This window comes from Equus quagga, chromosome 18 (assembly GCF_021613505.1).
Source record: "Equus quagga isolate Etosha38 chromosome 18, UCLA_HA_Equagga_1.0, whole genome shotgun sequence".
Taxonomy (NCBI): domain Eukaryota; kingdom Metazoa; phylum Chordata; class Mammalia; order Perissodactyla; family Equidae; genus Equus; species Equus quagga.
Window position 1 is genome coordinate 15320712 of NC_060284.1, and position 144179 is coordinate 15464890.

Below are 144179 nucleotides of genomic sequence, written 5' to 3' on the forward strand. Positions count from 1 at the left end.
AGCCGTCTCTTGTCTGGGAGGACAGTCTGGGCCCCTGGCGGGAGTGAGCCAGACTTTCCCATCAGTGTGGATTAACAAAGGTAGAATGGGAAATGAAGCAGGGAAGGACAGGCTTCCTTCCCAGCCAGGCTTGGGGATTACGTTAATCAAGGGTTTTTGCCAACGTTTGTGATGGTTGAGACTCCGGCGAAAGGCAGGAACGAGGAAAATGTAAACCAAGTCCAGGATTGCTCCCCATTTCTCGAGGCGCGTTTTCTTCTAAATTTGGGCAGAAAACTCAAAGAGACCCAGCAAACAATGACACAGAGTCTGACACATTGATGATAACACCACCAAGAGGCAGCTTGTCAAGGACTGGTTAATTTCTGAAGTCATTACATGTGGCAATGAGTGAGAATTATTCTTGACAAACTGTTATGTCACCTACGAAGCACAGTATTTGAGGTTTTGTGTATGCAACAATATAGGGTAATATGCATATGTAATGAACATAGAACTGTGAAATATACAATAAATAATATTATGCAAAACAATTCTCCTCACTATTTACATGTTTTTTTCTTTTTCTTCTTTTGCCAAGCAAGTAGTTCAATTTCAAGTTAATTGTGCAAATGATGTGACTCTGCTGAGATGACATTAATAGTTATTTTAGTATAACTTCTGTCTAATGAGTGGCTTCATCTTCACTGGAACTGCACTGATGCTTTCAGATATTTTATTCCAGTTAATATTTACGACAAGGCTGTGAGATTAGGATTGTTGACCGATCTCACAGATAATGAATCTGATGCTAAGATAAGTTAAAATCATGCAGCTAGGATTTGAGCACAGGTTAGTCTGACTCTGAACTTCACACACTAAGATAATGTGCCTCTCCATATAACATGAACAAACATATACACTATATATATATGTACGCACACATGCAGCATACGTCAAATATAAGACAGCACCACAGTATCTCTCTCTGAATTGCATGACTCCAGTGTAATTGATAAAATATTACAGTTGGGTTCAAATTGTTCTAGCTCTTACACTCCTAATTGCTGACTGAAAATCTGTGACAGAGAAGGATCAATGTCTTAGGGGCCTCCAAGAAAAGTAATGAGAAAGCCACTGGCTCCACTTGTGCCTTTAGAACACACTCTTTTCAGAAGCCTAATTATTGACTACAGATAGATACTAAATATATAAATACATAATGTTTAATGGGGCCTAATCATGAATCAGGCACTTTAAAAATGTTGCTATGAGTTGAATTTTGTCTCCTCAAAATCCCTATGTTGAAGTTTGAACCCTCAGTACCTCAAAATGTGACCTTATTTGGAAAGAGGGTCATCGCAGAGGTATTTAGTTGCGATGAGGTCACACTGGAGTGCAGTGGGCCCCTAACCCAATATGACAGATATCGTTGTAAAAAGAATGCCACGTGGAAGGAAAGAGACAATTATAGAGGGAAGCTGACAGGAAGCCAGGGAGAAGATGGCCGTCTATAAGCCAATGAGAGAGGCCCGAGCAGATCCTTCCCTCACAGCCTCCAAAAGGAACCAACCTGTCAACACGTTGATTTTGGACTTGTGGCCTCCGGAACTGTGAGACCATACACGTCTGTTGTTTAAGCCTCCCAGTTTGTGGTACTTTGTTTTGGCAGTGCTAGCAAGCCAATACGTACGTTATCTCATTAAACCTTCTTAGCAAACCCATGAGGTAGGTGTTGTTACAGTCTCCAATTCACCAGTGAGGAGAAGTTAAGTGCTAGCCGGTAGGGAGTCCACTGGGCTGGGAGACCAGGCCCCATTTTTATTAGCGATATACTGCACTGCCTTCCCTCAGAAGCAGCGAGCGTCATTGCCTTCAGCACTAAAGACATTTTAAAACACCCCCAAGAATACATTTCTGGTGTAAATTAAAGAGATTGACTTTATATTTTGCCTCCCAAGGGCTTAAAAGAGTTAATGTGCTTTCCTGGGGTGAGTAGAGAGTGACTTAGACACCGAACCAGCTTCTCAGGCCCCTGCAGTGTAACATCCCTGCTTGTCACAATCCAGAACACACTTACACTCCCGAAATGGTGTTTATAATACAGCAAAAAAGCAGATCTGGGAAAATTCTTTTCCAGTTTCCCTCTGAAGAACCCCACTCTCACTGGGCTACTGGGCTTAGGCACCAGGTGACCAGTGGGACTGCAGGAGCATAGAATAGGCTCCCGGGCCAGGAACTACAGCTCCTCGCAAGATGGGGCGTTGAGTATTTGCATGACATCCAAATCCTGCCAGTCCTTTTACTAATAATAACTGAAGGATGACTGCTTGAACTGCCAGTAAAACGGGCCACAATTTCCTTGGATCGTAGCTCATACTTCTCGGTGGTTTGTCTCTCCGATTTATCGCTTTGTTTGTGTCTTTGGTGTTGGCGAGCTTATTTAACTCATGTTTTCCGTTTTTGACATTCTAGAATTACACAAGCCTGGTTCTACGCCACCCTCGCGAGGAACGCTTAGTTTTCATTGTGGTAAGTGATCTTTCAACAACTAAGAATGAACAAAACATGTGCGTAAAGTCACATACATTGCATCCTCTTTTCTACTTTGTGTATCTTTATATTTAGAGGCATTTAGGAGAAAAATATGCTTTTCTAAACACAGCAAAGAGGTTTGGAGTCAAAGTGAGTTTGAATCTGGCGCCACCATTTGTGTTGTCATACTGTTTGTTTCTTTAACAATTTGAGGCTCAGTTTTATTCAACTAAAAAATAGAGTTAAAAATTGATAATTTTTTAATGGATTTAAGACTTCGGTAAGATAATGGATATGAAAAGCTCATGTAGAGTGCCTGGCACCTAATAGGCACTACTATTTCTGGTTTCATTAGCTTGGGAAATTTAACTTTAAAATGCTTTTAAGGTACATATTGTATCTCCCCAGGAAAAGATGACGAGATGGAACCTTTATGCACTAAAACAACAAAAATTAAAAGATAAATAATAAGTCGAGGCAATAATATGGGGAAATGAGAACTCTTATGAACTGTTAATGAGTGAGCAAAACTTAACAAACTTTGGAGAAATTGAGAAAGTATTTAATGAAACTGAATAGATTCACATTTTAAAGACCCAGACATTCGACTGTCAAGCACACTGCCCGAAAAACCTGCGTAAAGAGGTACTCGTGAGAATGTTCATGGTGGCATTTTTTTTTGAAATAATGAAGTGATTAGAAGAGGAAATGGATGAATAAATTGTCTATACATGTAGAGGCCCACTATACAGTTTCAAGAGGGATGAACCAGATCTAAATGCAAAATTGGCAGATATCAACGGGCCAAAAACACAATTTTGAGGGAAAACATAGACGCACTGTGTTAGATGTGTATGGGAGGGTGGAGAGGTGGACAAGCAAGGTTTGGGGGGCGAAGACCAAAGATGAGGGGCTGAGTCTGGACTAATACTGATAAATGTCTTGTAAACTGAGTATGACAGATTATATCAATCTAAACTTATGAATTGTTTATATCTGGAATTTTCCATTTAATATTTTTTGGACAGCAGTTGACCATGGGCAACTGAAACTGCAGAAGGCAAAACCATGGATAGGGGGCTGCTGTATTTCTAATTTTATGTGCTATTTTGATTATAAGGTGAAGTAAAACAGACTGTACTCTGAAATTCCTATCCCAGTTTGATGCTATTTAAATAACTTTCTCACATGAAGAGAAATGCTGATAGGGGAAATCTATACTATGGTGATCTTGTGAAGATTTTATGACATTTATTTATTTCAAATATATTGTTTGAGTACTTACTGTAGCTGCACCTATATTATCAACTGAATTTATCTAAATAAACACATTTGCAATTTGTTAGATTTTCAGGATTCAGAGTAGGTTTCAATTTTATACTTTTCCACTTACATATTCTTGTGCTTTTTTTTTTCTGCTTCCAAGTTGTCAGGCTAAAACTAAGGCAGTAACTTCAGAAACAGAAGACAGAAAACACAAAACAACAATTCAGGGGCTGGAGGAAACGAAGTTTTTGGCTGGTATTTTACTAACCGAAAATGTCTTCTCAAGAGTAGGGATGAAAGTTTACTTCTGTGAATGTCTTTAAAAACATGATTGAAACGCAAATTCATGAATCGTTCCATACTTTTGCAAAGGCATAAAGATACCTGCACCCCTATGTTCATTGCAGCATTATACACAATAGCCAAGACTTGGAAGCAACTGAGGTGCCCATCAAGGGACGAATGGATAAAGAAGATGTGGTATTTATACACAATGGAATACTACTCAGCCATAAGAAATGATGAAATCTGGCCATTTGTGACAACATGGATGGACCTTGAGGGTATTATGCTGAGTGAAATGAGTCAGAGGGAGAAAGTCAAATACCGTATGATTGCACTCATAAGTAGAAGATAAAAATAATGATAAACAAACACATAGCAATGGAGATTGCATTGGTGGTTACCGTGGAGGAAGAGAGGGGAGGACAAAAGGGGTGATTAGGCTCACATGTGAAGGGATGGACTATAATTAGTTTTTGGGTGGTGAACATGATGTAATTTACACAGAATTCGAAATATATTAGGATGTACATCTGAAAGCTATATAATGTTATAATCCAGTGTTACTGCAATTAAAAATAAATAAATAAATAAAATAAAAAAACCCAAAAAAACAAAAAACGTGATTGATATCTTTTGATCAGGAGGGGTTTGGGTGAAGCCCTGCCTAGAAACAGGAAGTGGCATCTCTTAATTGAGAGGATCTTTTATTATCATTTTGCAGTCATGAGTAGTAGTTTTTCTCATTATGCTGCTTGTTTGATGGAGAGATTTCATTTCCTTTTTTGAAATCTAAGGAAACTCTAAAGGAGAGAAAAAACTAACAAAAAGACTAATTTGTTTTATTGTTTGATGACATGACCAATTACTGTCTCGTCTGCCTCTGTTCTTGTGATTTCAGAGAACATCCACCGCTTGTAAACGGTAATAGATTGCATACCGCCTTGTGGACATTTATTAAGACTCGGGAAAGGCCTGCTCTACATCAGGTTTTAATGAAATCATTCACTTTCTTTGAAGAATCTCAATAAAGCATTCCATGTCTGGAGAGGAGGAAGGGTTGAGGGATTTCGATATTACATTTTATCCTCAGCCTTGCTATACATATTTGCTAATTAAAACAAATAATTCAGTTAGTGAAATGCTAGCAAATCCTAACATGGTGGTTGTTACACCAAGAACGATAGATATATCACATGTATCATACTATAAAGAACAGAAAGAATCCTACGTTTCATTCATGGGAAACCTTTGTACATTCCCCTTGTTGGCCACTTGAGAATGAAGAAAACTCTCAAAAAAAAGTACAAAATACAATTTGCTAGTTCTTTAAAGCTTGTGATCAAAAAGAACATGTAGAAACACATATATGTTGGGTATTTTATTGACTCATGAATAAAAGAGAATTTCATATGTGAAAATAGCTTTCAAAATGTTTATTTTGTCTAAAATCTTAAGCTCTTAAAGGCAAATATTAAGCAATAAATATAAATACATTTTAAAGTAAGATTTATATCTTAAAAATAATTTTACTTCATTGTAGAAAGAGAACCTTGTTTGGAGACCAATGTGAAAGATTAAAAACAAAGTAATTTCAGGAATGACTTTACATGTTTATTTAAATGTTATCTGATTCATAGAACAAGCTGTCCTAGACAGGAAATCTTGACTAACTGTGTGAATGGACTTTTGCTGCAATTCAGATTTTGAATTTTAATTGTTACTAAAAGAGCTAGTATAAAACTTAACAATGGACAGGCAAAGCTAAAGTTCATCTGGTTGAAAGTATTTTTCAGACAATAAGTACAAACAGCTTGTTATGTAATTTGATGTCTACTTAAAGACAAGAATAACAATGGAGAAAAAGTTCTACAGGGGCAGGTGCAGTGGCATAGTGGTTAAGTTCATGTCCTACACTTTGGTGGCCTGGGGTTTGTGGGTTCAGATCCTGGGTGCGGGCCTACACCCCACTTATCAAGCCATGCTATGGTGGCATCCCACATACAAAACAGAGGAAGACTGGCAACAGATGTTACCTCAGGGCCAATCTTCCTCAAGCAAAAAGAGGACGATTGGCAACAGGTGTTAGTTCAGGGCCAATTTTCCTCACCAGAAAAAAAAAAAAGGAAGAAAGAAAGAAAGAAAAAGTTCTACAATGGTTTTTCCACTATGTTCAATTTTAACTTAAAATGTCCACCAGTTAGGTAAAACTGGATGATCTTTTGTTTTAGGAGTACTGGAAAATAAATGAATGTAAAATATTAAAACTGTTTATTTTTGCCTTTGTAAATACACAATCTTAATAAATCAGGCAAAAATCCACTTTTAGATTTAAAATAATGTCATAAGTCTATTTGTATTGTTAAAATTAGAATGTTAAACTGCTTTTCATTCATTGCTATGTAGACTTTTTCCATGTTGAAGGGAAATGCTTAAAGAATTCTAGAATATGTATATTTGAAAATCCCTCCTAGGGCCAACCTGGTGGTGCAGTGGTTAAGTTCTAATGCTCTGCTTCAGAGGCCTGGGGTTTGCTGGTTCGGATCCCGGGTGCAGACCTGTGCACTGCTTGTCAAGCCATGCTGTGACAGGCGTCCCACGTATAAAACAGAGGAAGATGAGCACAGAAGTTAGCTCAGGGCCAGTCTTCCTCAGCAAGAAAGAGGAGGATTGGTGGCAGATGTTAGCTTAGGGCTAATCTTCCTCAAGAAAAAAAAAACACCCTCCTAGAACTGAATTCCACAACCTTTAAAAGTAATTTATTCCAAAATTCGAACATCTTTATCATCAAGAATTTCTTCCTTATAGCTAATGAAAATCATTCATGTGTGTATTAAACTGTTTACCAGTCTTTATATGCTAACCCTTCATCTCAATGTAGAGAACACATCCAGGACACTGGGACTGAAATATGCAATTGGCTACTCAACATCTCCACCTGAATATCTAGCATTTTAATCACATCCAAACCTTAGCTCCAGATTCCTCCCATCTTCCACACACCTGCCCACCCCAAGCTTCTCTATCTTGGTAAATGGCACCTCCAGTTTTCCAGATGTTTAGGTTGACACAGGCTGACCTCACACTCTCTAGTAAGTCTATCAGCAAATCCTGTTGGCTCTTCCTTCAAAATATGTAAAAATTCTCACCTTGGGTCCAGATATTGGTTTCTCTGTGCCAGTCTTGAATGAAAGTAACCAGCGTTCCTTGGAGAAATGATTGATGCTAGGGCTGGCACAAGGAAAGCATAAGATGAGCCTGTAGTGTTTTGTAGTGACAGAAACTAAGGAAGTGCCAAAAACCAAAGGCTGGAGGCGTGACAAAGGGACACAGGAGTCAACCCAAAAGAGCACACGATAATTAAAGCTGGAACGATTTGAGCGTCAGATAAATAATGTCATATTGGCTTAGAATCCAAAGTATAAAATAAATATCTATGAGTCCATATTGATATAAATAAATGATTGAATAAGTAAATAAATGAGAAGAAAAGAGAAATCTTTCTTACATAATAATTTCAAATAATATATGGAGATCTTCACCCTTTTACAAGGTCGGATTTAATCCACACACCACCCCCCACCCCGCTTCCTAAGTGTGGCCTGGGCTTAATGAGTTGCTTCCAAAGGAGAGAGTACAAAAAGATAATAACTTGGCAAACACCTTAACCAACTGATCTTGATAAACGTTACTAACGGTAAGCCATGTTGATAGCTTGTACCCACTGATATGATGTGATGTGAAGGGCACTTCAACGTCACCTCTGTGGTATTTTCCCTGATACCCACATCCCTGGTCTAACATGAGCAAAACATCAGACAAACTCAAATGGCAGGACCTTCTACAAAACACCTGATCAGTCCTCTTGAAAACTATCGAGGTTATGAAAACAGGGAGAGACTGAGAAATGGTCACAGGCCAGAAGAGACTAAATGCATTGTGGTATCCTGGATTGAATCCCGGAACAGAAAAACATTAGTGGAGAAACTAGCGAAATCCAAGTAAAGTCTGGAGTTTAGTAATAGCAATGTGCCGGTATTGGTTTCAGAGGATTGACACATGTACCAAGGTCATATAAGACACTAGGGGAAAGGGGTGAGAGCTATATGGGAACTCTCTCTACTATTTTGAAATGTTTTTAGATCTAAAATTATTCCAAAATAAAGTGCTTTAAAAAATATATTAAATCATATGTTGACCATTTGTCACCAACCCAGACTCTACCTACAAAGCTAGTCTAAGTCACTGTGTTACCACCAATCTTTCCTACATGATGACACTAGACTCCCAAATGTTCTTCCTGTTGCCACCTTTATCCTTGTACAGTCTATTCTCCACACTGTGCACTAGACTTCTCCCCTCCTCATAGTCTTAAAATGGCTTCTCCTCTCCCCTGTAAAAGTCCTGACTATGGACTTTTAATAATACATTAATATTGCATAAATGAGACTTGAACTCATCCTCTTAGCTCTTCATAGGCTGAGAGTGGGCATAAAGGAATTTCCAGTGCATTTATGATCTTTGCTATATTTATAATTTTATGATAATCAGAGGGATGAATTCTCTACATTTTTAAACTTCCTTTGTATATTGATGCAATGCCATGCACTGAATACTGTTTAACAATTTGATTTTCCTTCATTTTACTTTAGTTTACTCAGCTATGGCAGTGACTCTTTAATCTTTTTTACTCGACAACAATCTACAAACCTGAGATTTTAGCAGACATTTATTCCCTGAAGAATTCTATATTCTTCCTGTCTAACCAGAAACCATTTGTTTCTAGAGAAGCTATGAAAAAAATTTTTGAATTTTTAATATCATCAAGTAATATCTATAGCAGTCATGAAAATAAGAAATTAATACAATGTCTAAGAGGTTAAAAGAAATAGTGGTGATTCTCTAAGGAAGCAAGTAAAATGAAGAACTGAGACAGTTTCTTGATCAGTCAAGAAACATAACCATTTCTACTTCAATTATATGAAGAGTGCAACCGAAAGTGACTTGCTGAGGAGGACGGGCCATGACTTAGGTAGTTTCCTCTCAGATTCTCTACAATTCATTCTTACAGCATAAGCTAAGCAGAGTGTTTTCATTCATGGAAAAGTTTTCCTTAACTTTTCCAGATCTTCCTAGCCAGATCTAGGAAGAAATGACAACCAACTACCTAGTGAATTGGGTCATATAGTCAACCTGGAAGAAATCAATCACCTCTTGTCATCTACCCATTAAAATAATTCATGGGTAACTGAGTCTATGTAACCTTATATTATATCGACAAAAAAGGAGAAATAAAAATTCCAGACCTTTTAGTTAGAAACTGGAAGTTCCTACAGCAAATTATGGAGAAGTATTAGGAAGCTATCTGGTTTCATCAAACAAAATAAAGATTTATGTGGGCAATTTAAATGTTCAATTGGAAATGAAGTTTATGATTTTTAAAGTTTAAGTAAGTAAAAATCTGGATGTGAGTGAAGACACAAAAATTGAAAACTGTTGTCTAATGTATAAATATAAACAAAATAAAGATGAATGACACTGTATTGAATTAGAGGTAAGAACTCGATGGCAAAGATGCAGCTCTCTGTTTATTAAGTTTAATCTGCTTCAATATCACTGCTAATTCCTTAGCAGGAGCCAGATCACATGGATTAAGTTTCTGAATGATAGTACATTGGATACTCTATTTCAATAATTCCAGAAAATCCTACATGGTTAGAGGCCTGTGGAGGATAGTTGGGATATACTTATAAATAGAAAATTGGAAAAGAAGAAATAAAGTATCCTTATTTTCAGATGACATGAATGTCTTCCTAGAAAATCCCAAAGAATCTACCCCAAAATTCTTAGAAGCTGTAAGTGAATTCAGCAGGGTCATAGGATGTAAGGTCTATACGCAGAATGCAATCATATTTATACATACTAGTAATGAACAATCGGAACTGGAAACAAAAAAAAAATACCATTTACAATAGCACCAACAAAGATAAACCTTTAAATAGAAATCTAACAAAATATGGACACGATCTGTATGCTGAAAACTTCTATGAAAGAAATTTTAGAAAGATTTAAGTTAATGGAGAGATATCCTGTGTTCATGGATCGGAAGACTCAATATTGTTAAGATGAGAGTTCTTCCCAATTAGATCAACGTAATAAGCTTCAATGTAATCCTAATAAAAATCCCAGCCAGCTATTTTATAGATAATTGTCATTATTTAAGTTATCTAAATTGATTCTAAAATTATATGAAAAAGCAAAGGAATTAAAACAGCCAAAACAATTCTGAAGAAGAAGATCAAAGTTGAAGGATTCACATTATCTGATTTCAAGACTTGCTAATATAATTACTGAAAAGCTACAGAAATGAAGAGGGTGGTTTGGGTGAAACTGACTTCATGGGCGTGTGATCTGTCAGTCAAACAGGACCCTGCTCAGAAGCATCCTGTGCTTGGTTTATGCTCTGTTGCCACAGTCTTGAAATTCTTAATAATTTTTTAACATGGAGTTTTACTGGACAAATAATGTGAAAACTAATTTCAATCACTTAGCTCCTTTTTATTGGTGTTCAAGTAAAACCCCCACATCATTTAAAATTCTGTTTTTAGTGCTTTTCTACATATTAAAGATAAAGCAGGAGGAGAAACAAAGAAATCAAAATGTGGTATATGCACTAAGATTCATTTTTGTTTTCAAGTATAGATCTTAAGCGTTTTTCACTTTGGACAAAAACTGACCAGGTAAATGCTGAAGTCCCAGCTGATGGATAATGCTACTTTTAGCAGTTGGCAAACTTTAGTTTTCACTTCAAGATTTTTGCTATATTTGTTTTCCACCTCTACTACTTTTATTTATTGTATTTTTAACAATTTTTATTTCTTCCTGTTGCAAGAGTTACATGAGCTTTTTATATTTCAAGATCCACTTAGAAAGTGATGGTAACAACTTCCTTCATCTGGGAAGGTCATATCAAGATCTAGATCAGAACATCACAGCAGGATAGCAGAGGCCCTGGAAAGAGACTGGTGCAAACAGTGCTGCATGTTCATTAAATTCATCTCATTTTGTCCTGGCCATGGAGGAAGACTAGATTTTTCAGCTCTTGCAGTTAGAAGTGGAAGCTGAGTTCTGGCCAATGGAATATAGACTGAAGCTATGTATGCCCTTCCAGGGCTGGCTCCTCTAATCTTCTGCATGATCCTATATGTCTCTCTTCCTCAAATGCTGGGGCCGTGTCATTGCCTTGGGCAACCTTAGGAGCTGTGTTTTTAAGATGGTGGAGCCTTCTTTGGCCTGGGTTCCTGAATGACTGTGAGCAACAGATGGAAGCTGATCATATAGCCCCTGACACCTCGTATTAGACTGTTTCATGAGCAAAGAATAAACTTCTCTTGGTTTAACCATTGAGATTTGGGGGGAGGTTTTTGTAGCAGTTATTTACCAGAAATAATAATTCTGATTAACTGAAACCTTTTATGAAAAAATTGCCATGAATGAAACAATTTAATTTCATCAGCAAAGGAAGAAATTACATCAAGCATAAAAAACATTTGGTTGATTTTATGAATTGTTTTGATCTAAAATTTGAAAACAGAAAGCTTTGGGCAAATTGAGTTCTGGTATGAGAAAATGACATTGCAGGGGAGATTCCCAAGGGTAAGAGCAGCGTGTATTGTTACTACTTACATTTTAGAGATGAGGAAAGTGAGGCATGGAGAGCTTCATACATGTCTATATCACTGGTCAAGAGAGAGTGTGGCTGTAGAGGTTGTGCCTATAAATTCATATTGTATTGCTTCTTATGGCTGGAAGGCACTGTTCAGCGGTTGGGAAAATCTTAGAGCTGTTGATAAATCAACAATTGCACTCTTGTGGCTGTTAAAACACCCAGGCGTGCTTCGTAAGAAGGGCAAATGATAGTAACCCAAATCCTGTGATAAATCATTTTGTGCAAACCATTCCAGCTTCCAACTGCTTTTCAGTGATTCATTATGCAGCAAGAACTGTGATGCAAACTTTGAGTTTCAACATTTCTAGAAATTTTCCTTTAGATCGATCTGGAGAAACTAAGTTTTCTTGTCCTGCAAATTGCTTCAGTGCTGCTGGCTCAGCATGGCTCTCTATCCTTGGTGCACGATCCAAACAAATAAGCATTTTAGAATTGTCATACCAAGACTGATGAGCAAAAGTTAGCAATTCAAATACGGTGCAGAGACCCAGGGATAGGTCAATCATAAATATTTTTTAAGTTCATGTTAAAATCTTGAATGAGGATTTCTCTCTAACTGATTTGGATATAAATATCTAATCTAATTTGGGTACAAATAACCCTTCATAGCAGAGTACCCTGCCAACTTTCATTTATTTATCAAATTTTTATGGTGCACGCATTCGGTAGTAGCCACTATTCTAGATACTTGACATATATTGCCAAAGAAACTAAGATTCTAGCCGTCGCGGAGCAAATTGTGAATGTTTTCCTCAGTGAAAAATCCATAACAATGCCACTGGAAGACGTTTGAGCACACTGGCTTTTCATTTTTTTCTGCAAGAATGACAAGAACGTTGTGTATGCATGTAATGAGATATCTTAGAGAATGTTACTCAAGTGTGCTCCAACTTACCTCTAACCAGCGACACTCCCAGGAACCAAGTTGCTGTCTTTGGAGGGATAAATCACCTTTGAGGCACAAAGGATATTTTCCTCACAGGGAGGGAAAGTGTCAAATGTCTATCCCTTCCTTAGAAGTCATCAAAGTCTACTCTTCAGAAAGTGGAAGCCATGGAGGGAATGGGTGAATCAACCTTTCGTATGTGGGTAAAAGTGAAATCTGATGAGGAGGCTGTTCTCTCACTAAGCAAAATCTATAAATAGATCTTAGGGTTTCAAAGACTGTATCAGGGGCAATCTTTTATCCAAGAGGGAGAATGGAATAAGCTTGTTATGTTTTTTTCCAGATGGAAAAATCAAGTGGTTTTACTGGCTGCCCAGGAACTCAAAAGACAGACAGCAGCCATAGATGAGCCAGGGGTCAGATACCTGAGCCAATTGATTTCTGTGGTTCTGGGACATCAGGAACCTTGAAGGATAATGTATGCCTGAAGTTCGTGGACACCAAGACTGAAGCCTGGGCTCAACATAGCATCAAGGATGAGGGGTCATGTACTCATCCTTCTTCTAAGGACCATGCCTGCCCATGCCAGAGCTGAGACAAAGGAATACTGCTGTTCCATGAACTTACAACAAGGGTCAGAAGGTAGAGAATCAGCATTCATCAACACCCTTGTAACACCTAGGAGCAATGGGAATAAATAGCAGCTGAGCAATGATATATAACAGGAGAAAATTCAAGAGGAACTTCATGTTTGGATTATGTATGCCCTTTGGGTTCTCAGAAAATCCAGAGGGCAGAGGAGGGAAGGGTGGGATGGTGGTGTGTGAGGTGTACCTCAAAAGGCTATTACTGAACTACCTACCGATCCATAAAAGGAAATTAAGTTGGTCTTAGTTTATTTTGGAAAAAATTTTAAAACAAGTATGACATCTAGAAATTCTAAGAATTTTGAGGCATTGGAACCAGTTAATATTTAAAATACAGGAAAAGAAATTAGCATCATTGAATCACTTCTATGTGCTGGGTACTGCACTAAATAATTTTATCTACGTAAATTTTTACTAAATTGATGTTTCTTGATTGCCATTGCCTAATTTATTTTACATTTGCCATCATTTATTTTAAATATGTGGCCAGGATCTATCTATTGATCCATCCATCCATCCATCCATCCAACCATTTATCTGTATATCTTCCTGTCTATATGCATATGTAGGTACTAGTGTGTGCATATGATGAATAGTATATCTTAAGTAGCAAGACTGGTAACTTTCTATTTGCTCAGTGGACTTCCCATAACTGAAATCTTCTCGAACATGACCATAGAGACAAAAAAATGTGGAAATATTCTTTTAATTAAGGAATAGGTAGAGAAGGCTTTCCTTCCATAATTTCATTTAAATTCCACAACAATTCTGAGAGTCGTGACTTCCTTATAAACTAAGAATTAATTTAGGTGAGTTTGAACCCTACCCTGTATGGTTGCAAAGTCATTGCTGACAGATAAGGATTAATGGGAGAGGAGGCATTAAAATGTAATTCTTTTTATAAGGATAATTACACCCACTAACAAGTTCCTCCTGATGCTGCCCCTGCATCCTATGTGTTCAGCTCTCCATGTTGAGCTGCTCTGGCCTTTTTGTTTCTCAAACAAGCCAGGCTTGTTACCTCCAGTGGCTTGGCTCTCACCTGGGAGCACTCTTTTTTTTTTAAAAAAAGAATTTATTTATTTATTTATTTTTGGATGTACATCATATTTCGAATTCTGTGTACATTGCATCATATTCACCACCCGAAAACTAATTGTAGTCCATACCTTCACATGTGAGCCTAATCACCCCTTTTGGCCACCCCCACCATGGTAACCACCAATCCAATCTCCAATGCTATGTGTTTTTTTTTTGTCGTTGTTTTTATCTTCTACTTATGATTGAGATCATATGGCATTTGACTTTCTCCCTCTGACTTATTTCACTCAGCATAATACCCTCAAGGTCCATCCATGTTGTCACAAATGGCCGGATTTCATCATTTCTTATGGCTGAGTAGTAGTCCATCGTGTATAAATACCACATCTTCGTTATCCATTCGTCCATGGAAGCAACCTAGGTGGGAGCACTCTTTCCCAGATCTGTAAGTGATGGTTGGATCAGTTTTCTTAATCATATCTCTGATTAAATGTCCCCTTCTCAGAGAAACCTTTCTTGATCACTCTGACTGAAACTCTGTTCTCCACTCACTTGAATGCCTCCACGGCAGTCAGACATCCTGTTTATTATTCTCATGGAACATATGAGCCTGATCCTCTTGTTTATTAGTTTGTTTGCTTCTTCCTCATTCACTCCCCACTCTAAAAGTTAGATCCCCTTCAAACAGGAACCTCGTCTGTTCTGTTGCATCCCTGGCATCCAGAATTGCACCTGCCTGGCCCTTAGAAGGAGTTTGTGAGTATTTGTTGAGTGAATGAATCCAAGTTACGTTTGATAGAAACAGATCTGAGAGTCACTGAAAAACTATATTTTGCTGGATTTCAAAGTGACTTACTTACAGACTCGTTATTTAAACAGAAAAGAGCATCAGGCTACCAGCATATAATTGATACTGCTAGAAATATTTTACTATTTTGACCAGAATTTAACCTAAAACATAGTTTATACTTACCTTCTGTCTCCAATTCTCACATAGTTTATATGTACACACACATATACTAATGTATTTAGTTAGAGGAGTGCAAACACACAGGACAGTGAATTAGGTTGGAAGCAGTCAGTGGTAGAGCTGGCTTGTGGTTAATGTCATGACCTGGGATGGATTCTGACGTGATTATTGAGCAATAGCAGCACTTTCGTATCATATTACAATGAAATGTTAGTGTTGTATCTAAATACTTTTGAGACATCAAGTGTATTTCAAATGTATGGGAAGAAAATAAGGTTCAAAGCTTACCTCTGCATCAATGTTTGGTTCTATTGAAAACTTTGGAGGGATGATATAACAGCTCTCAATTATAATAGCTATTATTAATAGCTATGTGCTAAGTGCTAAGGTGTTCTAGCAGGCAATTTGCACCCTTCAGTTTTAATCCTCCTGCATCAGTGAGATTCTTGATGGAAAATAGAATTCTACTTAGGTGATTCTACTGGAAAGATGTTAATGTAGGTGGGGGCAGGGTTAAGGGAGCTAACAAACAATGCGGAGGTACCTGGAGCCCGGCAACAGTGGCAAACAGTTAGGGCTCAAGGAGGCTTGAAGGGACAAGGGGGGTGTCACCAGAGTCCGAAGAGAGCTGGAGCCGTGGAGGAGGGTGCACCTGTCAGGAGTTGCAGTCCTGAGAGATTCAGCCACTGCCTGAACTTCATAGCACTAAAGCAAGGGGGCGGGGTCAGGGGATGGGGAAGAAGGCCTCAGCTGCTCTCTTTTCACGCCCTCTGGTCTTCCCTTGGTGCCTCATGAAAGGCTACACAAGCAGAGGAGTCTATGGATGCAGTCCATCGATGTCAGCCTGCCCGCCATAGATTAAGGTAGACAAGGACTGAAAAGGATCAGTCGTCTCAAGGGGTAAAATAGAAACTATTTTACAAATGTGAAGACGCTGAACTCAGAGAAGTAAAGGAGCCTGTCAAATTATGTAGATTACAAATGGTCGTGCAGGTCCTGAACTCATGCTTCTATCCTTTCCATAATAGCATTAGGATCCATTGATTTAGGATGAGAAAGAATAGGTCTCGACTAGAATGCAATCCAGATGGACAATGGTGGATAGATTAGACAGAATGACAAAAAGAAGGGAAGGAGGGCTGAAGGTGAGTTGCAGAAAAGAGACAAAGATAAATAAAAGGTTGTCTCTGAGACAAACTGTGAGTCATTACATTACATCAAAATAAACTCCCTATGATTGAAAGAATGGTAAACAGAATTTATAAGCAACTGGCATCATATAATAAATCTAAGGTTAAGTGTAGAGAGAGAGCCTGAAGATTGCCTTTATTCATAAGGCCTTAAGTTAGCCTCTCGTAAACCGTTAGTCTGTGGTCAGCATAGACTTTTAGAATGACTGCTGCTTCTATTGGACTTTGGACAATGTGAACAACAGCATGTCTTCATCTTTGTGTCCTCATTGTTTAATACAGTTCTGGGCACATGGTAGGTGCTCAATGAATACTTGTAGAATGAACAAACACAAATATATTAGCAGTTAGGGTCATGAGCTCTTGAGGAAAAACGGCTAGATTGGGCAATTTAGGTAATCTGGTGCAAGTTTCTTAACTTTTACACTTATTCACCAGTAAATTGGGGAAAACAGCACCCTACTCACAGGGTGGTTTGGAATAATACATAAATGAACACAAATAATGTGCCTAAAATAGTGCCTGGACTGTAAAATGCACTCGATGCATGTTAACTCTAATTTTTACATATTTTTAAATACCTGTTATTTATCATGTTCCTTTTATTAAAACTATTTAGCCTAAATTGAAATATGAGTATTTAGGGAAGATGAGAGAATTAAAAAAAAACAATTAGGAGAGAGAGGAAAAGTCGAGAGGTAGACACGGGAGAGAGTGAATTAGGACTAACATCAGAGCAACAGTGAACTTACAATGTTGAGTACTTGGTGGAGACTGGTGATCACGAATTTGTGACCCCAGGAGGCTGTGCAACTGTGATATTTCTCCCGTGCTGTTCAACTGCTTAGGTACAGACATAGAGCCAGGATGCAATCTGGTTTACTCAATTTGAACTTTTGCCAATCAGGTGTGATAAGAGAAAGGGATAAGGGATTGAGAAAAGGTGAGCAAGTGATAAAGGATTATGACCAGAGAGGTTATGATCAGAATTCCTAAGATATCAGAGATGATACTGTTTTCTCATGATTAATATCTCAGAGGTGACTGTGGTATTGGACAGTGAGGTGGAATGGTGAAAAAGGCCATTAAAGTTGGGGAGCAATTTCTGAGACGCCATGATGTTGGATAAACCATGCCCGGGGACATAAGAACAACACCATAGATGAGGTGCTCATGTTTCCACTGGGTGATGAGGAATGACCAAAAGATCTATTTATGATCCCAAGAGTGGCGCGAGGGTGGTACAGTAGGATGTTATAAGACTTAGAAGAGCAGGGGCTTTTACAAAAGAAAGAGCTAGGAAACACACACACAGACACACACAACACACACACGTATACCCCCCCACATCTGTTTCTATATCTATCTAACTATCTATCTATCTATCTATTGATCTCTCTATCATCTATCTATCTATATTTAAAACTATGAGTTCACACGGATACCTCCAATTCCAATCCATTACCATAGGGATTATTTTACCCTCTCCCTTTTCATATTTGTAAATCTCTTCTCCAACGGGGGGAACATGGCTCCCACTATCCATCACCTATTTACATATTTACTCAATCCTCACTGTACCTAATTAAACTCCCAGTCAAGTTAGGTGAGAACTTGGCCCAGGACTCCTTGCTGTGCCTCACCTCCTGCTGGGGACACTGGCTAAGACCATAGGAGGGGTGGGGGAAGGAGGGGAAAGGAAAAAGTCCAGTTAGAAAGCATGGCTTGGGACATGCTGCTCTCTTGCTCCTTGCAATGAAAGTACCATCTGAAAGTTTTGTCCATAACAAAAACTCTGCCTCCCCTTACTCCAGTCTCAAGCGAAAGGTCTTAATCCACAATAATTTGACGAGAAAGGAAGAGAATATTTTCAATTAAGTAAGACAGCTCCCTTGAAGTCTACAGGTATTTCACCAATCCCTCCTCCTCCCCATTATTAGTATTTCTTGGTTGAAAATCTTTAATTTAGTAACCAGCACTACTGTTGCTGATTGAGACTAAATTTAACTTTCAACACTGACTATTGACAAGTTTTTACAAGTATTAATTTGGATTAGGTTTGATAATATAACAGAGAAAAAAGCCCCTAAATAATAGTGGCTTATATAAGATGAAAGTTATTGTACCTTCATGTAAAAGAAAGCCGGAAATAGGTAATCCAGGGTTGGCACTGCAGCCCCACAGCTGCATTAGGCAGTCAAACTCTGATCTTCGTGTTTTATCTTCCGAGGATGTGGTTTCCTTTCTCAGGTCACCGCAAGATCCAAAGTGGCTAGAGGAGTTGCAGAAAGATAGGGAAAATAATGGGCTCCAATTATCTGTGGCAACTCTTGTCAATCAATTTTTCTCAAGTCTATAAAACACTTCTATTGATACACATTGACCAGAATTCAGTCTTTGGGCCCCCACTAGCTGCAAGGAAGTTTTGTCAGTATGCTCTTATTTCAGATATCAACGCTCAGCTAAAAATCTATTGCGAGAAGGAAGAGTAATTGGTTTAGGATGACGATTTGCCAGTTTCTGCAAAAAGGAGAACTGGTCAAGAAGTGTTGGAGGGTTTGGAGGTAATTGAGTGAAGTATAAGGCATACTCATTAGGCGGGAAGATTCAATAAGGAGAACACTACAGACTGCTAATCTGATTGGTAATGCCATTAAATTTTGAAGTGTGCTCTTGATGTCAACATGAATTCAAATATACTCTCATTCCCCTCAGGTAGTCATGAGTGTATATGGAAATGGTCCTTCAGGAGTTGTGTGATGAAGTGGCCTTCTTCCAAGAACAGTGCTCAGAGTAAGAACCAGAAATGCCCATTGTGTGCCTATTAAGTAATAATCAAATTTAATATTAAAATAACCGTTATAAATTAATTTTAGCAAGTACTACAGCACTGATTTTGAAATTATTGGCTAAGAAGACAATTCATTCCCTTAATGAATCTATCATATAATTCTATTGTATTTAGACCCTCTAGAATACAGCCAATGACAGATTTAATTCCACTGAACATTGAGCAGCAGAAGGGAGAGAGGACAAGCTAATCATAGATCTGAATAAGGAGAACTATTTTAAATGTTTTAATATAATGATGTTTAAAACAGTGGGTGGCATTTGGCAGTGATCACTCTTGAAGGTCTAAAATGCGGCCTTGTCTCTCGCTGAAAGCTGAATGGCATAGACACCATGACAAGGGTATTCCTTTGAGGCTCTGTCCACTCTGTCCCATTGTTACTCTGATGTCTCTCAGTTGAGTTCTAGAGGGGATTACCGTTAGACTGAGGAAACAGTTCACGCATATGAAAAGTAAAGGTAGTTATTTTTCTCTCTGATCTTTGATTCTCAGTCACTGGCCATCTCTGATAAGACGTGTTTAGCATTAAAACGGCAATGAAGGTATTTTGTAAATATGATCAACATCTACAATCAGTTGAGTTAAAGGAGATCACTCTTGATAATATGGGTGAGATTCATCCAATCATTTGAAGACCTTAGGAGCAAAAAACAGAGGTATCCTTGGGGAAGAAGGAATTCTGTCTCAAGACTGTAGCATAGAAATCCTGCCTGAGTTTCCAACTTGACAACCCGCCCTACAGATTTCAAGCTCAAGACTGCACCATCAGCTCTTGCCTGAGGTTCCAGCCTGCAGCCTGCCCTATGGATTGCGGACTTGCCAGCTCCCACAGTTGCTTGAGACAATCCCTTAAAACAAATCCTATTGGTTGTGTTTCTCTGAAGAACCCGAACTGATACACTGTATCACCTTGGGCAAGCTACTTAATCGTCCATGATCCTCATTTTCCTCTTCTGTAAAATTGAAGTAATAATGGTAACAACCCCATAGGGTTGTATACATTAAATAATATAAATATATTTATGCACACACATATACACACACTCATTGCTTGGTTCAGTGCCTAACATATAGTGGTACATAATTGTTATCTAGTCTGTGTTCTAACAAGCCCATTATTAACCCCAACCATTATAGGAACATCTTTTGTAATCGTGTATATTACTTTTGAGCAGACTACATTGAGATGCTCAGATTTTCTCAACACAAATATAAGCCTGTTTTGTATATTGTATCTCTCTTGAGCAGTATGCCCTAGATGTCTTTAGTCACATCCAAATACACATCGACACTACAAATAGCTGTAGATCACCCAGTGATTTGACTTATAATTGAATATTCATTAATTGTATTAGAAGACACAATTGATTCTTTTTTAATGTAAAATGAAAGTTATTTTGTGATTTACCCACCTTACCTTTAGTAATCTGATCCCAGTGTTTCCACTAGGACTAAATTTATGAATGCTTGTCTTCGTTCAGGACACCCAATTTCTGCTGACCAACTTCTTGGCCAGTCTTTCATAAATTTACTGTCTCTAAGAAGATTCTGATGCCTGGGCAACTTTTCACTTAATTCATCACTCTGCTTTGTAGCACTATCACATATTTTATTTTCATTGTTAAAAAAAGACCCGTGGAAATTTCAGTGCTTTTTCTGGTACATTAACTTTTATAACATGCATATTTTTGTACCACAGTTGTAGTTGTCACTGTGGTTTATTTCATAATTGAGTCTTTAGTTGTATCTTTTTTTGACACAAACGTACTTTATTCAAACATGCATTTTGCTTGGTTTTGTCTTTTTTTTCCCCACTTTCGACAAAGAAATGGCTTTGTAGATGCTGTGGGTATGCCCAGCCACATACATCCCCTACGCCCACCCTTGATTTTGGCTGTGGCTATGGCTGTGTTGGATACTTCCCTGCTTCTAGCTGTATCTCTGTTTGTCTGCCTCAGGGCTTTCCCCAAAGCTATGGGAAGTGATTTTGCCCAGTGTTGGGGGGGTGGGATAGAGGTGTCCCGAGGTGCAGTCCTCAACTACTGCAGAGTGGGGGGAACAATGGATAGATATACCAGCCTCCCAATAGTTGAAGGAACCATGCTGAGATGGAGGTTACATAGCTCTCAGAGGGTCCTCAGGGGGATTGTGCCTCCATCGCTCATTGCATGAACCAGATCAGTAAAGGATATTCTCTAGTCTTCCCTCCCTCTCTTTCTCAATCTTCCCACTCCCTCCTTCTGGCTTCCTGAGATCCCTTCCCAAATGAACTATGTGCCTTTAAGTCTGTCTCAGGCTGTGCCTTCTGGGAAATCCAAACCAAGACGCATATTTCTAAGAAATACTCTACTTTTCTAACTCTGTTACTAGAAAAACCATGTCAACAACAACACAAGAACTCTGATGTTTGTCCCTTCTTACTCAGCCTTAGTTTTGGAATAAAACAAGGAGTAGTGATGAAAGTAAGTTGGAAAGGATATTTCCTACCCAAAGGAGACAGTGCTGCTCAGCTGCAGCTGATTGGAAACTTGTGAGAACAGGCCAGATCTCTCAGTTTTTCCAAAGAAGCTTGAAATATTGCTAATTAAACTTTTTGAAATGAAAAAAATTCAGAATAAAATATTTTGCTTTTAGTCTGGATTCAGCTCTTAGATTAACAATTTCAAAATACAATTACAATGTCAGTAGCTTGCTTTTCTGTGTGATAACAAAACCAGGTAGTGTCAAGTATTAGGAATAAATGTAACAAAAATGTTCAAGATCTAGATGAAAAATGCAAAATCTCAGTGATCTAAAAGAATATTTGAAAATTTTAAAGATATAAATTGTTCTAAATTAACTGTTAAATTTAGCACAATACTAATAAAAACTACATCAGCATTTTTTTGGATCCTGAAAAAATTAATGTAAAGTTCATTTGGGAAAATAAATAAATTATTTTGATTATTTCCAAAGAAAAATAAGGAAAGATACTTGCTAAAGCAGATATTAAATTTATTACAAAATTACAGTAATTAAAACACTGTGGAATCACAAGAAGATATTTCCCACCAAGATGATTATGATAATACTAAAACCGGAAATAGCAAGCGTTGGTGAGGATGTGAAGAACCTGGAGTCCTTGTGTATTGCTGGTGGGAATGTAAAATGGTGAATCCGCTGTAGAAAACGGTTTGGAGTTTCCTCAAAAAGTTAAACATGAAATTAGCAGATGACCTAGCAGTTCCGCTTCTAGAATGTATGCAGAAGAATTGAAACAGTTATTCAGACAAAAATGTGTACACAGATCTATCACCAAAAAGTAGAAATAACCCAAATGTCCAGCAGACACCCGTTTGGGCCAATATTTACAGAATTTTGAAGAGGACAGTTTTGATCAAAGAAAATTACATCCAGTCAAGTTGTTGATATGTGATGGTGATGAAAAGATAAACTGAGATGCTCAATAGAACGGACAATATACGCCAAAAGTATACTTCTTAGAAATGCTTCAAAGCGTGCACAAAAATCAGTAAACGTTTTTAACCCAAGAATGAGGAGTTTGTGACATTAAAAGAATGGGATGAGTATAGAAAACGTTTCAATATAAAATAAATTATAAACAATTATTTTAAATATTGCTTTAAAATACTGTAAATATCAAAGGTAGTTCTTAAATGAAAACACATGTAATATTGAAAATAATAATTTGATGTGATTAACATATATCGAACTCCCCAGATTATATTTACAAATGTAGGACGGGGAGAAAAAAACTAGGTAAATTCCCTTTTTAGATGGAGTAGGGTAAGGCAAATTCATTACTGATTTTCGTAGTTAGAAAATCATAATATTTTCATTTTTTATTCTTAATGTGATTAGCAGCATTTTTAAAGCAAATTGTTCCTCTGTTAAATCAGTGGAGAAGACAAAAGCTAAGAATATTTAGTCTATGCAATAAATTGCAAAAAATTAAGAGTATACTATTTTAAAAGGGGGAAGTATGAAATAAGAACAGTTATATCGATTTTGAAAATGAACACAAATAGGCTAATCTTCCCTATTACAGCTTCCCTAATGTAGCAATATTTTCATATTGATTTAAAAAGAATATTTCAACAATGGATTACTTGTAAAAGGTAAAGTAGTGACAGAGGTGATTAAATAATAAAGAGATGACAAAAAGTTATAAGGCAAATAGAAACAAAAAGCAAAGGAGGCAATATTAAATTTCAAAGAAAGAGTAATTCAAAACAAATTATTAAACAGGATAATTTTATATCAATAAGTATGGTTGACAATGACAATATAATAGTCATGAACCATTTTAGCAGAATATATAACATTGAATTATCTCATGTACAAAGATCTTAGAAGTACACAGATAACTTGATAGAAACAATAATTGTGTATTATTATAAAACACTCTACTAATGAAACATATTATACCCAAAGGCCAGATATTTCAATAACAAAGTCAATCATTTTAAAATTTGTATACATTTTTACAGTAAATTTTTATGTACAATCACCTGAATTACTATTAGAGATAAAATAAAATTCAAATTCAACTTCATACTATTTAGAGAAAGTAAAAATGAGACTATTTCATATCAAAACGTGCAATGTTATCCAAAGAGCTACTCAAGAGGAAATTCAAAACCTTAAATATTTAATTGTCCAAACAGAAGAAATCTAAAAATAGTTGAATTAAACATTTAACCAATGAAATTTGAAAATGAACAACAACAAAAATTATTGAAAGCACTATGGACTACAGGGAGAATTTAGTAGGAGAGGTAAAAGCCATCCACTCCAAAAGTTCAGAGGAAGAGCTCAGCACCAAAAATGATCCCCTCAGAGTATAAAGCAAATAAGAAATTAATAACTCAGAAAATAGATAAAATGAGAAAACTGATAAAATCTAAAAATTGGCTACTTCTCTGAGAGAAACTCAGCCATCTAGTGTTCTTGAAAAGCCTAGCAAAAAAAATTGAGATAAAGAGGAAACTGCTAAAATCAATAATGAGAAACTAGCCATAGTAACATGTCTAAATTTTTTTTTAAAAATTAAGAAAATGCTACACACATTTCCGTGCCAACAATATTAAAAAACTGGGTAAAGTTTATTATTTTTGTTTATTCCAGTTTCTCCTACCTCAACATACATTTCAAAAAAACGAACAGTATTTTACAGTGCATAACACCATGTTTCTAACCCGAGGCGCTGTGTTGCATAGCAGAGCTCCAGAGTTTAGTCATCTTGCGTAACAGAAACTTTGCATATGCCCACATTCTTCAAGAGTTTGCATATATTAAATGTATGAAATTTTTTTTTGTATAAATTATATCTCAATAAAGCTGAAAAACAGTGAACAGTATTTAACTAGTCTTTTATAAGGGCCCAGGCTGAACGAGACTTCAGAATCTAGGTTCTATTATTTTTGTCAAAACATTGTGTGATCCATCACTTACTTGTTTTGTCTCCAGACCCTTTTTCTGTAATAATTTTATATACTATATCTGTATCTCTCTACCTATTTATCTAGTAAGTTATCTATCATCTACCGTTAATCTCTTCTTTCATAGAATATTATCTATATAAGCCCCTCAAATATTTGCAAATCTCTTTTAAGTTTCCCAGAAGCAGTTTACTAGCTCTTAAGGTGGAGATAGTTCAGAGTCTCGTTGTAAACATCAAAATATCCACTTATTCTGGTGAGCTACCAAAGCATCAGCATAAATTTATTTGCTTTTACAGCTTCTCCAAAACATGTTATGCCTCGGTGATCTCAACTGGATATCTGGGTTAAATAAAGGACCTCAGTGAGAAGCCGTGCCTCATTTGGTCTCAGTTTTCCTAAGGCCATAAATAAGGGAAGGCAAATTGTAACTTGCTATTATTTCCAACGAAGTCGTCAGGCATCAAGACATGGCAGAGGGACAAAGCATGAGGAATGAGCAGGCTCTTTGTACATTAATAGAAACAACATCTGTTGGATCCAAAACAGGTGATTAATTTTCCTGTGTTAATAACACTGTGTGGGTTGTAACATTATATCATCTTCATGGGAAATATTGATCCTTCCTTTCCCCTTAACAAATATTTGTTAAATTCTTTTCAGTATCTCCTAATTTTAAAAGCTGTATATTAAAACTACATATTAGGGGGCCAGCTCCGTGGCCGAGTGGTTAAGTTTGCCCGCTCTGCTGCAGCGGCCCAGGGTTCGGATCCTAGGCGCGGACATGGCACCGCTCGTCAGGCCACGTTGAGGCCGCGTCCCACATCCCACAACTAGAAGGACGTGCAACTAAGATATACAGCTATGTAGCGGGTGGGGGGTTTGGGAAATAAAGTAGAAAAAAAAAAACCCCAAAAGATTGGCAACAGTTGTTAGCCCAGGTGCCAATCCTTAAAAAAAAAAAAAAAGGAAGATTGGCAACAGTTGTTAGCCTAGGTGCCAATCTTTAAAAAAAAAAACTACATATTAATCATTAAGCTCATGGCAATATTAGTCAATACTACTTTCATAAAAATAGAAAACACAATGAGAATTTGAAGCCTATATTGGGTATTAATTTAACAACACCTGGCAGTTTTAAGTGTAAAAGAATTTGTCCTTGGTTTCTTATGAAGCATAAAGCTCATTGACTAACATAATACAAATGCACTTTCTTTGATTTACTCGGGCTCAGGCACATCAGTTAACTCTTTGGAACCAATTTTTCTTGTATATAAAGTAGGAGTAATATTATCTCTTTTGCTTGCTTAATATTTTAATAAGTAATAATAATATACAGTATATTAAATCGTTAATATGTCAACCATTTGCTTTGGTAACATCCCAACATATTTTTGCGGTTGTCTGGTAGCTAGTCTAGGAAAGACCAGAATGAACAACAGGGAAAGCTTAGTCCAGGGATAGGGAACAGCATAGTCAAAGATTACACACGTGTAAAACGTGGTGTGTTAGGAATACTGTATCATTGGAGCTTAGGGTGAGAGGTAGTCCAAGATGAGTCTGGAGACTCTGGTAGAGCCTGAGCCTCAGGGAATTTTGTGTCATCCTGAAAGCCATGAAGAGTCACCAAATTATTTTACAAGGAAAATCACATAAAGTTTGTGTTTTAGAAAGATCCCTCTTTCAGCAGTGAGCAGAATGTACTAGAGGGACTGTTACCCTTGTCTAGTTGAGGGCAGCGTTATGACCCTTTGATGAGCCCATTGATGATTCCAACAGGGACAAGGCAGTGAAGAGAAAGAGAGAAGAAAGAACAGAGAGCTAATACTTAGGAGGCAGATTACCAGGACTTGGTCACAGTGGTCTTTAGAGGGCGAGGTAGAGGGGGGAATAAAGTCTGATTCCAGTGACACTGATTTAGATAAAGTAGGTGGAAGCCTATGTTATTCTTCAAATAAGAGAACAGAGGAAGATTAGGTTTAGGAAGGAAACGATGGTTTAAAGTGTCTTGTATCACCAAAGATATTCATATTTCCAGTTGTCAGCTAAATACAGGAGCCTGGAGTTTAGTTGGGAGGTCTCTACTGTAAAATACGGCGGCCTTCAGTGTGTATTCGTAATTGAAACCATGGGAGTGGATAAGATTTCTTAAAGTGAGAGGCCAAAGAATGTGTTCTGGGGAACGTTGTTTTTAACAGGCAGACGGTAAAACAGAAACCAAAGTGATTCATTTTAAATGAATAATGGAGGGAGATAATTTATCAGAGGTAGTACATTGACATTAGGTGTCAGATGAAATACTGGATCTTATTGCTTCATGAAAATGTTCCATTCCAGCAGTACCAGGAATTGTGTTCTGCCTCAGAGAGAAAACCCAATGAACAGTTATTAACTAAAAAAGACGGGATTCTTTTCTCTTTGGTAGTGAGAAGGTGGGGGGAAGGTATTCAAGGTTGGGATTGCAGCTACGCCATGCTATTAAGATTCTAGCTTTCTGCTCTGCCATAATTAGTATGTGACTTTTCTTATTGTTTTTGCTTCATGAGTGCAAGATGGTTATCTGGCTACAAGCCATTTATCTGTTTTCTAAGGGAAAATGCTCTTCCCAAGGCGTGGCTGAGGAAAACAAGGGTGCCCATGTTCCGTGCCATGTAACCTTATCAATCATGTTTGATTGTACTGGGACAAACACCTTTAAGACGGTCTGGAAAGGGTTGATGGCAGTTAGCAGGTCCAACTAGACTTACTCATTATCAGGAATTTGAATAGGGAAATATGAGGAAAATTAGCTAACTGGTAGCTAGAGGTGAAATGTACCTAGTAACTGAGCCATGTTGGTGGCAGAAGACTAGAGTGAGATGCACACTACTGTGGCAGGGGTGGAAAGTGGACCAGATTTTTAGAGCCATCCTGGTGCCTGGCAGACTTTTCGGTGCCATGAGGGCCAATGGCACTGCGATATCTTTTCTTCCTGTAGAGCGTGGGTACTTGGCTTTTCTTGAATTCCCTTGACAACTAACCATGTGCTTAGGATTCCTACTTTCCTCATTTCCCTGTGCATCCTACCAATTAGATCCTCATTAACTGAAATGACTTGAGTAAGATTGTATTTTGCAAAAAGAGCCTAACACACAAATGCACACACAAGCACACACAATTTATTCACTATTCCTTGAACATGCTTCCTAGATTCTAATCCATGTTTATAAGGAAATAGTTAATAAGGTGAAATCAAACCTTTATGAAATCATGAGAGCAATAACTCTAAATTTAAAACAAGTAATAGACATCATTCTAAATTTTAGTGAATTGAGTGATTCTCACCAAGGTTAACTACTTTATATAGAAGGAAAAAAAGGTAATATTCATACTTTGAAAAATGATGGTAAGAAGTGTGGAGGATATAAAAGTTAATTTTTAGATATTTTGGTATTTTAAATGAAGTTATGTCAAATACAATCAAACACATTTAATGTTATGTTGGCAAAGATAAGGAGTTGGAGAGTAAAACTATAAATTGGAATAACTATAAAATGGAATTATAAAGGATCTTAAGCTTTTATAAATTGTCTATTATGTTGGAAAAATAATAAACATAATGTTACACAGTATTGAATATATGGCCTAGACACAAAACTGAATTTTCCTGAGTAAGTTCTGTCAGACTATACTTCATCAATCATAGATATAGGATTTATGGTGAGTCAGAAATAATCTTAGTGACCAGGATTTGAGATACTTAAAGAGATTGAAAGCAAAAGATACTTAGATGCAATGTTCTCACTGCATATATCTTTCAAGTGCTGAAGATTTGAGAGGACACGAGGAAGCAGATTTATGAGTTATAGCTCAAAGCCACTGTCTGGTATGTGGTCTGAAGTCATCACCTTCCAACGACTATGACAACGTTATTCCTCTTCTCTCTCTGTCCACCTGTATGTGTGATGTGATTCATTGTACCAAAGCTTGAGAGTTTTCCCTCCCACTGGACTCAGCCCTACCCTTCTGGGACTATATTGATGCAAACATTTAAAAAATAATTCTGTTGGGTGATGGAAAAAGGCTGGAGATTTAATTAGCTGTGATTATTATCTGTAGTTTACATATATTTATGTGAATGTATTTTCAAGACCCGTGTCCTGCACCACATGGAAAGCTCTGTGAGGGCAGGGACTGTGTTTATACACCGCTCTCTCCTTAGTGCTTAGCTTGGTGACAAGGCACTGGAGAAATGGTCAATAAAGATTTGGTAAATTAGTAATGGAACATAGTTTTAAAACTTCTCTGCCCAATGCTCCAATCCTACCATTTTTATCAGCTGTGAATTCTTTAATTCTTGACCCTTAATGGTATAGTTTAGATTTACTGGAATGTAATGCATGATAGTAGGAACTCTATGAATAATAGAAATGAAGAGTTGTTTTAAAATCTGACTTTCTAGAACAGTAAAAAGTAAAGCTTGATCAATATAATTCTCTTAATATTTTATTCAAGTTTCTTGGAAGTTTTTCAGGAGATTTAGTAAGCTAGAACTTTGATGATTTGCTGCAGTAGATGTACAAGATAGGTTTAACACTTGTTGATTGGAAGTAAATGCAGCCAAAGATTTAAATGCACGTCCTAGTAGCTGCAAAGAATTATTTTCAATATACCATGATGTTTTCTACAAATTCCTATTTATCACTGAATTGAAAATCAGACTTCAAATAATAAGAGAAATTTTTACTTGTATATGTTCATATGTTTTCTATTATCATTCTTGTCTTTCAATTTTTGAATACTTGTAGGGAGCAATGTTTGCTGATCTGGTGGAATCTGGAACTCTTCTCTTTAATTTCAAGAACTAAATGAATTCATGATCCTTTCATAGACAGAAAGGAGAATTTTGTTTATAATTATTTTAACATTTGTCATTTTGTAGATGATTTCCATGCTAAGAAAATATACTTGTTGCCTGTGGTACTGTCATTATTAATATATACTCATTATTTGACTAAATATTGTTTTTACATTTTATTGAACAAACTGTAAAATTGAAGATTATATTTTCAGCACCTCCAAAACATAAAAACTTTAATTCCCGGCAGACTTAAATATTTGTAAACCAACCACTATATCTGTCTGTAATCTGTTTCTTTCCTCTTCTCTGTCTGTCTGTCTGTCTCCCTCCTTCCTTCTCTCTCCTAGCCTTCTCATTATTCTACATTCTGAATAAAATTAAAACATGTATTTTTAGAAGTAATTTTCTTTCAATTAGAAAGTGAAGTCATCTGGTGAGAATGACGTGTAAGTGGTGCCCTATTCCAGTTTAGATAAATCTTTATCTATTTTGCCAAACTGGTTTGGCTGCTGGGATTGACTTGGCCTCTCATGTTAATGGAGAAAACAAATTCAAGTCAGGCAAACAATGGGTATTTGCCTTATAAAGGAATGGTCAAAGTTTTGGTTTTTGAGCTGGCTTAAGTGTTCTTTAAAGGTTAACATTTGTCTACATAATCTCTGTTTAAGTAATCTGTTTTACATAAATGTTAGCATTGGTTCAAGTAATACAAAAATAGACAAAAATCAGTTCCTGATTCCTCACAACTTTTTACTCTCTGGGAAGAGGAATGAGATAAATATACAGTATATAAGGCAGGAGTTAAACTGCACTTTGTGTTTGCAGTAATGGCTGTTTGGGGGCATGTTAGGCTGTGGGGGTAGTGGGACGAATCATTGAACATTACCTAAATTCAACCTGGGATATGCATTCTACTGGGGTTTCCAAAAACCAGTTCACAGATGGAGAGAGGGGAAGGGAAGATCAAGAGATGAACAAATCATGAAGTGACAGGCGCTCTTCAGGAGCTCCTCAACGCTCCTACGTCTAACAAACAACTGAAAAACGCCACATGGTTGTTGAACATCTACCTTCATACATCCGAAATGGAACTTTGGATCTGTGTGCCAAATCTGACCTTTCCTCAGTTTCCCTTTGGTTCAGAAAATGATACCTCCACATAGTCAATTTCTTAAGCCAAAAACTTAGGAGTTGTTCTTTGTTTCTCTCTTTCTGTCAGTCCCATATACAATCCATCAGCAAGTACTCCTGTCTTTAACTCCTAAATATTTTCCTATCTCTTAATTTATTTCTATCCTGATCACCACGACCAGAGGCCAATTGATCATAACTTACTTGGATAATTACTCACTTTTGCCACCTTTCCTTGTGATTTATCTTCTTCCCAGCGTCCATAATGTTGTTTCTAATCTATCAACCAGCTCATATCTTTCTTCCATTGAATATCTTCAATGGATCCCTATTACACTTGGAATTAAACACAAACCCCTTGACATGGCCATCAGTACCCACCTGCTCTGGTCCTTGCCAACCTTCCCTACCTCATCTCACACTTCTGCTGTTGCTCCCTATATATCACTTTGACCTTCTTTTTCCTCATCATGCTTCTTGCTGCCTCAGATCCTTTTTTGGTTGCTATTTTCTGTTCCTGAAACTCTTTTTTTGGTCATTTGTGTGGCTAGTTCCTCATAATTCGGTTCTCAGCTCAAATGATCCTTCCTCAAAGAGACCTTCCCTGACCACCTCGTCTGAAATATCTTTTCTCTCTGTATCTCGCTACTACTCTACTACCGAAGTTTTATTAGCTTATCAGAACTTTTGCTGTGTCACATTAGCTTGCTAACTTGTTTATGCATTTATTGATTTTCCATTTTTCTCCCACCGAAAATAAAGCTCCTTAGAGGTAGGGACTTTGTCTGTCATATTCAAGGTCCCCATCCCTAGTTTGTAGAAAGTGCTTAGCACTTTGCAGGTATTCCACACACGTTTGGTAAAGAAATGATGGAATAAATGAATGAAAAAGCTTATAAAAAGAAAGTAATGATCATTAGGGACCATCCATAATAAATTAGTCAAAACTAGGTCCCGCCAGATTAACCTAATTCTCTTTGCAATGTAGGTTTGCTGGACCTAAAAACTTGGGTAATGCTGTAGACAGGATATATGGATTTCAGAAGAAAAAAAATTAGAAAATGTATGTGGACAAGATACAGAATTGTAAATTAACTTGACAACTATTTGAATTCAAATTGCTCTGTTCTTGAGTATATTACTTCACCAAATTGAGTTCAATGAATATTATTGAGTTATTACTGTTTGCTAGCTGCATTATGAGGTATGAGGCGTCCAGTACATTTGTTTGTAGCACAAGACTTGTGGAATCTAGTTTGACAGCAGAATCAGATTAAAAAATATCATGATAGATTGGAATGATTGTCTACGTTTAACAGAAAGTTAATAAGGATTAACATAAGGATTAATAGAGTCTTTCAACGTGGATTGTACAAATGGTTTAAACATGACAACACCCAGAAAAAAATCATCTGAGGGTGTTACCCAGCTGTCACTTTAAGATTAAAGATAGGATGTAGCTGACAAAAATATCTCAACTGCCTTAACAGAAGTTTATACTCTGTCCAAAACAGAGAAATTTGGTCCAGAGAGGCAGAGGCAGAATGAAGGCTAGAAATGATAAGGGGTAGATTGAGATTCTAAATTAGGATGCACTTTCTAGCAAACAGATAACAGTTTTTGTAGAAACATGTTTTTGTACTTGTTGGATGACCATTTTCAGAGTAATTGCAAAATAGCGCCAAACTTTATATTGTATTCTATAGATTTACAAACTCTCAGCAGAGTGTGCCTTGTTGAACCTTTCAAAGATAAACAGGTAAATGCATCAGAACACCAAGGGAATCTAGAAAACGTGTAGTGTTGTAAATGAAGGAGTGTAGCAAGACAACCCCCTTGTGGCAGGAGAACATTTATTCCAAATGAGGATTGTAACCAGAATTAGTTAGGTTTTTCTTGTCATAGATCCAGCGCACTTGAATTGTGACAGACACTAATTTGATGCCACCGTGTTTGTCTGTTTTGGTTTGCTTTTCTTGTTTCTCTTTTAGAAACAATTTATTGAAGTATAACTTTCAGGAAAGTATACAAATCACAAGTGTATAGCTCAATGAATTATCGCAAATTGAACATAGCTGTGCAACCAGCACCCAGCTCAAGATTAAGTATCATACTAGCACTCAGAACTTTCCCCTTGTCCCCACTCACTGGTTCTAGTCACTAGTCACTACCCCTCCAAGGGCTGCCACTATTCTGATTTTTAACACCACAGATAGGTTTTGGCTATGCTTGAACTTTGATAAATCATACAGAATGTATTCTTTTCCCACCTGTCTTCTTTCACTTAACGTTATGTTTGCGGGATTCATCTATGTATACTGAGTGTAGATATAGTTCTTTTGTTCTCACTGCAATGCAGGATTTTGTGAATATACCATACATATTTATTTGTTATATTGTTAATGGGCATTTAAGTACTTTTCGGTCTGGGACTCTTACAAACGGTGCTGCCATGAACATTCTTATTCGTGTCCTATAATGACTATGCATATGAGAATTCTTCGGTAGTAGAATTGCTGGGGTGTAAGGTATACATATGTTCAGCTTCATTGATATTGACCACTAGTTTTTAAAGTAGTTGTATCAGTTTATACTTCTATATCCAGAACTTTCGTTGTGCCACATTCTAGCGAGCACTTGGTTGGCTTTTTAAAAATTTTAGTCAGTCTGGTAAGTGAATAGTGACATCTCATTGAGGTTTTAGTTTTCATTTTCTTGACGATTGTTGAAGCTGAGTACCTTCGTAATGTCTATTGGACATTTATGAAGTGTTCATGTTTCTATTGGTTTGTCCATCCTGATTTGTGGATGTTCTTGAAATATTCTGGATAGGAGTTCTCTGTTCAATATATGACTTAGAAATCTCTTCTCCAAATTTGTGGGTTGTATTTTCACTCCCAGCGATGTCTTTTTTTATAAGAAATCTTTCGTTTTAATATTTTTCACTTTATCAGATTTTATAGTTAACATTTTTTGTATCCTTTTTAAGAATGTTTTGCCTACTCCGAGGTCTGGAAATGTTCTCATAAAATTTTCTTCTAAAAGTGTGATTATTTTACCGCTCACATTCAGATTTTCCATCCGTTTGGAATTGATGTTTGAGCGTGGACAAAGATTAATTTTTTTTCTGTACAGCTATTCAGTTGACTCAGCACCATTTATTGAATAAACCATCCTTTCTTCCTGTACTGCAGTGCATATTTGTCACTAATCAGGTGGCTGTGTATGTGCGAGCCTGTCTCTGTCCAATTGGCCAATTTGTCTATCTTTCATCAATAACACATTGTCTTATTTGTGATGGTTTTACAATAGTTCTATAATAATGAGTCCTCTTGTTTCGGTGGTGTTCTTCTGCTGTTCCAGTTATCAATTCACTGCCTCCTGGCTCCAAATTCACCCTTTAGTGCCTAGTCTCTGAAAATGAAATGTTCTCTCTTGATGTTTTTTCTTTGCCAGCTGGCACGAAGTTAAGCCTTGTCAGTAGAGGGCACTGGAGAGACATTGTAAGAGAAGGTTTTGGATTCCTGGTTCTGCAAGTTCTGAAGCAAGCGTGGCTTCTCCAGGATCCAGCTCCCGCGGCATGCGCTGCTGTTCCAGTGCCAGGCCCTGCAGTGCCGGTGCTCGGGAGCACTCAGCAGCCTGCAATGTTCCCCAATACCCTCCCTCGGGTAGTTCTGTAGCAGCATGGCCCCAGTGAGACACCTTTCCCTGAGCAGCTTTCCCCAGCACCCTGGAAAGTGAATTTCCAGCAATTTCCACCAGTGCAGCACTCACTACAGGTACTTCTTTGCCGTTTAGTGAGTCATGGCCACATCCAAGGTCTGGATCTCTTCCCTCCCATGTCCTCCTCCTGTGTGTTCTGACTCACCCTAAGGGTAAGACTCTTTCTTATATCTGCTATTTACTATAGTTTTTAGTTTTTACTTCTAGCCAATCCCTCACTGTTACAACCCTCTGTTACTATAAATAGTTCTTTATATTAAACTTTCCCAGATTAAATGACTGTGTGATTTCTTTCTTCTGGTTGTATACAGGGTGGCATAGCAGCTTTATAATAAAGCCTTCCAATCTGTGAACAAACCTGGTATGTTTTTCCATTTAATTAGTTCTATTCTTGTATATCGTTTGACAGATTTATTAGTGAGTTTTTAATGCATATTGATGTTATTGTAAATGGTATCCTTCATATTTTATTACTGATTTTGTTCCTATATAGGAATCGAATTGATTTTTGGCAATTCACCTTTTATCCACTGAACTCGCTAAATTCACATATTAGTGCTAACAATATGCCTGTATATTCTTCTGTAGTTTTCACATACACAGTCATACTTACGCAAATAACTGAGTTTATTTTTCTTCTAATTCTTATGCCTTTTATTTCTGTATCTTGACTTATTGCATATCTAGCTTTAGGACTTTCAATACAATGTTGCATAAGCTAGTACGAGCGAATATTCTTGCTCTTGGAAAAAATGTTCAATATTACACCGTTAAGTATGATGCATGCTGTATTTATTTAATCAGATACTCTTTATTAGAATAAAGGAAAGTCCTTTCTATTCCTAGTTTGTTAAGGGTTTTATTTTTTTTTTAAATCATGAGTAGCTATCAAATTTTATTGTCTTTTCTCCTTGTGTTGATCTTATTGTATTATTTTTAACCTTTTTGTTTATTAATATGTCAAATTATGTTGCCTTTCTAACATAAAAACACCCTACATTATTGCAACGAACTTAAGTCATTGGGACATCCTATCCTTTTTTTTGAATTAATAGATTCAATTTGCTAATACTGTGTTTAAGATTTTCGTGTGTATCTTGACAGTGGTTTGTAGTTTTTCTTTCTTGTCTAGTAATTTCCTTGTCAAGTTTGTATACGGGTTCTCCTGATCTCAAGTTTTATTTATAGGTTAACTGATCTCAAGTGTCGGGAAGTGTTCTCGAAGATTTTGTGTAAGGTTGTTATTATTTATTCCTCTAATATTTAAAATGATTCACTAGCAAAACCACCTGGGTTTGGGATTTTCTTTGTGAGAAGGTTGCCTTTAAATTTTTCTAATCAAGGTAAAATTGGTATATAACATTTTGTTAGTTTCAGGTGTACAACATAATAATTTGATATTTGTATACACTACAGAGCAATCACCACAATAAGTCTAGAAACCGTTTTTGCAATACTTTTGGACTTACAGAGAAGTTGTAACATAGTACAGAAAGTTCCCATATACTCTTGACTCAGCAGCTCTTAATATTCACATCTCCCATAGTCATAATGCAATTGTCAAACGAGGAAATTAACATTGGCGTTACACTATTAATTCAATTACAGACATCACTCAAATTTCATCAGTTTTTCTACTAACGTCTCTGTCCCAGGATCCATCCAAGATCCTGTGTTGCATTTAGTTGTCTCCTTAGTCTCCTCCAATCTGTGACAGATCCTCATTCTTTCCTTGTCCTTCATGACCTTGACACTGGCAAGTTATTCTGTAAAATATCCTTAAATTTGAGTTTGTCTGGTGTTTTCTCATGATTAGATGAAGGTTATACATTTTGGGCAAGAATACCACGAATGTGCTATATCCTTCTCAGTGCAAGATATCTAGGAGTACAGAATATCAATATGTCTCTCCTGGTAATGTCAACCTCGAATACTTACTTGAGGTGGTGTCTGCAGAATTTCTCTACTTTAAATTACTATTTTTTCCTTTGAAATTAGTGAATATCTCGAGGGGATACTTCGAGATTCTGCAAATATCCTATTTCTTCTCAAGCTTACACTCATTAATTTTAGCATACACTGATGGATCTTGCCAACAGAAATGATGACTATGGAATTTACCTAATGTTGATTTTCTATTTCCCACATTTTTTCCTACATTTTTTCATTGTAATTCAGAGCTGAACTTTCTCACTTGTTTACTTACTTATTATATTAATTATTTATATCAGTGTGGACGCATGGCTGTTTATTTTATTCTACGGGCTATAATCTAATACTATTATTTATTTTGTTTCTCAAATTATTTCACCTGTGGCCATTCTGTGCCTCTTTGGCATTTTTTGAGCACCTCCTTACTTTCTGGCACCACAAGATAGTCCAGGTTCATTTTGTGTTTTTCCTATCGTGGATCTAGAATCAAAAATTTCTCTGAAGATCCTTGGTTCCTTTTATTGGAGAATGATGTTTGGAAACCAAGATCTTAGAGCTAAGTGTGCTCACTGCTACAGAAGTGCCATTGCTTCTAGCTTTCTCAGTGGACTGATCTAGGAATATATGTTTGTATACTCATGCATACATGTACATACATCTATATTTATTTCTGTAGCTCTCCCTGTGTTTCTGTGCTTACACCAATTCCTGCAATTCCAATATGGTACCATAAGAGCCATGCTAGCCTTCTTCCTTTTCTTATTTGTAACTTATTTGACAAAGAGAAACCTAGCTCTTATTGTTTATAATATATTTACTTTCTTCTTCAATTTTAGTATATGCATTAATTAGATTAAAAATTGCCAACCCAAACCTCTAATGCTAACATATTTATTCACTAGAATAGGGTGTTTTGCAGTTCTTTTTATCTTTAATCTTAGAGCATAGAGTCCAAACACTGTTTTCCACCATTACTTAGGTTAGCTCTTTTCTTCTCCATCCTTCCCCTTCAGTGTGGTTATGTGATTTATTGGCTGAAGTTGGGGTCATTTGTTACTGTCTGTATTGTATTTTGGGTTCCTCCCACATCCCGATTGACTTAATTGTGTATTTACTTGGTTATTTTGGTGCATGAAACATTACTATAGTTCAAAGACTAAGAGCCACACAAAAGGGTATCCTTAGAGAAATGGTGCTCCCTCCTCATACCTACTACCCTTTTCCCAGCCCTCCTTCTATTCCACCCTTTCCTACCTGTTAGTAACCAATCTCTTTAATTTCTAGTTTGTCATTCCTGTAATTCTTTTGCACAAATGAGTGGATACATGTATATTTTCTTCTTTCTCATATAAAAGGTAGATTACTATAGATACTCTTTTGTGCACTTGTTTTTTGTCACTTAATAGCATATTCGGGAAATTAGTTCACATCAGTTTACGAAGCTCTTCTTTATTCTTTTACAGCTGCATAGTTCTCCACTGTGCGATGTACCATCGTTTCTTCAACTGATCTCCTGTGCATGGGCATTTATGTTGTTTCCAATATTTTGCAATTACAAACAGTGCTGCAATGAATAACCTTAAGTATATGTGCTTTTTGCATTGTTGGAGGTGTATCTTCAAGATAGATTTCTAGAAGTGGGATTGTTAGCCAAAAGGTAAAGTTGTGTGTACTTTTCTTATATATTGTTCAATTGCCTTCCTGAAAGGCTGGGCTAGTTTGCACTCCCATCAGCAATGTATAAGAGTGCCCCCTAGGTTCACTAACAGAATGTCCCATACTTTAAAATTTTAAAAATGTTTTTTAAATAAAAAAAATTTTAAATCTTATAGGTGAGAAATGATATATCAGTGCTTTCTACATTTTCATTTCTCTAATTATGAGTGTGTTTCTGAACACTTTTTCATGTGTTTAATGGGTATTTTAAAACTTTTTGTCTGTTCATGTCTTTGTGTGAAAATATTTTAAAGAAACGATTTAATTTCTAGAGTAGAAAATTTAGAAGTTTCTGTTTCTTCTCCTGTCCGTTTTAAGTTGTGTTCTTCTAGAAAATTTTCCATTTTATACACATGGCCAAATATGTTGGCGTAAGTTATTAATAGTTTCATTATATTTTAAAGTCTTTAGAATTAAATTAGCAGTGATGTCTACTTTTTCCAGTATTGGTAATTTGTGTTTTCTCTCTCTCTCTCTCTCATTCTTTTCATCTGTCTTGCTAGGAGTTTATCAATTTTATTTGTCTTTGCAAAGAATAAACTTTTGGCTCATTATGCTGTGAGAAAGCCAGGCAGCCGTGTCAAAGAAAATCAGGACTCCTGGCCAATAGCCCAAGGACAACTACTAGCCAGTAGCCAGAAACAACTTCCAACTTCCAGCCTTGGGAGTGAGGTCATTTTGGACTCTCCAGTTGTCCTACACCCCAGCCGAAATCAACTGAAGCAGAAGCACTTAATGGTCAACTCATTGAATACTGAGAAATAATAAATTGCTGTTTTATTAAGTCATTAAATATTAGGAGTGCTTTGTTATGCAACAAGAGATAAATGAAACACCAAGTCAGAGCTGTATCACTGTCTAGGCTGAACAAGATAATGGTCAAGACTAGAGAAATTAGAGATAAAAATAAGTGGTAATGACAGCTTTGCTCATGGTTTGGATATGGGGGTGCAAAAAGTGACATCAAGGCGAATTTTTAGGCTTTGACTTAATAAAACTTGGTGTGCGTTGATATTCTTTACTAAAATAGAGAATCTGAGGGTGAAGTGGGTTTGTGTTTGAAGGCAGGTTCTGTTGTAGACCTGTTAAAAATTGAAATGCCAGAGATCTCGTCAAGATGGCGCTGTGAGCAGACATTGAACTCGCCTCCTCCCATGAAGACAACCAGGTTACAACAATTTTGAGAAGAATCACCCTGGATTGAAAACTGAAAACTGGATAAAAAGAACCCCCACGACAAGGGACAGTCCTGACGAAGGCAGAAGAGGCAGTAACTCTGGCTGGAGAAGAAAAAAGCCACCTTTGGGAGCAGCGGAGCTTCTCAGCTGGCCAGGCGGGAGCCACCCTAAGGTACGAGCCCTCCCTGGAGGAGTGAGGTCCAGAGCGGGGGCAATACTGCTATAACCATCCTTCGGACTCAGTCCAACTGAGATGGGGGTCTTACCGTCTGGCTTCCCTGGCTATTAATTGCAGTGAGGACACCCCAGAAAAGCTATCGGCCAAAAGCCGAAAAGATCCGGGTCTTAAAGGGCCTATGCACAAACTCACTCACTGCAGCAACCTAAATCACCAGAGAGAAGGCTGACTGTCCTTTGGTGAAACAAGACTCACCTGGTGGGCTCTGGGGGCATCTTGGTGAGAGGAGGGTCCTCTCTGGAGACTGAGACATTGGTGGGGGCCATTGTTCTGAGCTGGTCCAGGCATCCAGGCATGCTGATACAGACACCACTGGTGGGGGCCATTGAGGTGCATCCCTTGGGCTGTTAGCCCAGGGGACTGCCACACCCACTAGAGCACAGATTTAATCCAGTTCAACCAGGGCAGGCAGCCCACGCTAGGGACTGGCCCCACCTAACAGCAAGCCCTCAGGCTACTTTTCAGCCTGCATTGACTGAGTGCCTTGATCTTCTACAGGCAGGCAAGGGTGTCTGCCTCTGTGGGGCAGGGCCTGTGTGAGGACCAGCTGAACTTTGGGGGGCATTGGGGGAGAGGTGGGGGCCTCTGCAGTGTGGCGTTGGGGTACGCTCCAGGGGGTCAAGAAGTGTGCATGGACCAGGACTGTGTTGACAGTGTATGTGGTCTGGTGGGGGGGTGAGGCTTATCAGCGGCAGAAGACTTGTGCTTCACAAATAGCCATAAAAAGGATCAGCCCCACCTTCCAAAGCCTGAAACAATTGAGTGCCCCCATGCCAAGGGCTAGCCCCACTAAGCTGCACTCCTAAGAGAACTGACAACAGCCTTGTTGGCCTCAGGCCTATCACAACTGTACGCCCCTGAGCCTAGCAACCAGCTACACTGGGTACCAACCTAATTAAGAGGACAATTGCAATAAGAGTGTGCTGATAGACTTTGCAGCCAACAGTGCTGAGGCCCCCCAAACTGGATTTACAAACAGCTGGCCCGGGAAGGAAAGATCAGACTCCCTGGGTACCTGCACTGGGATAAACCCTGCCACAGCAGAAGGACACAAGTAGCCCACAAAGGGGTCACTCCTGATTCTTATGGACTGGTGACGAGAGGGAAGCACACTGCTGGGCCTCATAAGGCATCTCATACATAAGGCCACTTCTCCAAGATCAGGAGACATAGCCGACTCACCTAGTACAAAGAGAATGGCACAGAGAAAGAGGCATAATGAGGAGGCAAAAGAATACTTTCCAAGCAAGGGAACAGTACAAAACCCCAGAAAAAGAACTAAGTGAAACAGAAACTAGCGACCTACTCGACAAAGAATTCAAACAAAATATAATGAGGATGCTCACAGATATGCAGAGAAGAATGGATGAACACAGTGAGCACATCAGCAAAGAACAGGAAGACATAAAAAAAAACAATCAGAAATGAAGAGTACAATAATCAAAATGAGAAATTCACTAGAAGGACTCAATAGCAGAGTAGAGAAAGCAGAAGAATGGATCAGCGAGCTAGATGAAAGACTAGAGGAAATCACCCAAGCTAAACAGAAAAGAGAAAAAAGAATTAGACAGAATGAGAACAGTGTAAGGGAATTCTGGGACAATATCAAGCATGCTAACATTTGGCTTATAGGGGTCCCAGAAGGAGACGAGAGAGACAAAGGGGCAGAAAAGTTATTTGTCGAAATAATAGAGGAAAATTTTCCTAACCTGAGGAAGGAAACAGACATCTAAGTTCAGGGAGCATAGAGAGCTCCAAACAAGATAAGCCCAAAGAGGCCCACACCAAGACATATTATAATCAAAATGTCTAAAATTAAAGACAAAGAGAGAATCCTAAAAGCAGCAAGAGAAAGGCCACAAGTGACATATAAAGGGAAGCCCATCAGGCTATCAGCGGACTTCCCAGTCAAGATCCTACAGGCAAGAAGAGAATGGCATGACATATTTAAAGTGCTAAAGGAAAAAAACCTACAACCAAGAATACTCTGTCCATCAAGGTTGTCATTCAGAATGGAAGGAGAGATAAAGAGCTTCCCAGACAAGCTAAAATTAAAGGAGTTTATCACCAAGAAACCAGTTCTACAAGAAATGCTGAAGGGACTTATTTAAGTGGGAAAGCAATGACCACAAATAGAGATAAAAAAAAATTATCAAAAAAACCCCAAAACAACAACAACAACAAAAAACACGCAATAAAATCACTTGTAAGGTAAAAGTATAGTAAAGGCAGCAGATCAACTACCTGTGAAGATAACATGAAGGTTAAAAGACAAGTGTACTAAAATCACCTATTTCAATGATAAGAGGGTAATGGATTGACACACACTAAACAAAAGACTATATATGATGTGAAAAACATATAATGTGGGAGGAGAGGAGTGAAAAAGTAGAGTTTTTAGAAAGAGGTCAAGCTAAAGAGTCTATCTACTCAATATAGACTGTTATATGCATAGTATATTAAATAGGATCCTCATGGTAACCACAAACCAGAAACCTATAACAAGCAGGAAAAAAGTAAGAGAAAAGTAATTGGAAATATTACTAAACATAGCCATCAAACCACAAGGGAAGAGAGCAAGAGAAAAAGGAAGGAACTGAGAAGAACTAGTAAAACACCTCCCAAAAGAGAAAAAGTGACAAAATGGCAATAAATACATATTTATCAATAGCTACTTTAAATGTCAATGGACTAAATGCTCCAATCAAATGCCATAGGGTGGCCAACTGGATAAAAAAACAAGATCCATGTTTATGCTGCATACAAGAGACACACTTCAGACCTATAGACACTCACAAACTGAAAGTGAATGGATGAAAAAAGAGATTCCATGCAAATGGTAAAGAAAAGAAAGCGGTGGTAGCAATACTTATATCAGACAAAATAGACTTTAAATCCAAAACTGTAATAAGAGACAAAGACGGGCACTACATAATGATAAAGGGAACAATCCAACAAGAAAATATAACACTTGTAAATATCTATGCACCCAACGTAGGAGCACCTAAATATATACAGCAATTATTAACAGACATAAGAGGAGAAATAGACAGTAACACAATAATAGTAGGGGCCTTTAACACTTCACTTACACCAATGGATAGATCATCCAAACAGAAGATCAATAAGGAAACATGTGCCTTAAAGGATACATTAGACCAGATGGACTTAGTAGATATATACAGAACATTCCATCCAAAAACCACAGAATACACATTCTTTTCAAATGACCATGGAACATTCTCCAGGAGTGATCACATATTAGGCCAAAAAACAAGTCTCAATAAATTTAAGAAGATCGAAATAATACCATGCATCTTTTCTGACCACAAAGGTATGGAACTGGAAATCAACTTCAGAAAGAAAACCAGAAAAGCCACAAAAATGTGGAGATTGAACAAAATGCTACTAAAGAATGATTGGGTCAATGAAGAAATCAAAGAAGAAATCAAAAAATTCCTGGAGACAAATGAAAATGAAAACACGACATCCCAAAATCTGTGGGATACAGCAAAAGCAGTTCTATGAGGGAAGTTTATAGCAATTCAGGCCTACCTCAACAAAGAAGAAAAATCCCAAATAGACAATCAAAAAGCACACCTAAAGGTACTGGAAAAAGAACAGCAAACAAAGCCCAAAATCAGCAGAAGGAAGGAAATAATAAAAATCAGAGCAGAAATAAACAAAATAGAGACTAAAAAAAAGTAGAAAAAATTAATGAAACCAAGACGTGGTTCTTCGAAAAGATAAACAAAATTGACAAACCCTTAGCTAGACTCACCAAGAAAAAAAGAGAGAAGACTCAAATAAGTAAAATCAGAAATGAAAGAGGAGAGATTACAATGGACACCTCAGAAATACAAAAGATAATGAGAGTACTATGAAAAGCTATACGCCAACAAATTGGATAATCTAGAAGAAATGGATAAATTCTTAGAAACATACAACCTTCCAAAACTGGACCAATAAGATGTAGAAAATTTGAATAGACTGATCACCAGTAAGGAGATTGAAACAGCAATCAAAAACCTCCCCAAAAATAAAAGTTCAGGGCCAGATGGCTTCCCTGGGGAATTCTACCAAACATTCAAAGAAGACTTAATACCTATCCTTCTCAAACTCTTCCAAAAAATTGAAGAGGAGGGGAGGCTTCCTAACTCCTTCTACGAAGCCAACATCATCCTGATACCAAAACCAGACAAGGACAACACAAAAAAAGAAACTTACAGGCCAATATCACTGATGAACATCAATGCAAAAATCCTCAACAAAATACTAGCAAATCGAATACAACAATACATTAAAAAGATCGTACATCATGATCAAGTGGGTTTCATTCCGGGGATGCAGGGATGGTTCAACATCCGCAAATCTATCAACGTGATACACCACATTAACAAAATGAAGAATAAAAATCACATGATCATCTCAATAGATGTAGAGAAAGCATTTGACAACATACAGCATTCTTTTATGATAAAAGCCCTAAATAAAATGGGTATAGAAGGAAAATACCTCAACATAATGAAGGCCATATATGACAAACCCACAGCAAATATCATTCTCAATGGAGAAAAACTGAAAGCTATCCCTCTAAGAACAGGAACCAGACAAGGATGCCCACTGTCACCACTCTTATTTAACATAGTATTGGAAGTCCTAGCCAGAGCAATCAGGCAAGAAAAAGAAATAAAAGGGATCCACATTGGAAAAGAAGAAGTGAAACTATCACTCTTTGCAATCGACATGATTTTATGTCTAGAAAACCCTAAAGAATCCACTAAAAACCTTTTAGAAATAATAAAGGAAAACAGTCAAGTCGTGGGATACAAAATCAATGTACAAAAATCGGTTGCATTTCTATACACTAACAAAGGAGTAGCAGAAAGAGAAATTAAGAATACAATCCCATTTACAATTGCAACAAAGAGAATAAAATACCTAGGAATAAACTTCACCAAAGAGGTGAAAGATCTGTACACTGAAAACTATAAAACATTGTTGAAAGAAATAGAAGAAGACACAAAGAAATGGAAAGATATTCAGTGCTCTTGGATTGGAAGAATTAACATAGTTAAAATATCCATACTTCCTAAAGCAATCTATAGATTCACCGCAATCCCTATCAAAGTTCCAACAACATTTTTCACAGAAACAAAGAATCCTAAAATTTATATGGAATAACAAAAGACCCCGAATAGCCAAAGGATTCCTGAGAAAAAAGAACAAAGCTGGAGGTATCACACTCCCTGACTTCAAATTATACTACAAAGCCATAGTAACCAAAACAGCATGGTACTGGCACAAAAACAGACACACAGATCAATGGAACAAAATTGAGAGCCCAGAAGTAAACCCACAAGTTTATGGACAGCTAATATTTGACAAGGGAGCCAAGAGCATACGATGGAGAAAGGAGAGTCTCTCCAATAAATGGTGTTGGGAAAACTAGACAGCCACATGCAAAAGAATAAAAGTAGACCATTCTCTTACCCCATGCACAAAAATCAACTCAAAATGGATTAAAGACTTGAATATAAGACCTGAAATCACAAGACTTCTAGAAGAAAACATAGGCAGTACGTTCTATGACATTGGTCTGAACAGCATATTTTCAAGTCCCATGTCTGACTGGGCAAGGGAAACAAAAGAAAAAATGAACAAATGGGACTACATCAAACTAAAAAGCTTCTGCACAGCAAAGGAAACCATCAACAAAACGAAAAGACAACCTAACAATTGGGAGAAGATATTTGCAAACCATATATCAGATAAGGGGTTAATATCCAAAATATACAAAGAACCTATACAGCTCAACAACAACAAAACCAACAACCCAGTTAGAAAATGGGCAAAAGATCTGAACAGAGATTTCTCTGAAGAAGATATACGGATGGCCAACAGGCATATGAAAAGATGCTCAACATCATTAGCTATCAGGGAAATGCAAATCAAAACTACAATGAGGTATCACCTCACTCCGGTCAGAATGGCTATAATTAACAAGACAGGAAACAACAAATGTTGGAGAGGGTGTGGAGAGAAGGGAACCCTTGTTCACTGCTGGTGGCAGTGCAAACTGGTGCAGCCACTATGGAAAGCAGTATGGAGTATCCTCAGAAAATTAAGGATAGATCTACCATATGATCCAGCTATTCCACTGCTGGGTATTTATCCAAAGAACTTGAAAACACAAAGGCATAAAGATACTTGCACCCCTATGTTCACTGCAGCATTATACACAATAGCCAAGACTTGGAAGCAACCTAGGTGCCCATCAAGGGACGAATGGATAAAGAAGATGTGGTATTTATACACGATGGACTACTACTCAGCTGTAAGAAATGATGAAATCCAGCCATTTGTGACAACATGGATGGACCTTGAGGGTATTATGCTGAGTGAAATAAGTCGGAGGGAGAAAGTCAAATACCATATGATCTCACTCATAAGTAGAAGTTAAAAACGACAAAAAAAAACCATAGCATTGGAGATTGGACTGGTGGTTACCATTGGGGGAGGGGGGAGGGGGGAGGGCAAAAAGGGGGATTAGTCTCACATGTGAGGAGACGCACTATAATTAGTGTTCGGGTGGTGAACATGATGTAATATATACAGAATTCGAAATATGATGTACATTGGAAAAAAAAATTAAAAAAATAAAATTGAAACTTCGGGGCCGGCCCCGTGGCGGAGTGGTTAAGTTCGTGCGCTCCGCCTTTGACGGCCCAGGGTTTCGCCAGTTCGGATGCTGGGCGCGGACATGGCACTCCTTATTAGGTCACATTGAGGCGGCATCCCACATGCCACAACTAGAAGGACCCACAACTAAAAATATACAACTATGTATTGGGGGGATTGGGGGAGAAAAAGCAGAGGGAAAAAAAAAGAAGATTGGCAACAATTGTTAGCTCAGGTGCCAATCTTTAAAACAAAAAAAATTGAAATGCCTTTTAGATATCCAGTAGAGATATCAAGTGGGCAGCCCAATGTTCTGGGAATACGTCAAAACTGAAGACATACGTTTGGGAGTCATTGGCATAGTGTTTAAAGTAATGGGACTGAATCAAATCATCCAGGATGTGAGAGTATTGATAGAGAAGCGAAGGCAGGTGTATTAGTCAGGATTGTATTGTTGCAAGCAATAATAATTGACTCTCATTGACTTAAAGAACAGGACTGTATTACATGGATATTAACAGAAAAGCTGTAGAACTAGGCTTGTCCAGGAATCAAAGAAGAAAGGACACAGCCAAGCTCCTGTGGCTGGAACAGTTCACTTCGGACACATACCCTAACTGTTGTAGGACATGTATGGTCCTGCTGCAGGACTTGGTCCAATTCTGAAAGCAGAGAGCCCAAATGATGGGAATAAATTCCCAACACTCTGCTAGAGGGATTTGGAAATGAATTTAAATCGATTTAAAGAAAACGATGACTTAGACACTTGAATTGGAGGGAGGAGTGAAACTCACCTTTCTTTTAAATATACCTCTATTTTACGTTTATGATTATTGTGAGCATATTACTATGAAACACGACTTTTCGTTTAATAATAAAAATGATACATGTCCTTGTAGTAAAATTCGTAAATTTGACATTTATCACAGCCCAAAATTTGAAGTTACATAAGCATTGTAGGTGGTTCTTCCTGAGCCAAGGTCTGAATAGCATATTGAAATCAATTCACTGTTAATCTATAGTACAGAATAATATGAAACCAATAAATGATAAGTTGAAAGTTTAATCATAAGAAAAGGAAATTATTTAATCTTGAGGAAAATACTCATTTTTATTATTTTTAGTTTCTCAAAGAGACATTTTTCTTTAAATATGCTCTGCCTTCCCCTTAGAAAGTGGATCGTGTCAAAACGTTTGGTCATCACCAGGCTCTTCTTTAATCTTGGAGACTCCTCAATGGTCACTCATCTCTTTCATTTAATTCGTTCTTCAGATGGATATTAAGCAGCTTGGGGGTGACAAGAAGAAGGGAGGAAACTACAGAGAAGAAGGCAGCAAGCCAAGGAAGGAAAAATGTGGAGGAGGAAGAAAATAGAAAAGAAAGGAACTGGGAGATGAGGAAGCAAAGGGAGTGGAAAGAAAAAGAAATCTTTGAGGCAAGACAGTATGGGAAACAAAGGGCCCAAGTGTGGACCAGGAAGAGGCTGCCGAAGCAGAGGAATAGCGATGGAGGAGAAGGAAGGCAGAGCCATACCTTAATGTCCCTCAGGCGTGGTAGCTGTGGCTCTCTGGTCTTCCTGACTACCACACAGCGTGGGGATGCCCACTGCTTCTACAGATAGCTCCTCTCCAGCTACAGGAATATCTCAAGTGACAACAACCTTTGGCCATTTCAGCTTTGAGGCCTAGAGTCTAGGATTTAGGGTCTTCCTCCAGGCAGACCTGGGAATAATATCATCCGCTGGTTAATGCCACCCACCCAGGACTCAGGAGATGGGAATATCCTCTTTTTTTTTAGCCCTGAACTAACATCTGCTGCCAATCCTCCTTTTTTTGCTGAGGAAGACTGGCCGTGAGCTAACATCTGTGCCCATCTTCCTCTACTTTATATGTGGGATGCTTACCACAGCATGGCTTGCCAAGCGGTGCCATGTTCACACCTGGGATCCGAAACAACGAACCCCGGCCCACCGGAGCGGCTGCAGGAATATCCTCTTTTAATATCTCCCCACCCTCCTTTATTTTTCTCCTTAAACACCCTCTCTGTATCTTTTTAAGAAGCTTTATTTCTTTATAAATATATAGCATTCTCAAAGATTTATTTATAAAGCTATCAATATATTTTTATATATGTGTATTTTCTTTTTTACATATTTTTAACTGATGAAAGGTATGCACAGCAGATCTCGTAAGTACTCCAGTAGCTCAAAAGGGATGACTGTGTTAACTCCTTATCCAGCAGAGATGACATCAATTCATCTTGTGGTTCTTTCAGTGCACGCAGCTTTTTCATATTCTATTGCCCGTGGTCCAATAAGGTTAGCCCTGAGCTGACATCTGCTGCCAATCCTCCTTGTTTTCCCTGAGGAAGCTAACATTGTGTCCATCTTCCTCACCTTTACATGTGGGACTCCGGCCTCAGCATAGCGTGCCAAGCGGTGCTTAGGTCTGCACCTGGGGTCCAAACTAGTGAACCCCGGGTGATGAAGCAGAACATGAGAACTGAACTGCTGTGCTGGGCTCGCCCCCCAACTTAAAAACTTTTAAAGCCCTCATCACCTCCCTAGCCTCATTGCTTGCCAGTCTGATACCGTCACTCCCTTTCAGCCAGACTAAAAGACTGGGACGTCCCTGATGAAGCCATGCTCTCTCTTACTTCACCTCCTCCTTGTACTTCATGTCTCTGTCTCAACTTTGCTACTAGTGCCCTAAGACGGAGTGAGCCCACCATTATCCTGGTCCCTAGGGAATCTCATTCTTACTCCTCTTGTATCACTTAGCACATTAATATAAATGTCTGTGTGCCTGACTGTCTGCCTGAGTACACAGCATGCTTCTGGAGGGCAGTGTTTTTATCTTACTCAGCATTATCCTTCCCTAGGGTCTAAGCCAGTGTTGAATGAATGAATGTATAAATGGCAAAAGAAGCTGTGCTCTGCCTTACGAAGGAATTCAGGAAAACTCAAATCTTTCATCTGTTTGTTCCATGCAGAAAGACAGTTTTGAATACCAGCCAGCTCTACCACTCTATTAGCTGAATTACTTTGGGCAAAGTCACTTAATGTCCTTAAGTTTCATTTTCATATTCTGAGAATTAGGGATCCTAATAGTGTTTACTGTATAAGATTGTTTTGAGGAGAGACTAGAAAAATGCATGTAGTTGCACAGTACCAAGCACTTCATTAAATGCACAAGATATGTTAGTTATTAATTTTATTGTAATTTTTATTAATAATTACCATTTCATGCATGCCTGCATGTGGGCTACAGAGGGAAACAAAGATCTTTTTCATGTGCTCAGCAGGAATGTTTTTTGTCTTTTCTCTCTTTCTAGTGAGGAAAAAGCAACTTAACGGGTGTGAGGAAAAAGAAACTACGCCTTTGGCATGCTGCCAGCTGGCTGTTGGCTGCTTTGAGTTTCGTTTTCCTTCTCCTTTCAGATGCGAAGCCGCCGCCCTCTCATCAGAACCTTCTGTCTGCAAACTGTTGCTCCTCCATACTTCCGGACAGAGCAGCTCACGCTGCATCTACGCCTTCTCCAGCTCTTAAAGGCACGTAAGTGACTTCCTGCCTTCCAGTGTTTCCCAGCAATGTGTGAAGACGATTGCCCGTTTTCCTTCCTTTGAAAAAGAGTTTCAGATTGGAATTGCTGCCAATGATCATATTTTTCTCTTTCATTTGTTTTGTTTTTCAATGAAAATTTCAAGCACAGGGACCTTGAGAGAATAAATGAACACTAGTGTAATCTTATACAGTTTTATCGGATTTTTAAAGTGCTTTCCTTTATTTAATTAGAATAGTTTTTTTTTTCTTAAAAACAAAAGCATCACAAATAATGTTTAAGTTATCTGTGAATCTCTCCAACATTTTCTTCTCTTCTCTTCCTTCCCAGAGGGAAATACTATCCAGACTTTGGTATAAATTGTTGTCATGCTTGCTTTTGTGCTTTTACTGTATGTATGTATGTATCTAAATATGATCTCTAGTATTGCTTTGTGTATTAACAGTTTGTATGAATGATATGCTGTGTCTGATTCTCAACTTGTTTTTATTCACTCACGATTAGTTTTTTGAGCTTTATCTGTGTTGATACAAACACGTCTAGTTCACTCACTTCAATGCTCTTTAGTATTTCATTGCGTGAATATGCCAAAATTTGTACATCTAATTTTCTAATGTCATCATAAACAATGCTGTTATAGTATACTTGCTCTCCAAAATGACACATACCCATCAGGACAATGTGAATATTCTTGAATCTCCATATCCTGGTCAACTGTTGGTATTGCTGAAGTTTTCCTTGATGTAAAATGCTATCCCATTACTGTTTAATTTACAGTTCCTTGTTACTAGAACGATTGAACATGTTTTTGTGTGTTAATAGCACATTTGAGTTATCTCATCTGTGAATTTCCTCTTCACATACTTTGACTACTTTTCTATTAGGTTGTTCATGGTTTCCTTATTTCTTTAGAGGAACTCTTTGCATACGTTGGATAATGTTTGTAAAACATGAATGTTTTTAAATTGTATCTTTTATTGTAAGAAAATGTTGTTTTAATGTAGTCAAATTTATCTTTCTTTCCTTTATAGTTTGTACTTTTAGGATCTTATTTAGAAATCTCCCCCAATGCGAAGGTCGTAAAGACAGTCTCTGGTATTTCCCTCTAAAATTTTTCACATTTAGTGCTTCACACAAACTGGAATTTACTTTTGAGGATGCTATGAGATTATGAGGATGATATGATTTAATTTTTCAAAACAAATTTTCCATAGGGCTGTCCACTTGCTCTCAAGGCTGAGTAATCAGTTGTGTCAACATTGTATTTGGTGTAATCCTTCCCTATTTCACTTCTTTCTTTACCTTGTGTTTGTTTCTCTGGAATGGCGCCCTGCAATGAAGCCTCTGCATGTTGGCCTCAAGCCATGTTTCCTCTGGGGCCCAGGATGTGAAAGTCAGTCAGGCTCAGGGGTCTTTATCACATTCTCCTCATTATTATAATTTTATTTAAGTCTCACCTTGCTATTCTCCACATCTATCTTGGCTATCCTTCGCTCCTCATAATATCACGTGAACTTTTGGGTCATCTTGTGACATTCAATGGAAAGAATGTTCTTGGGCATTTGGCTGAGCTTGCACTGAATTTAAAGATAAATATTGGAGGAATTGACATAATTTTCAAGAAGGCTCTTCTCATCCAAGAACGTTATGTGGCTCTGCATTTATTTAGGTCATCTTTCATGTTCTTTATAAAATCCCTTATATAATTATCTCTTCAGAAATTGTTCAAGTCTTTAAAAAAATTTACTCCTAGGTACATGATTTTATCTTCTGCTTCTCATTTTTTTATTTAATTAATTTTTCATTGAGGTAATATTGGTTCATAACATTATATAAATTTCAGGTGCGTATCATTATATTTCAACTTCTCTGTAGACTACTTTTGAGAATGAGGTTTAAAAAAAATCCACTATATTTTCCAAATGGATAATTACTTATATCTGGGATCTCTGGATTCACTTTCTTTGTTGCTGAAGAAAATTTTAGTGGAGGTCTGTCTGTGTGATTGTATGTCCGAGAATGCCATTACATAAAACTGCTCGCTTCCTTTAGGACTATTTCTGTAATAAATTCTGGGTTGAAACTATTTTTCCCTCAATAGTTTGAATGTATTTCTCCATTGTGCTCAGAATCTATTGTTGCTAACAATAATTCACTTTGCATTAGATTGTTATTCTTTTGGAGATCATTTGCAAGAATTTTTTGTTGAACCCAGATGTTCTTATGCAGATGATGCAATGATATATCCAGAACTGGGTTTATTTTTTATAGTCTTAGTACCTAAAGTGCTCTTTTGCTCTATGTTCATTTATGAAAAAAAAAAACCAGCCATTATTTTTTCAAACATAGCTGTTTTGCTATCCTCTTTATTTTCTTCTCCTGAAACGTCTCCTAGATGCATGTTGAAATGCCACATTCTTTCCTCTGCGTCTCTTAAAAAAAAGACAAAACCATTATTATTGTCTAAAACACATATGGAAAAGCACACACATCTACGATGTACAGCTCAATGAATCATCACCAAGTAAACTCACCCATCAACCACGGAACAGGTGAATATATAGAACACAATCAGCCATTGTACTCACTTCCAATCCCTATCCTGCCTTCATCCCCAAAGAGAACAACTATTCTGATTTCTAATACCATGAATGAATTTTGCCTGTTTTGCACTTTATAGTCTCACATGTTATGTATTCTTTTGTGTCCTGGCTTTTTCTCAATGATATAATTGAGAGATTCCTCTATTGCCTGGAGCTATTCCTTTTCATTGTTGTATAGTATTCTGCCCTTTGACTATACCTTAAGTTGTTCTACTGTTGATGGATACTTGCATTTTTTTCCAGTGTGGGGATATTAAAATAGTGCTGCTATAAAGATTCTTGTGTGTCTTTTGGTGTACATGTGCTATTTTCATTGGAGTGAAACTTTTAGGAGTGGAATTGCTGAATGATAGAATATATGCATATTTAACAGTTGTAAGCACCAAAGTAGTGCATGAAAATTCCCAATTCTGCAAGTCCTTATCAAGAATTGACATTGCTAGTCTTTTTAATTCTATCAGTTCTTGATCTCTTGTTGTTTTAATTCACATTTCCCTGATTACTAATGAGGTTGAGCATATTCTCACATTTATTGGCCATTTGTAAAGTGTGTTACAATTGCTTACTCATTTTTTCCACTAAGTTGTTTTTCCTTTTTTATTGATTTACAGTTGTACACAGACACACATACACACAGATATATTCTAAATATGAATATTCTATGATATGGATTGCAAATATATTTTCTCTTATAATGTGCTTTTTCATTCTCTGTATCCTTTGATGGATGGGAGTTCCTAATTTTAGTGTAATATAATTTTTATTAAACTTTCTTTGATATTTAGTGCTTTATGTGTTCTTAGGAACCTCCCCTGATCTTACAGTCCCCAAGCTGCAACCATATGAAACTCACAGGAACACCAAGGCATATTTTGACATTTTTGAGAGAATTATAGTGACCTCTGTCACTAGTTGAGCTACTACCTAGAGGTGGTTCATAGTTTCAACATTAGATTGTTTATGTTTTTTCAATGATGTCATATTTTTACAAAGTAGGATTTTCTTCATTAAAGATCATGTCATCTGTAAACAGAAATCATTTTATTTCTTTCTTTCTGATTTGAGTCCTTTTTATTGTTATTTTTCTTGCCTAATTGATCTGGTTAGGACTTCTCGTACTGTGTTAAATAGAAGTGGCCAGTGTGGACAGTCTTGCCTTATCCCGATCCTAGAGGGAAAACTGTGGGCTTTTGTATATGAACTTATTACATTGAGGTAATTTTCTTCTATTTCTAGTTTGATGAGAGTTTTTGTCATAAAATGGTGTTGAATTTTGTCAAGTGCTTTTTCTTCATCTGTCAAGAAGATTACCTCATTTTTATCCTTCATTCTGTTAATGTGGTATGTCACATTTACCAATTTGTATATGTTGAAATATGCTTGCATCTCAGGGATAAATCCCATTTGGCCGTGGTGTGTGATCCTTGAAAATATTGTTGAATTTGGTTTGCTAGTATTCTGCAGGGGATTTTTGAATTTACATTCATCAGGGATATTGGCCTGTAGTTTTCTCTTCTTGTAGCATCTTTGTATGTCTTTGGTATCAGGGTAATGCTGGCCTCACAAAGTAAGTTTGGAAGAGTTCCTGCATCCTGTTCAATTTTTTGGAAGATTTTTGGGATTGTCATTAATTCTTCTTTAAATATTTGGTAGAATTCACTAGTGAAGGCTTCTGGTCCTGGACTTTTCTTCATTAGGAGATTTTTAATTACTTATTCAACTCCCTTACTAGTTATAGGTCTGTTCAGATTTTCTATTTCTTCATGATTCAGTCTTGGTAGGTTGTATGTTTCTAGGAATTTATCCATTTCTTCTAGGTTGTCCAACTTATTGACATATAATTGTTTCACAGTATCTCATAATCCTCTTTCTGTGGCGTCAGTTGTAATATCTTCATTTCTCATTTTATTCATTTTAGTCTTCTTTTTTTCTTGGTTAATCTAGCCAGAGATTTGTCAGTTTTGTCGATCTTTTAAAAAAACCAACTCTTAGTTTTGCTAATTTTTGTCTATTCTCTATTGCATTTATTTCTGCTCTAATCTTTGTTACTCACTGCCTTCCACTAAATTTGGACTTAGTTTTTCTTCTTTTTCTAGTTGCTTGAGATTTAGAGTTAGATTATTTATTCAAAAGTTTCTTCATTTTTAATGTAGTCATTTATCACTATAAGCTTTCCTCCTAGTACTGCTTTTACTGTATCCTGTAAGTGTTGATATTCTGTGTTTTCAGTTCCATTTACTTCAAGATATTATCTAATTTTCCTTTTGATTATTTCTTTTTTGTTGTTCCAGAGGTATTGTTTAATTTCCACATATTTGTGAGTTTTTCAGATTTCCTTCTGCTATTGATTTCTAGTTTCATACCATTGTGCTCAGAAAAATACTTGGTATGATTTCAGTCTTCTTAATATTGCTAAGACTTGTTTTATGACTTAATATGTGATCTATCCCAGAGAATGTTCCATTGTGCTTGAGAGGAATGTGCATTCTGCTGCTGTTGTATGGAATGTTCTGTATATGTCTATCTGGTTTAGAGTGTTGTTTGAGTCCTCTGTTTCCTTATTGTTCTTTGTCTGGATATTCTATCCATTATTGAAAGTTGGGTATTGAAATCTCCTATTATTATTGTGTTGCTGTCCATGTTTGTTTTATTTATTTAGGTGCTCTGATGATGGATACATATATATTTATAATTGCTATATTCCTAGTGAATTGACCATTTTATCGTCTATATAATGTTCTTCTTTGCCTCTTGGGACAGATTTTGACCAAGTCTATTTTGCTTGATTTAAATATAGCCACCCTGATGTCTTTGCTTAACATTTTCATGGAATATTTTTTACCATTCCTCTACTTCTAGTCTATGTGTGTCCTTAAGTCTAAAATGAGTCTCTTGTAGACAGCATATAGTGGGATCTTTTTTATCTCTTCAGCCTTTCAATGCCTTTTCCTTGGGGAGTTTAGTCCATTTACATTTAAAGTAATTATTGATGGGATGAGACTTACTACTTGCCATTTTGTTAATTTTTTCTGTCTTGTAGCTCTTTTTTCTCTCTTTTCCTATTTTTGCTGTTTCCTTTTAAAATTTTTAAATTTTTTTGTAGTGATGTGCTTTGATTCCTTTTCACATTTTTGGTGTATCTTCTATAGGTATTTTCTTTTTGGTTACCTAAAACATCTTCTAACAATCTATTTTAAGCTGATAATTAATTAACTTCAATCGCATACAGAAACTTTATGTTTTCACTTCCCTGCCTTATATTATTTGTCACAGCATATCTTTTTACACTGTGTATCCAGTAATATATTTTTATAGTTATATTTTTTACACTTTTCCTTTTTAACTTCTACCCCTAAATTAAAAGTGATTTACACATCACCACAATATTAAACTATTCTGTGTTTGTTTATAGATTTACCTTTACTAGAGATCTTTATATTGTCATAAGCTTTCATGTTTTTGTTTAGCATCTTTCACTCAACTTCAAGAACTCCCTGTATAGTTTCTTCTAAGGCAGTTCTAGTGGTGATGAACCCCTTCAGCTTTTATTTATCTGGGAAAGTCTTTATCTCTCCTTCACTTTTGAAGAACAATTTTTCCAGACATAATATTCTTGGTTGGCATTTTTTTCTTTTAGCACTTTGAATGTATAATCCCACTCTCTTCTGGCCTGCAAGGTTTCTGCTAGGAAATCTGCTGATAGTCTTATGGGGATTCCCTTGTGTGTGATAATTCATTTTTCTCTTTCCGCTTTAAAATTCTCTTTTTTGTCTTTGACTTTTGATCATTAGATAATAATGTATCTTTGTGTGGACTTCTTTAGATTTATCCTATATAAATTCTATTGGACTTTTTGAATCTGGATGCCTATTTCCCTCCCCATATTTGGGAAGTTTTAGGCCACTATTTCTTGATAAGCTTTAAAATGCCCAACACCTCCCTACTCCTGGGACTCTCATAATGGGTATATTGATTCATGTGATGATGTTCTATAAGTCCCTCAGGCTCTCTTGCCTCTTGTTCATTGTTTTTCATCTTTGCTCCTCTGACTTGGTGATTTCACATGAAACATCCCTGAGTTCACTTATTCTTCTGCATAATCAAATTTGCTGTTGAACTCTGTAGTACATTTTTCAGTTCACTTATTGTATTCTTCAGCTTCAAAATTTCTATATTTAAAAAAATATATATTTTCTGTTTGTAGAAATTCTTATTTTGTTCATGCATCATTTTCCTGAGATCATTGAGCACCTTTATGATGGTTATTTTGAATTTTTTATGAGAGAATTCATATACCTTGTTGGTTTCTGTGGATTTATTTTGGTCCTTTGATTGGACCATATTTTTTTGTTTCTTCATGTTCCTTTTAGCTTTGTTTTAGTATTTTTACATTTGAATAAACAGACAGTGCTTGCAGTCTTTGTGAACTGGATTTGTACAGGGAAAGACCTCACTAGTCAGCCCTGCTTTAGAAACTTAGAGCCTCTCAAATCTTCTCTGTGGATGCATTTTCTCCAGACTTGAGAGGATAAATTCCTAATTGCAGAAGTTTGTCAATTTCATTTTTTTAGAAGCTCATTATATCTTCTTCCTTCTCATGTCTGTCTGCTATACCACAGGTTCTCTGGAGCAGTAGCATGTGGTCAGCTCTTTTGTGTTCTCTGGTCCTCCAGGTATCTCTAATATTCTAAGTTTCATCAGTGCCATGGGTAGGAAACTAGCAAAAGTGTAGGTGTTATCCATTTTCCTGTTGGCTTTGATGTGGCTGGTTTTGTGCTTGCTTGGGGTATAGGACCCTCTTAATTGGTTTCTGGCCTTCTCACAAAAGGGATTTGTCCATGAATTGTTGTGCCCTTGTTTCTGTTGGATGAAGGAGAGGATGGGTCTTCCTAGTCCACCATTTTGCTCCTATTATCCTTCTTTCTTCTTTCTTTTAGTTTGCTAACATTCTGCTGAGGATTTTTCATCTATATTTATGAGTGAGATTAGTCTGTAATTTTCCTTGTATATAATGTCTTTAGAATGCATTAGTATCTAAATTATTTGCTGGAAGAGTTTATTTAAGAGTGTATTGTTTATTCCTCAAAGTTTGGTCAAATTCAGCTGTTAGATCTTTTTATCTTTGAGTTTATTTGTCAGAAGTCTTCAATGATGAATTTTGTTTTTAAAAACAGCTTTGAGACCATTGAAATTTCCTATTTATTTTATGTCAGTTTTGATGTTTTGTTTTGCTCAGAATTTACCCATTTCACCTATTTTCAAATTTATTGTTTTAAAATTGTTCAGCTTGAACAATATTTTTATTGTTTGTAGCATATGTACTGATATTCTTTTCTATGTTCTTGACTTTGGTATCTCTCTCGTTTTTCTTTATTAGTTCCAGCAGTATTTTCCCAATTTTATTAATCTTTTTGAAAAATTAGCTAGTTTTGTTGATCTTCTCTTTGTATTCTTGTTTTTATTCCATTAATTTTTGCTTTTATGTTATTACTTATTTTCTTCTACTTCCTTTGGGTTTAATTGGCATTTTTTCCTAACTTTTTGAAGATGAAGCTTATATCATTCATTTTCAGCCTTTCTTCTTTTCTAATACAAGTGTTTAAGGGTATGCATTTTTACTGCTTGTTTTAGCTTCAAAGTTTTGACAATAACATTTTATTATCATTTGATACAATTTCCTAAATTTCATTAAGATTTCTTATTTGTTCTATGGATTATTTAGAAGTCTATTTCTTTGTTTTCTAATGTATGGGAGGATCCGTTATTGTCTTTTTTCCTAATTTCTGGCTTATATTCTTGTTTGAAATTATAGTTCTTTGAAATGTTTTGAGACTTGCTTGCTTTTTTAGGTTTGTTGGATTACTTCAATATCTGCCTTACCCTTTCTTTCTCTTACCGTTGCACTCCAGTTTCACATGTTAGCCAGTTTTACTCTACCCTAAGTTTCTTTTGTCCTCTCCTCTTCATCCTCTTTTTGTCTCATTGCTTCAGTTTGATGTATTTTCTGCTGACTAATTCTTCCTTCAAGTATTTAACCTGCAGTTAAGTGTATCTTTCAATTTTTAATTTCAGATACATATATATCTTAAGTGCAGAATTTCTTTTTATCCTTTTTATTTTTTTTCATCTTATTGCCAAGAATTCAATCTTATCTTTTTATTTGAGCATACCAAACACAGTTATTTAAAAGTCTTTGTGGGTAACTCTTATCAGTATTGGTTTGTTTCTATTTTCTGTTTTTTCTTTTGGTTTTCTATCATGTTGTACTATTTGCTCCCCTATGTTTATGATGAGTGTTAGGCATTGAATATAAAAGAACTGTAGAGATAATTTGAAGCTAAGAAAATGCTCTCTTCATCCAGACAAGATTTATTTTGCATCCGCCATGCAACTAGATGCACTGGCAATCCTCATTTAACTTAACCCAATTGTAGATTGGAATTACTAGAAGATGGAATTAAGTCTATTTCCAGTCTGCTCTTGTTTCTTCCCTATAGCTCTTCAGAATCCTAACCCATAGCCTGGGGGGGAGCCTTGCCAAGGCACCTTCCTTAATGCGTTATATTCTCCTAGCTCTATAAGTCTAGCAAAAGCTTTGCATAACTTCTCAGTATCTCAGGTACCTCTTCTAAAGTTGACAAATGCACCTCAGAGAAATGCTCCTAAATACCAAGCTTACCTCACTGTATTCACTACTTTTGCAAATCTTAGCCACTGACGTAATTCTTTATTGCTTTGTTAGTTCACCAGTGCTTTCAAATATATGTATTTTACAGTTTATCCTGCATTTCTCATTTTTCTCATTGAAAGAATTGGCACAATGGCTAATAGTCTATTCTGCCACTGCAGGACCTCCATATCTGTTAACTCCTTTCATATTTCGATTTCTTTCTTTGTGAGCTGTTTTCTGTATAAATTCCTCATTTCTATCTTCTAATTCATGGATTGGCAAACTGCGGCTTGTGTGTCAGCCACTGTTTTTGTAAAAAACCTTTTATTGGAACACAGTCATGCCTATTTATTTACATATTGTCTGTGGCTGCTTTTGCATTATATTGGCAAAGTTTAGTAATTGTGACAGAGACCACATGGCCCACAAAGTCTAAAATCTTTACTGTCCATCATTAAGAAAAAGTTTACTGATTCCTATTCTAATTTATTAATTTCCTTTATTTTTTATCCTGTCTGTAGTTTATTTTGTCTACTGACTTAAAACATTTAATATATTTTTTATTTCTAAATTATCTATTTTTTTATATCTACCTGTTTTTGTTCCATTTCTATATGTGGGGTTTTTTTTTTCCCTTATAATCCAAATGACATGATTTAATTGGGTCAGGGAAAAAAGTAACTCACTGGAACTAAAAGCAGAAATCTGTGCGTTAAACCACTATGCTATGCTAGCCTCTCAACCTATTATTGTTTTTCCATTAGATACAGAACAATGGCAGTGACAACCAGATTGACGTGGAAAGAGGAAAAGAGTCTGCAACAGCTGCTTGGAAACGTTTCCTTGAGACTTCTTTATAAGTCTAGGGTGCATGGAGATAGCCCTGAGAATATGCTTAGAAAGTGTGCTCTTCAGGGGTCCACTATAACAGTGATATACTTCCATAACTCGCAACAAGACTGTATTCTTGGGTATCTTACTGTCATAGATTATGATTTCATAAAGCCAAAAGTTTTCTTCTATTCTTCATTTGAAAAGGATGAGACAAGTAAAACAAAAGCTGCGTGTTTAAATACAACACAGAAAATTACTGATGAAGAGCTAACATTTTATTCCTCTGATAATAAGATTTTCTCTGTAATACCAAAGAATTCTAGCCTTTTTATACATGATGCGTTAAGGGAAAGACTTGGATTAGATTTATACTGTAACTTCAAATATTCGGAATGGGAAGTTTTTCGACTTGAAGGTATGTTAAATTAGATAATCCTACATTCTGGTTCTAGTCTTTGTGTTTGGTAGGTCATAACTGGTCTATGAGAACAAGGAAAAATGAGAGGAACAATCAAATTTCATGCCATCAAATTTCTCTTTCACAAACTCCAAAATGAAACCTGGGAGGCATAAAGGTTATGAGGTTACTACTCAGAAAGTATCGGCACCTTTGAGCAAAGTAAGTTGAGAAGTATAACTGGAGAGATAGAGATAGAGACGGAGATGGAGAAAGAGAGAGAGAGGTGGGGAGAGAGGCCTTGCTATCAGAGCAGGGCTGTTTTGACACAAGTCCCCTTTTGTGTCAGCCCTGGGACCTCTAGATACAGTTATGTGAGAGTTTCCAGAGCGAGTTAATGTGCAGAAAAGATAACTTTCTCTTCTTCTCATTAGGCTGCCAAATCTAACTGCTAGTTAAACAGCTCAGTCCCAGGTTATGCAAGCAGACTAATGCCTTCCTTGGAAGGTAGACTTGGCTATGTTTAACCAGACAGTTTTAAAAATTATTATGTTGTGTTTATTTCCTATAGGAATTAAGGATGTTGCAGGCTACGTACGCAAGAGAACAAGAGCCACAGAGTAAGTTAGGTTCTTGGACTGTTTGTTATTCATTTCATTTAGACCAATTGTATAAATGACACTGACAATGAAATAGTAAGATAAAAATTTTATCACTTGGAGTGATAAAAATGAATTAGAATGTTATTGACATAATGTGTTCAAGAGAACGTAGAACAACAGCAAAAACAAAAGCACTACCAACTGTGAAACTTTTAAAATCCACCTGATGACAAATTGACTTCATGTTTCCCTTTGGACCATTTAGATTCAAAGTCTTCCAGACAGAGTCTAGATGACTATTTTAGATAATTCCTCTGAATCCTTTCCTTGAGAATAAAGTTTTTGGGGAACTTCAGTAAATTTTAAAAGCAAAGCCCCCCTTCCCCAATTTACAGACAAATACCTGCATTGCCTATATTTCGTTTTTATTTCTCCTTAATATAATATTTTTACAGAAAATAATAATTCTTCTTAAGTGGTGTTGATATTTCTCACCAGATTTGTGTTGTCTAAGGCTAATAATTTAACAATGATTTGGTTGCTGGTTAACGTTTAACTTTAGTCACATATAGACAAATGCATTTTCTTCAAGTCCCAAAATGCATAACCTTATACCATTTCAAATCACAGAAGATGCTAATATCAAAATAATAAGTAGATAATTAAAACGTATTTTTAAAAGGGAAGAAGAGAAGGATAATTGTGCTATTCTTTCTGGAAGTTTGGCTGTTGCATTTAACTACTGCATTTTGACAGGCGCAGAAATGAGCTGCTAGAAGACCTCAGAGCCTACAAACCTTATGCAGACTTGGTTTCAGAAATTCGTATTCTTTTGCTGGGTCCAGTTGGGTCCGGAAAGTCCAGTTTTTTCAATTCAGTGAAGTCTGTTTTCCAAGGCCATGTGACTCGCCAAGCTGCAGTGGGGGCTGATCTTACCAGCATTACTGAACTGGTAAGTTATTGCAGGATTTCCTGAGAGTTTTGATTATAGGTTAGAATTATTGTTTGTTAATTTGTTTGCCATTTTCTCTAATAACGGTAACCTCCTCCTAACCTACAAACAATTAAATGCTAAATCAAATACAAAACAGGAGCAAAAGTTCAATCAGAATTGTCTTCCTTGAGTTATATGATATAGGGAGGCTTTCCTTCTTTAGATGCAAGGAGTAGTTATATGAAGAATGCTTTTTGGCGTCTGTAAAAAACAGCAATAAAATTTAAAAAAATTTGTGGATATCTAAGTCCATTATATTTAATGTACATTTTTACTCACGTCCCCTATGGTTTTACCTGGATTGAAATGATTTTGTCTTTTTTATAATAAAATAATGAGGTTTATGTAATACAGTAATTTTCCATTTATAAGATCATTCTATAAAAAATGAGAATGAAAAACAAAACAGCAATTCACTTTGGTGGATCAACTTTCAAAGAGTAAATCTATCAATGCCCTTACGAACAGTGTCTTATTTGTAAACAAATATATTTAAGGAAATAAGTACTAACATAATTTTTTAAATTCGTTTTTTACTCTAAAGATCTACAAATTACTGTGCAATATTTAGCTGGAAACTCCCTTCCATTCTATGCTTGTCAAGATTATCATATAATCAAACAAAAAAAAAGAAAGAAAATGAATAGAGAATTTCATAATCAACTTGTTTTTCTGTGATTGCTGCAACCTAATGCTGTTATCTTCTGATGGGGAAAATGTTGTACATTGTCAATGCAAAATTTAGCGTAAGACAGTAATGGCTCTTTTTAGTTTTGTATCGCATTTAATAACTGAAAGAATTTTCTAGGACTTTTAAGAATCGCATCTTGTTTTTGATGTTTACCAGATTCTATTCACTTGGGTGGCTTTATTTTGGTATGTTATGTCTATTCTCAGAAGCCAAGGCAAGACACTGTAACAGCAATTCCATACATTAAGTATTGATTGAAACATTTCTGTTTGCTAAATATTATGTTGGCAATAGAGATCTAAATGTAAATAATACTTGGTCCATTTGCTCAGGGATCTCAGAGACCCATGTAGGTAATAAACAAATAAGTACGATTCAATGTGATAGATGCTATAATAGAGGTACTTATCAGGGCAAAATTTCTCTCCCTTCCTTTTATGTTGAAAACTCTGAAGGCATTGTTTTAAGAGAAGATATAGATCCTGAACTCCAAATACCATATAAACTGAAGGAATATAAGACAGAATATTTTTGAGGGAAACAGAATATTTTATTGTTCAGAGACCCTTCTCTTTGGAGAATTGAAATTGTAAAGGAAACAAATCAATGGTTAATGGAGCTATGAATCTGCATATTGATCTTGAAATTTTACAATATGCTGAAGTATGTAACTCCAGTGCTTTGTGTAATTCCTTTCATGTTGAGGCACCAGTGAATCAATTCACTTAGATCAAAATCTCCAATGGGATTACTCCTAGGCATTTCATGGACCAATGGGAGCTTTTGACTCCATCGTCGATTACAATAGGCCTTTCCTGGTTTGGAATGGGAGAGCTGTAATTCAAGTGTTGTCTGGTGTCTCTGAGAGACCCTTTTCTTTGTGATTCTTCCCAAATCTTTCCTAGTTGTGCCTATGTCAGATGTGTATTTGACCAATAAATGAAAATTTTTCATAAAATACTCCTGAAAAATGCTCTTTGGATCAGATTGAGTGTTTATCTAGGAAAGAAGATTGATAAGTAGTGCTTCTCAAAGTGAGGTTTGTGGACCCCTGAGGCCCTTTTAGGGGATCTGTGACTTTAAAATTATTTTTATAATAATGCTAAGATGGTTTTTGCTTTTTCCAGTGTATTGATATTTGAACTGATCATACAAATGCAGTTTCATCTGTTGGCACCTTAGCACAAATCAAGCAATGTCATCAAACACTACTAGTAGTCACTGATTCCTCCCTACCACTGAGCTTGCAGTAAAAACAAATGAACAAAATGCCAGTTCCACTTAAGAATGTCCTTGATGAATCAGTAACAATTATTGATTTTCTTTAAACTCAACTTTTGAGTACACATCATTTTAATATTTTGTGTATTTGAATGGGAAGTGCATATGAAGCACTTCTCATGCACATCAAAGTATGGTGATTGTTGGAGCAAGGGCGTTGATGCGATTGAGTTGTACTTTCCTCATGTAACATCATTTTTAATTGAAAAGACAGTTGACAGACTTGCTTATTTATACCTGGATATTTGGCAAACGTTTTTTGGAAAATGCATAAAGTGAGCCTATCACTCCAAGGAAAGCAACCAACAGTCTTTGTTGCCAATGAGAGCATTTGAGCTTTTAAGAAAAAATTAGAATTTTGGGAAACTTGTGCCCACTGCTCTGAGTTTGATAACTTCCCAACACTTAAAGATTTATCTGATGAGATTAATGATAGTATTAACAAATATGATATTTTAATATTGTACAATGAAATGTGCCAATATCTGGAAGATACAGATAAGCCAGTGGACCAGTATTTTCAAATGACCAATGCATCAGGTTACAAAGTATACATGGATAAAAGATATATACAAAGTGTAAGATAGATCAATCAATTTAATATAAGGGTGTAAAAATGTCACAGATTTCACATAGCAGCTAACCTTTCAGAAACGGTCACTCGTTGAGCTTTGATGTATTACTGACGAGGAAAATGCACAATTCTCTGAAAGCTATTAAATTAAATACTCCCTCCATTTTCTACTACATATGTATGTATGAGGGCAGATTTTCTTCATATACTTCAACTGAAACAATATGTCACAAGAGATTGAGTAAAGAGGCAGATATGAGAATCCAGCTGTTTTCTGTTAATCCAGACATTAAAGAGAATTGCAAAAAGTAATCAAGCCCACTTTTTCAAATAATTTTTTTGTAAAATACTTTTTTTAAATGAAGATGTTATTTAGGTTAACATGTAATGATTTATAATTGTACTTTTAAATGATTTAAGAAATATTTAAAATTTTTTAGTTTTAATTTCTAATATGTTAAATATCAATACATATAACGCACATAAATAAAGTATCTTTGGGATCCTCAATAATTTTTAAGAGTCTAAGGTAACCTGGAAACCAAAATTTTTGAGAGCCACAGTGTTAAAATATTAACCAGTTTCTGTTTCTTTCTCTTGTCCTATCTTGATTGCTAGTTGAAGAATAAATTTTATAGTTAATATGTTTTGTTATTACAGTATAGGGTATATCCTATTAAAGATGGGGAAGATGGCAAATCTCTGTCATTTATGTTGTGTGATTCCATGGGTCTGGATGAGAAAAAGGGAGCAGGATTGTGCCTGGATGACATACCCTACATCTTAAAAGGCTGCATACCAGACAGATATCAGGTAAGAATTCTCCAATCTCTAAAACATTTCAAATCATTTTAGTCAGTGCTTTTTGTTGAATTTTAACCCAATAAAGCTGTTTCAACTGTCATAAGGTGGTCTCCACATCAACCGATGCTACTTTACTTTAAATGAATAAGTATTCACGTAAGTAAAGAACAGTAACTGCTCTTCTAGCATTCTAGCATTAAGAAATATAACCAAAAGGCAGGATTCTATTCCTACAAGTTCCTGGCAAAGGTCAGGAGAAGATTGTGCTTGTATCCCTCTTTGCAATGATGTAAAGTAATAGAAAAGTAGTTGAATCTCCTGCACTTTTTTGATCACTTAGACAAAATACTGGAACAATTAACCACTCTTTCTTGATGTGTGATGTTATGCTGTAAGTGCGTAAGCTTCGCTACTTAAATACTACATAAACACCTAGACCCAAAGTGGTCTCTGTCACTAATTAGATGTGTACCCATAAGCAAGTTACACACTTGTCTCTGTAAGTCTTAGTTTTTTCATGTGTGAAATGTAGGTAATAACAATGCTCATCTCATGGGGTGACTGAGAAGATTAAATGAGGTGATGTACTCTAAATTCTCAAAAATTAACAATTATTATCACTTTTTTTTAGGTATTGGGTGTAAGACAATCAGCCTCAGTTTCTAAACAGTGACTTCTTTTGCCTCTCAGTTGTCCTTGATCGGAAACCTTAACCATGTACTCATTTATTCAAAAACCATTTATTAAAAATCCAATTTGTGCCAGACATTATGCTAGTTACTGGAAACACATGGTTGAATAAGAACATAATTCTTGTCCTCATGGAGCTCACAATAGAAGGAGACATAAGATACAGGGAGAAGGAACAGAGCAGAGAGATGGGAGAAATCATGAGCATACCAACACCTTCATTTTTCACAGCAGAGAATCAATCAGTCAGTCCAACATTGAAATACATAGTTAAAAAAATAATGAAGCCAGCCTTTTATTATGTTTTGTAATCTATTTTCTTAATCCTAGAGAGTATTGTCTTGTGGGAAGGAGATATTCACATGAAATTTGGTAATTCTTCTGTTTCACTTTAGTTTCTTTTTCTTCTGTAAAATTAAAAGAAATCACAGTATTTTAGTTCAAATGGAATTTTCAATATATCTTTCTCTCTCTCCATGGGTCTATTTAAATAGGCAAATGCTTGGAGATGGGTCTTAAATAATGTGTAACAGGGGCTGGCCCCATGGCTGAAAGGTTAAGTTTGTGCACTCTGCCTTGCTGGCCTCGGGTTGCACCAGTTCGGATCCTGGGTCCAGGCATGGCACCGCTCATCAAGCCATGCTCTGGTGGTGTCCCACATAGCACAAATAGAATATACAACTATGTATTGGGGGCTTTGGGGAGAAGAAGAAAAAGAAAAAAAAGAAGAAGAAGATTGACCACAGATGTTAGGTGCCAATCTTTAAAAAAAAAAAGTGATGTGTAACAAATGTTAATGGTAGTCTTTTTCTGGAGATTGAGATTGGAAGTTAGCTGTTTAAAAAAACATTGTTTGTACTTTCTTGAAATATAATGTAAATTATGGATAATTATCATTTTCACCAAAGTAATAAGGTGATTTTTCTGTAAAAAAGGTATAATGGCATTATGCTCACAGTGGAGAAGTATGTAAGGGGTACTACTAACTAATCTGGGAAGGAGTAGCTAGGGGGAGGGCAAGTTTTGGGTTGGAGGTTAGTGGTGGTCATGTTTGAAGCATGAATTGTGTCTGAAAGAATTCATCAGAAACTCTGTAAATGTTACCTTATGTTTTTATAACAGTTTAGTCCCCACAAACCAGTTACACCCAGTCATCCTACTTTCATCACCTCTCCGTCACTGAAGGAAAGGATTCACTGTGTGGCTTATGTCTTAGATATCAACTCTATCAGCAATCTCTCCTCTAACATGGTGGCCAAACTCAAACAAGTTCACAAAGAAGTGTTAAACTGCGGTGAGTCTCATTGTACTTATCAAAAAATTTTTATTACAAAATAACTATAGATTCACTGGAAGTTGCAAAGAAAGCACAGAGAGGTCCTGTGTACCTTTCATCCAATTTCCTGAGCCCTGGGTTGCTTGGTAACAAGAGCAGGCAGAGATCATTCACAGGCTTGACTGAAGGAAAGGCCCTAAATCCTAGTCGTCAGTCGTTAAATACTAGAATGGCCATAGTTTTTTGTCATGTGTGGTTTTCCTATGGCTTGATAGGGGACTCGTCTCCCTACATTATGTGACTAGATCAAAATCATCACTGTTATAATGTGTGTGTATAGCTCTACGTCATTTTCTCACGTTTAGATTCATGTAACTACCACTTCGATCAAGGTACATAACTATTTCATCAATACAAAAATCTCCCTCATGGTACCCTCCTAATCCCTTACCATCTCTAAGTCTTGGCAATCACTAATCTCCATTTCCATAAATTTGCCATTTTAACAATTTTATATAAATGAAGTCATACGGTATGTCATCTTCTGAGACTGACTTTTTTCACTCAGCCTAATCTTCTTTGAGGTCCATCAAAGTTGTTTTGTGTATCAATTATTTATTCTTTTTTATTGTTGAGTAGTATTCCATGGTGTAGATATACCACAATTTGTTTAACCATTCTCTATCAAAGGACATTTTGATTACCTTTAGTTTTTAGCTATGACAAATAGAAGTCCTATGAACCTTAGTGTACAGGTTTTTTGTGTAGACGTAAGTTTTCATTCCTCTGGGATAATTTTTCAGCTGTGTGATTGCTGGAACCCATAAGTGTTTAATTTTTAAGAAACCACCAAACTACTCTCTAGAATGATTGCACATTTTATATTGCCACAAGCAATATATGAGAGATCCAGTTTCTCTGCATTCTTGTTAGTATTTGGCATTATTGTTACTTGTAAAAATTTTAACTCTTCTGATAGGTGTGCAGTGATAGGTCACCGTGATCTTAATTTGCATTGTCCTAATGACTAATTACATTGAACATCTTTTCATGTGCTTCTTTGCCTCTGTATATCTTCTTCAGTGAAATCTCTCTTCATGCCTTTGGCCTATTTTCTAACTGGACAGTTTGATTTTTTACTATGGAGGTTTCAAGAGATCTATGAATTCTAGATATGAGTCAATAGTCAGATATACGATTTGCAAATATTTTCTTCCAGTGCCTAGTTGTCTTCTCACTGTCTTAACAGAGCCTTTCACAAAACAAAATTTTAAGAATTTTGATAAATTGAACTTCAATTTATCAATTTTTTCTTTTAAGGATCATGCTCTTCATTTTGTGTCTAAAAATTGTTCACCAAGCTTTAGGTCCATCAATTTTTTCTGTTTTCTTCTAAAGGGTTCATAGTCTTATGTTTTACATTTAAATATATGATCTATTTTGAATGAATTTTTGTGTAAATATGAGGTTTAGGTCAAGGTTCGTTTTATTTTATTTTTGCCTGTTAATATCCAATAGCTCCAGTACCAATTGTTGAAAAGACTGTCATTTCTCCTTTGAATTGTTTATGCTTCATTATCAAAAATCAGTTGTCTTTACTCTTGTGTGTCTATTTCTGTCCTCTCTGTTCTGTTCCATTGATCTATGAGTTTATTCTTCCACCAACACCATACAGTTTTTATTAACGTAGCTACAAAATAATATAGTAGGTCTTAAGTTGGGTAAAGTGATTTCCCCTACTTTATTCTTACTTGTCAAAATTGCTTTAGCTATTCTAGTTCCTTTGCATTACCATGGGAATTTTATAATTACTTTGTCTATTTCTACAAAAAATCTTGATGGGATATTGATAGTAATTACATTAAACCTGTATAGAAATTTTGGGGGAATTAATATCTTTCCTATGTTGGGTCTTCCAATCCATAAATGTACTATATCTCTCCATTTATTTAGATCCTTGATTTCTTTCATCAGTTCTCTGCAGTTCTCAGCATCCAAGTCCTGTACATGTTTTATTAGATTTAAACTTAAGTATCTACTTCTTTTGAATGCTTATGAATGGTATCATATTTATAATTTTGGTTTCCACATGCTTATTGCTAGTATATAAATTTACAATAGAATTTTGTATACAGATCCTATTTCCTGTGACCTTGTTGAACTCATTTATTAGTTGTAGGAAAATTTTTCTTGATTCTTAGGGATTTTCATGCCATCTCAAATAGGGGCAATTTCTTTCTTTTCAATTTGTCCTTATTTCCCCTTTCTTGACTTCTTGTCCTGGCTAGGACCTCCAGTGCTATGTTGAATAATAGTGGTAAGAGCAACACCCATGCCTTATTTCTGATCTAAGGGGGAAAGTATTCAGTGTTTCATCATTATCACCCATTAGCCATGGGTTTTCTATAGTTGTTCTTTATCAAGTTGTGGAAATTATTCATTATTTCTAGTTCTCTAAGAGGTTTTTGTTTTTTTTAAATCATGAATGGGTATTGAATTTTGTTAAGCAGTTTTTCTCCATAGATTGATATGATCGTGGGATTTTTTCCTTTTTATCCTGTTAATATGGTGAATTACACTTATTAATTTTTGAATCTTGAGCCAGCCTAGTCTTCTTAGAATAAAACCCATGTATTTCATCGCCTATAATTTTTTTATATACTGCTGAATTCTATTTGATAATATTTTATTGAGAGTTTTTACATCTTCGTGTTTGAGGGATATTGGTCTGTAGTTTTCTGTTTTCCTATGGTCTTTCTCAGGTTTTGGTATCAGGGTAATACTTGCCTCATAAAATGAGTTGGGAAGAGATCCTTCTTCTTCCATTTTCTAGAAGAGATTATGTAGAAATGATGTTAATTTCTTTTTAAATGTTTGGTAGAATACTCCAATGAAACCATCTGGGCCTGGAGATTTCTTTTTCAGGAGTTTTTAAAACCAAAACTTCAATTTTACAATAGTTACAGAGCTATTAACATTATCTATTTCATATTAGGTGAGTTGTGGTAGTTTGTAGTTTTTAGTTTTAGTCTATTTCAACTAAGTTGTCAAATTTATATGTGTAGAGTTGTTCACAGCATTCCTTATTATCCTTTTTACATTTGTGGGGTCTGTAGGGATACCCCAGTCCTTCCTGATATGGGTGATTTGTGTCTTCGCTTTTGTTTTTCTTTGCCAGTGTTTCTAGAAGTTTGTCAATTTTATTGATCCTTTCAAAGAAGCGTTTTGGTTTCATTGATATTTTAAATTGTTTTCGTGTTTTCAATTTATTCATTGATTTCTGCTCTTTATGATTTCTTTCATCTTCTTGATTTGGGTATAATTTGCTCTTCTTTTTTCTAGTTTCTTGAGGTGTAAACTTAGATTATTGATTTTGGACTTTTCTTCTTTTCTATTATAAGCATTGAGTGCTACATATTTTCCTGTCAGCACTGCTTTAGTCATGTCCCACAAATTTTGATATGTTGTGTTTTCATTAACATCCAGTTTAATGTATTTTTCTTTCCCTTGAGAATTCCTCTTTGACTCAGGAATTATTTAAAGTGTACTTTTTAACTTTCAAGTGCTTGAGATTTTTCCTGTTACCATTCTGTCATTGACTTCTAGTTTGATTCCATTGTGATCAAAGGACACACTCTGATTTAAATTCTTTAAAATTTTTTGACGTTTGATTGATGGCTCAGGATGTGCTATATCTTGGCAAATGTTCCACGGATACTTGAAAATAATATGTATACTGCTGTTTTTGGTGCCATGTTCTCCAAATGTCAATTAGATTGGATGTTCTCCGTTTTTGTTATAAGTGATTTTTTTATTATATCTTGGGTATTTGGGGTATTCTGCTACCAGACTCTGGATTTTATTTAAATCCTGTGTCTTAGCAGACCTCTTCTGACACTGTGCTGGTGAGAGTGAAAGTACAGCTTCCCCACTAGGCCTTGTTTGACGCCTTTTACTGGGAACAGCACTTTGTTATTACTCCCCATGTGACGTTCACACATACCCCAGGGAGGTAGGAGCCTCCTTAAGTCTGGGTGAATGGTGGTTAAAGTTGAAGTTCCTCTCTTGGGCTCCTCTGACACTGGTAGAGAGGGAGAGGGGTACCTCATTACTGTTAGTTGTGGTGGATGTCCAGGATCCCCAAGTAGCCTGCATTGACACCATTAGGGGCACCTAGTACAGTGCAGGTATAAAAGTCCTGGCTACCTACTTGTTCTTCTTCTATGATACTACCCTGGAAGGGGGTAGAATTTGGAGAAGGGAAGATACATTTCCACGAGTGGGACTGAGGTTATTTCAGTGGTGTTTGGATGGGATAGTGTGGCTGTTGTCTGAAAGTTTTGTGTCTTTCTAGGTTGCACCTTTTCTCATGCTTTGGCTGGAGAGACAAACTTCTTTCCCTTCTCTTTCCTCTTTTGTCCTTCCCTTCCCTTCCCTTCTTTCTCTTTCCTTTCTTCCTTTCCCTTCCTTTCTTCACTTCTCTTCCCTTTTCCTTCCTTTCCCTTCCCTGCTTTCCCTTCCTTTTTCCCCCTTTCTTCCCTTCCCTTTCCTTTCTTTGATTTTCACCAGCTCCAATTGACATTTCCTGCTTCTCCAGTAGCCAATATGGGATATACAAAGTAAAGGGAAAACCTAGAGAACTCACCACCACGTTGTTCCTTGGTTCCCAAGGTCCCTAGCCAGTCTACCTTCTCTCCATCTTTCAGTCTTTGCATTTTATTTACATGTAATATTCAATGTCTTTAGCTGTCCTTAGCAGGAAGAATAAGGAAAAGTGTGTCTACTCCCTTTGGTCCAGAACTGGAAGTCCTCTCATTGAACTTCCAAAAAAATTTAGCGTAAAGAATTGTCTGGGCATTTATACTCTAGAGCCTTATTGTTTAGTATATCAATATGAAGACAGATTATATTTAGGGTCTGAAAAAAACTGTGCTGTTTAATGTACAGAGCATGGTCTTAGTGGCTAAGTAAACCTAGATTTTTTAATAGTCATAAATTTTGATCTTGATAAAGTTAAGTGCACTGAACTTTAGTTTCTTCTTCTATATAAGATGAGAACAATAAGTTCTGCATCTAAAGATTGTAGTAAGCCTTAGATGTACTCAATGTAAGTATATAAACATATACAAACATTTACCAGCTCTAAAATTATGGTGAGTGTGGGATAAGACTCAGTTACAGAAGGGCTAAGATTTGAGATAAGTTTTTCAGGGGCACGTGACTAGATACCATGCTGGGTGGCAATGCTTAATGCATCTGACTGTACTGACTTAGGACCTCTAAGAAAACATTGCTTTAGTTCTGAAAGAGAAAAATGGTATTGTAACAGAAGTTGAAAAAAATTATACATGTCACTTGAGAACTGCCCTCTATCAGAGGCCAGGTTTTAATTGGCCAACTTTGCTAGTTATTCCTCTGAGACTTGAATGAAGAGAAGATAGTAAAGGCAATCATTTAGTAATAGGGATCACAAACACAGGGTTTCTGTAACGGGAAAATACGGAAAGCTCTGGTAAAAGAGTCTTATGAGTATCCTTGACTGGCATATGGAAATCTCAACTTTATAATATTTTTTCCTGGGGAAGCAGTTGTTAGTAAAGCAGAACTTTGACTGTGTTGGATGGTGAGTGTGATTTACTCATCTGGTCTCTGTGGTTTGAGGGAGAAGGCAAGAGGTCCTTAGTATGACTGTGAAATCAGTGTATTTTGCTTTCATAAATGTTCACATACCACCCTTCTCACTTTCTCTCTCTCTGGGGGTTCATTTTCAGTTCTCAAGGTCCAGCAACCACTTTTCCCCCTTGACCAGTTTAAAACACACTATTTAAATGAGATAGTAGATAATTGCATCTTAGTGTGAATTTAGTTGAATTTAGGAATGATCTCTCGTATTGGAAGAAAAAGATCATTTTTTTCTATTAGAAGAACTTCACATCCCATCTTTAGGTTTATTGTGGATATTTCGTTCTTTCCAAATCTTAAAATCAACCTACAGAGAGCTGCTTTAACACATATGTAATTACCTTGTTGACACATTGCTGTTTATGACATAAAATAACTAATTTATCTACTTGCTATAGGTATAGCACACGTAGCCTTGCTTACTAAAGTGAATAATTATGATGAAGTTCTTCAAGACGACCTTTTAAACATGAATAAATCTATGACTTCTAAAACCCAGGTAAAGAATACTGTTTGTAACCCGATATTATTGCAATAGTGTTATACTGCGTGTGTGTGTGTGTGTGTGCACGATCACACTACGTATTCACAGGTAAATGAAGAAATGGATCAACTGTCTGGTTAATTCAAGTTTACCCACTTTAAAACAATAACTGTCTGAATTATAATCACATTAAGGAGAGAATTTATCAAGTTATTGCTTTTTTGGTCTCTTTCTTAAATTATATTAATTTCAGTCAAATTTCAGATATAAAACATGCTTATTAAATTCATTTTTTCACAGGTAATGAATATCCAAAGAATGCTAAACATTCCTATTTCTAATATCTTGATGGTTGAAAATTATGCTTCAGAGTTGACGCTGAACCCTTTAAAGGAAGTTCTGATCCTCTCTGTGCTGAAGCAGATGTTACGGGCTGCAGATGACTTCTTACAAGATTTGCCCTGAGAAAACAGGTAGTCTGGCCCCTTTCTGGTCCTCTCATAAAACATTAGTGCTTTTTGAGAAACACTAAGTTATACTTTAATTGGATGGCTGGTGCCCATATGCCCGCTCTAGTTCTGACAGCCAGGTTAGGATATGTGCTCCGTTTCTGCTCTTTTTTGTTTCATGTTCAGATGAAATTGCATGAAATTTCCAACTCTGCATGTGACATCAATTGCCTTGATTATGATGCTTGGACCAAACCTGGATTGGCGCACCCAATTTGAGTTGATGTCTGCTGACAGCTTCCTTGAGACTCTGCTTTCATTCATGTTTTGTTCTCTGTCCCTGACAGCATCTAACTGATGGTACCTTCTAGGATCAGTCATTCCTCAAGCCCAAAGGCCAACCCTAAGAAGTGGTGGGCCAAGATATGCCCTCCTGCAAACCACCTCCCATATTTCTGCATCACTTACAATTTAATTTCTGTGACAGCTTTCTAAACTTCCCTAGCAAAATTAACTATTTCCTTACTTATTCTTCTATAGTACTTTATATAAAACTCTATGTGAATACTAATAATACTGAATAATGATTCTAAAATGATTATATAGGTATCTGCCTCCCTAGATAGATTGTGAGTTCTTTCAGAAGCAGAGTTCGGATTTTACTTATCTTTGTTTTCACAGATCTTTGCACGGTACCTGGCAGGGAGCAAGTATACTCGCCATTAGGCATCCCTCCCAGAATGATAACATGTGCTTAAAATTTGCCTTCTTATAGAATGGAAGACTGAGAGAGAATGAAATGCTAGAGAGAAGAAATGGAAATAAAGGAGAAGATGTTTCACTTATCTCTGGATGAAAATATGAATTTAAGTTAATTAAAAAGAGCTAATATTTCTTAAGAACTTATACTTTATTCTGTGAGAAAATAAAATTTCTTCTTCTAATGAATCTATGCCTGATTTTCATTGATTGAATTCCAGACAATCCTAGCCGTGTATGCAAAGAAGAGTGATCAAGCAGGTTACCAGTGCAAGTCGATAAGAAACTTGTCATATGCCAGTGCTGCCCAATGATTCTCAAGTCCTCTAGGTGGCTGTCCAAGTTAGGACTATTAATAAAGAAAAAAAGAATCCCAGAAGATAGTTTTCAGATTTTTCTAATCTTATTTTTTTCCCCTTCTTCTTCTTCTCCCCAAAGCCCCGGAGTACATCGTTGTATCTTCTAGTTTTAGGTCATTCTGGTTGTGCTACGTGGGATGCCACCTCAGCATGGCCTGATGAGTGGTGCCATGTCCCTGCCCAGGATCCGAATCGGTGAAACCCTGGGCCGCTGAAGCAGAGTGAGCGAACCCAACCACTCGGCCACGGGGCCAGCCCCCTGATTTTTTTTCTAAAGACTTTTCAACTTTCTTCTCCAAATTTCTTAGTCTTTTTCAATGAATATGACTTGATTCAATAGTTATCTATATTACACTAGTCATTTACTTTTAATCCAAATTGTTGTCTTCTTTGACAAGTCCTGGGTATTACAAAGGCAAGAACATCTTAGGGATAATTATGGGAAAAGGAATATTTCCTAAAGCAAAATTGCAGGTGAAGCTGTGCTCAAAGGAATGTCCAGAACCATGGTTCATTGGAAGAGATGAACAGGGTCTTTAAAAAAGATCTAGGAATAGAATAGTCATAGGTATTAAGGAGAGGAGCCAGAAGAAGACATTGGGTACAAAAGTGGATTGGCAGCCAGGATGGTAATGATATGGATGTAGGGGGCAACAGGTCCCAAAAGTAAGGTGTGTTTATCTCCATGTGATCCAGGGAAAATGAAAGGCACCACCATTGTTGGTTGGGAGAGACTGAAAGTGATCGAAGACGCACCATTGTCCTCACCATCTATAGGGCCATAACTCATCCTTGCCCAGGTTGGAGCCAGCAAAAATCTAGGCAGAGGAAGGTTTTTCCAGATGCAAAGTTAGATTCAAGGTGGAACGTCTATACTCTATTTGAGTGAGTAGCATGAAGTACACTTATGAAGGAGATGGAGACCTTGAAAGAAAAAAGAGGAGTAAAAGAGAGATCAAGAGAAACAATGAAGGGCTGTTCAGGTGAACCAACGTCGTTAGAGAGCATAAGTATTGAGGCTAAATTCCCCTTTTTGTACTAAAAAGGACAGTGTTAGAAAAATGATGTCAAAACTCCTACTCTTCTGGGTCTATACTGCTTTGGGAACACTTAAGTATTTAGTTGAGTTAAATGTATATTTGGAATCTAGGTTGGAAAAGATTGGTGAGACGGGCTTCCAAAAAGGGAGAAAGCTTTCTTTCATCTGAGAGAGGACCTTCCCTGAATTTGTAGATTCTGCTGATCTTTCCCTAACATCCTGAGAGAGAGTGGGACTTAGCACTCTGTCACATTTTAGGTGCCATTCAGGATTTTTGACACTTTACATAATTTACAACTGAGCTAGATGTACAGTCCAACCTGAGTCACTAAAATATTTCTTAGCAAAATAGTGCTAAGGGCCTTAATGGGTGAAACTTAAGTGTTGTTGGAGGTAGAATATCATCCTAAAGTGGGAGGGGTGTTGCCAAGATAGTTTAAGTATCTGTGGAAGAGCTTTTGCAAGGTGAGTGGGTGGGTCGGGTTGTGCATTAAAAAGTGACCGTTTCTCAACCTGTGTCCATCGGCAGATGAATGGATAAAGAAAATGTGGTATATATGCATAAAAGAACATTATGCAACCACAAAAAGAAGGAAATCCTGCCATTTGAGACAACGTGGAAGGACCTTGAGATCATTCTGCTAAGTGAAATAAGTCAGACAAAGAGAGACAAATACGGTATAATCTCGCTTATATATGGAATCTATAAAAGCTGAACTAATAGAAACAGAGTAGAATGGTGATTGTCAGGGCCTGGGGGAGATAGGGAGATGTTGGTCAAGGGTACAAACTTCCAGTTATAAGAGGAATAAGTTCTGGGGATCTAATGTGCAGCATGGTGTTTATAGTTAATAGCACGCTATGATATATGTGAAAGTTGCTAAGAGAGTACAACTTAATTATTCTCACCAAACATATAAAAAGGGTAGTTACTTGAGGCAATGCAGGTATTAAGTAACCTTAATGTGGTAATCATTTTGTAATATATATGTGAATCAAATCATCGTGTTGAACACCTTAAACTTACACGATGTCATGTGTCAATTGTATCTTAATAAAGTTGAAAACAAGTAAAAAAAAAAGTGGCATTCTTTCTGTTAGAAGTCTGTAGCATTGTACAAACTCACTCAGCATTCACTTCAATGAAATACCAAGTGGGGTAGCTATGGTGGGTGATACGTAAGCCTGCGGTTTCTTTAGAAGACTAAAGATTATCATATTGCTTCTTCGTAAAAAAGCCAAGTCCATAACTAAAATGGCAAAATTGATTGGGGGACCCAAGTGGGCCCCAGAAGCTTCAGAGATCAGCTGACGAGTAATCATCTTTTAGCGACAAAACTCAACCTAATGCTGAAGTAGCTGTATGATGGCAAGGCTGATCGAAGTCTTCATGGTGTCCTTAAAAGCTGTGGGAATTTGAAAGTCCCCAAATTCCATCCCTAATGTGATGAGTATCTGGGCCAAGTTGTGGACGACAGTAAGTAGATCTGATTTTTACCATCAGTCTAAGTAAGAAGGAAACTTGCATACCAATTGTAACCCTTGCAAAATCTTACTCTGGCGTTGGAGAAAATGCAGACCACTGGGGTCACACAGACAATAAAGTTAGGATTATGGCCAATATCCTGTGGATGTCCCCACCTCTTTCTCCAGCACAGCTCACGCAAATATGTTCAAGATGTTCCAGGCTTCAGGACAGAAATGACAGTGTAAGCAAAACTGCAGGTAGAGATTGCAGAAATTGGGGATGGGGGTGGGGACGGAGACAAGTTGTGCTAAACAATGCTGTATAAATAATCACTTTGGTTTGGTTTTTAGACAATTAATTTCTATCACACATTTTATGGTAATGCCTATCTGACAAAAAGAAAAATGCAAGGAAATATATATTTAAGCCTCTGAGCTCATTTCTGTTCCATTTTGGTGTTGTGTCGTGGAAGTATTTCGAATGTGAATGGACTACTACAATTTAAATAAGCATACCATGATAAATACATTTATGGTGTTCTACGTGTATGAGACTCTGTTCTGCCTGGTAGATAACCAGTGGTTCTGTTCTTAGTGTTAGATTTATAGAGAGGGGATTGTCAAGTCTCCACAACCGAAGAGTTCAAGGAGGAAAAAAAGGTAATTCATCTGCATTATAAGATTTCAGATATTTCAAATGGATGCCACATATAGCTAGACAACCTCTTAAAATAGCAATTTTGATATTTTTTTTCTGTAATTCTTTGTATATAGCTCTTATTCAATTTCCCAGAGTCGCTCACATTGTCCTCCTGAGAAGATTGTTTAAATCAGAGAGTGAAAAAATCCTTGACGCAATGTTCTGACTTTTTGACTTCCAGAGTAGACCCTTGGGAGTCTAGGCCATGAAAGAATCTGACATCGAATTTACAGAATTGCTATGGATTAAAAAGGTAATAGAGGGAAAGCTGTCTACTTTCCCATTTCTATAGAAACTGCAAGATAATCACCCATCCTGAGAAGGAAGAGGGAAGAGAAATTGGACATAAATCTGGTAGAAGTATAAGAGGGGAACATAATTGGGGGGACCAAGAGGAAGGGTGCGGTCGGCATAGGGGGAATTATGAGCACCATGTGACAGAGTTGGGGCTAGGACACTGCCTGAAATCCAGGCAACATTTCCGCAGTCTTCATCCCCATTTGAGGAAGCCCCACACCTCACTTGGTAGAGAAGAAATATTATATGTCAGTCTTGTCAACGTGGCCTGTGGGTCTTTCATTAATAATAGTCTGACAGCCATCTATACATTATCCAACAGAAGGGCCTATCTCTGTTCTGAAATTGAGCTAAGGCTGTCTGAACAGTTGGTGCATACCCACTTCATACAGAGCTGAGACACTCTGAATGCTCCCAACATAGGGGCTGAGTCCTCAACACTGAAAGGACCAGTAGAAGCATGGAAGGAAGAACGCCAACACAGGTCTTTAGATGAGACATATCACACTTCTGAGCTCATATGGAGCATCTATGTTTTCCAAAGTCTCAAGGAAAGGAGAGCTGAGAATATGAATTTCTGGAAGGTCCAGGTTTATTCAAATAACAAAATTTATGAGCAAGTTCTACCTAAGTTATTGGATTATTTGTGTGTGTATGTGGGGGGGGGGCAGGTTTGAAATTGAGTCTCAATAAGTGCTAATCCTACATATCTCTTGAAAGAATATGAGGTAAGTATAAACTACCAAATGATCTCTCCTCCCATCTCTACGTCTTGTTTCTTTATTATTAAAGAGCTAAGCCTTGGTTATTTCAGTTCAATTGAAGATACAGGGAATTTGTCAAATATTATCCTGATTCCCAGTGTGCTTACTGAATTAACAGCTGTTTGCCATACCATGTTAGACCCTCTGCTCCAGTCTGAGAGCTTGAGGTAGTCTTCAAAACGGAAAAAGAGAGGATCTCCAGCTCTTCTGAGCCTGTCAGGAAGCAGTAGGACCTGATCCTAGAAGGTGTTCAGATGGTGGTGACACTGTGCTTAACACTTACTGATCTCTGGAAGCCTAGTGTATTACCCACTGTGCTCTGCTTGAGACTGCTCCTCCTCTATCACAATTTTCCGAAATCTTCCCATGCTTCTCTGCTCGAGTCAGCTTCAATGTCTTTACGTCTCACAGCCTATAAAGCAGTGGACGCTGATGAGAAAAACAAAAGGGAATTTGGTAAGAGGTCTTCTTCACTGAACATGAAAAAGGGAAATGGAACTGCTCAGCCTTGAAGATTCATTGTGACCAGGGCAGGAAGCCACCGTTGGATTGCTTTAGCAGCAGACTGCAGTATGTAACTCAGCTTCCTGAAGATCGCTACTCTGACGTTTTACTCCTTTTTCACAGCAGAGCTACATTCTCACATCTAGCACTTCCCAGCATTTTCATCGCAGGAAGCTTTTTTCCACTACCCAAATGCCCTCTCCCCACAGTGAGACAAGACCATCCCTCAAATTCTTAGCTCCTCAGAAAGAAAGTCTTTCTAGATGTGTAAACGGAGGAGGCTTTGAAGGAAAGAGCTCTATCATTTCATGCAGCTCATCACTTGGCTCCTGGAATGACTCACTCTTTTGGCTTTTCTTTGCTTTTCTGGCCACATTTCCTTAGTCTTTGTGGTTGGAGCCTTTTAATAATTATGTCCTCTGAATGTTGGGGGAGAGGCAGGCCTTGGTCCATAGGATGGGTCTGATTAGTTGAAATTCACTTGTAGCTTTAAATACATCTATATGCTGATAACTCTCAAATTTAATGTCCAACCCTGACCTCCTTCTCTGCTCCTTGATCTCATATTCCCAACTGCCTATATTATTTATGCACTTATAGATTTCAGTATAAGACAGAATACTTGGTTTCCTTTCAAGAAATTTTCTTTCAGTGTATTCATCTCAATGGATGGCTTCAGCATTTACCCAGTGCTCAAATCAAAAATCCTTGGAGTCATACTAAGTTCTACCTTTTCTTTCATCCGTGCCCCCTCCCCACTCCATCCAGTCCAGCAATAAGTTCTCTTGACTTTCTTTTATCCTTAAAGACATCCTGAACTGACCACTTTTCACTACTTCCACCACTATCACTCTGGTCTACCTGACCTCCATCTCTCACATTATATTGCAATAGCCTTCTGGCTCTCCTATACTCTTCCTCTTACCAGAGTGATCACTGACATCATTCTTCAAACCTCCCTGACAAACTGGCCTCCTCTTGCAACAAACTGCCATCCAAGATTGTTTGTGTTTGCCTTTCTCTCTGCCTACAACGCCCTTCCTCTAGATGTTTCCATGGCACTCTCTCTCACTCCATTAGGTCTCTTCTCCAGTGTCATCTCATCAGATAGACCCTCCCTGATCATGTGATCTAAAGTGGCAGACATCTTCCCTCACCACTCCTTTTCCTCTTATTCGAATTTATTTTCCTCGTATTACTTTTCCCTGGATGACATTTGTCTTGATTGCCTGACTTCCAGAGAGGAACATAGCTTCATGAGAGCAAAACTTTACCTGTCTTGTTTACTGCTATCCCCCTAGTCTCCAGAACAGTAGAAGCACATAGCAGGTATTCAATAAATATTTAGTGAAAGAAAGAATCAATGAAGTAAATATAGTTTACAACACAAATAGGAAGCTTCTCTTGCATAGCTAGAGATACTGGAGTTAGATAACTAATGACTTTGGGAAAGGAGCTTCTATTCAAGTGGAAGGTCAGTGATCTTTTCAATGTTATTTTTACACTTTCATTTTCATATTAATGAAATACGTTACTTAAATATATTTATATATGTCATTGCTCTTGAACAGTGGCCAGGCAGTTTAATGGTATTACAAACTTCCTTACAATACATGGGAAAACAGGATAATATATTGTTTGGAAAGTTTAGCCTTTATTTTTAACAGATATAGTAAAGTGTAGTTGAAATACATTAAATTTCATGTGTTGAAAGTATACAATTTGATCAGTTTTGACAAATGTAGGTACCTGTGAAACCATCCCTCTCTTTTCACTTAGATTACAGTTCAAATTTTGGCTCTGCAATTTATTAGCAGAGTGACCTTCAGCAAATTATTTAACTCCAAAATTCTGTTTATTTATGTGATAATTGGAGATAATATTGGTATCTTTCTCGTAAGGTTATTGAAATGAATAAATGAGATACATGGAAAGAGCCTGGCAAATAGTAAGCATATAATAACTTCTGGTATTTTTTTATCTAGGTAAGTAATACCCCAAAGCTGCTTCAAATATTTTTATTTGATGTTGCCGTTGTTTTTTAATAATATCAAAAACTTAAATGCCTTTTTGGGCCAGGCAGGTAATTGAAATTTGTCAGAACCAGGAATAGGGGATTCGTGAGGGACAATTGGGGACTGAAGAGTGGATGCCTAATGATATAAAAGCATTCAAATTTAAAATTCAAAAAAAAAGAAAAAGAGTTGTGTCAACTCTACAAAACAAATCTACTAGTTGCGTCCAGCCTATTGGACACAAGATTGTGACTGAGCAATGCGAAGTCAGAGAAGGGGTTTTAGTGTGAAATCTACACGATTGAGTTTATATTTTAGAAGTGAAGTTGATTCTGGCTGTGTTAAGGAGAATCAGTTGGAGAGGGGGCAGGCCAAAAAGCAGCGGGACCAGTTAGGAGATGATTTTAACAACCTACGTAAGGAAATATGTTGGTTTAGAATAAATTGATAGCAGAGATCAGGAGAAACGGATGAATTTGAGATGTGTCCTGGAGTTAGAATAGACAGTGCTTTTCTGTATGTCCATATATAGACACTGACTGAATTTTCCTTAAAGAAAACGTCTTTTAAAGAGTCACTTAAAAAAACGTAGTGAGCTGTTAGGTTTTCTTTCTTCTAACTTTAATTCCTTGTTTCTTCCAATAATATTTTTGTATGATTTTACTGTTTAACATTGTGGAATCTAAAAAACAAAACAAGTGAACAAACAGAAACAGACTCATAGACACAGAACGCAAACTGGTGGTTGTCAGAGGACAGCGGGGTGGGGAGTTTGTTGAAATAGGAGAAGGCTATTAAGAGGTGCAAACTTCCAGTTATACAAGAAATAAGTCACTGGGATATAATACAGAGTGTAAGGAATATAGTCATAATATTGTAATAACTTTCTATGGTTATAAATGTATATAAATATCAAATCACTATGATGTACACCTGAAACTAACATAATCTTGTATGCCAACTACACTTCAGTTAAAAACAATAAAATAGCCGGATAAGTTTACGGTCCCCGGGAATTTGGCACACTGCTAGTGGGCTGGGCTGCACTTAGTTTCAGTTTCCTTTTCTCAGAATCTCTGAAGCCTCGAGGTTGCTGAAGAATTTTCTGCTCCTACTTTGATGCCTGCCTAGCTGTCCAGAGAGAGCAGCTGCTCTCAGCTTCAGCCCTTGTGCAGATCCTACAAACAGGTAAACGACTTGCTCCTTTCTGCTTTTCCTAGCCACTAGCAAACAACAGTCTTTAAAAAAATTTTTTTTTAAAAATAATCATTTAGAAAGAAAAACTAGCTAATGATTTTTCTTGCTAGGTATTCACCCTCTATTTACTCATTTCGTGTGTAATGGAAATAAGAGGCATAAATACAAGCTTTGAGACAGTATATATTATCTGTTTTTCAATATTTAATGGAAAATGTATTTTATTTTCCACTAGATTGAGAAGTATGGCAGTGACAACTTGTTTGACATGGATGCAAGAGAAGATTCTGCAAAATCATTTTGGAGGAAAGTTTAACCTTCTCTATAAAGCTAGTGTCCATAAATTTTCCCTTGAACATTTGCTCCAGGTATGCAGTAATCAAGGACCTACTGTGACAGTGATTTATAGTAAAGATCATGTTACTGGGGCATTTATGCAGGAGGGTTACCAGGAAGGAAAGACAAGTTTCATTACCCTTTTTGCCTTACAAGAGACTAAAATTCTGGAATGTAAAATGAAACTCTGTGTACCATCTATGTTGTTTGTTACATGGACTGGACGGCACCGGCAAATGAAGTATGAATTTGGCATTGATCTAACGGGAAGAAAGTTGCATATAAGTGCAAATACAAGTAAAGAACTTGGATTACTTCAATGTGAAAGTATCTCCTTTGAGGAATGTGAAGTTTTTCGATGTGAAGGTAGGTTTAACCAGACAGGCCTATGCTATAGAGTTCTCGCTTGCATGTTTGGAGGGTTAAAGCTGACTCAGCTCTGAAGGAAAAACGTCTCTTACACTTGTTCTTTTCTCCAGTTGGCCCAGACAGAACCTGGCCACCAACTGTTTGCTAAGACACAATCAAAGTAGTATATACAGAGTTTTCTGGAATGTGTTTGTGTGGGGAAAGGAGAAGGGGAGGAGAAGGAAGGGTGGAAGGAAAAGAGAGAAGGAGAGAAGAAAACTTGAAGACTATGAGACTCTCTTGCAGAGAAACCAGAGCTTGATGTTCACTTGATTGGTACGGGGTCCTTTCTGATGCAGTTTCCCTTTGTATCCTTTATATCAAAAGACTAAAACTAATTTACTTATTTTCCTACTAAAAAGCATTTAAATTGTTTCCAATGTTGCTGTTGTAAGCAATGCTCCTGAAATATCTGTATACCTATAATTGTGCACAAAAATACTTCCTTATAGTAACTTTCTGGCCGTGGAACTGCTGTTTGCGGATTGCGTACATTTGCATTTTGAAAGACACATTTCAAAAGCTTCCAGTGTCTAATTCTATCCCCAAGAGTGGTATAGAAATGTTATTTCCCTGTATCCTTGCCAATCTTTGATATTCTCAATATTTAGAATGTTTGCCAATTTGATGGTCAAAAGATGATTTCTCCTTTTTTTTTTTACACATTCCTGATAACTAAGAAGTCTATGTGTATTGGCCATTTACTTTTCTTCTATGAAACACTTGTTTATATCTATCCATTTAAAAGAAGAGCTTCTGGGAATAATATTCCTTGAGTATTTGCATATTGCAAACTAATTGTTTGTGGTCTTTATACTTAAATGACTATAAGAGTACACAATTCTTGGATCACATTTGTTTTGGGGGGGATGTTGTAATGTTTCCACAGCATTGATGTTGCTGTGAAAAACTGAAGGCCAGATTCACTTATTTATTTTGGCTCATATCAACATTAATTACTACTTTCTATTTTTTAACTTTATGTAAGTGGAACCATACCAAAGTATGTGCTCTTATGTGTCTGGCCTCTTTCATTCACTATTATGTTTGAGAGATTGAGCTAACACAAGAGATTGGATTATAAAATCAGATCTCTACAAATCAGACATCTTACCCAGTATCGAGTATTACTAATAACTTCAAGGATAAAGGCAATCAAAAGTCTCAAAGAAGACAGAAAGTGTTCTAGGATATTCTGTGAGGCTCCTATATCCCTTCTTCTCATATTAGACATATGCTTTCTGGCTAAGAACAACAGATGGGTTTTTAAATGAAGTTTGTGGGCCACCTGACATATGGAAGAGTGGTTAGGTTATGGAACATTTATATGCTAGTGCCATGGACTGAATTGTGTCTGCCTCAAATTCCTATGTTGAAGTCCTAACCCCGCATGTGTCCTTCCTTGGAGATGAGGCCTCTAAAGAACTAATTTAGGTAAATAAGGTCATAAGAGTGAGGCCTTAATTCAACAGGATTCAGTGTCCATATAAGAAGGGACCCAAGAGAGGTCTTTCTTTCTCCCCACAAACACACAAAAAGAGGTCATGTGAGCACACAGCAAGATGGCGGCTACCTACAAGCCAAGAGAAGAGGCCTCAGAGTGAAACCTCCCTTGCCAGCACCTTGATCTTGGACTTCTTAGTCTCCAGAACTGTGAGAAATAAATTTCTGTTGTTTAAGCCCCCCAGTCCATGATATTTTGTATGGCAGCCTGAGCAAACTAAGACAATCAGCTTACATGACATTTCCCAGGAAGATGTGCCTCATAAATCCATAAAATCTGGATTTATTTATTGTAAGTAATTCTTAGCCAGGAACATCCTAATAGGGACGTTCAAGAGATAAATACTTTCCTTGCAGCAAACATCATTAGTCTATTTAGCAGGAGGTAAGAGTATTAGCATATTTATAAGGAAATTAGGCTGGGTCACTTTTCTTTCTTTCCCTGAAAGTTTTACCTGGTGAAGTGAGTGACTGCATCACAGGACAGCAGTTGTAAATCTTACCTCCCCAGTGATTCATCCACATTATTATAAGTAGCAGTTATTTATTCCCTTTCATTTTCATATAGTATTCCATTGTAATGACTCTATCATGCTTTTTTAAAAAAATCAAGTCACTGTTGGTGGACATTTGGGTTTTCCAGTTTGGGGCTATTACAAATAATACTGCTATAAACATTCTTGTACATGTCTTTTGGTTCATGCATATACATATTTTTCAAAGAATATGAGTATGAAATTTCTGGGTCATCTAGTATGTGTATGTTCAACTTCAGTGGATGCTGACAAAGTTTTCCAATATAATCACATACCAATTGTACTACCACAAGCAGTGAATGAGAGTTTCCATCACTCTAAATCTTTCCCAAAACTTTTTATTACTGGTTTTACAATATGTAACCATTCTGGTATGTGAGCTGTGGTATGACATTTTGAGAATTTGGTTTTCTTTGATTAGACTAGCTGGTAATTTATCTATTTTACATTTTAAACCAATCAGCTACTATATTAATTTATACTTTTTTCCAATTTATAAAATTTGTCTTTGTATTTTTGTTAATTCCTTCTTACGTTTCTAAGTTTGTTCCTTTATTGTTTTCTGTTCCTGTTTTCTATTTTCAAAGCTTTCTTTCCTGTTATTAGTGAAATATACTTTTATCATAAGGTTGCTATAGAGTGTTTATATTGTTATTTTCTCTGTATTTACAATTGTGATTTTTTAATTTCCTTTTGTGTATTAAAGTCCTTTAAGAGAGTGCTTCACAAAATCCCCAAAGGTTGCATTTTTCTATGTTTACACTTGTTCTTTTCTAGTTTTATTATACAGTAGTAATTGACTGCAGCCTTCACTATTTCTACTTTTGGTAATTTAAAGAAGTTTTCTTTGTAACCATGCATTGAGTCATCTTTGTAAATGTTCCACACAATATTCTTTTTTAGTTTAGCGAACTGCCAGCATCACTGCACCGAATCCTTTCAGTTTTAAATTCACCATAAAAGAGTATTTCTTCCCAAGAAACAAAAGAATTCTGAGCCTGAATTTCATTGGTTCAAATGAAGTTCTCAGCCCACCCCTGGATCACTCACTGTGCTCTGATTGGCTGGGTACGAGTCCTACATTCTCATCTGGAGCCAAGAAGAAAATCAATTGGACTGAAAGTTCCAGGAGCCCCATTTGTTGGTAGCAGATTTTGGAGAAAATCTGGTGCCTATGGTTTTTTCGTTTGTGTGTCTCTGCATATTATCCCTTTTTGACCTATTGGGCTGTGGAGGGAAAATAATCTTAGAGTATTCCCAGTCTTTCCATGGCCTGTCCATGCCTCTATGCCTTGCTTCTCTGATTCAGAAAAGTCCCCAGCCCTCATCTCCCGTATTGGAGTGAGCCATGCACGACTTCTGAGTTATTGGGTGAGAAAAGGTCTGCCGACACTATAGTCTTGAAGTGCCCACCTTGCCTCTAGCTCTTGACTCTTCAAATGGGATGATGCTAAGGAGATTTGTCACAATTTTCACCACTTGGTTTTCATTATACTGCACTGTTCTCCTGGAAAGACTATTTTGGTATTTTTCCCTAGTGAGTTCATTGACATTCATTCAGTCAGCCATTCAACAACTTGCAATCTTCATTATTCTTTGATTATTTTCCTAGATATATTGAACAAAAGGAAGATGGAAGAGGTCACTGAGTAAGTCAATGTTTTTAATGTTCTATTGTTCTGTTCATTATCTTAGACTTATTCGATTACAAATTCTGTTCAATAAAATTGGTAGCACAAATTATAACAGATAACTTGTGGATCATGAGGAAGAAAGTATAACTATACCTATAATCATAAAACAATTTGGTAATGGTAATGTTAAAACAAAAAGAATTCTGAGAAGGGTGAAGACATTTCTAATATTTTATATACTTGAAGGAAAATAATTCTTTGGCTGCCTGTCTACATTTTTGCTTAGAATTCTTGCATTGACAGCTTTAACTACTTTAGGAAATTGCTGTGGAAGGGATGGTTGGCAGGTGGAAAATACCTATCTTGAGTTTCAAGAACATGTTAGAAATGGTCTACTTCCATAAACTTCAAAAGTCACACGTTTGCTGTGGTTTTTGAAGTCTATTACTGATAATTCGTCTTCATGTTTAGCATAGTTGATATTTATTCCTAGGTTTATATGATCTGGTTACTTAAATCTGAAAGGTTTTGTGTCTGATTGGCTTTAGTTAAAAGCGTTATTTTTACTTTTCCTTCTTTTACAATAGGATTTGAGGTAGGATGGTTTCACATCTTTTGTACAAGAAGGTAAACTACTAATCAAAAATAAATAATGATAGATAAGAAAAGAAAATGAATTATAGGAAAATTTATGATAAAGTCTTGCGACATAATCTCAGTCAACTGTTAAAATTATCTCGTCTAAACAGGCTCAGGGAGAGTTTATGGTCTTCCATGAGAACTTATAAGCCGTATGGAGACCTGGTTCACCAAATACGAATTCTTTTGTTGGGTCCGATTGGAGCTGGGAAGTCTAGCTTTGTCAACTCAGTGAAGTCTGTTTTCCAAGGCCGTGTAGTGCACCAGGCTTTGGTGGGCTCTGATACAACCGGGATATCTCAGAAGGTGAGTCTGTTCTAGGTAACTCAGCCTTCGCTTCTTTGTTCGAGTTAATTAGATTTGAAAAGTCTTTTGCTGGTAAACTTCATTATATATAGACTTCATCTCAATTTACAGTTTTCAAAAAAATAAACTCTTAAACTTACTTTTTTCTCCTCTGTAGTACAGGACGTATTCCATTAAGGATGAGAAGGATGGCAACTCCTTGCCGTTTATTCTCTGTGATTCCCTGGGGCTGGGTGAGGAAGAAGAAGGGCTTTGCATGGATGACATACCCCAGATCTTAAAAGGCCATGTTTCTGACAGATACCAGGTATGATTTGGTTAACCATTGAAAAGTTATAACAGATAATTAAAATGTTTATTTCCGCCCACTATCGACATCAGGCTCTAGTTCAGCGATTCAGTATTTATTTTCTTAAACTATACTTGTTTAAAATTCTTTGTCCCTTTCTGATATTTTATTTTCCAAAGAGTTAAAACACCTGAAGGACTCTTACATCACTGGCGTCATAACAACTCTGAATGTTCAAACACACTCAATTGCCTTTGGCTATGTGAAACAAACTATCAACTTATTCAAATAGACAGTTTTTCTTATGTAACAGGAAGCATGAAAGTAAATAGCTTTGGGCCAATGTGGTAGCTCTCTGAGGTTATTAATTTCAAGGGTCCTCCTGTTGTTCTGTTCTGAGATCCTCAGCATGGGATGATAAAGATTAAATGTTTGTGTCCCTCCAAAATTCATATATTGAAGCCCTAATCCCCAATGTGATGGCATAGGAGGTGGGGCCTTTGGGAGGTGATGAGGTCAGGAGAGTGAAGCCCTCGTGAATGGGATTAGCGGCCTTGTGAGAAAAGCACAAGGAGGTGATCGCTTTTTCAGCCATATGAGGACATAGAAAGAACATGGCTGTCTACATATCAGGAAGAGGTCCCTCACCAGTCACCAAATCTCTCAGCGCTTGATCTGGGACTTCCTAGCCTCCAGAACTCTGAGTGATAAATGCTTATTGTGAAAGCCACTCAATATGGTAATTCAGTATAGCAGTCCAAGCTGACTAAGACATGTGGCTTTTGTCTCCACGCTCTCAAGATGTTCACGCTGAGCACTGTCAGTGTTCCAGGCAAGAGGAAGGGGGAGATTAAAGAGAAGAGCCACTTTAGTCTATCCTTTGTTTGACTTTCTATTCTTTTTTGTAAACAATTTAGATCTTGAATTAATCATTAGCTTACCTTATTTGAAATGAATAGTCAAATATGCCAACATCTTTCACTGAATTTCTTTTGAAACTGCTCCTTACCAAATATAGGGAATGTTTTTTGTATCTTCTAGTTTGTTCTATTGATGTATTGATCAATACCTTTATGATATTGCTTTCATTACCATATTGTTCAATTGTTTTAATTACCATAGCAATTAATTATGTCTTGATAACTCTCTGGACAAGTCATATTCATTATTCATTTCTCACATTTGTTTTTTTTTTGTTGTTGACCATTTTCACACATTTACTTTTCCAAGTGTGTTTGTTTGTGCTTGATTTGTTTGTTTGTGTTTGATTTGTTGATGCTTTGATTGAAATTACCTTAAAATTTTGTATTTAGAGTTGATTTACATCTTTACACATCTAGTGTTCCTATCCAGAAACACATTTTTTTTCTATTCAGGCAAGTTTCTTTCATTCCTCAGTATAGAGTTATTTGTAGAATTAGTTAAGTTTATTTTATTTCTTTTTTCTTTTTTTTGTGAGGGATATTGACCCTGAGCTAAGATCTGTTACCAATATTCTTTTTTTTGCTTGAGGAAGATTGTTGCTGAGCTAACATCTGTGTCAATCTCCCACCACTTTACGTGGGATGCTGCCACAGCATGGCTCAATGAGCAGTGCCAGGTCTGTGCCCTGGATCCGAACCTGTGAACCCCAGGCTGCTGAAGCAGAGTGTGCAAACTTAACCACTATGCCACTAGGCTGGCCATAGCTTTATTTTTAAATATACTTTTTCTTTTTTTAAAAACCCTTTATTATAGAGAATTTTAAACTTGTACAAAAGTAGACAAAATAATTTAATGAATTTTCATTTACTCAGCTTCAAAATTTTTGACTCATAGCCAGTTTTGTTTCATCTATATATATCGGCTTTCTCCTCTCCTGTATTATTTGGGAACAAATTTAAGTCATAACATCTCATCCATAAATGACTAAACATTTATATACATAGGGACATATGTATCTTTTAATAAACATAGCCATACTGTTACCTCATCTAAAATTAATAATTGTCCCTTAATTTATCAAGTGTCACTCAATATTCAACTTTCTAATTGTCTTATAAGCAGGTTAGAAACATCTTTTTTCAACAGTTTGTTTGAAAAATAGTTCAAGTAAATTTATTCGGCCTTTTTTTTTCGCTTGGGGAAGATTAGCCCTGAGCTACCATCTGTGCCAATCTTCCTCTATTTTGTATGTGGGTTGTTGCTACAGCATGGCTGATGAGTGGTGTAGGTCCAGGCCTGGGATCTGAACCTGCAAACCCAGGTCACTGAAGTGGAGCACGTAGAATCCAACCACTAGGCAACCAGGCCAGGCCTATTTAGTCTCTCTTAACCTATACATCCTGCCTCTATCTCTTTTGGCATTTCTCCTTGCAATTTGTTTTTAAGAAATCTGGTTGTTTGTTCTGTAGACTTCCCCATAGTCTGATCTTTGTTGTTTGCATCTGTTGATGTAGTTTTCCGTGTATCCTGAAAAATCGATCGTTGACTCTAGAGGCATGTTCAGACTCAGCTTCTGCTTCATAGATGGCATTGTGTTCTTCCATGAGGAGGCACACAATTTTGAATTTTCTTGCTTTTTTAATATTAGTGTTCATTAATGTTCAATACTGCACCCATTTATTTATTAGAGTGTGAAAATAGTGATATTCTATCTCTATCATTCCTTCATTTCACATATGAAAGAGAAACTTCCCCTTATGCACATTTGATTACTTAGTGGTACAGTTGATATATGAAAAACAGGATGTATGCTTGATTTTTTTTTCCTTTTTTACGAATTTTTGAAATAATAACTTGGTTTCTTTGTATCTGCCAGTAGTGACTAGTGATTATTTCATTATCATTATGAACTCATGAATTGAACATAGTTGATGTGTTTCAATCTGTTGTAATTTTTCTCCATGCCATTGTCAAATGTAACATCTTTGACCAGAGGGAACCTCTGCAATTTGGATCTTGAATCCTTTTGACATGAATCTAAACATCTCCTATATTCTTTGATTTCTGGTATGACTAGATATCCAAGCCACGTCTTGTATGTTTGCAGCCCCAGATTTTGAATCAGTTATTTCTCTAAGAAGTCTTGGCTTGGGTTCATAGCATTGTTCATTGCTACTTGGTTGCTCATTGGTTTTTGCCCTTTTCAGTGGACAGAGCTAAAAAAGATATGTTTTTATGGTAAAATATGTTGTACATTCATTCAGAAACTCCTCCTTCAAATTCAAGCCTAGACAGTTTTTGCTTAGTCTCTTCTGTCTTGCATCTGTGTCTGCTTTCTCCCAAATAGAGAATCTGTGTTTTCAAGAGATGACGGAATATCGTGTAACAACTCATTTGTTTTATCTCACATAATATTCACTGTAATTTCAGAATAAAAGCTCGAATGCTACTGTGAACTATCTAATCATAATCATATTTAATATCAATAATCACAATCAAAATTATAAACGATTCAAAAATTTTAGCAGATTTTTTATATGGTCTTTAGGGTGTCTCAAGCAGTAAGAGTATACAAATTACTGTGTTTTAAAGTCAATCAGAAATGATTTTTCTCTGCATAGTTATGACCTCAACTGGATGTGAAAGTTCACTTGTTTAATTTAATTTAGGAATTTCTTTTTAAATTTAATCTTGTTTTATATTTATAATTTATATGGTTCTAAAGCCAAATCTACAAAAAAGGGTGTATTCAAAGAATTCATCTTCTTTCTGTGTCCCTTCAAACACATTTCTCCTCTCTTTCTATAAGTAACCATTAAAAATGTATGGTTTTCTTCCTTTTTTTAATATATAAGAAAATACTTATAGATTTGTGGTTCCGCCTTTCTTGGAGCAGTGAAAGAATACTATATGTTATTGAGCTATCAGAATTTTGCCACTACAAATAGTCCTGAAGTTACTGGCTTTGTACATATATCATTTCATGTTTTCGCGAGTGTATCTGTGGGACAAACTCCCAGCAGAGGGATTGCTAGTTCAAGTAACAGCATCTCATTTTGAACCACTTTTTCTCTTTGTGTTCTGCCTGATGATACCAGATTTCTGTCTGAGTGCTCTCACCTCTACCTTTGCCCATGTTGCTTCTTCTATCTAGAGTTCTTTCTGCCGTATCTTTATCGCCTTTATCAGACTAACTCTCTCTATATTTTAGCTCTCAGATTGCATGTTCTCTTCTTGCGGAAGCTTTACCTGACTAGGTGAAAGGACTGCTGGCTTCTGCGTAATGACTTTGTTCTCTACCAGATTGTTAGCCTCATAATATTAGCGACTTGTCTCTTTTGTTCACTGTGTCATTCACTATCATGGTGCCCAGTACATAGTATGTACTGATAAATATTCACTGAATTAATATGTTTCTTTTTGTTTACCTTACAGTTTAACCCCATGAAACCAATCACACCAGGTCATGATAACTATGTTGACTCCCCATTGCTGAAAGACAGAATTCATTGTGCAGCATTTGTGTTCAATGTCAACTGTATTGAATACCTCTCTGATGAGATGGTGGCAAAGATCAGAAGAGTTCGAAGGAAGCTGATAGAGTGTGGTGAGTCTCCTTTCACTTTACTACTATGGGAAATTGATTAGACCATATTGTAGAATAGTTTTGGACAGGATGAAGAATTTAAGAAATTACGTATGTGAGTCTTCTTTGGTGCATCAGCACGGTTCAATCAAATCAAGTACTCACTAGCTGTATGACTCTGTGCAAGTGACCAAAGGCTTTGGAGAAGGTAAACAAGATTAGGAAACTAGGGTGTCCCATGCTGGCTTTTCTTGGCTTTATTATCCACTCTGTTTGGCCAAGAGCTAGTTTATCACAACTTTGATTAAGTTAGAGGCAGGGAGTGGTTGATTTACCTGCTGATTGAAATTGAAAATCTCTCAAGGGTGGTGTGCAGGGAGGTGCTCGCCAATATTGTGACATAGGAGCAGTTTATTTGTGATGCTTTGACACATCCTATCTCTTTGAGTCCCCTTCTGCTCCATCTTGTTTACTAGAACCCTTTGATCTTTTCTCTAGTCTCCACAAAACCACAACTGTTTGTATAAGATATGAAATCAATCAACAATATTGTAGCATAAGTTTTAGTTGCCTTTTCCAAGAAGTGGTTTCACTTGAAGCCTCATTTTTACCATGGAAGGCAATGAAGGGAATTTTCTATGTTAGAATTCTAGTCCAGGGGAACATTTTGTGGGGGCTGGGGGACCTTCCCACATCTCTGAAATTTTTTCGTAGATAGCCTATTGCATAACTGATAGCTGATTAAAAAATGCTGATGCTGTCTATAATAATAAAAGCAATATATATCTGTTTGCCATAGGTTTGGTACATTTGGTTTTGCTCACTCATGTGGATAGCATGGATCTGATTACAAAAGATGACCTTATAGACATATACAGATGTCCGCCTGTGAAGTCCCAGGTAAAGAATGACGCCCTTTGTAAACATTTTCTGGGGCATGCCACTATAATCACATGATATTACTGTGCATAAAAATAAAAAGAGACACTTACTGAATTTAAGAAGAGTTGAAACAATTGCTTGGATAATTCAGACTCACTTCCCAAGTTTTAAAAATTAAATATATATTTATCTTTACACCGATACAGATAATTCCATTCATTACAATTCAATTCAATTAAGTTCAAGAAATATTTATTGATTACCTTTAACGATCGAGCCAGTGTGATAACCTCTAATCAGATACACAGATAATTAAAACAATTCCCCTGCACTGGAAAGCTTACAATTTTATAGGTGGAGGTGAGGGGATGGGGGAGTGGGATAAGAAAAAGTTGAAAAAGTAATATGATATGATTGAATATGATAAATATCATGAAAAGACTGAAAATAAAATGCTTTGAAAGTTTAGAGGAGGAAAATATTGTGTTAAAGGCAATAGGGGAAAATTTCATTACTGAGATGGCACTAGGAAATGGCTCTCAAGGAGCCAGAGTATTTCAGAAAGTGAAGAAACAAAAAGGGGGAAAAATTCAGGCCGTGGGGACAGCATCAGTCAATACATCAACGCAGGAGAGGGCAGTGTGCATGGGAAGCATGGAGCTGTTCAGTTTAGTGGAGGGCTGAATCCTTGCAGGGGGAGATGAAGTGAGAAGGTTACCTTGGCATGAGGAGACTTAATAAGATGCATTATGGGGAATCATAGCAATTTTTTGAAAGAGTAGTGATATGACCAAAGTTAAGCTTCACAAAAATTAATCTGCCACATGTATGCAGAATAGATTGCAGTCAAAAAGAACCCAGAGGTGGGATCATCAGTTGGAAGGATGTAATGATAGCTGATATTTGTTGAGCACTAAATATGAGATAGCTTTTCTTATTCAATGCTTATAACAACTCTATGGGATGGGTACAGTCATCACCACATTTTATAGACGATAAAACGAAAACACACGGAGTAAAGCATTTGCCAATGTTTATTGACAGTGCTAAGAGGGGACAGAGCCCTATTTGGAACCCAGGAAGTCCAGCTTCTCAGATAAACTAGTTTAAGCTAGAATTAAACATCAACATTAAACTAGTCTAGTAAAATCGACTTATCCTGAGAATAACTTTTAAAAGGAAACTGAAGGAGATTATGGACTTTGGTGTAATGGTATTAAAAATGCTTTGATTTCAAAGTAGTTTATATAGAACTATTAGTTACCTTTTATTTCTAATTCATGTTGAATCTATTACATGTATTCTAAATGAAAATTAGCAGTGATATTAGAGCTTGATTTTTGAGGTTCTTTAAGAAAGTACTTAATTGGGCCAGATCTCTATCTCAATTTTTCCCAACAAGAAAAGTATTGGCAAGCTCCTACTTTTTTGTTACTGCTTTCATAGTTTATATTGGCATAGAATAGTATTTTTAACTCTCGAGATTTCTGAGTTTTAATTTCTGTATTGCAGCTGGAGGCCGTTCACAAAGCACTTGGATTTCCTCTTTCTGACATTTTGCTGGTTAGTAATTATACTTCTGAGTGGGAGCTGGACCCTCTAAAGGACAATCTGATCCTCTTTGCACTGAGACATATGCTGGGGGCAGCAGATGACTTCCTGGAGGATTTGCCTCTTGAAGAAACAAGGGAGATGCTTTTGGGGGTGTAGAAACTTGAAGGCATCAGCTACGTGGCTACTTCCCACTTGAATCTATTGGGTACGTGGCAGTTCTCTGTCTCTGTAAGTTGTTGCCGTGTGAATAGTCCTGCCCTTTAAGCCACTGGCTGGATGCATTTTTTTCCCTTGACATTTCCTGATTCTTTACCCCTATGGTAGATTCTAGGGCATCTGTACTACTTCTCTTCCCTCTTGACTTATTTTAAAATGAAATTTTTGAAATGATCCACTTCTGCCATTCCCACTGTCTGAACATCCCAAGCATATCCTTGCTCCCTTCCCTTAAAATGTGCTTCTTTGCTTGGGATCTAGAACTGGATTGGATCAGCATTTTTCCTGATCAGATGTGATCTTTGATTATTTGCCCTTCCTTGGGACCTCATGCTTTTACCTTTTTTGATTTGACTGTTTTGACACCTATCCCTCCTCAGGCTCCCTCTTAATGCAGTGTGGGAAGCTCTCATACTACCAGTTTTGCTTTCCTGATTCTGCTCTCTTGGTTTCTCCATTTCTTCTGTTCCTCGTGATACATGCACTCCCAAAGTCAGGGCTGACTCAGACCTCTGTAGCCCAATGTTCGTCTTCCCTCTGGTTGCTTATCCCTAAATAATCCATTAAGAATATTTTGTTTATCTTTTCTCAGAGATTCCTGAGAAAGGAATTATCAAGTGTGCAAAAGAAGATAATAAATATGTGAACCCTTTGCATATTATTAATTTTTATCTTATCATCGAAGAGTGAAATTGAGAAATAAGGAAACAGGAAAAAGAGAAGTAGCTGAAACTGAAGGGGGATATTTTATTTATGTCTGCAGTGAAGATGCACATACAAAATTTTAATACCTATAAATAACTAGGAGCAACAGGATTTAAAGTCACCTATTGTGAAAAAACAGTCATAATTTCTTTCGGACTTATGTTTTGTTTCTGTAAAAAATTAAAATTTCTTTTCATAATACTTGAGTCTAACTTGAGTGTGTATGTGTGATTTTGGAAAAAGTTTATTTTAATGTGAATTGCCAGCATCTTCTCATCTTTTTCTCCTTCATCTTAGTTTTGCATTTTTATTTTACTTCTGAAGTACTCGATTTTATTCTCTTTGGGTTCCCAGTTAATGTCGTATTCTTTAACCTTAAGCCATTTTTTTGTTTCATATTCTAACCCCTCTTCCAGGCTGTGGCAGTTAATAGTAACGAATTCCACAGGACTGAAAGTGAAAGGGGCTATGGTTTGATTAGTCTCTCAGTTATGACTATTTTAGATAGAAAGTGACAAAACTCCACCTGAACTACATGAATGAAAAAGAGGACTATAGTACTGGATCAAGTAATCAAATCACAGAAAAGGCTGGGATTGAGTTAAATTGGCTTCAGATATGGTTGAACCTAGGGATTCAAAAGCTGCTCAAAAACTATTATCTCTCTCTCTCTCACACACACACACACACATACACAAACATGCACACACTCCTCTGGTTCCTTCTTTCTGCGTATTGCTGTCATTGTCTCAGGCTAACATTCTTGATAAACCTTAAACCATCTGAATTCAAGCTTCAAGCTTCCGTTCTTTCAGTCTTGTTGAGAATAAACAAGACTTTCCTTTCCCACTTTCGTTGTGAAATACTCCAGAAAAAGACTGCAATTGATCTAGCTTGAGTCATATGCCTGCCCCCAAGTACAATCACTCTATCCCAAAGAGCGAGGAAATATGGTCAGCCCATCTTAGGTCATACTTGCCCAGGGAGAGTGATTTATTATTATTAGAAGATCATTAATCACGGACATGGCCACTCTTGGGTTAACTGATCTGGAGAGGCAGCATGACATATATCTTATAGATTTGAGAACTTTCATATCTAATTCCTCATTTAGATTATAAGGTTTCATACAAAAAAATCTTATGAAGTCTAAAATTAAGTTAATTTAAAAAAAGCTACTTATTAAAGTACTGTAGACACACAAAAACTGCATGGTTCATAAATATATGGCTCAATACAGTTTACAAACTTAACAAATCTGTGAGACTAGAATTCAGATAAGAAACAGAAAATCACCTGCATCCTCGAAGTCCTTTTTGTGTCCCAGTCTAGTTATTATCTGGGATATCCACTATTTTGACTTCTAATTACATAGATTAGTCTTGTCTCTTTTTATCCCTCATATAAATAGTATTAGGCACTGTTACATTTTTAGGTCTGACTTTCATGTGATAATATATTTGTTTGATTCGTATCATTGCGCATAGATAAAGATAATTTATTCTCATCTATCTTACCATTTATGGGCATTTTGGTAGTTTAGTTATTACAAATAGTGCTACTGTAAACACTCCATTACATGCCTTTTGGAGAACATATGGAAACATTTCTGTTGGGTATATATTTAGGACTGAATTGCTGCGTAATAGAGTATTTTTAGTTTTATTTAAAAATTTAATGTATTTTTAGCTTTAATAGATATTGCCAATCCTTCTTAAAGGGACTTTGAAAAATATTTAGTTCCACTTAAAAATTTAATGAATTATAGGGTCCACGATGGTGGCGTAGAAGACCCTGAATTCACCTCCTCTCATGGATACACTGAGTCTACACCTACATAGAGAGGAATTCCTCCTGAAGAAGAACTGAGGGCTGAATGAACAGCTTCTGCACAACAGGTGATAGAAGGGCCACACAGAGACTGATAGGAAAGATGGAGACATGGTATCAGTGAGAATCCCACCCTCAATGTGAAGACCTGCAGTAGGGAAGAATATCACTAAGGGGACTATGTGCAGTCTTGTCCACATTGGAACACAGCAAAAAAATAGTGCTTTAAAGGGCACCTAGACTATACATGAAGGAAATCCATTTACTGACCTTAGGGCATTTGCCAAATGAGTAGAGAACTGCTGCAACTCTCTCCAGGGTTGGAAGCACTGGCAAGTGCTGATTTTTGTGTTCCTCCTTCACCTTGATAGTGTGGACAGGAGCATGGTCCAGGTGCTCCAGCTGGCCTGTCAAAGCCATCCACTGTACTCTGGGCCTCCAGCCCACACCAGCTCCAGCCATCCTCTCAAGGTGGCCCTGGTGCAGCATTTCCTGGGAGCTCCCAGCCTGCCCCAGCTCCAGCTCCAGCCACCCCATTTGGGTGGCTGTGGCATGGCACACTCCAGGCCTCCCCATCTATGCCCACTCCAACGCCAGCTGGCTTGTCAAGCCACCCAGTTCATGCAGTCTACACGTGGGATACTCCTAAACAAGGCAACTCCTTCAAGATTGGGAGAGGTAGCTATGTCGTCTAATTCATAGAAAGTCAAACAAAATGAAGAGACAGAGGAATATGTTCCAAATGAAAGAACAAGATAAAACTCCAGAAAAAAACCCAATGAAACAGAGATAAGTAATTTGTCTGATAAAGAGTTCAAAGTCATGGTCATAAAGATGTTCACTTAACTAAGGAGAAGGTAGATGAACACAGTTAGAACTTCAAGAAAGAGTTAGAGAATATAAGAAAGAATCAGGGACTGGCCTGGTGGTGTAGCAGTTAAGTTTGCAAGCTCTGCTTCAGCAGCCTGGGTTTGTAGGTTTGGATCCCAGGCACAGATCTAGCACTGCTTGTCAAGCTATGCTGTGGGGCATCCCACATAAAATAGAGGAATATTCACACAGATGTCAGCTCAGTGACAATCTTCCTTGAGCAAAAAGAGAAGGATTGGCAACAAATGTTAGCTCAGGGCCAACCTTCCTCATACAAAAAAGAAAGAAAATGAAAGAATCACTCAGAGCTGAAGAATACAATAAATGAAATGAAAATACACTAGGTGGAATCAATAGCAGATTACATGACACAGAAGATCGAATCAGTGATCTGGAAGACGGAATAGTGGAAATCACCCAATCAGAACAGCAAAACGAAAAAAAATTAAAAATGAGGATAGTTTACAGGACCTCTTGGACAACATCAAGCATACTGCCATTCACATTATAGAAGTCTCAGAAGGTGAAGAGAGTGAGAAAGGGGGAGAAAACTTACTTGAAAAAATAATCACTGAAAATGTCGCTAACCTGGGGAAGGAAACAGACGTCCAGGTTCAGGAAGCACAGAAAATCCCAAACAAGATGAGCCCAAAGAGATCCATATCAAGACATATAATTAAAAAGCCAAAAGTTAAAGAGAAAATCTTAAAGGCAGCAAGAAAAAAATGATTAGTCACCTACAAGGGAAACTCCATAAGATCATCAGCAGATTTTTCAGCAGAAACTCTGCAGGTCAGAAAGGAGTGGCAGGATATATGTAAAGTGCTGAAAGAAAAATGCTTACAACCAAGAATACTGTACCTGGCAAGATTATCATTCAGAATGGAGGGAGAGATAGAGATTCCAAGACAAGTAAAACCTGAAGGAGTTCATCACTACTAAACTGGCCTTACAAGAAAAGTTAAAGGGATGTCTTTAAGCAGAAAAGAAAAAGTCATAATTAGAAAAAAGAAAATATATGAAAGAAAAATATCTCACTGGTAAAGGCAAATATATGGTAAAGAGGGTGGATCCTCCACTTAAAAAGCTAGTATTATGGTTAAAAGACAAAAATAGTAAAATCAACTATAACTACAATAAGTAGTTAAGGGATACACAGAATAAAAGGGTGTTTAAAATATGATGTCAAAAACATGTGTGGGGGGAGTAAAAATGTAGTGCTTTTAGAATGCATTTGAACTTAAGCAACTATCAGCTTAAAAAGACTGCTACATATAAAGGTCAATCCACATGAACCTCATGGTGACCGTAAACCAAAACCCTACAATAGACACAAGGAAATGAAGAGAAAGGAACCAAAACATAACACTAAAGAAAACTGTCAAGCCACAGGGAAGAGACCAAAGAAGAAGAAAGGAACAGAGAAGTATAAAAACAACCAAAAAACAGTTAACAAAATGGCAATAAGTACATACCTAGCAATAATTATTTTAAATGTAAATGGACCAAATTCTCCAATCAAAAGACATAGGGTGACTGAATGGATTAAAAAAGAAGACATCTGTATGCTGCCTACAAGAGACTAATTTCAGATCTAAAGACACACACAGAGTGAAAGCGAAAGGCCCCAAACAAATATTTCATGCAAGTGGAAATGAAAAGAAAGCTGAGGTAGCAATACTCATATTAGATAAAATATACTTTAAAACAAAGACTATAACAAAAGACAAAAAGGGACATTACACAATGATAGAAGGGTCAATCCAAGAAGATAATATGAAAGTCATAAATATTTATGTACCCAACATAGGAGTACCTAAATATTTATAAAGCAAATATTAACAGACATAAAAAGACAAATTGACAGGAATACAATAAGAGTAAGGGACTTTAGTACCCCACTTACATCAATGGATAGATCACCTAGAGAGAAAATCAATAAGGAAACTTTGGCCTTAAAGGGCACATTAGACCAGATGAACTTAATAGATGTATACAGAATGTTCCATCCAAAAATTGCAGAATACACATTCTTTTCAAATGCACATGGAAAATTATCCAGGATAGATCACATGTTAGGCCACAAAACAAGTCTAAATAAATTAAAAAGTGTTGAAATCATATTAAGCATCTTTTCCAACCTCAGTGGTATGAAACTAGAAATCAGTTACAAGAAGAAAACTGGAAAAAACACAAACACATGGTGACTGAAAAACATGCTACTAAACCACCAATGGGTCAACAAAGAAATCAAGGAAGAGGTAAAAAAATAATTTGAGAAAAATGAAAATGGAAACACAACTTTCCAAAGTCTATGGAATGCTGCTAAAGCAGTTCTAAGAGGGAAGTTCATAGCGATACAGACCTACTTTAAGAAACAAGAAAAATCTCAAATAAATAACCAAACTTTACAGCTAAAAGAATGAGAAAAAGAACAAACAAAGCCCAAAGTTAGTAGAAGAAAAGAAATAATAAAGATCAGAGTACAAATAAATAAAACAGAGACTAAAACAAATAGAAAAGATCAATGAGGGGCTGGCCTGGTGGCATAGTGGTTAAGTTCACATGCTCTGCTTTGGTGGTGTGGGGTTCATGGGTTTGGATCCTTGGTGCAGACCTAGAACCACTCATCAAGCCGTGCTGTGTGGTACATACAAAATAGAGGAAGATTGCCACATATGTTAGCTCAGCAACAATCTTCCTCAAGCAAAAAGAGGAAGATTGGCAACAAATTTTAGCTCAGGGCCAATCTCCCTCACAGAAAGAACGAAAGAAAGAAAGAAAGAAAGAAGGAAGGAAGGAAGGAAGGAAGGAAGGAAGGAAGGAAGGAAGGAAGGAAGGAAGGAAGGAAAGAAAGAAAGAAAGAGAAAGAAAGAAAGAAAGAAAGAAAGAAAGAAAGAAAGAAAGAAAGAAAGAAAGAAAGAAAGAAAGAAAGAAAGAAAGAAAGAAACTAAAAGCTGGTCTTCTAAAAAGATAAACAAAATCCATAAATCTTTAGATAGACTCATCAAGAAAAAAAGAAAGAGGGTCCAAATAAATAAAATAAAAAATGAAAGAGAAGTTACAACTGACACCACAGAAATACAAAGGATCATAAGAGACTAGTACAAAAAATTATATGCCAACAAATTGGAAAACCTAGAAGAAATGGATAAATTCCTAGACACATAAAACCTGCCAAGACTGAATCATGGAGAAATAGAAAATATGAACAGATTGATTATAAGTAATGAGATTGAATCAGTAATTTAAAAACTCCCACAAAACAAAAGTCCAGGACCAGATGTCTTCACAGGTGAATTCTACCAAACATTTAAAGAGGATTTAATACCTATCCTTCTCAAATTATTCCAAAAAATTGAAGAAGGAATGCTTCCAAATTCATTTTACAAGGCCAGCATTACCCTAATACCAAAACTAGTCAAAGACACCACAAAAAGGAAATTATAGTCCAATATCCATGATGAACAGAGATGCAAAAATTCTCAAAAAAATATTAGCAAACCAAACTCAACAATACTTTAAAAGAATCATATACCACCATCAAGTGGGATTTATTCCAGGGATGCAAAAATGGTTCATCTGCAAATCAATCAATGTGATATACTACATTAACAAAATGAAGAATAAAAATCATATGATCATCTCAATAGATTCAGAAAAAGCGTTTGACAAAATTCAACATGCATTTACAATAAAAACTCTCAATAAAGTGGGTATAGAAGTAATGTACCTCAAGAAAGTCCATATATGACAAACTCAAAGCTAACATCATACTCGACACTGAAAAGCTGAAAACTTTTCCTCTAAGATCAGGAACAAAACAGAAATGCTGATTCTCATCACTTTTACTCAACATAGTACTGGAAGTCCTAGCCACAGCAATTAGGCAAGAAAAAGAAATAAAAAGCATCCAAATTGGAAAGGAAGAAGTAAAACTCTCACCATGTGCAGTTGACATGATATTATATATGGTAAAATCTCAAAATTCCATCAAAGAACTATTAGAATTGATAAGTGAATTCAGTGAATTTGCAGGATACAAAATTAATACATAGAAATTGGTTGCATTTATATACATTAATAATGAATTATCATAAGGATAAATTAAGAAAACAATCCCATTTATAATTGCATCAAAAAGAATAAACTATCTAGAAATAAATTTAACTAAGGAGATGACTGATGTGTACTCTGAAAACTGTAAGACACTGACAAAAGAAATTGAAGACAACACAAATAAATGGAAAGATACACCATGCTCATTACTTTGAAGGATTAATTGTTAAAATGTTCATACCACCCAAAGCAATCTACAGATTCAATGCTGTCCCTAATAAAATACCAATGGCAGTTTTCCCAAAACTAGAATAAAGAATCCTAAAATTTGCATGGAACCATAAAAGAGCCTGAATAGCCAAAGCAATCTTGAGAATGAAGAACAAAGCCGAAGGTATCACAATCCGATTTCAAAGTATAGCACAAAGCTATAGCGATAAAACAGTACGGTACTGGCATGAAAACAGATACATAGACCAATGGAATGGAATAGACAGCCCAGAAATAAACCCATGCGTATACGGTCAATTAATCTATGACAAAAGAGGCGAGAATATACAATGGGGAAAAGACAATCTCTTCAATAAGTGGTGCTGGGAAAACTGGACAGCTACATTCGAAAGAAAAACTGGACCACTATCTTACACTAGATATGAAAATAAATTCAAAACCGGGGCTGGCCCTGTGGCATGGTGGTTAAGTTTGGTGCACCTTGCTTCAGGGGCCCAGAGTTCTTGGGTTTGGATCCCAGGTGCAGACCTACACCACTTGTCAGCCATGCTGAGGTGTTGACCCACATACAAAATAGAGGAAGACTGGCACAGATGTTAGCTCAGGAGTAATCTTCCTCAAGCAAAAAAAGAGGAAAATTGATAGCAGATGTTAGCTCAGGGCGAGCTTTCCTCACCAAAACAACAACAACAACAACAACGAAATAAAAAATAGGTTCAAAATGGATTAAAGACATGAATGTAAGACCTGAAATCATAAAACTCCTAGAAGAAAACATAGGCAGTCAGTTCTTTGACATCAGACTTAGCAATATGTTTTTGGACTGGTCTCCTCAGGCAAGGGCAACAAAAGCAAAAACAAACAAATAGAATGACATCAAACTAAAAAGCTTTTGCATAGCAAAGGAAACCATCAACAAAAAAAATTGGCAAACTACTGAATGGGAGAAGATATTTGCAAATCATACACTCTACAAGGGGTTAATATCCAAAATATATAAACAACTTGCACAACTTAATATTTAAAAAACAAGTAACCCAATGAAACAATGGGCAGAGGACTTGAATAGACGTTTTTCAAAGAAGATATACAGATGGGCAACAGACATATAAAAAGGTGGTCAACATCACTAATCATCAGGGAAATGCAAATCAAAACCACAATGAGATATCACCCCACACCTACCAGAATGGTTATTATCAAAAGACAAAGAATAACTAATGTTGGTGAGGATGTGGAGAAAGGGAATCCTCATACGCTGTTGGTAGGAATGTAAATTGGTGTAGCCACTATGGAAAACAGTATGCTGGCTCCTCAAAAAACTAGTAATAGAAATACCATATAATCCCACAATTCGACTTCTGGGTATTTATCCAATGAAAATGAAAACATTAATTCGAATATGCACCCCTATGTTCGTTGCAGCATTATTTATAGTAGCCAAGATATGGAGGCATCCTAGTGTCCATTGATAGATGAACGGATAAAGAAGACGTAGGATACATATACAAGGAAATACTGCTCATCCGTAAAAACGAATGAAATCTTATCATTTGCAACAACATGGATGGACCTGGAAGGTATTATGCTGGGTGAAATAAATCAGACAGAGAAAGACAAATACCATATGATTTCACTTATATGTAGAATCTAAAAATCAAAACAAATGAACACACAAAACAAAACAGAAACAGACTCATTGACGCAGGAAACAAACTAGTGGTTACCAGAGTGGGGGGGTTGGGCAGGCAGGTGAGATAGGTGATGGAGATTAAGAGGGACAAATGTCTGGTTATGAAATAAATGTCAGGAGGATGTAATGTAAAGCATAGGGAATATAGTTAGTGACAACGTAATAACTTTGTATGGTGACAGGTGGGAACTGGACCTACCATAGTGATCATTTCGTAATGTATGTAAATATTGAATCACTGTGACGTACACTTGAAACTAATAGGATATTGGATTTCCATTATACCTCAATAAAAAATTAATGAATTAAGCCTTTTAAAATTTTTAAACTCCATGTAGAAATTTAATATATTTAATTTCCTATTTTAGTGCTTCAATCATTAGATTAAACCTTCCTTAGGACTAAATGACTCTTAAGGATCTAATATCTTGACATTAAAATCATAAAAAACCTAAAGTTATTCTAAAGTTACCAATATATTACACAAATTTAGTCAGATTTCAACTTAAATTGACAAGTTCAAATTAATTACTCAGATATTTTAAATGAGAGACTTGACCTGTTAGTACCTTATATTTGATTAACTCTTTCTGCCTAAGAAACCACTCTAAAATATAGTGGCTTAAACAAGAATCGTCTATTATCATCTGTGTCTGAGGACTGGCTGCAGGTGGGTTATTCCAGTACAGGCTCAGCTGAGTGGCTCCGCTTTATGCTATGGCTGTTGAGGTGGCTTGGAGGGGCTGTTCCACTCCAGCTTTCTGATGCCCAGATTAAAGAGACAGTAGCCTCCTGCTGGGAGTTCTTCTTCTTGTGTGGCAGAACTGCAAGAAGGCCAGGGGAACTGTGCAAGGTCCTTTAAAGCCCAGGCTTGTGACTAACACATCACCACTTCTGCCCACCTGCCACCAGCTAATGCAAGTCATATGAGTAAACCAAAATGAAGAGGCTGAAAAATCCCATCCACCCACAGTGAGTTTATGGCAAGTGTGTGATTGCAGACAGAAGTGAAGAGTTGCAACAAATAACGTATGTATATGTCTATCTATTACATATACAGGGTAAGAAGTTGTACAGTTTCCTTTGTATGCTTTGTTTTCCATTCCATATCAAAAGAAAGCCAGGCTTAGTTTGCTTTCTCAGGGGAACAACAACAACATACATTCTCCATCCTCTCTCAAAGGTACTCGTATTCTCTAGTGTACTGGCATAACCTAATAAGACAAGATTTATACTCGATCATTATCAAAAGTGAGTTGATTCATTACTATGGTGCTATCATGACAGCTTTGCTATCAGAAAAGAAAGCCAGGGAAGAAATAAGCACTGCGGTAACTTATTCAAGTTAATTTTAAGGGAAAAACTTGGGCTGGGATCACAGGAGACTTTCCAGAGACAGTTCAGAATATATATATATATATATATATTATCTTTATGCATGCGTACAGTGCTATTGCCAGGCCTTACTAACTAGAAAGAGGCTCAATGGCTTGTAGGGATATTTGGATTTTGGAGGGTATATATGTTGCACCAGAGATATTATTAGCCTTTAAAATATCAAGTGACCAAAAAGAAATTTGAGTTTGAATGGGATCTGGAGCAAAAGAGGCTTTGAGAGATTTATGAAGGAAGAGCTGTAGCTCAAGTACAAAATCAAAGCCATGTAATGCTGATACACAAATTATTTTGAAAGTATCTACTATGCTGACACATGCAGACTAAATTCTCTGGGAGAAGTCTATAACCACTCCCATTCGGTGACTACTCATATATTTGAACTCGCAAGTTACCTGACGGCAATAGTTAGATGTAGTCACTCCAAGGGACCAGTGTTAACCTGCAACTGGGCTTTAGTGGAGATAGTTTCAATTATTGAAGGACATCAAATAAGTCTGAGACCCAAAATACTTATTATATTATGGATAATGTCAGAGAGATATTCCAATAATGATGGATCAGCTCCAGTGATGGATAACATGGAAATGAAGTAGTAACTGGAGGTGGCTCCTAGAAAGTACATTGTATCCATGAACAGGTTGCAACTCTGCCTTTGAGACAGATGAATGAGCCATCAGAAAAATTGTTAGTTTCTATTGTTGAAAAGTCTGAACTTATGATTCTCATTCTACTAAAGTAACACAAGCTTCCTGGTTGACTGATGGAAGTCCCCTAATTGAGGGATGGGATGCTTCCTGTTTGTGCAAACTTCTTTCAACATAGGGCTCCACCTAACCCACCAACGTGCCTGTCTCAACAAGAACATGAAGAACTGGCTGGCTTGACTGGGTCAATATAAGGTAAGAAAACCATTGGGGAGGTTTTTGATATATGGTGTTAGGGCTAAAGAGAAGAGTGATGACGTAATCACACAACTCTACTTCCAACAGAAATTATTTTTTATCTTGCTAGATCCAACTGCATCAGTTTGAGGATTATAATAGATAGAGGGAGGCACTGATACTCAGGAAACTATTTCAATTCCTATGAATTTGACTTGCATACTGATAAGAAAATAAGGGACTTGATAGTCACTCATCTCGTGTGTCTAAACTAGGACTAAGTGCTGCTCTGTTGCCTAGAAGTAGAGTAGTCCCATCACTACTTGCCTTTCCTTCTTCCTGGGAATGGACAGAAGGGGAAGCCCTGGCAGAGATATTCCAGCTTTCTGCTCTTGAGGTAAGCAGTATGGAGACACATCCAGGAAATAAAATAAGTAATAAATAAGTAATAAATGGAAAGCAAAGAAGGAGCTATGGCAGATGGGAAGGGAGCACATACAACGTGTAATGATGCTGAGAATGGATGTATCACTCTTTTCCTGAGATAATATCTCGGAGCAAGAGAAAAACACTCTCAACTGTTTCACTCAAATATGTGCCAAGTAATTGCCAAGTCAGAGAAAAGATCCTGGATTTTTCGTTTCCTCTGGGAAGAGAATGGCACTGAAGCCAAACTGCAAGACTGACCCATGACCTCTGATTTAGTTATTTACTGAAAAGACATCAACTACCCTTGATGAACCACCTCAATATTGATCAAAAGGAGAAAGGCATGAATGAATCTATACAGCATGTGCCATGTAATGACCTTTCAGTCAACAACAGACTGCATATACCACGGTGGTCCCATAAGATTGGTACCATGTAGCCTAGGTGTGTAGCAGGCTGTACCATCTAGGTTTGTGTAAGTACTCTCTATGATGTTTGTATGATATGACAAAATCGCCTAATGATGCATTTCTCAGGACACATCTCTATCGTTAAGTGACACGTGACTGTATACCATAAATAGGTTTATATAAATCTCACCAAAGTTGTATATAAAAGAAAGGGAATGATGACAGTAAGAATGAAGATGATGATTACGTTTCAAAGGGAAGGGGTTGTAAAGAGTGAGGGGCTCACCCGGTGCTTCTTCAGGGGCTAAAAATGTCTTTTGTTTTGAACAGGGTGATGGTGAAATGGATATTTGCTTTACAATTATTTTTAAGCTGTACATTTGTATTTTATGTCCTTTTCTGCACATATTTTATATTTCAAAATTAAAACAGAAAAACAAGAAGTAATGTCCCATACAAACTTTGGAATCAGAAAAAACTGGGTCTGAATCCCTATTCTGCCGCATAATTTATGATCTTTTAAAAATTTCTCATTTCCCCATCTTTCTGATGAGGATAATACTTTATTCATAGATAGGTTGTAAAAACTAACTTAGATAATATGCTAACTAGCTAACCAAAGTAGCCACTTAGAAACACAAACTCAGGTGCTCATGAATATTGCCAATCCTCTAGAACAACAAACTGATAATTTACTATGTCTGTCGATTGTAAATTTAATTTTATTGTAGTTGAAAACAAAGATACGTCCTGGACTTGGTAGCTTATAAGAAAATGAAAAAGATTGAATGTTGAATTATCAGAGGCTTTTTTTTCTTTTTGCTTGTTTGTTTGTTTTTTGATATGCAGTTTTAAAGAAAATACACTTTGGCTTCAAGAGAATACTGCATCTCTGATTCAAAATTTAAAACAGCGAAGAGAAACGTTATTAGATAGCTTGGTCACGTCTGCCCCCTAGTGGCCAGTGCTCTGCTAAATGGAGAGGATGCTGAGGGTAAAATTTGGAAGCCTGAATAAAAACTGCAAAGGATTCTAATTCTTAAAAAAGCGATCACAATAGAAAAATTTTAAAATTAAATAATTTTATAAAAGGTATGCAATATTTAAATGGAAGACAATTTGCTCCTGATGTTGAATATGTGATAGTACTTAGAAATGCTGTGTTCTGTGTTACCTTTTGTTACTTCTGGCATTAGATCAGACTTACTATTCACGCATGGTGGCATTTTAAGCTAACATGAATGTGTCCCATTTGAGCATGTTTGCTAATATGCATAATAGAAATTTGAATGTGTCCTACTCAGGACTTATGGTGATCAATGAGCACATAATATGGGTACTTTTGCCCTTGCTTTTCATAAATGTGATCCCCAATTACATTACTTTTGGATAATGAGTATTGAACCCACTTATACGTGAGTTAATTTGTACAGGAAAATTACACTCCTGTGGAACTGGAGAAACATTATGTTTCAAGTGCCACGTTCCTTCAATTTTAATTTATATTTGATTTAGGATTATTCTATATGAACCGAGAGTTTGCAAAGTAGTTACTATAGTAAATTGCCACAAAACCATGATAATATGCCCTGCTTCCCGGCCACTGTTTCCTTCACAGGGGTTTACAATGGATTCCCTTCAGCTACATAGTATTGAGTCTAAACTTCTTAGGATAGTTTTCCTAATCTGGACATATTTGATCTCAAACAGTAAAACAAGAGATCCACTGAGTGACTTCCTCTTCCTGACTATTTTATGTGTTCTCCTGTCTCCATGCCTTTGTTCATACTTTGGAGCAGCTACTCAATTTCTATCTGCCTTATTTTCTCATCTGGCAAATGGGGATAATTACAATACCTACCTCAGAGAGTTGTTTCGAGGATTAAATGAGATAGTCTATGTAAAGCACTTTTTGAAAAGTGTCAGAAACACAGTAAGCACTAAATAAATGCCTGTTATCATTATTCATCTTTTCCTAACCTTCCTTCTGTAGTCTTCCTCCATCTACACCCCTCCATCACCTGCCATTTGCATTCTGCTGACTCTCCGTAGATATTATTTAAGCATTATCACACTATATGTTAATTATTTAGCCACATGGACGTGCACACTGCACACTGCTTTTTGTGGGTGGGAGTTCAAGTAGCACACTTACTGCACATGATGTATGTTTAATAATGTTTTGGGAGATTAAATGAAATGATTATAAAACATGAAGGTTGGTAGGATGTGAACCTGCTTCATTAAAAGCCACTGAGAACAACAACAAACACAACTCTTTTTAAATGCAGAGGACTAAAATAGGAAAAGGCGAAGAAAGGTTGAGCTGAAGCTTACTGCTACTCCTCCTCTTGTTATTTGTCAGTCTTAATGGCCACCTGCATTCATCCGATGCCTGGCAGAAAATAGAAGCAACTCTAGGTCTTTTAAGCAAAGTAATCTAAAGTAGAAATTTGGTTATAGCAGTGATAGTAAAACTGAGAAGGACAGAGAAGCAAGCCATAGGTTAGCTGGGTAGAGGAGGCAAAACTTGACCTCCACTCATCTTAGATTTTCAGCTGAGGCTCTTTAACAGAAAGACAGATCAACAAGAGAAAAGCAGTTTATTAACACGTACAGTGCACATCACACGGGAGAAACCTCCACGAAAAGGAGCTCAAAGCTGTGGCTTAGAACTCCAGCGTATATAGCATCTTCAACAAAGAACAAGAAATTCATGGAGAAATCACAGAACAGAGGGAAGCAGTTTTAGGCTTCCAAGGATGGCAAACTGTTGGAAGGTAACTATGTGGGAGGGAACTAGTGGGGCAAGTTGTGTTTGCAGATTCCCCTGGTGCTGTCTCTGGGCTGATAAGTCTATCTCCAGTAAAAGGAGAATCTATATTCTGCCTGTAGGCAGAAAAGGAGAGGGTAGAGGGTATAGAGAGAGCTTTTACTGCTTCTTAATTGCCTTCAGCTCAAAATAATTTTTTTTTTTTTAAGATTGGCACCTGAGCTAACAACTGTTGTCAATCTTTTTTTTTTTTTTTTTTTTTTCCTGCTTTATCTCCCCAAATCACCCCCTGGTACATAGCTGTATATCTTAGTTGCAGGTCCTTCTTGTTGTGGCATGTGGGACGCCACACCAACGTGGCCCCACGAGCAGTGCCATGTCTGCGCCAAGGAACCGAACCAGCGAAATCCTGGGCCGCTGCAGCAGAGCCCGCAAACTTAACCATTCGGCCACTGGGCCGGTCCCAGCTCAAAATAATTTTTATGTCAAAGGCTCATATTTTGGGGTAACAAATTCTGATTTCTTTCAACTAAAACAGGAATCTTCTACCGCCCTTAGGGTGAAGAGAACAATGTGACAAGAAGGTGTTACCAGATCCAAGAAGCCAAAGCTCTTTGGAGGAAACTCTAACCGTAGTGGGGCTTCCTAGTAAGAAGTGAGCTTGCACAGGGTGGAGGTGTCCCACGGAAGCTGGGGCTGTGAAGAAGACGCAGTTGCTGCCAGAGGTCATGCCCAAGAGTGAGAGAGAAGCAGGCATACCCTAGGATCTCCACACCCCTGCCCTCCATTCTGTAGCCGGTGTCTCACACTGGTCAAACCCAGCCATAAACCAGCTGTGGTGGGAGCCTGGAAAAGCACTCTGCAGCGGCATATAGCGCGGAATCAGATGCCTGCCAGAGGAACAGATCTGGAGGCAGAAGTGGAGCCTCTTCTTTCCTTCCACACAACTTCTGGTCTTATTTCCGTTCCTAAATGCAGGATAAATGTTCATGCCTTTACTACTCCTGCAGCGTAGAGCGCGATCTCTATGCTTTTTCCTATTGGAATTCAACAAATGGTTTAAAGCCCAATTCGAATGCCACCTCGTTATATGACTTTCCTCATCCTATCAGTTAGATAAATACCATGGGTACTTTATAGCACTTTGATTATACTTCTCTCGTAGCAGTAATTTTTGCTTTACAGTATAGTGATTTATGATATGTCCTTCTCTCCTAATATTAAAAACATTTTTGGCTATTGCTTGACTAAAAATCCCCGCAGATCCAACACTTTCTTTAGTGCCAACATGTGTGGACTGTGAACTGTGTTCATAGAGCCTTACCTGAGGTGGTCTGCCTCCACCCACAGTCCAGGGACTATGGCACCAGAGGGGATTTCTGTTAGCTCAGAGATGAGAGGAAAAGGACTTCCTCCCTGAGGCATGGGGGGGTTGAAGCTGTGGTGGATGTCAAGATTTTGCCCTCACTCTCCTTGGAGAATCCATCACTGGCATGAGCTTAAGTTATTTAGAAAAATAAGTGTTATAAGAAAAATAATTGAACTTTTTAAAAAGATCGCTTTCTTCTTACAAATACGAAGATTTTTATCTTTTTTTTAAAAAAAGGATTCAGAGGGGGAGGAAGTTATGACCAGTATGTTTTTGATTTTCAAGTGATATGGAAGCTGCTTTAGTCACACAACTGTTAGGGTTGGTCAGTATCTGCAGAGATAGCTTCGAACTACATATTTCCCAGTGTGTCAAACTACAAATTTTGTAGTATTCTTGGAAGAGAGAATTCACCTGTTCAACAACATTCTTTATTGACCATCCATATGCCATGGACTGTGCAAATGTCTTAGGAAGGTCAGCTCTGCACAGTTCAGTCACAGCGATCGCTGGGATGACAAAAGAGTTCTTTTTAGGGATGTGTTTTCGGGCTATTGAGGGGTAAATATGTTTTGGGGCTGCCTGGATTAAAATGACACAACCTAACTGCATCATAGCAATGCGTTTCAACATAAAGGCCTCGGTTAGTCGTCCCAAGATCTCCATGTCTAGAAACTTGCAACTATGCAATCTCCACAAACTTGAGATATTCTTCAAGAGTCTCAGACTATGTTTTTGAGACTCACTCCCTTACTATTCTAATTTTGCTTCTTTTCTTGGCACATTTTTTTTTTTAAAACATTTAACACTCATCTGGGCTACATTTTCTATGCATTCCATATGAATGGAAAATATGCTTATCCTGAAAACCACGTAAATTGTAAGTTACATGAATGGACTTCTATTTGTAGTTAGGAAAATTGATTCCTTCCATCCTTCATGATTATTATTCATGAGATTCTCCACTGTGTAGGTATTGTTCCAGATTCTAGAGTCTGAGGAGGGGCAGCATTAAAATGAGATCCTAGAACCATGGATTCAACATTTTGCTCTATCGTTAGGTAGCTCTGTGATTTGAGGTTAATTTCTTTACTTCTGTAAGATTTAGTGTTTTTTTTTTTGAGGAAGATTAGCCCTGAGCTAACATCTGCTGCCAATCCTCCTCTTTTTGCTGAGGAAGACTGGCCCTGAGCTAACATCTGTGCCCATCTTCCTCTATATGTGGGACGCCTACTACAGCATGTCTTGCCAAGTGGTGCCACCTCCACACCCAGGATCTGAACTGGCGAACCCAGGCCACCGAAGTGGAACGTGTGCACTTAACCACTGCACCACCAGGCCGGCCCCCAAGATTTAGTTTTATAGTTGTAAAATTAGTAGCTTGGACTTCACGATGTTAGTTCTAAGCTCTTTTCCCAGATCTGAAATTCTATGATATTCTACTTATAAAAATCATGATCTAAACATTTACGTATATGGGACAGGCAGTTAAAACACTATAAAGTATTATAAAGTACAACACCTATAACACATAAGGTTCTAAGTGACCTGACTTGATTTTGAAGGAACCTTGATGAGCAAGTGGTGGGAGAAATACTTAAATAAAGACATTGGCAACCTGCAAGTTACCAGCCATCTTTCTGTGACTTTTATCTCACCTTTCCCTAGTTTTCTATTCAAAACAAGTTTTATCACAATTTGCAGTTAAGTAGAATCAAAGTAGAATATAAAAGTCAATCCTTGTTTATTCTGTTTTCACACATCATTTAAAATTACCAAATGATGTACCAAATATAGGTAATTGGTTTCAGTTTTTCATTCCTGGGCACAAATGACAAGACTGTATATCCAGAGAAGCAAGAATATTGTTTTATTACTTCAACCAGGTTAAGCCTGTGTCACCAAGAAGGGACAAGTTCATAATCTGCAATGAGACTTGGGCAGGGGACCAGAGAGGAGAATGAGGGACCAAGCAGACAGTAAGAAAAAGAAGGAGTAGCAGGAGAGAGGACCGGATAGTTTGGGAACACCACCGCACTGAGAAAGAACCATCTTAAGGCAGGCCCAGGGGGCTTCCACGGTGATCGTGGATCAGCACAATGGCCGGCTGGCTCTGTTCAACCGCCAATTTCAAGTTTCCTCTTTTTTGCTATTAGTCACAAAGTGAATCAGTTGCTTTGAGAACCAGTACAAGTCATAAAACCCAAATACACTATGTTATTTTCCCTACACAAGATTTATTATTGCTGTTTTCTCTTAATGTTAGTTATGATAAATACATTGCATAAATTTAGGATAATATACAGGATTATAAGACAAGGACTCACAATGGCTGATTGTAACCCATGAGCTCTTTTAAATCATCATTTATTAATTTATGTGATACTTTAGAGTGATCAAATCCCCTCACTAAAATTAAAGATAAGGAAAATCATCAATGCACAGCAAAACTAAGTGTAAAATATTCAAAGAAACAAATTTTTATTTCATTCTTCCCAGGTGTCTGCCAAAAAGTACCTGGATATGCAAAGAAGTAGGGAATCTGGTAGAATCTTGGCTGTGCAAGTTACCAAGGAACACTGCCTCCATCTCTGAGAGTTCTTCTCAAAAATAACTCATTAAGAGGGGTCCCATCTGGGCTCAAATGGGTGTGTTGCTGTTCTAACGTGGTGCTTCCTAGCTGGAGCTGTGAAAATGTACCAGAAAGCGTGCTCACACTTAAATGTTCAATGATTTCTAGTCAAAGTTCCAAAGTCATTCAATGGGAAAAGATAGCCTTTTCAAAAACAGTGCGGGAACAAATAAATAAATGCAAGGAGAAAAGAAACTTCAACCTTTACCTCACCCCATATACAAAAATTAACTTAAAATGAGTCACAAAATTGTGAGCTAAAATTATTAAATTTCTAGAAGAAAGTTTAAGAAAAAAGTCTGAATGATATTAGATTAGATAAAGATTTCTTAAACAGGACACGAAAAACCACATAAAACTTAAAAAATTGCAAAATGGTCTAGATCAAAATTTAAAACATTTTCTCTTTGAAATCCCTGTATCAACAAAGGATTGATATCCAGAAAAATAAACAAAGCCCTTATTCAGAGCATATAAAGAATTTGTACTCAAAGAAAAGAAAAAACTTTAAATGGGCAAAAGCTGTGACTACACACTTCATAAAAGTGGCCAATAATCACAAAGGGTGATCAACATTAGTAGTCATCAGGGAAGTGAAAATGGAAACATCAAGATATCGCTATACACACACCAGAATGGTTCAAGTTAAGAAGAAGGACAATACTAATGCTGATAAGGATGTAGAGCAACTGGAACTCTCATATATTGCTGTGGAAATTCAAAATAGCACATTAACTTCGGAAAACAGAACAGTAGTGTCGCTGGGCTGGGTACCTGACCCGGGGCCACGGGCCCCAGAAAGTGGGTCCTTGGCACCTTCAAGAAAGAATTCAAGTGAGAGCCACAGAATAAAGTACAAACCAGTTTTATTAAGCAAGACTTCCATGAGGGAAAGGGACAGGCTGCAGATAGCCTGGGCGGTCTTGGAAAACAGAGAGAGCAGTCTTGAGCTGGGTTGAAAGGGATTTTTTATGGGACCTCGAGGGGAAGCGGTGGCAGCAGCTGGGGATTGGACCTCGGGACGCATGATCAGTTGGCTGATAGGTTCTGGAGCTGCATGTTTAGTCTGTGGTCCCTCTGCAAACCAAGTGGTTTGTAGCAGGCATGGACGGGCTGCTGATTTGCTCTGTGTTACAGGATGTGTAGGTGACTTCAGGTGGATGTGGCTTCCTGTTTGTGCAGACTTGTCTCACCTGGGGCCCCACCTAGCCCACCAAGATGCTTGTCTCAGTAGCATCTTATAAAATTAAACATCTACTTACTATCTGATTCAGCAATCCCCCTCCTAGGTATTTATAACAGAAATGAAAACTTATATTCACACAAAGACTTGTGCGTGGAAGTTACTTGCAGCATTATTTTTAATAGCAAAACCTGTAAATAATCCAAATGTCCATCAACTGGTGAATGAATAAACAAACTGCGGTATGCATGGCATATCCATATGTGATGGTTAATTTATGTGTCCACTTGATGGGATCATGGGATGTCCAGACGTCTGATTAAGCATTATTTCTGGGTGTGTCTGTGAGGCTGTTTCCAGAAGAGATTAGCATTTAAATCAATAGGCCGAATGGAGTGCACTGCCTTCCCGAAAATGAGTGAGAATCATCCAATATGTTGAGGGCCTGAATAGAACAAAAATGTGGAGGAAGGGAGGTTTTCTCTCTCTCTGCCTAACTGCACCTGCTGGGACGTCAATCTCCTCCTGCTATTGGTGCTCCTGGTTCTCAGGTATTCAGATTTGGCCTGGAGTCTGCACCATCGGCCCTCTGGCTCTCAGGCCTTTGAGCTGCACCACGGGTCTTCCTGGGTCTCCAGCTTGTGGAGAGCAGATCATGGGACATCTTAGTCTTCATAATTGTGTGGGCAATATCTTATCATAAATAAATACATACATATATATCTCCTATTGGTGCCATTTCTCTGAAGAACCCTGACTAACACACCATGCTATGGGAGATGATTCAGCAATTAAAAGAGGCAAAATATTAATACACAAAACGACATGGATGAAACTTAACACCACTATGTTGAGTGAAAAATTTCAAACATAAAATATTGCATACTGTATGAATCCATTTATATGAAATTCTAAAAAAAGCAAGACTACAATGACAGAAATTAGATCAATTATTGCCTGGGGCTGGGGTTAGGAATGTACTGACTTCAATGGAGCATGAAAAAGCATTTTAGAGTGATGAAACTGATTGTGACGGAGATTGCATGATAGCATGCAAATGCAAAATTTATGAAACTATTGAACAAAAATGGGTATTTTTTATTGTATGTGAATTATACCTTAATTAAGCTATTAAAAATTAAAAAATTGAAAAAATAAACCCATCCACAAAGAAGACTCCATTCCCAGGTGAATTTTGCCAAACGTCTTATGTACTTTCACACAGAGAATGGATAAAACAGGACTACTTCCCACGTTTTATGAGACCATCACAAACTTTATATCAAAATCTGTCACAGATAAAACAAAATTAAAGGCCAATATTCCTCCACAGTGTAACTATTTATTTGTCTTCTTTAATTTTCCTTTTCAATGTTTTGTAGTTTTCACTGCAGAAATGTGGCCTCCCTTTTGTTAAATTTATTCCTGAATATTTCATATCTTGATGTTCTCATAAATGAAGTTCGTTTCTAATTTTGCTTTTAATTGTGATTACATAGAAATAAAATTGATTTTTATGTTATTGATGTGTCCTGTGACTTTACTCAATCCACTTATTTGTTCTAATAGTTTTTGTAGAGATTCGTTAGGATTTTCTGTCTTCATGATAATGTCCTGGGTGACTAAAGACAGTTTTTAGTCTTTCTTTCCCATATTTATGCCTTGCTTTTATCAATCAACCATCTCTCTCTCTCTCTCTCTCTCTCTCTCTCGTCTGTCTACCTATCTATCTATCTATCTACTTTTTTTTGCCTTGTTAAAGGGGCTAGTTAAGCACTCTGAATCCATTTGGGCCTGGAATTTTCTTTGTGGTAAGGATTTTGATTACAAATTCTAATTCTGTAATTGCTATTGGGCTATTTATGTTTTCTATTTCATTTTGGATGTCTTTTCATAATTCCCATCTTTCAAGCATTGCCCGTATCATCAAAGTTTTCAAGTTTATTGCTACAAAGCTGTTCATAATACTCCTTTATTATTCTTTTTTAATGACAGTAGGATTGACAGTGGTATCTCTTTCTTTTGATTTTTCTTCTTGATCAGTCTAGCTAGATTTGAATAAATTTTCTTAATTTAATCATTTCAGAGAATAAACTTTCGTTCCACTGATTTTCTCTATTCCTTTTCATTTTCTGTTTAATTGATTTGTACTCATCTTTTGTTATTTATTTTCTTTTATTCATTTTGAGTTTAGCTTATGCTTCTTTTTCTTGATAAGTATTGTTAGGGTTTTATCAGCTTTATCAGTCATTTCGAAGAATTAGCTTTTGGTTTTGTTGATAGTCTCTATTATGCCTGTGTGCTCTACTTCACTGATCTCTTCTTTCAACCTTATTATTTCTTTCCATTTACTTCACCCTGTATGAACCTATTTCTCTACTGGGATGTTGTCGGGTCTAGTCCATCTATGAAAGTATTATTTGTTGCAGAATCTATTTCAAGTTTACAACCTTTCCACAAGGTTAATTAAAGAGTTTCTAGAGTTTTCATGAATCAAAGCACTGTATTACCCATGACTAGCTTACGGCAAGGCCTGCTTTTAAGAAATCAACTACCATCACACTGAAGTTTTCTACTTCCGCTGGGGAACAGAACTATTTCCACTGGGGAAATGAACATTCTACGGTTACTGAGAAGCAGAAGGCAATAGTGAAGAGAGAAAGATACAGGTAATTGGGGTCTGCGTCCTTCGTCTTGGGCTCTATATCTGCATGGAAACATGATTGAAGGGACAATTGCTGGCATTCAATGGAAATTCGGACATGAGTAGTTATCACAGATTCTTACAGTCTCTAATGACATTTCACCTTCTAAAGATCTCCTTGGGACAAAATTCTGTCCTCACACAGGTCGTTGTTTGGACTCTTCTGTGGCACACAGTTGTTTTATCTCCACTATTGCAAAGTGCTTCCCACTGACACTCAGTGAAAATATATTTTACACTATAAAGACACTCTCAGGATTTCCAGCCCAAGGTTATTTTTTTCTTGGAATAAAGCAAACCGCTTTATCATTTGGCAATCCTAGTGGAAAAAGACTTGAGACTACTATTTACTTTTAAAAAGAGAGGGGAAAAAATAGTTTTTCTGGTTTTAAGGGAATAACTTGCATTAGAACAAACTTCCTGTCTTGGAACAAAGAATGAAAACTGGATACAATAATAATAAAAGAATCAATAAATAAAAACAGCTATATAAAAGCACTGGAGGGGGAACCAAGGCCATCAGAAGTAAGAAAAAATATACCGGGGTGAGCGCCTCTTACTCTGCAACTTGCACCCCTTGAGGCACTTGCTGATTCATAGTTTTGAAGGTCAAAAGTTAAACAAAAGGGGCTTAAAGCTTGCTGTAGTTTCATGGGGCTAGTGATATAAAATAGGAGTTCAGACATACCAGAGAACTCACCACTTTGTGGGCAAGGTCCTGAAGAAAACGGAAGCATAGAGAAGTGAACCCAGCTCTCTGTCTGGCCTTTGCCCTCAGATTATATTATAAAATGAGTGAGGACCCTACTTCAAAGGACCTCATTTTGTTTTCTGTGGACATACCTGAAGTTTCCCGACTGTTTCTTCACAATTAGCCTCCAAAGACCACCGGAAGTCAAGAGTTGGAGGGAAAACTCTAGTACAAGGCCTGCTTTTGTGTGTGTGTAGTTCAAGGTGAACTAATACACCATGGAAACAGCAATGAGGGAACTCCAAGGTTCTGTTTTTTAAAACTCAATTTATTTAAACTAAAAAAACAAAAACAAAAACAGTTCACCCATTTCTCTCCTCCCCTTCCCTCTGGTTCTGGCAGCCACCAATCACTAATCTGTTCTCTGTATCTATGAGCTTGTTTATATACATACATATATACATATATATATATATAGTATATTTAGATTCCACATATAGGAGAAGCTCATACAGTGTTTGTCTTTCTCTGTCAGACTTATTTCATTTAACATAATGCTCTCAAGTTCCATCCCTGTTGTCACAAATGGCAATATTTCATTCATTTCTACGGTTGAATAATATTCCACTGCGTATATGTGCCACAATTTCTTTATCCATTCATCTACCAATGGACACTTAGGTTGTTTCCATATCTTGGCTATTGTAAATAATGCTGCAATGAACATGGTGGTGCATGTATCTTTTCAAATTAGTCTTTTTGCTTTCTTCAAATAAATACCCAGAAGTGGAATTGCTGGATCACATGTAGTTCTATTTTTAATTTTTTGAGGAGCCTCCATACTGTTTTCTGTAGTGGCTGCACCAATTTACATTTCTATCAACAGTGCACAAGCGTTCCCTTTTCTTCACATCCTTGCCGACACTTACTATTTCTAGTCTTTTTTGATAGCCATTCTAACAGGTGTGAAGTGATGTCTCATCATGGTTTTGATTTTCATTTCCCTGATGATGAATGATGTAGAGCATCTTTTCGTGTACCTGTTGATCATCTGTATGTCTTCCGTGGAAAAATGTCTATTCAGATCTTCTGCTCATTTTTTAATCAGATCATTTGTTTTTTGCTATTGATTTGTATGAGTTCTTTATATATTTTGGGTATGAGCCCTTTATTAGATATGTGATTTGCAAATATTTTCTCTCATTCAGCAGGTGTCCTTTTCATTTTGCTGATGGTTCCTTTTCTGTGCAGCAGCTTTTCAGTTTGGTGTCCCACTTGTTTATTTTTGCTTTTGTCACAGTAAGGGAACCTCAAGATTCTTGAGACCAGTGTGTGATAATGAAAAGATTTAAAGTATAAGGAAGAAAGAGCAATGGGTTCTGAGAGGCGAGTGGGCTGCCTGCACGGGTTCTCATGTTTTCCCTGGAAGCTATTCACTAGTGTCTTGGGCTGTCTTCTCTACCAAGGACTTTATAACAACTCACCTCTCTTTCACCAATCTTGATATTAGGGTGGGAGTTAGCAACTTTTTCTGCAGAAGCAGTTAGTGAATATTTGCAGCTTTTGGGGCCATGTAGCCTCTGTTGCAACTACTCCTATTAAGGGTATATGATGATATACATCCAATTGTGAGTAAGATTGTTATAGTTCAGAATTTACATTAACATAAAATACCCCTAGAAATCTCTCCCCAAGATTATGATCAGTTTATGCAAATCTTTTTAATTCAAATAGGAAAGTGGTATAAACGCATTTTAGGTGGACATAAGGACATTCCAAGGTAAGTTTCCAGTTTTAGAAAAGTCAAAGCTGATGTGATGTTTATAGCATATCTGGGAAACGGTTTTTTTGCCTCTATCAGAAACTGCCTTCCTGAAAGAGTACTTTTAACAGAGGAATTAGTTCTGCAGAGTTTGGCTAACAAAGAAAAAGTGTATGGTGGGACATACCAGTATAGGGGCAAGAGGTGGCTTCAGAGAAGAGATCTTTAGCAAGAAATGGAGTATTCGAATAAAAAGACTTTTGGTACTGGCTCCCAAATAATTGTAAAGTTGTCCAAGTCAAGCAGCAAGTTGAGAGTTTTGGAAAGGCGATTAATTGAAAGGACCAGTAGATGGCATAAATAAGTCAGGATAGACTCGGAGAATCGAGGAAAGAAAAAGGACAATTTGGCAGCTCCCTTCTTTGATGTCAAACCTTTCTGTCTAAGCTTGTACTATTGGCCTCTCTGATCCTAGTATTCTGAGCTACTACTGCACATTCAGTCCATACTCAAGGAGGGTCCCATGTGCACATCCTGACGGACTTAGGACCAAAAGTGCAATGAAATGTTGAGATCAGAAAAAGAGTTATATTAACCATTATTATTTTCCTACTTCCATCCCCAGGCTCACTTCCCTTCTTTCTGCCTCCCGCCGCGCCCCCCCCACCCCCCCCCCCCGCCCCCCCCACCGCCACCTTCCCTTCCTCCATACCTCAGGTGCTAGTATCTGAGCCACTTATGCCCTGCTCACCATCATCACTGGTTGCAAAACCTTCTCTCTCTTTTTAAAAACGTTTTCCCTCTTTTCCTGGACTTCCAGATCAATCTCCCCCATAAGCATTCATTTGAATGTATTTGATATCTACCCTTGACGATGTATGTACCTGTAAAATGTGCAGTGTTTTGTCCATGCATATATTTTTAATTTTCATAAGTGGTATTATGTTGTTGATTTTTTGTTTCTTATTTTTTTCACAGAACACTGGGTTTCTAGGAAATGTTCAAGTGGCTGTTAATTCTAACTGCTGTTGGTGATTATTCCATGGTATGCACCCAGTACATTTTAATTGGCTGTTACTTTAGTGATGGACAAAACTAGACCTCAGCTATTTGCGGGTATTCTTTTATTTTTCTCTTTCCTTTTCTTAGAGCATGGTCAGACTTTAGGGAAAAAAATTTTGTAAAATGACTTCTAAAAATGTGATAAACAGTGAATAAAACTGAAAAAACAAGGTGTGAGTGTGTGTTGGGAAAAGCATTCTGTCCTCCATTACAGGTCTGCTCTGTTCCTTTAAGGCTCCTAGATTCTAGAAAGTCTAAAGACTTTTCAATTCTCCTTGTTACTCACTTTCACCAAGTATAAACTATGAAACCAAGGAGATGTTTATGTTCATTCCACTCTTAGATTTATTTTCTCTTGTTGTAACAATGTGTTTTAAAGAAAGAGAAAAAGTGAGAATGTTATAAAATTAAAATACCTGGTCAGTGATTTACAACCAACATCATGGCTATTTCTAATCTGACTCTTCTCTACACATGTAGTAATTTTTATGGAAAATGTGTATGTACTCTGCAGCATTAGACACCAGCAAAATAGCTGTGCCAGATAGATGGGCAATATGGTGGAGTGGAAAGACCATACACTTGTATAGACCAGGAGTGGCAAACTTTTTCTATAAAGGCTGCTGTGGACTGAATTGTGTCTTTTCAAAATTCCTGTTGAAGCCCTAACTCCCGTGTGACTGTCTTGGAGAGAGGGCATTTAAGGAGGTGATTAAAGTTAATTGAGGTCATACGGGTAGAGCTCTGATTTGCCAGAACTGTCACCTTATAAGAAGAAGAGAAGACACCAGAGAGTTCTCTCTCCACCTCACGAGGACACAGTAGGAAGGCAGGCTTCTGCAACCCAGGGAGAGGGCCCTCACCAGAACTTGCCCTGCTGGCACCCTCGTCTTGGACTCCAGCCTCCAGAACTGGGAGAAAATAAATTTCTATGGATTACACCACCCAGTCTGTGGTATTTTGTTATGGCAGCCAGAGCTGACTAATGCAAAGGCCCAGATAATAAACATTTTAGGCTTGTATGCTAAGGCCAGCATTACAGGACTTATTCTGGAATGCCTTTCTAAGAAGGTGACAGTTGGCTGAAAAATCAATCATGAGCGGGATCCAATTATGCAAAACTCAAGGTGTTCTTGACAGAGTAAACAATAAGTGCAAAGTCCTCAAGGTGTTGGAGGTGGCATGCAGCTTGTAGGGGGTAGAGGGTGCTCAGGACAATAGGCCCAGTGTGTCTGGTTTAGAGTGTGAGAATGTGAGATATACGACATTAGGAAGGAGAATGAGGAGGGTGAGGTCATGGCCAGAACACGGGAAGGAATTTGGATTCTATCCTAAGGGTTGTGGGAAGATTGTGGAGTGTGTGTGTGTGTGTGTGTGTGTGTGTGTATGTGTAACTTTGTATTTGTTTGGAGCACTTTAAAGCTTGGAAGTAACTTGATCTGATTTACTTTTTAAAAAAATCACTTAGGCTGCTAAATGGAGTAGCAGCTAGGAGCCGAGCTGGAGCCGAGCTAGAAGTCAATTGCAAGCCTGGAACATTGGTGCTGGAAAGAGTGGGTAAATTTCAGATGTTATTTAGATTCAGAATCATGAGAATTTGTTGATGGATTGTAAATGGAAGGCAAGACAAAAGATGACACTGTTTTTTGGTTCCAACAATTATAAGGGGGTGGTGCAATTCATTAAGATGGGAAAAATAGTAAAAGAATAGAGTTTTTTTCTGAGGAGAGGGAGGCAAGATTTTATTCTGGAAATGTTGCATGTAAGATGCTTATCACAAATGCATGGAATTATTGAGTAGGTAGTTATATGTAAAAGTCCACACTCTAGTAGAGAATGTAGGTTAGTGGGTGGTCTTCAGCATCAAGATGGAAGAAAAGCCATGGGACTGAATGGAAGTCCCCAGGGCAGGAGTGAGCAGAGAAAACAAAAGAAGAAAAGAAAAGAAATGTCCCAAGGCACAATCCTATGCCTTGGGACATTTCAAGGCTGAGCAGAGGAGGAGGAACCATCAAAGGTCACCAAGAAGCTTCCAGGGAGGTAGGAAGAACACTTGTCTCAAGATAGAAGTCATTATAGAAATGAAGATCAGAGAGGATTTCAAGAAAGAAGAGAACAATTGCTTTGGATGCTGATGAGAGGTTGTGAAGGATGAAGACAGAACAGTGACCATTGGGTTTGCCAGTTGAGGGTGTGGGCAGGTCTGACAGGAACAGATTCTCTAAGAGAAGAGGGTGGAAACTCTAATGGATAGTGTTGAGAACAGAACAAGGGTACTGATTTGAAGGTTAAGAAGAAAAACAGGGTGAGTGCTGAACTTGCTTAGTAAGAGCTGAGATTGAAGATGATCTCTACCACTTACTAACGGAACCATCTGGAAGAAAATCACTTAATTTCTTTGAATCTCATTTTGCTTCCCTGTAGACTGAGGATAAAATACCACACACAAATGTTGTTTTGAGGATTAAATGAAATGATGTATGTAAAGTGCATGATGTACGTAACAGGCACTTTTCCAGTATCATTTACTTTTTCCTCTCACTGTATTCACTCAATCTACCCCCTTCTTCAGGTAATGAACATTTCCAATATAAAGAGCCACAGGTGGCCTTTCCAAGTGCCAGGTAATTCTTGTGTTGTGAGTGCGAATACTGCTAAGAAAACCAGACTTTGCTTCTCTGGTTCCCTCACCTGTACACTATGGGCAGTAAACATGAAAGCTCATATCTTGGTCTCTGGGGGCCATCCACATGGGACAGCAGGAGGATATTTGCAACATATTCTGAAAATTCTTCTTGGAATCTATCAAAAGGTTCTGATCTAAGGTCCATATACATCTAAGGTGTACATCCCTACAGACTATGAGTGACAAGAGAACGTGTATAAGCCAAGGCTAATGCCCTTTCACTCAGAAAAGCAAGATCAGCATTGTCGAGCGGCTGCGGAGAAGTTCTAGGAGCCCTGTAGTGTGCTGCTATTCTATTGCATTGCACACGCACTTATGCCCATAACGGGAAAACGGATTGAGAGGAACCAGTGGGCAACCTTCCCTGATCTTTGACAGTGTTGCTTCCCCCAAGAGATTCTGTTTTATAGCAGGCCTCACGAATGCCACAATCAAAGGAAAGTGAGTTATTCTAATTGAGGGACCTGCCACATTTGGTGTGCCTTTTTTAAGCATGTCTCCTTATTTCTCTCCTTTCCCCACCCCTGCACCTGTCTCTAGGAAAAAATATTCTCTTTAAGCTTCATAATTAAAAAATGCTTTACTGATTAAAACATTTGTTTATGTAATAACAGTAATAATAACTAATTACATCCAGCCTGATGAGTTGTAGATCATGTTTCAGCCAAGTAGGAGTCAAAACAGCTGAGCTATTAAATCCTGATAAGTGATAATGGAAAAGGCTGCTCAGCTTTAACTATAGTGATGCTACCAGCAGTGCTATAATTATAATTTCCTCTTTCATTAAGGACTATAATCTCCCATTGATTTTTATGTAAAACCTCATTCACTTCAACAGGTATTCCTTATGTATAGCAAAGGGAAAATATGGCCTTTGTTATTTCCTCGAATGTTTCTCAAATATTTAAACTTTTAATCTTTACAAATAAGAATGGGTGCCATATCACACAAATTTTCATCCTAGTCTACATTTTATATTCTGTTAGAAAGCATACACAAAGTTACTACAATTCTGCTTAAAATGTTTAGTATTTTTGGAAAAAGAGGGTAGAGAATCATATTCCCAAGAGAACTATAACACAGATTGTGTCTGTTTGAAGATAGATTTCAGTGAAGAGAACAATCCTCATGGCATCTACAGAATCCCCTTTCCCTTCTTTCTTGCTACATTCTGTCCTACTTTATTGTTGTTTTTGTTTATTTGTGTGTGTGTCTGTGTTGATAATTTCTGACGTCTGTGAGCTCTCTGGAATACGTTCATGTGGGATATGAGGCACGCTAGAAAGGAGGCAAATTCCCTTTTCCTCCCAACTCTCCATTCACCATTTCAGCCACCCATCCTTCCACACTTTCCACCTCCTTGCTCCTCGTCTTACAAATACAGACCCCTGTACCTAGTTGTCTTCTATTACACGGGCACAATCACATTTGTTGTCAGGCAAGCATGGTGCCAAAAATACCCTAATGGCCATCATGCTTTTGGTCTATTTCACTTGCCATCAAAGCAGCAGAGGTGGAGAACGGTAACTTACTAGATGTCTTGTCAGTATTCATTAAGCCTTCCTCCTTCCTTCCCATCCTCCCTCTCTGTGTCTTTTCTTTTCTTTTCTTTCCCCTGCTAAGGGCTCTATGCTCACTATTGAGAGCATTGGTCGCTCCCATCTTGTTAGTTAAAGCAAAGAGGCATGAGTAATCTTCATTGAGGGAGGGAGCATCCCATTTCTAGGGCTTACTGAGGGTCATGTAAGAATTATAGCTGCCTGTGGATTCCACCTTTAGGAGTGGAGCTGCCTCCAGGCCCATGCACAATGTTGGGGGACAGAGAAGCATGGTTCTCCCTTGCTTATGTTTTTCTAAAGCAAAGCATGCCCAAGCAGTTGGAGGTAACTGTGGTTTCACGAGGACCCCTCAATTTGTGTGTGTGTAGGGAGCTCAACTCTGCCCCTATCTCACCAGGTGAACATGGGCAAGTTACCCAACCACTCTGGGCAAAGTTACTGACTTTCACAAGCTGAGGAGTTAAGAATCAAGTGACTCTAAGGTCCTGTGTCATCAATTATCGCTGCTTAACAAACCAACACAAAATTCAGGTGCCAAACAATAATTTATTCCTGCCCATGTGCCCATGGGTGGCCTGGGCGCAGACAGATCTAGAGTGAGTGCAACTGGGCAGCTCTGCTTCAAACTGTGGATTCGAATGAAATTGGCTCCTCTGAGAGTTGAACTCTGATCTGCTCCACGTGTGTTTACTCTGGGCTCAGGCTGAAGGGTAGCAGCCACTCTGGGGAAGCTCCTCTTATGGCGACATCAGAGGCGTAAGAGAGCAAAACCAATTTCCCAAGTGCCTGCCGTGCCTCATTTTGTGTCACGACTGCTAACATCCTGTTGGTTAAAGCCAGCTGTGTGGTTACCCTGAAGTCCTGGTGGAGAAGGAAGTGTATCTCGTTCATCAAGGTGGGGCAGGGAAGAAGAGCAACGATTTGTGAACAAGAAGATTAAAAACAGAATTTATTTTTTCTAAATACTTATGTTTCCCTTTCATATGTTGGTACCTCCAGAAAGGAGGGCTTCAACAGAATACATTTTGGGGGGAATTTTTTAAATTGTGGAGATGGGGTGCCGGGGATAAATGAAAAACAAGTCTATCAAAGTACTAATTAAGTAAACACGAAAAATTTCCCTACAACTATTTTATTGTTTCTTTCTTTCTTTTTTCAAATTTCAACATTGGTTTGATAATATTTATGGACTCAGTAAAGCAATAGAAGCAGTGTTACTGTGGACCAGAGAGGATAAATGCCTGCAAGAAACTTGAAGTAGAATCTCCGAGTGAAACCTTACTGTCCCACTTTATGTAATGTTGTCTTATCAGAAATAGCAGCATCGTGGATATCAATTTTCACAGAATACATAATCATTTGCTCAAAAATATAACTTCCTTTTTCTGTAACTGATTTAAATTTCTATTTCAAGCTGGATTCCCATCTAAAGGCAGGAGGGCTGTTTATCTTCCTCTTTACTCTAGCAGGAACATTTAGTCAAATTCAGGGATTTGGGGGGAGGGGTTATTTCAAGTTTAAACTAAAAGAAAATTAATGTTTCCCCTTCCTATTTCTCCTCTTTGATTGTAATTCTCAGTCCTGGGGCAAATGGTCCACTGCTATGGTGTCAGTGGGCAGAGGGGCCTGCCCTGTGCTGGCATTCACTAAGATGTTCAAATCGCCTATTGGGCTTTCAAATGGTGTCATCCCTTTATGGCATCTTAGTTTGGAACTCAAGTGTACGATATTGGTTTATGGATAAATTCTCCCATCCCAGCGCTGAGGCTCCTTGGTGCAGCCATTTCCACAAACTCAGGCCATACAGGAGAAATGAAAAGTAAACCAGAAAATGCATCAATCTCAGCATCCTGTTGGGGCTTGCTGGAGCTCTCTGAGGATTCCAAGGGTGTTCTTGGGCATTTCTGTGTAGCTGCTCTCTCTACTCCCCCCTACTGCCCCCATGACTCCAGAAGGATAATGACGCACACACCTCTCCGTCCACAGATCCTCCAATTTGTCTTGGCCTTTGCTAACTCCTCCCCAGGGGCTCTGCAGCTACAGGCAGGGCATAGGCCACCTGGGCCAGTGACTGAGGCCCCTTCTTCAAATCTTCTTTCTTCCAAGCTCAGAAGATCTTTATTAAGTGGGGTATGGAGGCAGAGGAAAAAGTGTTTCCCTATATTATTTTAAATATTTCTACTCTTTCCCATGGATATACCAAAGAACTGATTTGACCTTTAAAATCAAGAATTTGACATCTTTCTTCTGTAACACTACTTGCCCTTGAGGTGATGAGCTACCTTGAGGAAAGATGATCACAAGGCAAAAAGGAGGAGAAAAATACCCCAGTTAACATTTCCCCATATCATACCATCTCGACTGTCTTAGGAGATGTGAAAATCACACTTTAACAACAATAGAGGAGTGCAATACTAAGATGTCTCAGTGTTTCCAAGTAATTTCACAACATCATCTCATTTAATTCTTACAATGCCCCTCTGAAGCTGAGCTCATTTGCAGCTGTGGAAATGCGAATATATTTTATCACTTAATGATCTGTCTCCTGGGACTGTCACTTTAGCAGGGTTAGGAAATGCAGGTATCCATGCAGCTGGAGCCACCTTGGGGAAAGTGCCACACCTTTTCAAACATAGTTCTTTTTTATTTGTAAATTTGAAATTGCTAAATAGCAGTGGATATTTATTGAGGCTTTGCCAGGTGTACAGAAAGATGCTTCTATTCATAGATATTTAGCCTTTCAGAACACTTCAAGGTTTCAGCATAAAAGGCATAGCTATTTAAGTTCACAGGAATACCATCCTTTCTCCTCTACTTTATGCTAGCCCACTAAATTAGCTTGTAAAGCCGGATGTCCCAGCAGAGTCTAAACCTAGATTTGGACTTGCTGGTGAGTGACATGGTGGCACATGCATCCTGGGCTCCATTTACCTGAGCTGATATGAGGAGAGCAGGCAACTTCTGAGAAAGAAATTTCATAGGGGGCCGGCCCTGTGGCGCAGCGGTTAAGTGCACATGTTCTGCTTCTCGGCGGCCCGGAGTTTGCTGGTTCGGATCCCGGGTGTGGACATGGCACCGCTTGGCAAGCCATGCTGTGGTAGGTGTCCCACATATAAAGTAGAGGAAGATGGGCACAGATGTTAGCTCAGGGCCATCCTTCCTCAGCAAAAAGAGGAGGATTGGCAGCAGTTAGCTCAGGGCTAATCTTCCTCAAAAAAAAAAAGAAGGAAACTTCATAAAAACCCAGCGGTAGAAGTAGAAGAGGCAAGGAAATGGAATAGGGTAATAGGATGAGGAGGATTAATTGCAAAATAGTGTGTCTATTACTTGGTCCTGCCCCTTTGACTAGTTCTGAGCTTCAGAGAAAGAGAGTGGTAATGAAAAAAACAGAAGGAGCTTTTCTCGGGAGGGACTTGGTGAGATTCTGCTTTAGGTCCCAGGTGGTAAAATATGCAGAATGGGGAGAAGGTGTTCTCTCAGTTTCTGCCTGTAGCAGCCTGACGTCATCTTAGCCAACACTCAAAGCTATAATTGTGGGTAAAGCTTAAGAGTTTTCACGGAAGTCCATCCTGAGGTCAGACTCTTGCATAAGTATAGAGACTAAAAAGGCTGCCAGGAAATACTGAAAGAAAAATTTTGTTTAGCACTGTAAATCATTATTAGCACACAAGTCCATCAGGGTTTCATAGAAAAGAAAGTCAGTCATTCTCCTGCTGCCAAGACTAGTGTTTAAAAGAGCCTAGTTCAAACCCTATCCCCACAATGTATTAAGCAGTGTGACTTTAGGCAAGCAACTAAACTTTCTGTGGCTCAGTTCACTCACCTCTGAAATGGGCAGAATAAGAGCAACTACTTCATTGGTTTGTTAGGATTAAATGAGTAAATGCAGGAACCAGATCATTTGCGGGTTCAGGGAAAATAAGGCCCTGTAATGCTACAGTTATAAGGAGTTGAAACAATTTCTTTCCTTCCTCCCTTCCTTCCTTCTTACCTTCCTTTCTTCCTTCCTTCCTTTTTCCCTTTGCTCCTTCTTTTATTTGAAATTATCATCTTCCATTATTTTCTTGATCAATTAAGTTTGCTTTAATTGGCCCAGTATGCCCCAACACCAAATATTACTGATATTTCTCCATTTTATTTCTAGATTTTAAAAATAACCTTTTTATTTTGGAATAATTTTAGATTGACAGAAAAGTTACAAAGGTAGTAAAAAGAATTTCCCATACACCCTTTACCCAGTTTCCCCTAAAGTTAATGTTTTACCTAACCATGGCACATTTGTCAAAACTAAGAAATCCACACTGGTTTGTTACTATTAGTTAAACGAAAGACTGTCTGAGTTCCACCAGTTTTTCCGTGTGTCATTTTTCTATTACAGGATTCAAGGCAAGATAACATATTACATTTGGTTATTTCTCTTTTTAAAAGATAAAATATAACTCCGGAAAAAATAAAACCAAACTTTTATCAATTTGTTTATAATACAATGATTTTGATAAATTAGGCAATGATGTGACAAGAAATTAGAAAGTTTTGTTTCTTAAATCTCATTAATATAACTGTATTCTATATGTATAGTGTCTCAATCTCCTTTTTATTTCTAAAATACTGGAGAAAATAAGTAGAGGAAGCCCAGAAAATGTAATTATTTATTGAGTCTGGGTCTTTTAAGGTAAGCTTCAGGAGAAAGATGATATACATTATAAATGCTATTTATTAAAGTCATTCAAGTATTTGGACTTTAGTTTAATTGGGATAAATGCTACATCTAAGTTTTAATTTATATCACTTCATTAATAATTAGTAACTACATTAATAATAAAAATAATATACAAATTATTTCATTAGATCATAATTTAGCATTAATTTAATTTTTGGTATTTAAATACTGGGTGACCTTGGAAAAGTTATTTAACTTCTTTTTTGCTTAAGTTTGTTCATATAAAAATAAAGAGATTGATTCAGGTGATCTCAAAGGTCTAATTAATTCTAGAAATCCCCTGCCTATGTTTTATTTTGATATATTTTTTTTAAACAGCAACTCCATGAGACAGGTAAGGCCTGTGGCCCAGGGGGGTTCAGTGATTCATCTGTGTCACCCAGTGAGTAAGTGGTAGCTCTGAGGCAAAAGAGGGTCTTCGGACTGCAAGACTGGTGTCCTTTCTACCCCGTGGAGACTTTCTCCCTGAAATACTCTAGGAATGGGAGACACACACGTAGCTCATTAGCGGTGGAGCAACACATTACTTCAAAAAATCAAAAGGCGCTCTGGATTACTCACTCTACAGAAGCATTTAGCTTCATTTTCCCCAAGATCAGAACTATTATAATTGTTTTATTGTTGATAAGGTTATTTCCATGATTTCCTTTATTTTGAAAAAATAATCTTTTATTTAACTCATTTTTTGGCAATTTGTGACCGCCAAGACATCGTATGACTCGTCTTTTTGGAAGAGGAAGTTGAAGACTAGAGACAATTAAATGACTGTGTCACTACTACCTAAGAGACCAGCGCTTTACCCCTGATGAGACCATAAGTCTCTGAGTTCACGCCGGCTCACATTCTGACTCCACCACTAACGCCGCTCTGCTGAGCGCGCTCCTTGTCAGGTCTCGGTGCTCTAGCTGCAAAGCATTACGTGGTTAACTGCTGCTTCTTTTACTTTCCCTGAGGGTCACATATGCAATAGTGGGGCACTTCTACTACTGGGAAGACAAGGGGCTAGCTGGGTTTTCAGATGCCCATGGTCTTGGCTCTCATTTTTCACAAAAGCAAATGAAGATCTGAATTCTGAGGCTTGTGGGGGTTGCACTTGGGTTTCATTATGGCTGGCGTATTGACGCCTCCCTGCAATCCGTCTTCCTTACAAAGATGTGTAGGCCATCACAGAGCAATGGCACTAATGAGCCTTCCAAACAAGCAGGATCACACCCTTTAATAAGGATTGGAAAATGAGCTCTACGATTTCTTGCCTGTCGGAGAGAAAAAGGAATGTGAGAGATACACAAAGTCTGCCTCGTGTAAATTGGTACTTGCCTTTCCAAATGATGTGTTTGCTAGTAAAGTATACAAAGATGCCTTAGCAGCTACTGGAGAATGCTGTAGGATCTGCTGGTGTGCAGCAAGTAATCTTAAATTCTCTGAACTTAGGGTAGGCTGAAGTGGCGGTAGGAGGAAGTAAAAACTGTTGTACATTGTTTTTTCTTTCTAAAGACTTCCTTAACCCCATAATAAGAAATCATAATTTTGGCTTCAAGAATGCTACCAGCACTTCAGGTGCTCTATAGAATCTGCCTAACTATATACTAGAATGAACCACAGCCAGCTTAGCCTGATAATTAATTGTTCATTAACAGAATGGGTCTTTAAAAATACAGGGGTGTAAGGATACTCAGGAATTAAGGGGTCATTCGTCCAGATGAAAAATAGTAGAGCAGAGGGGACCACATTGCCAGCACCCAATTTAATCCTTATTCTGAAGACAGAGTTTTGATCTTAGCCTAAGAAATGCTTTAGGCAAGTTCTGTTCCAGAAATGTGATTTGGATACCTAACATCTCATCCAGTGGATATGAGTTGTTCAATCTGACAAACAGAGGAGAATATTGAAAGAAACAAATGCAGTCAAATTCCTTTAGAGATCGGGAACCAACATCATGTTCATTTACTGATAATCCAAATATGATCTTTGTAGCACAGAAAGCCCCTGAAATCTTCAGAGTAACTCTAACTAGCCGCAGTTACTGATCTGTATTATACTTTAAGATTAGTTCCTGGGTTAGGAGTAAAAAGCTGCAATTTTTTCTCCTCTATGCTGGAAACATGAAAGACAAAAACATGTGTGCAGTATTTTTAGTAGGCTAAATATGAAATATTTTATACAAGGAAATATTAAAGGTAACCATTTCTTGTTTCTTTTCATCTGAGCATGATTTAAAAAGGGAATAATATGATTATATTTTTGTATAGGAGGGAGAAGAATTTCTGGATAATCTTATGCTCAGCTTGATTGCTTTATTGATAAGAAAGGAGGAAGTGTGAATGGATATTTTATGAGTAATGCATTTATTAAGCACGAACTGTATATAATGCATTAGGCTTTATGTGAATTGCATTGGATTTATCTTTCTTTTTGAGCATATTTTAAAAATGTTTTGCTGCATCTATTATAACCCCTTTACAGCTGGGGTGTAATAGTGGTTTAGCATCTTAGAGCAACTTGTAAGATGCTATTCGAGGGAAAAAAGGACACTCAGGCATACACAATCAATAATCAACATCTCTAGTCTCTCCGTTTCCCGTTTTCCTTGAACAATGTTTCTTTTTCTCCTGTAATCTTCTAGTCAGTCAAGTTCACTGACAAATCTGTGAAGAAAGTAGAATGATTATAATTTAATAGGAGGAGAAATAAACAGAGCTAAAAATAGGTTGTAGAGGTAGAGTCAAACGCCTCAGTCCAAGAAAAGTAGCATAAAGCTTGAGCGTGTCATGTTTTCCGACAGAGAGGAGCATACTTTGCTGGCTCTTTGTTGAGAACATCCACCTCCTGCAGGCCCCCGGAGCTGGCTTCCGGAGCCGGCCTTAAAGAGGAGACCATTATGGAAATCATGCAGCAGACACCTGTTTTCCCTTAATCGCTGCCTGCATATTAGCTAATATATTAGCTCTAGATTTGTTTTAAGTTCATTCATAAGGATAAACCCTTTGGAGATTTTTCAGAGTTTTATAAACTTCTAATTAAAATTTCCCATATATTCTCAAATCTGGCATAGCCTGTGTCAGTTTTAGCATTAACCTGACCACACAGCTTTATCATCTGCAGCATGAATAAGCCATATCCTTTAATGCTGAAATAATCTAAATGGAATAATAGGGTTTATCCTCCCAATAAAAATTCTCAGCTGTTTGGAGGTTTATCATGGTATAGAGATGAGTATTCGAGCCTCCATCTGGATTAAGTTTGCATAACTAGAATGTGCAAAGCTTCCCTAATTTTTTTCCCGGCTTTGCTATTTATAAGAAGTATATTGCATATCAAGAAAGTTTAAAACAATTGAAAACAATCCAAATTACACTGTAAATTTGAGTTGGGACTCTCAGTGTCATCTCTTTGCTGAATCAAGCAATATAGAATTATACTTTATTGACCAATCTGACCCAAAGGTTTCAAAATGCCATATTATCCCAATAAAGTCTCTATTATACACAATTTGATACAAAGAAAGAGATGTCTAGAAAACACTAGATCTGACTGCAAGATTCCATGTTATCTCATTCACCTACTCTTCTTCCCTACTGTTCTTTAGTGTAAATTCTGACTTAGGTTGGCATTGTGTTTTCCTGTGGACAGGGAGATCTGATTGTCAGAAGAGTATATGTCACCCTTGAAAAAGGAAAGATGTCAGCTATTTCCATCACCATTTCTATAATAATGACTTTTTTTCTAGATCCTTCTAATAATGCCCACTGTGATAGGACATCAGATTGTTCGTAGGTCTGTGTGTTGTCAGTACATTTTCAATGCTTTAAATTCCATGAAAGCCAACACGGCCTGTTTTGTTTACCACTGTATAGCCAAAGGCTGGCATAGTGACTGGCACATGTTAGGTACTTCATACATATTTATAGAAATGTATGAATAAGTGAATAAATTATGTAGCTGTTCTTTGCCATATTTGCTCAACCTGGTGATTGCATAGAATGAACATATCTGTTCCAGTTACGATAACTGTGTAACAAATCCAGAGCTTAGTGATTTATTTGCTTACACAACAAGAGTCAGCAGCCTGGGCAGGGCTCAGTGAGGGCACTTCATTTCCTTTCCACTCAGCATGGCCAAGGCAGTTCCATGGCTGGAGCCTGGAATCCTCTGAAGACTTCTGACTCATGTGTGTGAAGTTTGGGCTGGGAAGGCTCAAATTGCTGAGGGCTACAACAGCTGGAGCTACTTGGGCACTTCTCTTCTTCTCAATGTGGTCTCTGCTGAATCAAAGCCTCATTACAGCTAGATTCTTACAGAGTGATTCAGGACTTCAAAGGCAGGCATCTCAAGAAATAAACGGAAGCTGAACTGTCTTCAGTAGCCAGGCCTGGGAATTCACATAGCACTGTTTCTGTTGTACTCCCTTGGTGGAGGTAGTTCCAAGGGTCTACCCAGGTTAAAGGGGAAGACACGTAGACCCCACCTCTCGATCGAGCGGCATGAACATCATATTGTAAGAAGAGCATGTGGAATGGGCTACATATGGGTGCAGCCATCTTTAGAAATATACTATCAGTCACAATTATCAATCTCATATTATTTTTTTACTTGGAGAGTATAGGAAGTTTCTTAATCAGAAATCCTGTTATTTTCACAAGGCCGTTTAGGACATTGGCCAATGTAAATTTCTCATTTTATGTTTCTAGGTAGACGTAAGATTATGTATATTTTACCAAGCTTGAAAAATTTTAATTTTTGATTTTTTGTAAATTCCAGTTTTTAGAAGAGTGGAGAAAATGCAATAAAAGCATTCATAATCTATTTTCTTATCATCTGAAAAACATGAAGTACAATATTATTTGAAGAACACAAAAATGTGATGGCAGACTTCAGAACCATTTTCTGCTATATTATTAGCCAAATTCCAGCCCAGTTCTTGAAAATATGGCATAGCCCTGTGATAGTAGGCATTATTATACCCTTGGGCTTCACGTGGGTCAAATCGTGTTCTATGATCATAGTGTCTCTGATAAGAAAAAAAAACTTCTTCGCCACAATTATAGAGTCTAGAAGACTATCTGTCAGATTATATTGTAAATAAATGTTTGTTGAATTTGTATGCTACTCACACAAATTAATGCACTAGCCTCTAATAACAGAGTCTACCCACACTGGTTGCAGCAAAATCAGAAAAGAGTTTTTAAAGGCTGCTTACATGGTTTTTGTTAGCTTTTACAATTTCAGAAGACTCCTTTTTAATTGATTGAATTTCCATATTTGAAATATAAAGTATGAAAAGTTCTCCAATTTTAATTCTAAGTAAGAAATTATGATGGAAAGGCAAGAGTATTCAAATGATGGTGGAGAGTTAGGTTTGGGTCCTCATCAAACCACAAACTGTACAACATAGGCAGATCACTAACCTCTTGTGGACTTGGCTTTTCAGATTGAGTAACTGAATAAATGGCTGGATGAATCAATGAAAGAGCTGTTAATGAGCAGACCAGGAAGAAAGCTCGCAGGTTCTAATCCAGGAGAGACTCTCAAACATGGCTGGGGTGCTAGAATCTTAGCTGAAATGAAATTAAAAAAAACCCTGCATTTATCAGTGTTTCTCAGGGAGAAATTGAATGTAGATTGAAGAAATACAATAGCTTGATAAGCCCCTTTGCTGGGGCATGAAACCCAACAAGAGCTGGAAAAAGAGTTGTCTTCTAAGGTGGTAGGGCTTTAGTTTTGTGGAGTGAAGATTGTGAGGAAGGTTCGAAGTGTGCAGTTTCAAGCGTTAATAGAAGAGAAGTTAAGCTCTGTCCCAGGGGAATTTCATTCTCTACTTTTCTCCAGTGCTGTTGAGCCCCTCCTTCCTTCCTTCCTCCTTTCTTCCTTCCTGTCTTCCTTCCCTTCCCCTCTCAGCTAACATTTATTGGCCACTTATTTTGTGCCAGGTACTGTTGTAAGAACGTTCCATCTGGTAACCCATTTACAGATAAATGTTGGACACATACTTAATGAATATTTATCAGCCTGAATAAGCACTATGCTGGAGCAGTCACATCTGTTACCTCATTTAGTCAGAGAATTTTACTTTTCTCCTGTTCCAGGTCTTGGGTTTACTGAGATCCTGTGCTGATGAACAGGAACTTGTCTTACAGCTCAGCTTGTTCGCTTCTTCAGGTTTTTTTTGATGATTCCTCTCTTAGGTCCTTGACAGGTTAAACTCCTGGAAACCAAAACACCAAAAAAATAGAGGAAAAGGAACACCATCACCATTACCTCTACAAAGAGGAGGTTACTTTCTTTGCAAGGTAAGGTACTACGTGAGATGAGATAAAATAAATACCATGACATTATGGCCAGAACCACAACAAAAGATGAAACAAGTGAAATGTCAAGATCAAAGACAAAACTAGAATGAAAAATCAGCTATTCACTGGTGCTGAGAAGCAAGATATGGTAGAAATTAGGAAGCTGTGATAGTTGAAGTGAATGATTACTAATGTCTATGAATATTTGTTAAGGAAAATATAATAAGAATTTCAAAATTTCACAGACTTTGAGCAAATTATCGTCAAACATATCATACAAGTATGGTGTTTAAGATAAAAATGAATGTTCTTAATGTTTTTCAAGTAAAAATCATATCTCTTGAAGAGAAAGGAGCCTTGTCTTTTTTTTTTAATATCCCCAGCACCTAATGTGTTCTTGTCACGCAGTAGGAGATCAAGAAATATTTGTAAAAGAATCAATGATGAAATCTATTTGCACAAACATTAAGGAGACACACGGATAACATTAAAATCAAGAAGAATTAAAATTTAAATCATTATTCACTAGGATATCACGCAGTATCTCAGTAGTTCATATTATTTAAGTAAAATATGGAGATTTTCTGATGGCTTTTGTATATTCACATTCATATTCCTTCCTTTCTTTATTCCATATCTCTCTGTGTTGGCATCTGCCATCATCTCAGCTTAAAACTGTCATTCTTAACTGTGGGCTCACATCTGAATAACTGTATCTGAATTTCAGAGAGTTGACGCCGACCTCTGTATTTTCCAAAAAGGCCATAGAGGATTCTTACCATCTCCCTTTGTTGAGAACCACTGGGCTACAGTATCTTTCCTCACCTCATGCACATGGCTGATCCCTACTTGTTTTTTTGAGGTTTAGCACATGGTTAATAATCAATGTAATAAAAAATTTTAGATTTTCCTTTTTTTATGTTTATGAACAAACACAGATGGACAATACCAGTCAGAATAGATATATTTGAGAAGCTTAAGGTGCATTAAAATTTTGAATGGACGTTATCTGGTATTATAATTCAGGTTGATAGGGACAGATATTGTCTGTTTATTCCACATTAACCCTAGCATATTAACATGAAGCTGATGTAGCCTGAGGAAAAAAAATCTGTTAGAGTTTTACAGCATTAAATTTGACATTCAACAGAGTTAATATGTGAAGAAACACTTGAAAAAATCTATTACGTTTTAAGAGCAAACTTTCATTTTCAAGAGAAAATTATTTATAAAGAAAGAAATCTATAATATTCTAGGAGAATCTCACTACCTTACAAATTGTAGTAATGTATGGTTTAATTAACTAGCTTCAAATTCCTTTTTGGTAGAAGACATAATAAAAATATATCAACCCTCATATTCAGAATCACCTATCAGTATCATCATATCCAAAGTTAAATGGTGATTTAATGATGCAAAATATATTCCTATTTTCTGGAACGAGAGGAAGTAATAATTTTAGTTCATAGTCAGTAATATTTCCAACAAATTAAATATTTGTAATTATACTCTTAACAACTAGAAAAATTTTATAAATGCCTCTGAGTTAGGGGGTTTAATTTTATAGTCAGAATTCTGATTAAAATCAACATGCTTGATGAAAGCATTCTACGATTGTCAGGAAATGGTCCAGTTTAAAGGCCTAATGGTATAGAACCAAAATTAATGCTTATGATCATTAGCTCCAAAAAATAATGAGTAAAGGGTTTTAGTTCATCAATGAAAAGCTACGACTCTAGTCTCTAGCTTTTGACTGGTGCAATATGGTTGATGTGCATCTTGACTATTATACATGCTTGTGTTCAAATTATGAATTTTACGGCTTTGGTCATGAATGTAAATTTACGGTCACAGATAGGTACTTTTTAAGGCCGCCATTAAACTAGCTTAATGTTTATGATGGACCACTTCATAGGTACCTTGGGCCTTCTGTTTTAAACCTAGTTGATGTTCACCTACTGTTTCTTTTATTCATATTTTAATCTTGCAACAAATGCATAATTTCCTGAAATTGTCAAGCTCTAATGATACAGGTATAAGTAAGTTGTGGACTCATCCTTCAAGGAAGTAAGGACTAGTAGATTGATGAGAGAATTTGAAAAACAATTACAATGACTATAACAACAACAATATTTAACAACCCCGCCTTAGAAGAATGAAGAAAATCTTCTAACAAGATGATATTAAAGTTGGAGACTGTCATATGTATTGGTATTGGCCAGATTGGCTGGGAGGGAAAATGGATACTGCCTTGCATGGTCCCTGGAGATGAAGGCCATCTGAGCAAGGAGCAGAGGGCATTCATGAAGGGGCACAGCACAGGCAAAGGCACATGTGTGGACACCTGGAGATCAGATCCTCTGAACAGTAGGAGATAACAAGGTGACCACACTGAATTGATGCATTTCTAGACAAATCAAAGCATTTTCTTATATTTTCTCTTAGAAAGAGGTTAGAATGAAGGTAGAGTAGCCAACTCAACTGAGAGATTTGACATTAGTCTTGTGAAAGAGGAAAAAATTTTTCTTGACACTCTTAGGGTCCCTGGCTGGACTTAAAAAGTGAACTGACAAAGACAAATTAACAGGAGAAAAACATTCAAATTTTATTGAATTTTTACATGTACGTGAGAGTTTCCTAAAAGAATGAAGACCCAAAGAAGTGACCAGAGGAGAAAGCTTTCACACTTTTTAGACAAAGAGACAATAAATTTGTGAAAAATTGGCATGACAGAGGGATGTGGACTAAAGGTAGTAAATGATGAAGATTTATCTAGAAAGATAAGGGTTAGTTTAAGAAGTTTTATACGTACAGATTTCTTGGCCCCAAATTCTGTCTCTGGTGACAAGAATGTCTTCCCTTCTTCTGGTGCAGGGAGAGTGCCTGTCACATGGGAGTCTTACGACCTGGTTCAGGGAAGAAGGGTGAGGTGGGGAGGTCAGAGTGACCTTCCTGCTTCTCCCATTTTCTCAAACTCCTTTAGGTTAAGGTACTCAATATGCCAAGGTGCCATATTTTGGGGTAGCATGTCTTGAACCTCATCAGCATACTTAAAGGCCAGCTGTCTTCCTGTCCACTGGTTCTCATGTACATGCAACTGGTCATTATGGTTGTAAAAGTTAGCACCTTCTGGATCTTCTTAATGTGGGACATGACACATATAGTGTGCAGTTATATTCAGGGGATTTAAGAATCAAACTTTCTAATTTCTTGTCACTTCATTGCCTAATTTATCAAAATCATTGTGCTATAAGCAACTTGATGGAATTTGGTTTCATTTGTCCTGAAGATTTATATTTTCTGAAGACATTTAATGTTAATTTTCTACTGAGAATTAACTCAAATTTCCCTCTGGGAGATGGGGTGATAGTGGTGGATTTAAATCCATCACAACAAAGCAAACGATTTTAAATAGTCATTCTTTCCGAACTCATTGCTTTGCCAAGTCAGCTAACGGGAACACTAATGGGGTGAGGAGCGGGGTGGAGAGCAATCTATAGTCCCCTCTCCTCACTTATCACCCACACAGATTCCTGGCTTCACTATTTTTTATTTCAATGCTTTCCTTTGGAAATCGCATAGCAATTCAGTTTTTTCTGGCTCCTGAGATTAAATTTAGCTATGCAAACCTCCACACAGTGGTCAGTGTGACAGATTATTCCACTAGTTGCCTGGACCCACACTCCCACGGGGCAGTTTAACTATCACTTTATTTATTTATTTATTTATTTATTATTTTTGAGGAAGATTAGCCCTGAGCTAACATCTGCTGTCAGTCCTCCTCTTTTTTGCTGAGGAAGACTGGCCCTGAGCTAGCATCCTTGCTCATCTCCCTCTACTGTATACTTGGGACACCTACCACAGCATGCCTTGACAAACGGTGCATAGGTTCCCACCCGGGATATGAACCGGTGAAGCCCTGGCTGCTGAGGTGGAATGTGTGAACTTAACCGCTGCACCTCCAGGCCGGCCCCTAACACTTTTTGTTACATGATCATTCTCTGGGAGGCATACCCCAACATGATATATTCATACATTTATTTTAAAAATTTTAATACTGAATAAAATTTTGTCCATCTTGTTACTTACTGCATATATCTCAAGTACCTATTTGTATCCCTCTCGTCTTACCAGCAGATTTAAAAGATCCCCTAGTTAGGAACTATTACTATATGCAAGTGAACACTTCTTTTCCCGGTTAATTAAGTTGCCAGGTTAAGTCAGCTATTTCTGTGTAGCAAATATGTGTCACATTAAATATCCCCTTAGAGGAGATGTTTGTGTGATCCTCTACACAAAGTCTCTGTTACATGAATGTGATACGTGTGTATATGTGTGTGTATGTATTTGTGTGTGTACGTACATGTCTGTGTATGTGTGTGTATGGTTGAAAGGGCTTATTTAAATAACAGAATAGAAGTAAAAATTTGAGGCCTGGGATGTGTGTGGTAGAGTATTAAATTAAGGCTTAGAGAAGAACCCAGTGGGAAGAGAAGTGAGGAGCAAACTAAATTCCTCATGGAAACCTCTCCCATGTTTACCGCTCCCTGAAACATTCGAGATTATAAGCTCCTTGAAGGCATTCACTATAGCTTGTTTGCCGTGATATTCTCTTCATTTCTGGTGCCTCAACTTGGTGTCTAGTACACAGGAACCACCCGATATTTATTTATTGAGTGAAGGAAATATGTTTGAGATGGGAAAGTCAGCTGGTTAAAAAATGCCAGACTCTCAGACACGGAAGAGAGATGGGGAGAGGCTAAGTAACAGGTGCCTTGAGTGGAGGTGAGATGGGAAGCCTGTAGGGGTGGGGGCAGAGCCAGCAGTGCTATCTGTGGGAAAGAAGATTTTCTCCTTACTCATCAGTATGCTGCTAGGATGATTCCTGTCACAAAAATTGGTTAGAAGAGGTCACTCATTTGAGTCAAAACCTCAAGGAAAAGAAATTATCAAATTAGGTCAGATTTTGCTAAAGGGAAATACAAGTGCTGTTTTTGAAAAGAACTGTTAATGGATAGTCTTATCTCTTGGCAAGAAGCTTTAGTTTGACCAACTGTTACAAAATTAAACTCTCTTTTTTAGACAATGTTGACACTGTTGAACCTGATGATAATTTTATTTCATGGAGGTTGTAAGTGCTGTTAACTGGATGTAGAAGTCAAGGGCTAGAACTATGCCTGTGCTCATACCAAGAAGAAACAGATGCACAAGTCACGCTTGCTGAAGAAACTAGTTAGAATAAAGCATTACCTGGGAGTAATGATGGGGGCCTTCCTTGTCACTGAGAGGCCTCAGTTTTGGTAGTTTTTCCTACCCAGCACACAGGAAGAGTATACTGAGGAACAACTGGGAGATTTGCCTGTGGAAATTTACACAAAAAGAATATTTGTTATTTAATTTCGCATTTATTTATGTCCTGCCTCTACACAAGATTTGGGGGCAGGTTAACAAACACACATCACAAAATAATGGAAAATAGAATTAAGAATAAAAACTTAGAAGCAAGAAGTTGTAAGTAAGAACAGATTGATGAGACTGCAACAAAATTTGTGTAATCTGTTAGGACTGAAATAATTCTTTTGAACCAAACTCAGATTTAGTTGCAAACTTCCTGGGAGCCAAAGCGAAAAGGAAGCTATGACCACGATTATAAGTATTATGATAAGAAAGGAAGAAGCACACCAACTCTGCAAGGGAAGTAAAGCTCTTCCTCGGACTGAATTCCAAGAGAAATTTGTCATGTGGGACTTTGTTTAGAGGGCATTTTGTGATGTGGTATATATACCTTTAATAGCCTTCCTCTGGAGCGATGAAGTCCATATGTCTGTTTCCTGTAATTACTTTCTGTAAAAGCTGAGACAAGGCTAAAATGAAATTCAACGAAGGCATTTCTAGAAGAGGCCACAATAACATGATCTGAGTGGACAAGCTGCTTAGACTCGGAATGAGCAAAGGATGGTCCCTAGATCAGTGGCCTTTGAACCTAGAAGAATTTTGAAAAAAACATGTGCTGTCTTGTTCATCTTTAGGTTGAATTTGAGTTTTCAATCTGAAGTTTAAATTGTTACAAAACTTGTAATTTATAGTATACTGTGAATGTTGACATTTAAACTTGTCTTACTTTATACTTTTACATGTATTCACTGGAATATAACCAACACAATAATATGAAACATATCATCACCCAGATATACAAACAATATAAGCTCCTTTTGACAGTTAGAAATTTTACATGGTTTATCTTTGAGCTTTTAATTCTATTCCACTTCTCGCATAGAATTTAATCCTAATGCAAAATTTTTTCCTGAAACTTTCCAATGACTGCTCAAATATATTTCTCTGAAACAAAAATATGTATATAAATAATTTTATGTTTTAATTCCTTTGACCATAAGCTTTAAATGTTGAAACTTTCTACTGAATTGAGATTATATAATAAGAATTATTAATAGATCATGGATAAAAACCATGCAGATATAGTT

The 144179-nt window shown here is 37.2% G+C and overlaps 2 protein-coding genes across 6 annotated transcripts; both read left to right on the forward strand.

Moving 5' to 3' along the window:
• The first annotated feature begins 49707 nt into the window (after nt 1–49707).
• On the forward strand, nt 49708–74774 carry IFI44L (interferon induced protein 44 like). Of its 3 annotated transcripts, none has more exons than XM_046645148.1 (9): nt 49708–49807; nt 59856–60340; nt 60894–60942; nt 61681–61876; nt 65125–65277; nt 67081–67252; nt 73315–73415; nt 73701–73873; nt 74531–74774. In XM_046645148.1, the coding sequence occupies exons 2-8, from the start codon at nt 59866–59868 to the stop codon at nt 73863–73865; spliced, it is 1311 nt and encodes a 436-aa protein (XP_046501104.1). In that variant the 5' UTR covers nt 49708–49807; nt 59856–59865; the 3' UTR covers nt 73866–73873; nt 74531–74774. The 3 variants fall into 3 exon arrangements, with proteins under 3 accessions (XP_046501104.1, XP_046501103.1, XP_046501105.1); XM_046645147.1 differs by having other exon boundaries at nt 49723–49811; XM_046645149.1 differs by having other exon boundaries at nt 49723–49811; nt 74625–74774.
• An 8061-nt stretch (nt 74775–82835) lies between these two features.
• On the forward strand, nt 82836–99316 carry IFI44 (interferon induced protein 44). Of its 3 annotated transcripts, none has more exons than XM_046645029.1 (9): nt 82836–82941; nt 83186–83652; nt 87346–87382; nt 88117–88312; nt 88470–88619; nt 92961–93132; nt 93911–94011; nt 95506–95752; nt 98237–99316. In XM_046645029.1, the coding sequence occupies exons 2-8, from the start codon at nt 83196–83198 to the stop codon at nt 95701–95703; spliced, it is 1311 nt and encodes a 436-aa protein (XP_046500985.1). In that variant the 5' UTR covers nt 82836–82941; nt 83186–83195; the 3' UTR covers nt 95704–95752; nt 98237–99316. The 3 variants fall into 3 exon arrangements, with proteins under 3 accessions (XP_046500985.1, XP_046500986.1, XP_046500984.1); XM_046645030.1 differs by lacking the exon at nt 98237–99316 and having other exon boundaries at nt 83186–83318; nt 83529–83652; nt 95506–96652; XM_046645028.1 differs by lacking the exon at nt 98237–99316 and having other exon boundaries at nt 95506–96652.
• Nucleotides 99317–144179: the final 44863 nt, after the last annotated feature.

Excerpts from the sequence above, each read along its gene's own strand:
- IFI44L (XM_046645148.1), top strand. The coding sequence starts at position 59,866 with ATGGCAGTGACAACCAGATTGACGTGGAAAGAGGAAAAGAGTCTGCAA. Across the intron at positions 67,253-73,314 it reads CAAAGAAGTGTTAAACTGCG|GTATAGCACACGTAGCCTTG; the intron begins GTGAGTCTCATT and ends TACTTGCTATAG. Across the intron at positions 73,416-73,700 it reads CTATGACTTCTAAAACCCAG|GTAATGAATATCCAAAGAAT; the intron begins GTAAAGAATACT and ends ATTTTTTCACAG.
- IFI44 (XM_046645029.1), top strand. The coding sequence starts at position 83,196 with ATGGCAGTGACAACTTGTTTGACATGGATGCAAGAGAAGATTCTGCAA. Across the intron at positions 88,313-88,469 it reads CAACCGGGATATCTCAGAAG|TACAGGACGTATTCCATTAA; the intron begins GTGAGTCTGTTC and ends TCTCCTCTGTAG. Across the intron at positions 88,620-92,960 it reads ATGTTTCTGACAGATACCAG|TTTAACCCCATGAAACCAAT; the intron begins GTATGATTTGGT and ends TTTACCTTACAG.